This window comes from Leopardus geoffroyi, chromosome C1, assembly GCF_018350155.1.
Source record: "Leopardus geoffroyi isolate Oge1 chromosome C1, O.geoffroyi_Oge1_pat1.0, whole genome shotgun sequence".
Lineage (NCBI taxonomy): Eukaryota > Metazoa > Chordata > Mammalia > Carnivora > Felidae > Leopardus > Leopardus geoffroyi.
Window position 1 is genome coordinate 147,616,240 of NC_059328.1, and position 144,179 is coordinate 147,760,418.

At 40.1% G+C, this 144,179-nt stretch overlaps 1 protein-coding gene across 3 annotated transcripts; it reads right to left on the reverse strand.

The window, feature by feature from the left end:
- Positions 1-30,598: 30,598 nt before the first annotated feature.
- ACVR1 (activin A receptor type 1) lies at positions 30,599-118,696 on the reverse strand. 3 transcript variants are annotated; one of them, XM_045479899.1, is made up of 11 exons: positions 118,391-118,512; positions 111,398-111,559; positions 97,749-97,822; positions 80,669-80,932; positions 77,991-78,202; positions 74,459-74,558; positions 70,635-70,781; positions 63,685-63,960; positions 59,548-59,745; positions 32,532-32,662; positions 30,599-31,818 (listed from the first exon to the last, which is right to left on the reverse strand). In XM_045479899.1, exons 3-11 carry the CDS (start codon positions 97,813-97,815, stop codon positions 31,684-31,686), a joined length of 1,530 nt encoding a protein of 509 aa, XP_045335855.1. In that variant the 5' UTR covers positions 97,816-97,822; positions 111,398-111,559; positions 118,391-118,512; the 3' UTR covers positions 30,599-31,683. The 3 variants fall into 3 exon arrangements, with proteins under 3 accessions (XP_045335855.1, XP_045335854.1, XP_045335853.1); XM_045479898.1 differs by lacking the exon at positions 111,398-111,559 and having other exon boundaries at positions 118,507-118,696; XM_045479897.1 differs by lacking the exon at positions 111,398-111,559.
- Between the last annotated feature and the right edge of the window lie 25,483 nt (positions 118,697-144,179).

Consider the following 144,179-nt stretch of genomic DNA (forward strand, 5'->3'; position numbering starts at 1 on the left):
TACTTGTCTGCCATGTTGGCCCCCTGAGCCATTATTCTGTTTCATTGAATCACTTAGTTTTAAAATTCTCCCCTAGTGGACCAGAATTTTTTTTTTTATCTTGGCTTCATCCTTTTGTAATTTTATCTTCTATTTCACTTATTCTCCCCTCTGCCTCTCCAATCCTTGCTGTGAGTGCCTCTAGTCTATTTTGTACCTCATTTACAGAATTTTTTAATTCATCATGACTAGTTTTCAGTTCCTTGATCTCTGCAGCAACAGATTCTCTGCTGTCTTCTATGCTTTTCTCAAGCCCAGCGATTAATTTATGACTATCATTCTTAAGTTCTTGTTCAGTTACATTGTTTGTATCTGTTTTAATTAACTCTTTAGCTTTCATTTATTCCTGGAACTTCTTTTGAGGAGAAATCGTCCGTTTCATCATCTTGGCTAGTTTTCTGTCCCTTATGTGGTTTAAAGCTTGTTATGTGTCCTGCACCTGCAAGCACTGCTATATCAAAGAGGGGTCATACGCTGTCCAGGGCCTGGCCCTTCAGGAGGTATTTTTTGGAGTGTGTTACTTCTATCTGCTGTTGTGACTCTGGTTGCTTTATCTCCCTACTCATAGGGATGTTTTGGACCCTCCACCAGGTGTGCTTTGATTTGTTTGATGAAGTAGCCCTGGAAAGGAAAACGAACAAAAAAACAAAAACCAGCTACATCAAAATGACAGGGTGGTGGTGGTGTTGAATGAAGAAGCCTTATCCCATACAAAGAGAGACATGACAGGGGTGGGGGAAAAGAAAAAGAAAATTTACCAGGCAGAGAGGCTCTATACCTGTTCTATATATCCTTTATTTCCCCCTCCTTGGATTAAGCTGTAAAGAGAATAAATATGTCTGCTTAAACAAACCAACAATCAGAATAACCAGGCTAGAGAGGGAAGAAATGAGAAAATGAAGAGAAAATATAATACATATATATGTGTGTGTGTATAAAAGAATATAAATATACTTAAAAGAATCACCCAGGAATTAAGTCAGGAAGTGCAAAACTTCTGGGTGCCTTGGAACCGGAGGCAGCGCTGGTCTAGAGGAGGGGCTGTCTGGTTGGTCAGCATCAATCCCACTCCTGTAGATACAGTTATCAGTTATGTAGGAGGGTCCCACCTCCACTGTGGGGGCCAGCCACTGACTGTTCCCTGAAGCCCCACCTTGTAGGTGATGGGGAGAAGCAGAGCAGCACCCCAGTCTCCCCTCCATGGACAGGGTGTCCCAAACCACTTAGTTCAAGCCACCGTCATGGTGCTACAGGCACAAAACGAGGTGGTTTGTCCTGCTCTGCCGACTCCCGTGCCTCCCTGGCACTTGGCTGGGACTTAAACCCCAATGTCTTAAAGGGTCCCACTCCATGTGCCCCAGTTTTGGGGCACCGCTGATATATGGTCTCTGGCTGGTGGGCGCAGGCAGTCTTTATCCTTTGAATGGTTAGATACCTTCTTCCCACAGCACTCCAGGGAGAGGATTGCTTTCTCCCGCTGTGGACTGTGCCTCTGAACTAAGTACCAAGACCTGGGCTGGCTGGGCTGGCTCCCCTCCACCCCAGGCATGCAAACAGGGCTTCCAGCCCCAGATTGGAGAAAAGCCCCATAGTTAGAGACTGGATCTTTCTGTCTCTGTCCGTGGTTTTTCTCTTGTCCACATACAGTCAGTCCTACGTTTCTCAGCCTCTGCGCTTCTTCAGCGTCCTTCTCTTCCCTTTGTCTCTCCGCAGAAGGGGATCCCTTCCATCCATGCCTATGTGCCCCACTTCATTTCTCCTAGTTTGCAATCACACACCTATGGCCTGCCAGGTTGTCCCTGTGGGTCCCTGGAGAGGTCTTTGTCATCCTGAAGTCTGGACTCTTAGAATTCAATGTCCTTTGGTCTCAACCCTGCGGTGGTTTCTCTGGGTCCCCCTACTTCTCCATGTTGGATGTCCTCACTCTTATCCTGTTCTTAATGTAGCTGATGCAGAACTCCTACCATTAGGTAAAAGCATGATTATCAAATATTTTGGCTAACTTGATTAAGAGACTTAAATATGGATTCACACATAATTTTAATAATGAACAGTAATAAAACAATTATAAAAATTAATATAGGGGTGCCTGGGTGGTTCAATTGGTTAAGCTTCCAACTCTTGATTTCGGCTCAGGTCATGATCTTTCAGCTCATGAAATCGAGCCCTACGTCAGGCTTTGTGCTGACAGTGCAGAGCCTGCTTGGGATTCTCTCTCTCCTGCTTTCTCTGTCCCTCCCCAGGTCATTCATGCTCACTCTCTCAAACATTATGAAAAATACTAATATTGTTGAAACAATAAACTTTTAGTTGGCTTTCCAGTGTCTTACTCTTAAATATGAATAGACAACCAAGTATCTTCTGACAGTTAAGAGATTTGTCTCATGGGAAACACAAACTTGAATAAGAATCAAGAAGAAACAAATGAAGGTGTTAAAGAACACTTACCTATAACACTCTCAGAAGGGTAGAATTTTACTTAAGAGTCTTGAAAAAGGTGCTTTTGCAACTTTTGGATATTGTGAACAAATGAAATATGAAACCTACCTTATGGAATCTATAATAAAAACATTGAGAAAGGAAAAACAACAACTATTAAAAGGTAAAACTGAAGAAATATCAGTAGCTAATATTTATTGACAGTTTATTATGTACCAGGCACTGTTCTAAGTCTTTTATAGGTATTAATCCTAGCAAACCTGTGAGATGGGTACTACTAGCTCCATTTATAGAGGAAGAAATTAAATTTCCCCAAAATAAAGTGACATCACAATTACACAGCTACCAGGTGTAGGAGTTTTCATACCTTCATGCTAAGGCAAGTACAACGATCTGGATAGTAAGTTTTTTAAATGAGAAGATTAGCTAAGAAGGTCCAACATCCAAATAGGAGCTTCAGATAGAAATGTGGGGACAAAGATAAGATTCTAAAAATTCTGAGAAACAAGACTGATTATCACAAACATTGGTAATCAGAATACATGAGACTTTCAACATCAACAGAAAAAGCTAGGTCGTGTCATAATACCCTCAAAATTTTAAGAAAGATTTATAACGTTAAATTCTATACCCAGGCAAACTCTTAATTAGGGGATACAGTAGAATAAAGATGCTTTCAGACCTGAAAGCACTCAAAACATTTACTAAACACACTATCAAAAATGTATTGAAAGCAATGCACTTCAACAGAACAAAGGAGTAAGTGCTAAAGATACTAAGAATCAAGATTCCTACACACCAGTGAGCCAGAGGAAATTCATAAGATAATTGTGATGGAATATCTCAGGAGCACAGCTATAGCAGGTTTAGACAGCAACCAGCTCAGGTTGGCACAGAGGGACAGAGGACTCCAGAAGGGATATCCTTGGGGAAAAATATTGATTATCTTATATGAATGGACAGAGAGGACATTAACACACTGGCAGCATGCTTGGTCAATAATTCTAGTGAGTGGGAAACTAAGCAAATGCAAAAAGAAAATCACCTCAAAGATACCAAAACATAGGAAAGGAAATACAATCGTTGGTGAATAATATTTACTTGATGACAAAATAAACTGTGAACATTGACTCAACCCAAAATTACATGCTGTAAAAATCTGAGGAAAGGATTTTTGTCTGTTTTGTTCATCACTGCCTTTTTTCTTATCAGTCAGGGGTAGAATGGGGATGTGGGAAAATCTGGTAAGAGATAAATGGTCATCTTCCATGAAACTTGATAATCTATACAACTTAAAGCATAATTCTATTTAGAAAAACAAAGGCAAAGGGCGCCTAGGTGGCTCCGTTGGTTGAGTGTCCAACTTCGGCTCAGGTCATGATCTCCTGGTCTATGAGTCCTAGCCCCACATCGGGCTCTGCACGGTTAGTGCAGAGCCTGCTTGTGATACTCTCTCCCCCTCTCTCTCTCTCTGCCCCTCTCCCTCTCACACCTGCATTCTCATTCTCTCTCTCTCTTTCAAAAATAAACTTGGGGTGCCTGGGTGGCTCATTCGGTTAAGTGTCTGACTTTGATTCAGGTCTGATCTCATGGTTCATGGGTTTGAGCCCCACATCAGGGTCTGTACTGACAGCTCAGAGCCTGGAGCCTGCTTCAGATTCTGTGTCTCCCTTTCTCTCTGCCCCTTCCCTGCTCACAGTGTCTGTCTGTCTGTCTCTCTCTCAAAAAGTAAAATATTTTTAAAAATTAAAAAAAAAAAACAAAGGCAGAAGCCAGAATAGACAGTTTTAGAAGTAATGGTTGATTTTGTGGAATGAGGAAACGTGGAATGAGCTCACAAATGATAGCTACTATTGCAGTTGTAGTGAGACAGAAAGCATCATTGCAGAAGTTTAAGTTGTAATGCAAAGTGATTTAAATTATGTATATTGAACAATGTTTACCACATAAGTTAACCTACATCATCTCAAATTGATGCAAAAGACAGCAAAAGGGGAAAAAAGAACCTGGTGATGAGCACTCCTAGCGTTTAGTCTCTTAACCACTTTTATATATTCCATGCAGAAGTGTTATCATGATCTTTGTTATGTTCCCAGTACTTATAACTGGAAGTTTGTACCTTTTAACCACCTTCATCTACTTCTCCCTCCCCCAAAACCTAGCCTGTGGTAATCACAAATCTTAGATTTTTGAGTTCGCTTTTTACATGTGTAAGATCGCACATATATGTGATAGAATACTTTGGTTTTCTCCGTCTACATGTTTTACCAAGCATAATGCCATTAAGGTCCATCTAGGTTGTCACAAGTGGAAAAATTTCCTTTTAGTGACTTCATAATATTCCATTGTGAGTATATGTATGTATGTGGACATCTACACATATGTATGTAGAAGTATACACAGATATAAATGTACGTATAGCAACTTGATCCATTCATCTTTTAAGGGCTTCAACTATAGGTGGCTTCTATCCCTTAGCTATTTTAAATAACATTGCTATGAAAATGCCAGTGCAGCTGGCTCTTCGACACAATGTTTATATTTAGATACATTTGCAGAAGTGGAATTGATAAACTTTATGGTAGTTCTATTTTTAATTTGGGGGAAAACCTCAATATTGGTTTTAAACTAGCCGTACAACTTTACGTTTCCACCACCAGTGCAGAAAGAATCCCTTTTTTTCCACAGCCGCAGTTTATTTGTTATCTCTTCTCTCTATAATACCAGAGGTTATAACAGGTATAAGGTTATATTTCATTGTGGTTTTTATTTGCATACGCCTAGTGATTAGTAATGTTGAGCATCATTTCATGTACCTATTTGCCAGTCATATATCTCCTTTATAAGAGTATATGTTTAGGTCCTAAGCACAATTTTAAAATTGTGTAAATATATATATATACACACACACATATATATATATCATATGTAAACATACATATATATAAATACACACCTATATACTCATACGTGCTTATATGAGTATACACATACTACATATATATACCTACACTAGTATACATTATATATACTTATGTATATGTATACTAAAGTGTATACAGATAAATAGTTTTAGATATGGTGCATAGTGATTTGAAACTACAAGTTATGGTTACATAAAGTACAGCTACCATCTAGCATGACAAACACTATTTAAATATCATTGACTATATTACCTATGTTGTACTTTTGATCCCCATGACATATTCCATAAATGAAAGCCTCTATTTCTGACTCTGTCACTCGTGCCCATTCCCTAAACCCTTGATGTTGGCAAATATCAACTTGTTCTCTGTATATATGGATCTGTTCAGCTTTTTATTTCTTAGTTTATTCATTTGATGATGAAATTCTACATATAAATGAAATCCTATGATATTGGACTTTTTCCTTCTAACATTTTCACTTCACATAATATCCGTCTATTCATTTTCTTGAAAATGCCAATATTTCATTTTTTTATGGCTGAGAAATAATCCATTTGTGTATCACATATTCCGATCTTTCTATCTGTTTATGTACACTTGGTTTCCTTCCATACTTTGGCTCTTATAAGTACTGCAATAAGCATGAGATGGCATTTATATATTTTTTGGAATTAGTGTATTTGAAATTTTGGGGGGTATTACCCAGTAGTGGAATTACTGGGTCATACGGTATTACTGTTTTTAATTTTTTGAAGAACCTCCGTATTGTTTTCTGCTGTGGTTGTACCAATTTACATTCCCACCAACAGTGCAGGGCAGTTCCCTTTTCTCCACATCCTTGCCAAGACTTGCTATTTGTCTTTTTGATGCTAGCCATTCTGACAGGGGTGAGGTGACATCTCATTGTGGTTTTGATTTTCATTTCCCTGATGATTAGTGAGCATCTTTTCATGTGTCTGATAGCCATCTGTATGTCTTCTTTGGAAAAATATTCAGGTCCTCTGACCATTTTTTAATCAGATTGTTCTTTTAGCATTGAATTGTACAAGTTCTTTATGTGTTTTAGATATTAACCCTTTATCAGGTATTTCATTTTCAACTATCTTTTCCCATTCACTGGGTTGGTGTTGTGTTTTGTCGATAGCTTCCTTTATCATGCAAAAGCTCTTCGCTTTGATGTAGGCTCAAGAGTTTATTTTTGCTTCTGATTCTCTTGCCTGAGGGGGCATATCCATAAATATGCTTCTAAGGATGATGGTCCAGAGATTACTGCCTCTATTTCTTTTAGAAGTTTTTGGTTTCAGGTGTCACATTAACATCTTTGATCCACCTTGAGTTTCTTTTTGGGTACGGTATAAAAAAGGGGTTCCGTTTTGTTTCTTTTGCATGTAGCTGACCAGTTTTCTGAGCATCATTTATTGGAGGGAATAGGCTTTTTGTCATTGTATATTCTTGCCTCTTTGTCACAGATTAATTGAGCATGTAGGAGTAGGTTGATTTCTGGGCTCTTTATTCTGTTCCACTATCTAGGTCTATTTTTGTGCCAATAGCATATTGATTACTACAGCTATGTAGTATATCATGAAATTTGGGATTGTGATACCTCCAGATTTGTTCTTTTTAAGATTATTTTGGCTATTTGTGATCTTTTGTGATTCTGTACGAATTTGGGGATGATCTACCCACTTCTATGAAAAATGGTACTGGTATTTTAACAGGGATTGCATTGACTCTGTAGATTGCTTTGGGTAGTACAGACAAATATTTAATTCTTCCAATCCATGAACATGGCATACATTTCCATTTGCTTTTGGTTATCTTCTACCTCTTTCTTTTTTTAAAAAAAAAAATTTAATGTTTATTTAGTTATTGGGAGGGAGAGAGACAGAGCATGAGTTGGGGAGGGCCAGAGAGAGAGAGGGAGACACAGAATCTGAAGCAGGCTCCGGGCTCCAAGCTGTCAGCACGGAGCCTGATGCAGAGCTCGAACTCACAAATCGTGAGATCATGACCTGAGCCAAACTTGGACTCTCAACCCACTGAGCCACCCAGTTGCCCCCAACATCTTTCATCGATGTCTTATAGTTTTCAGAGCATACATCTTTCACTTCCTTGTTAAGTTCATTCTTAGATATTTTATTATTTTTGGTACTACTGTAAATAAAGTTGTTGGTTTTTTCTCTTTTTTTGAGAGAGAGAACACGCACAAGCAGTGGAAAGGCAGAGAGAGAGAGAGAATCCCAAGAAGGCTCTGTGCTGTCACATGCAAAGCCCAACACAGGACTCAAACTCACAAACTGTGAGATCATGACCTGAGCCAAAATCAAGTCAGACACTTGATGGAATGAGCCACCTAGATGCCCCAGTAAATGGAGTTGTTTTCTTAACTTCTCTTTCTGCTACTTCGTTATTCGTGTATCAAAATGCAACTGGTTTCTGCATATTAATTTTGTACCCTGTGACTTTACTGAATTCATTTGTTGGTTCTAATAATTTTTTGTAGTGTCTTTAGGATTTCCTAGATAATCATGCTATCTGCAAATAGTGACAGTGGTGACAGTTAAATCCTTGTCTTCTTCCTGATCATAGAGAAATAGTTGTTAGTTTTTCATCAGTAAATATGGTAGCTGTGGGTTTTTAATATATGGCCTTCCTTATCTTTAGGTATGTTCCCTCTAAACCCACTTTGTTGAGAATTTTTATCGTGAATGATGTACTTTGTTAAATGCTTTTTCTGCATCTATTGAAATGATCATATGTTGGTTTTTTTTCTTTCCCCTCTTTGATGTGATATATCATGTTGATATGAAAATATCAAGCCACATTTATTCCCAGCCACATGCTGGGAATAAAGCCCACTTGATTACTGTGAATGATTTTTTTTTAATGTATTGTTGAATTAGGTTTGCTAATATTTTGTTGAGAATTTTTTGCATCTATGTTCATCAGCAAATTGGCCTAGAGTTCTCTTTTTTGTGGTGTCCTTATCTGGTTTTATTATCTGGGTAATGCTATCTTCATAGAATGAATTTGGAAGTTTTTCTTTGTCTTCAGCTTTTTGGAGTAGTTTGAGAAGAATAGATATTAAGCCTTTAAATGATTGGTAGAATTCACCTGTGAGTCCATCTGGTCCTGGATTTTTTGTTGGCAGTTTTTTTTTTTATTACTGATTCAGTTTTATTGCTAATAATTGCTCTGTTCAGATTTTCTGTTTCTTCCTGATTTGGTTTTAGAAGATTGCATGTTTCCAGGAATATTGGTATTTTAATAGGGATTGTATAGATTCTGTAGATTGCTTTGGGTAGTATAGACAAATATTTAATTCTTCCAATCTGTGAGTATGGCATACCTTTATATTTGGTTTTGGTTATCTTCAACATCTCTCTCCCTCTCCCTCCCTCCCTGCCCCATTTTTACTTCCTTTTTCTTTTTTCCTTGATGAGTCTGGCTAAAGGTTTATCAATTTTGGTTATCATTTCAAAGAACCAGATCTTGGTTTCATCATTCTATTCTTTTGTATTTTTAGTCTCTATTTCATTTGTTTCTGCTCTAATCTTTATTATTTTCTTCCTTCTTCTGGCATGGGCTTTGCTTGTTCTTCTTTTTCTAGCTCCTTTAGGTATAAGGTTAGGTTGTATATTTGAGATTTTCTTATTTATTGAGGTATGCCTGTATTGCTCTAAACTTCCCTCTAATAACTGCTTTTGCTGCTCCCCAAAGATTGGGGGCCATTGTGTTTTCATTTTCATTTGTCTCCATATGTTTTTTTGTATTTCCTCTATAATTTCTTCATTGGCTCATCAGTTCTTTGGTAGCATGTTGTTCAGCCTCCATGTACTTGTGTTCTTTCCAGATAGATTCTTGCAATTGATTTCTAGTTTCATACTATTGTGCTTGAACAAGATTCTTGATACGATTTCAGTCTTCTTAACTTTAATGAGACTTATTCTATGGCCTAACATGTGACCTATCCTGGAGAATGTTCTAGGTACACTTGAAAAAGAATGTGTACTCTGTTGTTATGGGACAGAATGTTCTGCATATAGGTTAGGTTCATCTGGTCTAATGCACTATTCAAAGCCACTATTTCCATGCTGATTTCTGCCTGGATGATCCATCCATCAATGTAAGTGGGGTGTTGAAGTCCCCTGACATTATTGTGTCATGGTCAGTTTCTTCCCTTAAGTCTGTTAATATTTGTTTTATGTATTTAGATGCTACAATGTTGGGTGCATAGATATTTACAATTATTACATCCTCTTGTTGGATTGATCCCTTTCTCATTATGTTCTATAGCACCCTTCTTTATCTCCTGCCACTATCTTTGTTTTAAAGTCTCTCTTTTCTGATATAGTAAGTATTGCTACCCCAGCTCATTTTCCACTTCTATTTGCATGGGATATCTTTTTCCACCCCTTCACTTTGTCTGTATATGTCTTTAGGTTGGAAGTCAGTCTCTCGTAGGCAGCATATAGATGGGACTTGCTTTTTCATCCATTTGGTCACCCTATGCCTTTTTATTGGAGCATACACACCATTTACATTTAAAGTGATTATTGATAGGTGTGTACTCCCTTGCCATTTTTTCCTTTGCTTTGTGGTTGTTTTTGTAGTTCTTCTCTATTCCTTTCTTCTTCTCTTGGTCCCTTTCCTTATGAATGATGACATTCTTTAGTATTCTATTTGGCTTCCTTTTTATTTTGTATATGTCTATTACAGGTTTTTAGTTTGTGGTTACCATAAGGCTCATACACAACATCCTAAGTATACAGCAGTCTATATTAACTGGATGGTCACTTAAGTTCAAACACATTTTAAAGGAACTTCATTTTTACTCTCCTTCTCCACATTTTTCTGTGTATGTTGTCATATTTTACATCTTTATTTTTACATACAATTTTTTAAGTTTACATATGTCTACATATAAGTTTTCTGCCCTTTTCTCTTTCTCTTCTTTTTTTTGGGATCCCTATAATGCAAATATTGTTATGGCTGTTGATGTTGCTGAGTTCTTCTAACTTACTTTTATTTTTTAATTCTTTTTTCATTATGCTTCTCAGCTTGGTTGCTTTCCATTACCCTATAGTCTAGGTCACTGCTTCTTTTTTTCTTCCTGAATCTTCTAATATGCTGGGTTTTTTTCTATACTCTATTATTTCATTTATTACATGTATCATCTCACCACTTGCTTTCCATATTCTTTCTTTTTTTAAGTTCTTACTGAGTTATCTATTCTTTTCTAAAGTATAATATAATCTTTACGATCATTACTTTGAATTCTTTATCAATCATATTTCTTTTTCATTCAGCTCTTTTGCTCTGATTTTTTCTTGTTCTTTGGAAATATTTCCTTGTTTCTTCATATGTCTAACTCTTTGCATTTGTTTTTAAGTATTTTGAAAGTCATATAGGAGAATGTTAATTTCCGTGATTTTTTTTTTTTTTTTTTTTTTTTTTTTTTTAGTTTAACTGCTGCTGTTGATGATTTTGACCTGTTTGTATTTGACTTGTTTTTGTGGCCTAACATGTGACCTATCCTAGAATATGTTCCATATGTGCACCTAAGAAGAATGTGTATTTTGCTATTGTTGGATTGTACGGAAATGCTATTGTTGGATATTATTAGATTTGTGTTCTTTATAGGTCTGGTAAGTCTATTTGGTCTGTAGTGTTGATTAAATCTGCTATTTACTTGCTGATTCTCTGTTACATGCATTTTTTTAAATTATTATTTTGAGAGAGAGAGTGTGTGAACAGGGGTAGGGCAGAGAGAGGGAAAGAGAATCCCAAACAGGCCCCATGCTCAGTGCAGAGCCCAATGTGGGGCTCCATTCCAAGACTGTGAGATTATGACCTGAGCCAAAATCAAGGCTTGGATGCCCAACTGACTGAGCCACCCAGGTGCCTCCTCTGTTATATTCATCGTTGAGAGTAGGATTTAACATCCGCACTATTATTGTGTTGCTGTTTATTACTATTTTTATCTTTGTTAGTTTTGCTATGGGTATTTGGGTGCTCTGATGTTGGGTATATAAATATTTAAAATAGAAATATTTTTGATGGATTGTTCCCTTATTAAAGTAATGACCTATTTTGTCTCCTTACCATATTCTAATTTTATTTTGTCTGATACAAGTATAGGTACCCCTGCCTTTTTTACCTTTAGCTTGAAGTATTTTTTTCCTTCCTTTATTTTCAGTCTATTTGTGCTTTGAAAGCTAAAATAATCTCTGATAGGCAACCTCTTGTTAGATTTTTTAAAATTCATTAACTCCATGTCTTTTGCTTGGAGAAATTAATCAATATATGGTTAAAGCAATTATTGGTAGGTAAGGACTTAATACTGCCATTTTCATTATTGTTTTCTGGCTGTTTTGTACATCCATTGTTCCTTGTTTCTAATTTTGCTGTGTTTTTGTTTACGTATTTTTTCGTATCATTACAGTTGGAGTTCTTTATCCTTGTCTTTTGTATAATTTCTACAGGTTGTGTGTGTATGTGTGTGTGTGGTGGAGTTATGAGGCTTAAATAAAGTATCTTAAAATGATAACATTCTATTTTAAACTGGTAACAATTCAAATTCAATAGGATTCCAAAACTTTTCACTTTCACTTCTCCTCCTTCCTCACATTTTAGTTTATTGTTATAGTTTACATGTTTTATATTGTGCATCTAATAACAAATATTGTAATTATGGTCACCTTTACCACATTTGTTCTTTAACTTTAAAACTAAGAGTTGTACGTGAATTATATAACAAATTACCACATTATAAAATCTAACTTTGACTATATATTTACCATTACCAGTGAGTGCTATGCTATCTTATGTTTTTAATTATGTTAATTAGCATCCTTTTACCTTTATTCCCAGAATTTCCTTTAGCATTTCTTATAAGGCAAGTCTAGTGATGATTGACTTTCTCTGCTTTTGTTGATTCAGAAAACTATCCATTTCTGAAGGACAGATTTGCTGGGTATATGATTCTCAGTTGACAGGATTCTGTCCCCCTCCCCCCCACTTCAACATTACGAATATGTCCTCTTATTCTCTCATAGCCTGAAAAGTTTCCATTAAGAAATCTGAGTGTTATGAGTGGTCCCTTTTATGTAACTTATTGCCTTTCTCTTGCTGCTTTCAAAATTCTTTCTTTGACTTTTTATAATTTAATTATAAGATGTCTCTGTGTAGCCATATTCAGGTTCAACCTATTTGGTATCCTTTGTGCCTCATATATCTAGATGTTCATTTCTCTTCTCAGGTTTGTCAAGTTTTTAGCCATTATTGCATTAAATATACTTTCCAATCACCTTCTCCCTTCTCTTTCTGGAATTTCCAAAATGTAGATATTGTTTCATTTTAGTCCTTTGGACCTTCTTTACTGTTTTTTGGTTGGTTGATTTAGGGTTTTGTTTGTTTTTTCTCCTGTATACAATTTCAAATGCCTTGTATACTGGGCTACTGATTCGTTCTTCAGGTCTGCTTAGTCTGCTTTTGAAGCTCTATTAAATTCTTCACTTCTGTCATTGTACTTTTCAGCTCCAAGATTTGTTTCTTTTTATGTTTTCTAGTTCTTTATTGAACTTCTCATTTTGTTCATGCATGGTTTTCTTAAATTTGTTTAGCTGTCTGTGTGTTCTTACAGGTTACTAAATTTAAAATAATTCTGAATTCTTTACTCATATGCCTCTATTTCTTTTAGGTTCAGTTACTGGAACTTTATTAGTTTTTGTTAATGGTGTCATGTTTGCCTAATTTTTCAGGATCCTTAATTCCTTACATTTGTACCTGTGCATTTTAAAAAGTGGTCTCCTCTTCCACACCTTAGAGGTTCATTTTGGCAGAGATGGTTCCTGACCACTCAGCTCAGTTTGGGGTTTCTATATATGTCTGCTGGTAATTTCTTTGGGCAGTGGGATCTGCTATTATGTCCAATTTTTTGGATGAGGCCACTGCCCTTGCTCTAGGCTGAGGGTACAGAGTGCCACTGGCTATGAACATTTGGATGACTGCTGGCTTGGTTCAGTGCATAAGGGGGACTGTAGGATGGGCTCTGGGTTTTCCTGGGTTATCTGGTCAGGCTTACTAGGTAGGAGTATCCTCTGTAGTAAGAGGGGTATAAATAAGCTTCTCTGTCCTGGCAGGGCAGCAGGATGCACCCAAGTGTCTTCACAGCTCATTGTTTGGGGACTTAAATTAGGCAAGACTGTGAATTAAATTCCCTGGCCGGACAAGGCCACTAATTTGCTGTACATATAGGGAAAGCCACAGGCTGTGTTCTGTTGAAGTGTCACTGTAAGCAGGATTGTTGGATGGGCTATCAGCTTTCTGTGGCTTGTTTAGGTTCCCTGCTTGGGTAGGCTAAAAGCTGTATTCAGCAATGGCAGGTCTAGAAATAAGTTTGCATACTTGGGCATAGTGGGAGAACCAGCTTCAAGGCCATTAAGGCTCTTTATTTATGGTCTTGATTCAAGGCAACTCTCCCACCAAGCTCCTGGCCAAACATGCCCCCTGTCATTGCTCATTAGACTATTTCCTCTGCCTCCATTCTCTCTGCTTGATAATATGGGCTATGCAACTTCCAGATATTCTAGCCAGCCTTTCTGGTCAAGCAGGACCAAATGCTACATTCAGCAATGGACTGGAATATGACTCCACATCCCTGCCTGTCAGACTGGTCTCCAGGGCTGGCTAGCCTCTTTGTTTGAGTACCTGAATCAGGCAGACCTGTACACCACCAATTTGTCTGGTTAGTTCTCTGGTCAGCTTCATTCTACAGATGAGCAAAACCACTGGTAGGTACCATTACTTGGGTATTGCATATAGGAACTCAGTCTGCCAAGATCTAAGCGCTGATTGTTACAAGACCTTCCCCACCTCTCTATCACATTCAGATAGATCCTCCTGCAATCCCCATGGGATGAGACTAAAGTGGGGACTCCCAAAAAAGTGATCCACAATGCTGAGGGAGCTTGATGCCCATCTTGAGCCCTCTTTACTGCCCCAAAGGAACCATAGGCCCGGGGAAGACCTTTCTGTGTTGTGTTGTGTCAGCCTGGAGGTGGGGCAATGAGGTCATCATGTAGCCACTCCTCTTACCCTTCTAATGCACTCTGTCTTGGTATCTGTGGTTCAGGAAGTACTGCAGCCTCACCCTTGTGTTCTAGAACTTTGTGTGATGTCTTATCCATGAAATAGCTTTTGGTTGTTTTTATGAAGTAGAGCAACATCAGGAATATCTATGTTGCCATCATGGTGATGTGACTCCAGATTGTCACTTGCAGGATTATAAACCTTTTAGAACTATCCATCTTTTTATATAATGACATGCATAGCTTAAGAAAAAATAAAATTATAAGTTCACTAAAATAATTTTTAGTCATCAAGTTTCTCATTAACTAGAAAAACCAGATTTCTCAAACTAGTACAAAATGGCCATTCCTTCAACATTTTATAATACGTTCTCATTCTAATTTTTTTTTGAGAGAGAGAGAATGAGCAGGAGAAGGACAGAGAAAGAAGGAGACACAGAATTTGAAGCAGGCTTCAGGCTCCCCACTGTCAGCACAGAGCTTGACATGGGGCTTGAACTCACAAACTGTGACATCCTGACCTGAGCCAAAGTTGGATGCTTACCGACTAAGCCACTCAGGCACCCCCATTCTCATTCTAGAAAGATGGAAAATATAAAAATATGAAGAAACAACTTGGATTAGCACTACTAGAAGCTAATACTGTTAGTTTTGTATAATCTGAGTTTTTTCTAGGTATTTTTTCAACTGAATTCATACCTGGCATGCAAATTTGTGTCCTATATTCATTTCTAAAATCATTGGAACTAAACAAGAGGAAAAAAAATCACCTGGGGAGAAAATAAATGCCAACCTCTCACAACTCATAATCTAGAAAATTAGTATGTATGTTCAACTGAAAAGAAAGTCAGTGATTTTATTTCCAAGCAAAAAAGCAGAAAAAATGAGTACTTTCTTTTAACAAGCCGCAGTACATAGTATATGGAGAGCACAGGTGCTGGAATCAGTCGGCCTGGGTTCAAATCTTGCTTTACTGCTTTCTGGTTGTGGGATAGATACAGTCACAATTGCCCTGAGCCTCAGTTTCTCTGTCAAATAAAATTATGATCATACCTACCTGCTCCTCTTGCAATGAGTACCTATAAAACAGCACAGTACCAAGCACCCAGTAGTAAATGCTCAGTAAATATTAACCATTATTACTGAAGTTATTATGCTTAATAACCATGTAGAGGTTGAAACTCACACTGAAAAAATATACACAGGGCAGGATAAGCAAAGGACTGTCATGAAACCACACAAAAAGTGTTACCAGTGTGACAGGAAGGACAGGAAAAAAGTCTCTGCTCTCTGGAGAGGTTTAGTAGATACTCCCATGTTTATTTGTTAAATAAGTGAATCATAGACACACTTTAGTGGCAAACCTTAGCATTTCTGGAGTGACTTGGAGACTTGATAACTTTGGGATTGATTAAGAGAAGACTGTATGGGGAGGGTAATAGGTATTGAAGGTGGTTTAGCTGGAGCTGGTGGAAACTATCAAAACAGACTGCGGGAATAAACTCAGAGTGTAAGTCATGCATGGCTGGACACCTCCTGAAATATGTGAATTAACTGGGTTTTGAAAAACTGTATTGGGTGTCTGACAGAGGGAGAAGATGAGGCAGGAAGCTTTGGAAAGAAAACTTGGGAGTTAAAGAAGTGTTCAATGATAACACAGACCTCCAATAGCTGAGAGAATCCTTAAAGGCATTCCAATTTAAGTTGACATATTGTCATTTATTTAGGAATAGGGAGGGAAGGAAGCTAGACCGGCTCCTCTGTACAGAAGTGAACATTCTAGGGGAAAAGCCATTAGTTCAAGCCATGTGTCACTTGATCTTCCTGTGGAATACAAACACAGTCAGAAATAAAACCACAAACACCAGGCCAAATGGCCTTCCTTTTCTTAGTCTTTATCCTAGGGATATCTATAAACTGGGGGCAAGTGTTGGGATAGGCATGAAGGAGGCACAAGGTAAATGAGCTCTTACCTAAAAACTTAATCCAATTTTAGACCTGCCTCTAATTAGCTGAACACTCACAGTTTACTATTGCCTCAGTTTTCTGACCTATAAATTGGGGTTGGAACATCTCTGCCTCAAAAAGTGTCAGGAAAGAGGCAATGGGATATTGCCTCTATCACCAATAGTCAGGAGGCCACACCACATTTCTGTTTATTAGAATAGTTAACTAGGTGTAACAAATTATTAATAGGGTAACTAAAAAGGCCAACCAGACACATTAAAGTGAGGCAAAGAAAGCAACTACAAGAGCAGCTTACACCCCTAAGGGTAGAGCAACAAAGGGAGGAGGGTGGAATTATTGGAACTTAGAAGTTTAAGGGGGAGGGTCACAGAACTGCCATATCTCAGGGTGTGCTAATGGGCTGACACCAATGGACCTGAGTCTAGAGGTGGGCCCCCAGGCAGCTGGTACTTTGCCCTCTAAGAAGTGAATGCTTGAAAGTTGGTGCTCAATTTTGAGGCGGGGTATAACAAAGCTACTTCTGCAAATATTAGAACAAACTGGATTTGCCTGCTACTACTAGAAGGCACTGCCCCTGCTGGAATGCTGCTGACCGAACAGAAAGCTTGGTATAAGGGGCAAGTCCCCTCTTTGTCTTCTTGCCTTTCGTCTCCCTCGAATGCCTCTTGCCCTGAGGGCAGAGCCAAGCTGGTGTGCCCCTCGGCCAACCATCACAATGTGCATTATAAAAGGGTAGGTTTTCAGCTGGGAGATAACAGCTTCACATTTGGTACAGTGCCCATAAGAGAATAACAGCCTGCTTGTCTCTTCTTACAGGTCCTTTGAAACAGGACATTTCCGTTATCTTTTTTTTTTTTTTTTTTTAAATTTTTTTTTCAACGTTTATTTATTTTTGGGACAGAGAGAGACAGAGCATGAATGGGGGAGGTGCAGAGAGAGGGAGACACAGAATCGGAAACAGGCTCCAGGCTCCGAGCCATCAGCCCAGAGCCCGACGCGGGGCTCAAACTCACGGACCGCGAGATCGTGACCTGGCTGAAGTCGGACGCTTAACCGACTGCGCCACCCAGGCGCCCCAGGACATTTCCGTTATCTTAAAAGACAACTGGGGCGGGGGGCAGATATGCTTAAAAAAGTGAGCAGACCAAATAAGTCCTCACCCAGAGCTTTCAGTAGTGGCTATGCAGCTTGGATAATGTGACTCCATGCAAATGAAGGTGGAAGAGTTTACTTTTGAAAACTGCAATGTAGCCTGAGAAAGCTTGCAGTGGTCTTAGATCATAAGGTCTAGTCCCGACTCACCAGCAAAACTCTTTGGACCTCAATTTCCTTACTGGGCACCAAGATAGTATGATTCTCTGTAAACCTGGCTTTTTAGAGGGACTGGTGTGTTTTGTTGTCCCTGACCTCTTCACGTACATAAATCTTAAATTGTGGTGAGGTTTCAAGATCAGCAAACGAGGCAGAGATCGTATGTGGTCAGACTTGCTTAGAAATATGCCATTTTGAAACTTAGAGGTAACCTATGAGTCTGCACAACCAGATCGTCCTCTAGAGTTGGAACTTCTCTTTCAAAGGATGAGTTACTAGATGAAGCTGTTAGACTGTTGAAGGCTTATGTTGTGTCAATAATAACATGTATCACAAAATGCTAGACTCAGCCAGCACCTGGGAACTGAAATCTATACATACATCATAGGACTTGTTCTCACATGGGTTCTACAGTTACTGAGAATGGCAAGAGCTATGTAAACAGTATCATTTACTCCATCCCTTCTTTGTTTTGTTGAAACACGTATTCAACATCCACTAGAATAACTAAACTGAAAAAAAAAAATTAAGTACTATTGAAGTTGCAGGACAACCAGAATTCTCATGCATGGCTGTTAGGAATATAAATTGAATCCCTTTTGGAAAATGGTTTGGTGATGTTTACTAAAGCCACACCTATTCCAAACCCTATAATCCAGTGATTCTACTCTTATATGCCACCTACCAGCATTCATACTGTATAATTATTAAGAAGTTCAATAATAAGTGAGTACAATCTATGCTGTTAGGAATCAGGATAGTAGTTACTCTGGGGGTTGACAAGGGAGACAGGAGAAGGAAGGCTTCTAGGGTGCTTCGAATGTTCTGCTTTTTTAAACTGAAATATATTTGACATATACATTTCATAAACTTAATGTGTACAACATGTGATTACATTTGCACACTGTAATATTGCCACCTCGATCACATTACATAACTATCTTTTTTTAGTGGCTGGAATACTAATCTCTTAGCAAGTTTGTTGCTTATAATGCAGTATTGTTTATATTCATTATACTGTGCAATATATCTCTAGGGTTTATTTACTACTAAGTTTGTACCCTTAAACATCTGTCTTATCCCTCCACTCCCCATCCCCTGGGCCCAACTGCCATTTTACTCCCTGCTTTTACAAGTTTGGTTTTTTGACATTCCACTATAAGTGATGCCACACACTACTTGTTTTTCTCTGACGTATCTCACTTCACATATTTTGCTCAAGGATGTTTCAAGGATGTTGCGAATGGCAAAATGTCCTCCTTTCTCATGGCTGAATGATCGCCACATATGTATCCAGGAGTGAATAAAATATGCATCTTTATCTGTTCATCTATCGATGGGCACTTAGGTTGTTTCCATACCTTGGCTGTTGTGAAAAATGCGGCAATAAACATGGGAGTATCTCTTCAAAACCTTGTTCTCACTTGTTTTAAATATTACCTGGAAATGAAAAGGCTAGATCACATGGTAGACCTATCTTTAAATTTTTAAGGAAGGCCCATAGTTGTTGAATCAATTTGCATGCCCATCAACAGTGTTACAGGGTTCCCTTCGTATCCTGGCCAGCACTCATCGTTGCTTGTCTTCTTGATGCTAGCCATTCTACCAGGTATGAGATAGCTCACTGTGGTTCTGATTTGCATTTCCTGATGCTCAATATCTCTAATCATCTTTTCATGTGCCTGTCGGCCATTTGACTGTGTTCTTTGGGAAAACTGTCATTTAGTTTTGCCCATTTAAAATCGGACTTTTTGTTGATAGTGATTTGTATAATTTTTAAAATACAGTTTAGATCACTATTAATCCCTTGTCCAATATATGACTTGCAAAAGTTTTCTCCCGTTCTGTATATAGCCTTTTCATTTTGGTAACTATTCATCCTGCTGTGCAGAACCTTCTTAAACTTGATGTACTCCCACTTGTTGGTTTATGCTTTTGTTGTTTCTGCTTTTTGTGTCTTATCAAAAAAACTCATTGCCAAGACCGATGTTAAAGAATTTTTCTCCTACTTTTTCTTTAAGGAGTTGTAGAGTAGCAGGTCTTAGAATTAAGCCTTTGATCCATTTTGAGTTAATTTTTTGTGAGTATTGTAATATAGGGGTCCAATAGCATCGTTCTGCAGGTTTTCCCAACATCCTTTGTTGAAAAGACTATCCATTCCCCTTGAATACTCTTGGTTCCATTCTTCCTAATAGGAGTTGACCAGAAATGCAGGGGTTTAATTCTGAGCTCTCTACTCAGTTCCATCAATTGGTGTGTCTATTTTTGTGCCAGTATCGTATGTTTTTATTATTATAATTTTGTAGTATATTTTGAAGTGATTGTGATACTTCCACCTTCACACTTTTTCCTCAGAACTGCTTTGGCTATCAGGGTCTTTTTTGTTTCCTTACATATTTTAGGATTTTTTTTTTTTCTGTGAAGAATGCCATTGATATTCAGTGGGGATTGTGTTCAATCTATAGATGGCTTTTCGTAGTATGGACATTTTAACAATAATAATCCTCCAGTCCATACACATGGGATGGCTTTCCATTGGTGTCCCCTTTGATTCTTTTTAGCAAAGTCTTATAGCTTTTATTGTATGTACCTTTTACTTTCTTGGTTGAATCTATTCCTAAGCACTTGTTTTGGATGCTATTGTAAAAGGGATTATTTTCTTTAATGAGGAAACTATTTAATGAAAAATAGTGTATAGAAATGCAACTAATTTCTGAATGTTGATTTTGTTTCCCACAGCTTTACTGAAATTGTTAATTAGTTCCAATGGTCTTTTAGTTGAATCTTCAGATTTTCTGTAGTTAAAATTGCATCGTCTGGAAATAGCATCAGTTTTAGGTTTTTTTTTTATTTGAATACCTTTTATTTCCTGGTCTTGCCTAATTGTTTAGCAAAGATTTCCAGTGCTATATTGAATTAAAACGTGAGAGTGGGCACTCTTGTCTCCGATCGTGGAAGAAAAACTTTCAATTTTTCTCCATTGAGTATAGTGTTAGCTGTAGGTTTGTTATATGAGGACTTTATTATGGTGAGATATGTTCCATTCTTTTGAAAATTTTTATTGTGACAGTATGTTTGTATTTTGCTGTATGCTTTTTTCTGTTCCTATCAGTGATAATGTAATTTTTACCTCTCAATCAATGTGATGCATTACATTTATTGATGGCATTTGTTGAACCATCCTTGTGTCTGAGGGATAAATCCCACTTGGTCATCATGTATAATCCTTTTCATGTGTTCTTGAATTTGGTTTGCTAATATTTTGTTGAGAATTTTGCATCTATATTCATCAGGGATGTTGGTCTATAGTTTTCTTAGGGTGTTTTTATTTGCTTTGTTTTATTTTATCAGGGTAACACTGGCCTTGTAGAATGAGTTTGGAAGTATTCCCTTCTCCTCAAGTTTTTGGAGGAGTTTGAAGAGGATTGGTATTAATTATTCTAAATGTCTGGTAGAAATCACCGGCAAATCTGTCAGGTCTGAGCTTTTCTATGTTGGGAGGTTTGTTTGTTGCGTGTGTGTGTGTGTGTGTGTTTACTTATGAGAGAGAGACACAGCATGAGCAGGGCAGGGGCAGAGAGAGAGGGAAACACAGAATGCGAAGCAGGCTCCAGGCTCTGAGCACAGAGCCTGACACAGGGCTCAAACTCACCTGAGACTGTGACCTGAACCAAAGTCAGATGTGTAACAGACTGAGCCATCCAGGCACTCCTATGTTGGGAGCTTTTTTGATTATTGATTCAATCTCTTGTTAATGATCTTTTCAGATTTTCTAGTTCTTCATGGTTCAGTCTTGTTAGGTTGTGTGCTTCTAGACACTTATCCAATTCTTTTAGGTTACTTCAGATGCCCCTATGTTGGGAGCTTTTTGGATTACTGATTCAATCTCTTGTTAATGATCTTTTCAGATTTTCTAGTTCTTCATGGCTCAGTCTTGTTAAGTTGTGTGTTTCTAGACATTTATCCAATTATTTTAGGTTACTTTATTTCCTGGCATATAATTTTTCAAATGTGTCCTGTGATCCTATGTATTTCTGTGGTATCTGTTGTACTGTCTCCTCTTTTATTTATAATTTTATTTGTATTTTTTTTTCTTAGTCAATTTTATCCTTTTGAAGTACCAGCTCTTAGTTTCATTCATCTTTATTGTTTTTCTGGACTCTATTTCATTTATTGCTGCTCTGATCCTTATTGTTTCATTCCTTCTACTAACTTTGGGCTTAATTTGTTCTTTTTCTAGTTGCTTGAGGTACAAAGTTAGGTTGTTTGAGGGGTGCCTGTTTTGCTCAGTCAGTTGAGCATCTGACTTCAGCTCAGATCATGATCTCATAGTTTATGAGTTCAAGTCTGGCGTCAGACTCTGTGCTGACAGCTCAGAGCCTAGAGCCTGCTTCAGATTCTTTGTTTCCCTCTTTCTCTCATGCTCTTTCTCTCAAAAATAAACATTTACAAAAATTTAAAAAACATTAAAGTTACATTGTTTGAGATATTTCTAATTTCTTCATACATGCACTTTCTGCTTAGAACTGCTTTTGCTGCATAAATTTTGACATGTATTTCCATTTTTATTTGAATAATTTATTTTCTTTTTGATTTCATCTTTGACCCATTGGTTGTTCAGTAGAGTTTTGTTCCGTTCCAACATATTTGTACATTTTCCAGTATTCCTATTGAGGATTACTAGTTTATACCACTGAAATCATACCAACTATCTTTTCTGAGCACAGTCGTCTTAAATTTGCTAAGATTTGTTTTGTGTTTTATCAAATGATCTACCATGGAGAAGATTCTATAAATATTTAAAAGAAAGTATATATGGCTGCTGGTGGACAGAATGTTCTATAAATATCTTTTAAGTTCTAACACTACTGATGTTCTGTCTGGGTTACCTATCAATTGCTGAAAGTGGGGTATTGTACCATACTTTACAACAAATAAGACTTAAGTCCCCTACATTATTGTATTGTTTACTTCTCCGTTTAGGTCTGTATTTGCTTAATATATTTTGGACTCTGATGTTGGGTGTGTATATATTTATGATGTATATATTTATTGACACTCTTATCATTATATAACAACCTTCTTTGTCTCTTGTAACTGGTTTTTTGGGGGGTTTGAAGTCTATTTTGTCTGATAGAAGTATGGCTCTTACTGCTTTCTTTTTGGTGTTTTTCACTTGCATGGAATATTCCCTTCTGTCTCTTCACTTTGAGCCTATGTGTGTCTTTAGAGATGGAGTCTCTGTAGGCAGCATATAGTTGGGCCTTTAAAAAAAAAAATCCAGCCACTCTGTGCCTTTTGATTGGTGAATTCAACCCATTTACATTTGGAGTGATTAACAATCCCTAAGTAGTTATTACTGCCATTTTATTGTGTTCTGTTTTGTTCTGTAGTTCTATTTTCTTTCCATTTCAGCCTGCCTTTGAGCACATCATCAAGGGAAAAATCACCAATTCCTAACTTCTCCCTTAGAATTTGTGATTCTCTTTTAGATTTTTGCTTTGTGGTTACCATGAAGCTTACATAAAACATGTAATTCTCATTTTTACCTTTACCAGAACATGACGTATTTCATAGTTTTTGTATCACTAATTAGTATCTCTTCATTTTTCTTTACAAGGCAAGTCTAGTACAAGTGAATTCCCTCAGCTTTTATTTATCCAGCAAAATTACCCTTGATATGAAAGAGACTTTCCCAGAGTGTTCTTTGCTGGCAGTTTATCTTTCAAAACTGAATATTTCATCCCACTCTCTTCTGACTTGTAGAGTTTATGCTGAAAAACCTGATAACTTGCAAAAAAAACCTCATTAGTCTACTTTTTTTCTGTCCCGCTTGAAGTATTTTTGCATTGAGATAATAGGTGTTCTATTAACATTGTGAACCTGTATGTCCAATTCCTTCCCCAGGTTTAGGAAGTTTTCAGCTATTTCCTAAAATAAACTGTCGCCTTCTTCTGGTACAGCAAGCCATCGTTGTCTCCTCCTCCTCCTCCAATAGCATCTTTTTAAAATTACAACTTTATTTAGTTTAATTAAGAATCTGAACTTCTACAACAGTTTTATTTTCCTCTACTTTTTGGCTATATTCTGTGACCATCTTTTCACAGGATAACAATATTACAAGATTTTCCCTATAGAATGTAGAGAAAGATAATTCAGTTTTAACATGGTTGATTACAATAGGTTCTTTAGTATTATAATTTATTTTTTTAAATATTTTTTAAGTTTTTATTTTAATTCCAGTTAGTTAACACACAGTGTTATATTGACTTTAGGTGTACAGTACAATAATTTAACACTTTCATACATCACCCTGTGCCCATTACAAGAAGTGTACTCATTAATCACCATCACCTATTTAACCCATTCCTTCCACCAATCTCCCCTCTGATAACCATCAGTTTGTCTCCATAGCTAAGAGTCTGTTTCTTGTTTGCTGCCCCCCCCTTCCCCCTTTATTTGATTTCTTAAATTCTATATATGAGTGAACTCATATGGTATTTCTTTCCCTGACAATTTCACTTAGCATAATGCTCTTTTGCTCTATCCATGTTGTTGCAGATGGTGAGATTTCATTTTTTATGAATAATATTCCATTGTGTAGTGTGTGTATACACACACATACACACACTACATCTTCTTTATCCTTTCATCAGTTGATGAACCCTTGGGCTGTTTCCATAGTTTGGCTATTGTCAATAACATTGCTATAAACATTGGGGTGCATGTACTCCTTTCAATTAATATTTTTATATTCTTTGGGTACATACTTAGTAGTGCAGTTGCTAGATTGTAGGGTAGTTCTATTTTTAACTTTTTGAGGAAAGTCCATACTGTTTTTCAGAGTAGCTGCACCAGTTTGCATTCCCACTAACAGTGCAAGAAGGTTTCCCTTTCCCTACATCCTCATCAACACCTGTTGTTTCTTGTGTTGTTGATTTTAGCCATTCTGAAAGGTGTGAGGAGATAGCTCATTATAGTTTTGATTTGATTATGAGTGATGTTGAACATCTTTTCATGTGTCTGTTGTCCTTCTGTATGTCTTTGGAAAAGTGTTCATGTCTTCTGCCTATTTTTTAATTGGATTATTCGGTTTTGGGGTGTTGAGTTTTATAAATTCTTTATATATTTTGGATACTAACCTTTTATCAGCTATGTCATTTGCAAATATCTTCTCCCATTCCATAGGTTGCCTTTTAGTTTGTTTCCTTCACTGTGCAGAAATATTTATTTTGATGAAACCCAATAGTTTATTTTTGCTTTTGTTCCCTTGCCTCAGGAAACCTATCGAGAAAGAAGTTGCTATGGCCAATGTTAAAGAGTTTACTGTCTGTGTTCTTCTCTAGAATTTTTATGGTTTCAGGTCTCACATTTAGGTCTTTCATCCATTTTGAATTTATTTTTGTATTTGGCATAAGAAAGTGGTCCAGTTTCATTCTTTTGCCCGTTGCTCTCCAGCTTCTGCAAGACAATTTGTTGAAGAGACCGCCTTTTTCCCATTGTATATTTTTTCCCACAGAAAAATTTTTTTTTGTCACAGATTAATTGACCATATAGTTATAGATTCATTTTTGAATTTCCTATTCTGTTTGATTGATCTGTGTGTCTATTTTTGCGCCAGTACCATACCGTTTTGATCACTACAACTCTGTAATATAATTTGAAGTCTGGAATTGTGAAGTCTCCAGCTTTGCTTTTTCTTTTCAAGGTTGCTTTGGCTATTAGGGACCTTTTATGGTTCCATATAATTTTAGAATTTTTGTTCCAGCTCTGTGAAAAATGCTGTTGATATTTTGATAGGGATTGCATGAAATGTGTAGATTGCTTTGGGTAGTATAGTTTAACAATATTTGTTCTTCCATTCTATAAGCATGGAATGTTTTTCCATTTCCTTGTGTCTTCTTCAGTGTCTTTCATCAATGTTTTATAGTTTTCAGAGTTCAGGTTTTTCACCTCTTTGGTTAGGTTTATTCCTAGGTATCTTGTTTTTGGTGCAATTATAAATGTGATTGATTGCTTAATAACTCTCTGCTGCTTCATTATTGGTGTATAGAAATGTAACAGATTTCTGTATGTTGATTTTTTATCCTTTATGGAATTTGTATCAGTTCTAGTTTTTCAGTGGAATCTTTTGGGTTTTCTATATAGATATCAGGTCATCTGCAAATAGTGGAAGTTTGGCTTCTTCCTTACTGATTTGGATGCCTTTAATTTCCTTTTGTTGTCTGATTGCAATGGTTAGGACTTCTAGTGCTATGTTAAATAACCAGGATGTCCACTCTCAGCATTGTCTTATTGCTGACTTTAGGGGAAATTTCTCCATTTTTCTCCATTGAGGATGACAAAAAGCCATGGGTTTTTCATACGTGGCCTTTATTATGGCCATATACGCCTTAATCTACTTTGTTGAGGGTTTTTATCATAAGTGGATGTTATACTTTGTCAAATACTTTTTCTGCATCTATTGGAATAATCATATGGTTCTTATCCTTTCTTTTATTAATGTGATGTATCATGTTGATTGATTTATGTATTATGATTATGATTATGTATTGAACTACTCTTGCAACCCAAGAATAAATCCCACTTGATCGTGGTGAAAGATTCTTTTAATGTATTCTTGGATTCAATTTGCTAGTTATTTTACTGAGAATTTTTGCATCCATGTTCATAAGGGATATTGGCCTGTAGTTCCTTTTTAGTGGAGTCTTTATCTGGTTTTGTAATGCTGGCTTCATAGATCGAATTGGAAAACTTTCCCTTTTTATTTGTTGGAATAGTTTGAGAAGAATAGGTATTAACTCTTTAAATGTTTGGTAGAATTTGCCTAGGAAGCTATGGGGCCCAGGACTCTTGTTTGTTGGAAATTTTTTTCATTACTGATTCAATTTCTTTGCTGGTTATATAAGTCAATTAAAGTTTTCTATTTCTTCCTGTTTCATTTTTGGCAGTTTGTATGTTTCTAGGAACTTATCCATTTCTTCAAGGTTGTCCAATTTGTTAGCATATAGTTTTTCATTATATTCTAATTATTTGTATTTCTGTGATGCTGGTGGTTTCTCCTCTCTCATTTGTGATTTTATTTATCTGGGTCCTTTCTCTTTTTTTATAAATCTGGCTAGAGGTTTATGAATTTTATTATTTTTTTTCAAAGAAATAGCCCTTGTTTTCACTGATCCATTCTATTGGATTTTTAGTTTCTGTATCATTCATTTCTCCTCTCATCTATATTATTTCCTTCCCCCTGCTGGCTTTAGGCTTTGTTAATTTGAGATTTTTCTTGTCTCTTGAGGTAGGCCTGTATTGCTATATGCTTCCTTCTTAGGACCACTTTTGCTGCATCTCAAAGGTTTTCGACCATTGTATTTTCATTTTCATTGGTTTCCATGCATTTTTGTAATTACTTTGATTTCCTGGTTGACCTATTGGTTTAGTAGCATGTTGTTTAAACTCCATGTATTTGTGGTCTTTCCAATTTTTTTTTCTTGTGGTTGACTTCTAGTTTCATAGCATTGTAGTGAGAAAAGGTTCATGGTCTGATTTCAATCATTTTGTATTTGTTAAGGCCTGTTTTGTGACCTAATATGTGATCTGTTCTGGAGAATGTTCCATTTCATTTGCTTTTGCTGACTGAATCTGGTAGCTCTCATGGGATTTCTGCTTTAAAAAAAAAAAAAAAAATCTTAGTTCTCTTTCCACATCACTTGTTCTCAATTTCATCTGCTCTATCCTGTACCTGTGCTCTCTAATGCCATCTTTATCTCACTCATAGAATTCTTCAGCTCCAGAATTTGTCTGAAATTTTAAAAAAGAACAAATTTCTTTGGTAAAGAACTTTTTTCCTGAGTTCACTGAATTGCCTTTTTAGTTTTCTTGTAGCTTTTTGAATTTCCTCATAATGACTATTTTGAATTCTTTATCAGTTCACAATATTCTGTGCCTTGGGTTTCGTTCCTGAAGAATTATCATTTATTTTTGGTAATACCATATTTCCTTGTTTTTTTTGTAGTGTTTATTACTTTAAATGCAAAAGCAGAGGTGCATATCCTTTCTTTAGTGAAGAATCTGTTCACTTTTGCTGTTACAGTTCAAGTGGCTGATGATTAGAAACTTTTCATGTCCCAGAGGTGGTGCTATAGCTCAAGTTTTTAGTTTATTCTATGGGGGCTGGGGACTGCACTCAGCATACAAAACGAGCTTACAGAAGGGGTGCATGGACTTACAATGTGGGGCTTAGGGCGGGTGCACATGGCTGATAGGGGGATTCTCCAGCGTGGGACTCCAAGAGGTCCATAGGTGGACCTTCTGCAGACAGCCGGAAAGACATTCCTTTGGTTGGAATTCTTTGTCTCTTTTGGTTGGTTGGTTTTCTTTTTTGGCCTCTTCCTTTCCTTTCTTTCCTCCTGGTGATGGAGATCCCTCTCAGAAATCCAGGGTCCTACTGGAGAGAGATGGGTCACTTCAGCTTCAACCCCTGCAGGCGGGCAACCACTTTTGCTTTCCACTCCCTCTAGCAGAGAGGTAGCTACTCACTGCTGCCAAAAAAACCTAGTATATTGCTACGACACCCTTGGAGAAAGGTGTTGGTGGGCTCCAATGTAACTGTAACCCAGGACTCTAGGCCAAGGGTGGGAGGTGGTCCTGTGAGACCAAAGGAGTCTAAGGCAGACTGGACAAAGCATCCATGGCTGGAATCTGCATGAGGTAAGTTTTTATAGTGTAGCAACTAAACTATCAACTATCTGTAGCCTTTCCCTTCCTTGCATGGCCAGCGTTCTAAGGAGATCAAGGTCTGTCATCCACATATTCTTTGTTACAAAGAAGATGCTCCAGGTTGGCCATCCCCAGAGCCCCTGAACTTGAATGCTGAATGACACATTCTTCTATATCTTCTGCTTGATGAGATACAGAGGTAGGATGGGTTCTATATATTCTCAGGATAGTGATTAACAAAAGTATTCAGGATGTGCCTGTACAAATCAGCCATCTAGTGTATACCACACAGTTCCTCTCTCTCCTTTGCCTCCAAACTCCTATCCTGCTGGGATCTTCTGTCAGGTTGGCTAAACTTCTATAAATTCTCTATCTCCTTTGAGTGTTCACCCAGTTTTGTGCTCTCCAGGTTCCCCCTTTCCTGATCATAGCAAAGGGAATTGAGGCGGGTTCACTCACTCCCTTGGATCCACAGTCTCCTCCTCGAGGTCCTATCCACACACTTTCAGATGCATATGTGGGTAGAAGTTGCCCAGGTGTCATGGTGTGCTATGCAGAGGCACATTTATTTGGTTATTGATGTACAATTAGTTGTAAATCAAAGGTAAGAAGAAAAGGAATTCATGCCACCGTGATGCTGACTTCACTCTAGAGAAGTCCATATTGTGCTTCTTGATCTGGGTGCTGTTTTCATGACAGTAACCAATTTACAAAAATTTATAAACATGCATCAAGCTGTATAGCTGGACATAGGTATACTTTTATACATGCATGCAATACTACAATAAAAGTTAAATGTGATTCCATTATTTTTAAGGTATGTAGCCAAAAAAAAAAAAAAATGAAAGCAAGGATTCATAGAGATTTACATACCTATGTTCATGGCAGCATTATTCACAATAGGCAAAAGATGGAAGCAACCCAATTCTCCATCAGCAGATGAACAGATAAACAAAATGCTCTATATACGTAACACTGGAATATTATCAGCCATAAAAAGAAAAATTCTGATACATGCTATAATGAGGATGAATCTTAAGGACATTATGCTAAGTGAAATAAGCCAGTCTCACAAATACTGTATAATTCCACTTGTATGAGGCAGGTCGAGTAGTCAAATTGTAATGAAAGAAAGTAGAATGATGGTTACCAAGGACTATAAGGAGTTAGGAATGGGGAGCTATTGCTTAATAGGCAGAGAGTTTCAATTTTGCAAGATGAAAGGAGTTCTGTGGATGGATAGTGGAGACAGCAGCAAAACAATGTGAATGTACCTAACCACTTTTAAGTTTGTTTTGAGAGAGAGAGAGAGAGAGAAACACGTGTGCGAAGGGCAGAGAGAAAGAATCCTAAGTGGGCTCTGCACCACCAGTGCAAAGCCTGACACAGGGCTCAAACTCACCAACTGTGAGATCGTGACCTGCGCCAAAATCAAGAGTCAGACACTCAACCGACTGAGCTGCCCAGGTACCCCATACTTAACTACCTTTAAATGGACAGTCCAGTGGTATTAAGATGGTAAACTCTTATGTGTATTTGATCACAACTTAAGTCAATGTAATAACCCATAAATAAATGTATCTTAATGATGTTTTCAACTTACCTCTGGTAAACATTCCAAAAATTCACACCTCTTAATCGGGCTATTTTAAACCTTACCTTTTCAATCCTGGTGAACACAAGAAGTGGAAAAAGCCAACAGTGGTCCCTCCCCAAGCAGTAGGGTGAGATGTAGAAGACTGCTTTCCACTCATGTGGGACCTCATTCATTCCATTTATACTGGCAACCCCCATGACTATAAATGGACATGCTTGGACATCATTCATCCCATTTATACTCACAACCCCCATGTGAAGAAAGCAGGTTAGAAAGGTCCGTTACTCTCATTTCACAGTTAGGAACACAGACCAAGAAAAAACAATCACAAAGAAACAAGATTCAAATTTTCTGATACCAAATTCAAGCTGGAAATCATACTCCTAGGACCCTCAAAATTGTTACTAGACTTCAAAAGCAAATTCAGTTTACAAATTCATTTTTTTGCTTCTATTCCCATAATAAAATGCTTTCTAGAATGCAGATATTTTTTATATGGTAAAAAAATTCACTTTTTGACTTGAAAACCTTTTATTTAATTTATACAAATAACTACTAAATACAAAAAGTAGATTAAAACAAAATAGTTATTTTTTTCTGGCAGAGTTTAAATGCACATAATGGATAATTCCGAAGAAAATGCATTTTCCCCACAGCGTTCAGGACTAAAATTCTACTGAAATCTTTGCTTCTAAATCAGTAATATATTCGGTGGTGTCACATGGGTAATGGCTAAATACATTTCTGCATATGAACTGAAAAAAGTTACAGTCTACACACATACAAATGTGAAGCACTTAAAATGTGAATTTAACTGATAATAAAAGAAAATGTCCATTTCAGAGTATAGTGTTAAAAACATTTCAGTAATAAAATCATAAGACCACATAAAAATAAGCTTTAACATATGCACGGAGCAGTTTTGTAAAAACTGCTGAGTGCACAAGTAATAAATAATTTGCAAAGTTGTGTATAAACAATTCCTAATGTTCAGCATCATTGTAAACATCCGCACATGTGTAAAATGCAGCAAAGTCTGACATTACATTTTGTTTTGCCAAATTGAATTCCTATTATCCAAAGACAGACCAGTGGAGTACGCAGCCAACGTTTTGGCAAGTTGGGTCTTTAAAATTAAGAGTAACAGTGCAAGTAAGGAATGCAAAGAATTCCTAGTGCAATAAAGAAGAGAAGCACAGGCAATATTGCTGATAAAAATTCACCACCTCCGTGAGTTTCCCATGGGGAGAGTCTAGGAGACTTGTGAAGGATCTGCAAAGCCACTGTCTTAATGCCCAGATCTCTTTTAGGATTTCTCTGTGTTCCTCCAGTTCCCCTACCTTTGCAACAGCGTCTGTCCCACATTAGTCTCTGTAGTGTGAACAGTTTGTGAAATGCCCAGTTCACGGTCATTGAGCGAGGTTAGGGTGGTTTTGGTGTCTCCCCCGCACGCGGCTGGGTAGAATGTCTGCCTCATCAAAGCAGCCACTTGCGGAGGGAGACAGATGGATTCTGTTCTGACGGCCGGTCAGGCCAGCATTAGGTCCCAGCTGGACAATGACAACGACAAATCTTCCTTTTTGACACCGTGAAAATGTCAACAGTCCGTTTTCAATTTGTCTAGGGAATTATCAATTTTGGTCAAAGTCTTTTTGATCCGCAGAGCTGTGAGTCTCGCGGATGGGTTCTGATACCAGCATTCCTTCATCAGCTTGGCCAGAGAGGTTAATGTCTGAGAAGAAAGAAACAAACACCACAGTTAAAACAGTGGCTCTTCGGTGGCCCCAGAAACCGGGTGGATGTTAAGCGATGTTCCCGCCACCTTCTTTAAACAAATAATCAAGGCCGTGACTGCTGGATAAGGAGCCCCTCTTCAGTTTCATGAACCCTGGCCTCTGGACTCCTCCTTTCAACCAGCTGATTTTGAGGTAAATTACATGGGATGGGCTGCACCCCCTGATGTTTTATGTTTGCTAAAGGGATCATGCTACCCCTGAGTTAATAATGAAATCTGCAGATGGAGTCATCTCTCCATGTTTCAGATTTGCTGCTCCCAACGGGAAGCAATAAGAATCTTGAGCCAAACAGCTTCTGTTTGGAGTTTCAGATATGCAGTGATGGAAAAGAGGTTCATCTCTTGTTTTACTTGTGAAACTGCAGTCCTAGGGCTAGTGGCATAGTAATGAGTCTCTTAACTACTGGAGTTAGTCAATAGTTGAAATTCTTGTGAATATTATCATTTATTAGCAAGATCAATCAGAATGCTCTTTCAGCAACGAGACCGTTTTGTGAACCTACTCAGTTAGGTCTAAGGCCCTTCTACATAAAATAGAGAAAGCAATAGATAAGGCAAATCATTCAGGAGTTATGTTATTTGCTTGCTCTGGACTTTCACCTAGTAAAAAGGTGAAGACAGTTTTAGAACTAAGAAACTGACACTCTTACCGGGTCTGAGAACCATCTATTGGGTATGTTTGGCCTCTGTTGATCCACACAGACCACCTTTCTCATATCTTCAAAACTTGGGTCATTGGGAACCACATCATAAAATGGTGGCTTGTAATCCTCCACAATACCTGCACACATGAACAAGAATTGTGTTGGTTAGCAAGAGAGCAGAAGTTTCCCCTAGGATTTTACTGATTGGTGCCACAGATTATAATGTGATAGGAAAAAGTACTGAACATCTTCTCTTCATGGTGATTCTGAAAGCTACAGAATAAGTGGAGAACAAGGTAATAAGTAATTATTCTTCCTCCAAATCTGTCTAGGAATTCTGTTGGAAGAAAATGTGGCTACCACTCATGTAATTACAATGTTGATAAAATGCTCCAAGAGTGTATATAAACAACTCTAAGATACCCAAAATGTAACAGAGGACAAAATTCCTCTGGTGATCAAAAAGAGACAACATTCTGGTACAAGATGGCAATATAGGAAGACCCTGCCTCATCTCCATGGACACCCCAAATCTACACCTATTTATAAAGCAATTCCTCCTGAAGAACTGAGTGCTGAATGAAAAGCTTCTGTACAACAAAAGACCACAGAGTATGGCCAGAGAGATGGAGACAAGGCAATGAAAGGAACCCCACCTCCAACACTGTTGAACTACTGTGGGATAGAGATAGTACCGAGGGACCACGAACAGGTTGGTCTCCTCGGGGTACAGAAAAAAAATGCCAAAGTTTAAAAGATCAACTAGAATATAAAAGATCTAGCCCTACAACTCCAACAAATGCCAGGGGATCTGCTGGAACTCTCTCTCAGTCAGGGGCTGGTGTGAACACCACTCCTTAAGTGCCCCCCAACCTTGATAGTGCAGACAGGAGTGGGGTCTTGGCACCATTGCCAGGCTACGGCCTCAGTGAGACCCAGGCTCATAGCCTACACCAGTCCCAGCCATCCCAACCAAGGCAACCACACATTGAGACACCCCTGGTCAGCACTTACTATGGCTCCAGCCCTCTGGCTAAATTACCCAGGAACACTCCAGATCCACACCACTTAGGCTCCAGACAACTTACCAGTACCACCATTACACAAGACCCTGGAGCCCCAAGCCTATACCTGTTTAAGCTCAAGCTAACCTAACAGGGTGCCCTCTTCATGTAGCACAACACTTTAACTCCACTTACCTTGCCAGGATTCCCTCTGTAGGAGTACCCTGGAATAACCTGGCTTGCAGCCACTTCAGCTGTCCTGCAAGGATGCCCTCCATGCAGAGAACCCTAGGAACCCACAACTGGCATCCTCTGACAGGAGAGCCCCAAGACTTCTGACCAATTCAGCTCTGGTCATCCCATCAAGGCAGCCCCAGCACAGATCAGACACAGCTCTGGACAGCCAACCAAAGTAACTAGACAGTCTCACAGGGGAGGACCATAAAATAGACCATCCCTTCAAGTTTAGCTGTTCTCCCTAATTCATAGAAACACTGAAAGCCAAGCAAAATGAAGAGACAGAGGAAGATGCTCCAAAAGAAAGAACAAGAATATACCTCAGGGAAAGAAGTAAACGAAATGGAAATAAGCGATCTACCTCGTAACGTGTTCAAAGGGATGGCCATAAAGTTGCCACTGAACTGGAGAGAAAAATGGATAAACTCAAGAAGAATTTCAACAAAGAAACAACCAGTCAGAGTTGAAGACACAATACCTGAAATGAAATCTATACTAGAGGGAATCAACAGTAAATTGGAGGATGCAGAATGGTCAATTATCTATTGGAAAGCAGCCAAGCTGAAAAGGAAAAAGGAAAAAAAAAAATAAGGATAAGTTAAGAGATCTCTTAATATCACAAAACATCCGCATTATATGGGTCCCAGAAGAAAAACAAAAATGGGACAGAAAACTTATTTGAAGAAATAATAGCTGAACACTTTCCTAATCTGGGGAAAACAGACTTCTAGGTCCAGAAGCACCAAAAGTCCTGAACAAGATGGAAACCAAGGAATTCCATGCCATGACACATGATAAGTAAAATGTCAAAGAATAAAGATAAGGACAGAAGCAAATAGTTACATAAAAAGGGAAATGCCATAAGGCTATCAGCTGATTATTCAGAAATTTTGCAGACCAGAAAGGAGTGGCAAGATATATTCAAAGTGCTAAAAGGAAAAAACTTCTAAAGTCAAGAATGGCTCTCCTTAAATTCTAAATAACCTTGATGGGGGCGCCTGGGTGGCGCAGTCGGTTAAGCGTCCGACTTCAGCCAGGTCGCGATCTCGTGGTCCGTGAGTTCGAGCCCCGCGTCGGGCTCTGTGCTGGCAGCTCAGAGCCTGGAGCCTGCTTCCGATTCTGTGTCTCCCTCTGTCTGACCCTCCCCCGTTCATGCTCTGTCTCTCTCTGTCCCAAAAATAAAAACGTTGAAAAAAAAAAAAACTAAACTAAACTAAATAACCTTGCTGGGAAAGAGTTCCCAGACAAAAGTTAAAGCTCATCACTACTAAATAGACTTTATAAGAAATGCTAACAGGACTTCTTTAGGTAGAAAAGAAAAAGGAAAAAAAAAATAGAAGAAAATTATGAAACTAGATGATTATTATAAACATGCCATATATAAATCTCATGGTAAATACAAAACATAAACCTATAATAGTACACAAGAAATACAAAGCCAAGCATTGCTAAAGAAAGTCATCAGTCACAAGGAAAGAGATCAAGAAAAGACGAATGACAAAAACAACCAGAAAGCAATGAACAAAATGACATGGGTACACACCTATCAGCAAATACTTTTATTTTATTTTTATTTAAATTCAAGTTATTTAGCATACAGGGTAGTAAAGGTTTCAGGAGTATAACCCAGTGATTCATCATGTCCACAGAACACCCAATGCTTATCCCAACAAGTGCCCTCCTTAATGTCCACCACCCATTTAGCCCATTCTCCCACCCACCTCCTCTACAGCAACCTTCAGTTTATTCCCTGTTATTTAAGAGTCTCTTAGGGTTTGCCTCACTCTGTTTTTATCTTATTTTTCCTCCACTTCCCCTATGTTCATCTGTTATGTTTCTTAAATTCCACATGAGTGAAGTCATATATTTGTCTTTCTCTGACTTATTTTACTTAGCATAATATCCTCTCATTCCATCCACATTGTTGGTAAGGGCAAGATTTCATTTTTTTTTTTTTTATTGCTGAGTAATATTGTGTGTGTTGTGTGTACAGACGACCTCTTTATTCATCAGCTGATGGACATTTGGGCTCTTTCCATAATTTGGTTATTGTTGATAGCACTGCTATAAACATTGGGGTGCATGTGCCCCTTTGAATCAGCATTTTTGTATCCTTAGGATAAGTTCCTAATAGTACAATTGCTGGATTATACGACAGTTCTATTTTTAATTACTTTGAGGAACCTCCACACCATTCTCCAGAGTGGCTGCACCAGTTTGCATTCCCACCAACGGTGCAAAAGAGTTTCTTTTTCTCCACATCCTCGCCAGACTCTCTTGTCTCCTGAGTTGTTAATTTTAGCCATACCGACAGGTATGAGGTGGTATCTCATTGTGGTTTTGATTTGTATTTCTCTGATGATGAGTAATGCTGGGCATTTTCATTTTTGTTAGCCATCTGGATGTCTTCTTTGGAAAAATGTCCATTCATGTCTTCTGCCTATTTTGTCACTGGATTATTTGTTTATTGGGTGTTGAGTTTGTTCTTTATAGATTTTGGATACTAATGCTTTATCCAATATGTCATTTGCAATTGTCTGCTCCTATTACCTTGGTTGTCTTTTAGTTTTGTTGATTATTGCCTTTGCTGTGCAGAAGATTTTTATCTTAATGAGATCCCAATTGTTCATTTTGCTTTTGATTCCCTCGCCTCCAGAGACATGTCTAGTAAGAAGCTGCTATAGCCGAGGTCAAAGAGGTTGCTGCCTGTTTTCTCCTATGGGATTTTGATGGTTTCCTATCTCCTATTTAGGTCTTTGATCCATTTTGAATTTTTTTTATGTGTATGGTATAAGAAATTCCAGTTTCATTCTGCATGTCACTGTCCAGATTTCCCATGACCATTTGATGAAGAGACTGTCTTTTTTTTCATTGTATATTCTTTCCTGCTTTGTCAAAGATTACTTGGCCATACATTTGTGGGTCCTTTTCTGGGTTCTCCATTCTGTTCAATTGATCTATGTGTGTGTTTTTGTGCCGGTACCATACTGTCTTTACGAGTACAGCTTTGCAATACGGCTTGAAGTCTGGAATTGTGATCCCTCCAGCTTTGGTTTTCTTTTTCAAAATTACTTTGGCCTTTTTCAAAATTACATGGTCTTTTCTGGTTCCATACAAATGTTAGAATTGTTGGTTCTAGCTCTGTGAAGAAACACTATTGTTATTTAATAGGGATTGCAGTGAATGTGCAGACCGCTTTGGGCAGTATCAACATTTTTAGCAATATTTGTTCTTCCAACCCATGAGCATGGAATGTTTTTCCATTTCTTTGTGTCTTCTCCAATTTATTTCATAAGCTTTTTACAGTTTTCAGCATATAGGTCTTTTACCTCTTTGGTTAGGTTTATTCCTAGGTATCTTATGGTTCTTGGTGCATTTGTAAATGGGATTTATTCCTTGATTTCTCTTTCTGCTGCTTCATTATTGGTGTATAGAAATGCAACCAATTTCTGTATATTGATTTTATATCCTACAACTTTGGAGAATTCATATCCATTCTAGCAGTTTTTGGGTGGAGTCTTTCAGGTTTTCCATACAGAGTATTGTGTCATTTGCAAAGAGTGAAAGTTTGACTTGTTTGCCAATTTGGATGCCCTTTTGTTGTTGTTGTTGTCTGATTGCTGAGGCTAGGACTTCTAGTACTATGTTGAACAACAGTGGTGAGAGTGGATATCCTTGTCATGTTCCTGACATTAGGGGGAAAGCTCTGTTTTTCCCCATTGAGGATGATATTACCTGTGGGTCTTTAGTATATGGCCTTTATGGTGTTGATGTATGTTTCTTCTAAATCTACTTTGTTGAGGGTTTTTATCATAAATGGAAGCCATACTTTGTCAAATGCTTTTTCTGCATCTATTGAAATGATCATAAGAGTCTTATGCATTCTTTTATTAATGTGGTGTACCACGTTGATTGATTTGCGAATACTGAACCAGCCCTGCAGCCCAGGAATAAATTTCATTTGATCATAGTGAATAATTCTTTTAATGTACTGTTGAATTTGATGTGCTAGGATCCTGTTGAGAACTTTTTCATCTAGTTTCATCAGGGATATTGGCCTGTAATTCTGCATTTTAGTGAGGTCTTTGGTTTTGGAATCAAGGTAATGCTTCACAGAATGAGTTTGGAGGCTTTTCTTCCATTTCTATTTTTTTGGAACAGCTTGAGAAGAATAGGTATTAACTCTGCTTTAAATGTCTGGTAGAATTCCCCCTGGGAAGCCATCTGGCCCAAGACTCTTGTTTGTTGGGAGATTTTTGATAACTGATTGTTTCTTTGCTGCTTATGGGTCTGTTCAAATTTCTATTTCTTCCTGTTTGAATTTTGGTAGTGTGCGAATTTCTAGGAATTTGCCCATTTCTTCCAGATTGCCCAGTTTGTTGGCAAATAATTTTTCATAGTATTCTTTTATAATTGTTTGTATTTCTGTGGTGTTGGTTGTGATCTGTCCTCTTTCATTCATATCTATTTGGAACCTCTTTTGCTTTTTTGAGAAGTCTGGTGAGAGCTTTATCAATTTTGTTTATTCTTTCAAAGAACCACCATTTAGTTTCACTGATGTGCTCTACTGGGTTTTTGTTTGTTTGATTCTATATCATTTACTTCTGCTCTAATCTTTATAATTTCCCTTCTTCTTCTGGCTTTTAGCTTTATTTGCTACTCCTTTTCTAGCTCCTTTACGTGTAAGGCTAGCTTGTGTATCTGGGACCCTTTTTGCTTCTTGAGATAGGCCTGAAATTGCTTTCCTATTAGGGCTGCCTTTACTGCATCCCAACAGGTTTGGACTGTCATGTTTTCTTTTTGTTTTCCATATATTTTTATGTTTTCCATATATTTTTAATTTCTTTAATTTCCTGGTTTTTGAATTCATTCTTTAGTAGGATGTTCTTTAACTTCGATGTATTTTAGGGCTTTCCAAATTTTTTCTTGTGGCTGATTTCAAGTTTTATAGCATTGTGTTCTGAAATATGCATCATGTTCTGAAAATATGCATGTTCTGACCTCAATCATACCTCAACCCCCTGTTTAAGGCTGATTTGTGACCCCGTTTGTAATGTATTCTGAAGAATATTCTATGTGCACTTGAGAAGAATGTGTATTCTGCTTTAGGATGAAATGTTCTGAATGTATCTGTTATCTGGTTCAGTATCCTTCAAAGCCAATTGCTTCCTTGTTAATTTTCTGCTTAGATGATGTGTCCATTGTTGTAAGTGGGATATTAAAGTCTCCCACTATTGTATTAAATGAGTTTGTTATTGATTTATATATTTGAGTGCTTTCAAATTGAGGGCATATTTATAATTGTTAGATCTTCTTGATGGATATACACTTAATGATGATATAATGCCCTTCTTCATCTCTTGTTAGTCTTTGTTTTAAAGTCCAGTTTGTCTGATAAAAGTATGGCTACTCCAGCTTTCTTTTAAAATCGAGTAGCAGGACAGATGGTTCTCCATCCCCTCACTTTCGATCTGCAGGTGTCTTTAGGTGTAAAATGAGTCTCTTGTATATAGCATATAGATGAATTTTTTAAAATCCATTCTGATACCTATGTCTTTTCATTGAAGCATTTAGTCCATCTACATTCAGAGTGATTACTGAAAGATATGGATTTAGGGGCGCCTGGGTGGCGCAGTCGGTTAAGCTTCCGACTTCAGCCAGGTCACGATCTCGCGGTCCGTGAGTTCGAGCCCCGCGTCAGGCTCTGGGCTGATGGCTCAGAGCCTGGAGCCTGTTTCTGATTCTGTGTCTCCCTCTCTCTCTGCCCCTCCCCCGTTCATGCTCTGTCTCTCTCTGTCCCAAAAATAAATAAACGTTGAAAAAAAAAAAAGATATGGATTTAATGCCATTTTGTTACTTGTAGAGTTGGTGTTTCTAGTGATGTTCTCTGGTCCTTTCTAGTCTTTGTTGCTATGGTCTTTCTTTTCCCCTCCACTCCGAGTCCCTCTTAAATTTCTTGCAGTGCTGGTTTAGTGGTCACAGATTCCTTTAGTTTTTATTTGGGGAAATTCTATCTCTCCTTCTATTCTGAATAACAGCCTTGCTGGATAAAGAATTCTTGGCTGCGTATTTTTCGCATTTGGTACATTAAGTATTTCCTGCCACTCCCTTCTGGCCTGCCAAGTTTCAGTGGACTGGTCTGTTACTACCCTTATGTGTTTACCCTTGTAGGTTAAGGCCCATTTGTCCCTAGCTGCTTTCAGAATTCTCTTTGTATTTTGCAATTTTTCACTATATGTCATGGTGTTGACCTGTTTTTGTTAATCTTGAAGGGAGTACTCTATGCCTCTTGGACTTGGATACCTGTTTGCTTCCTCAGATTAGGAAAGTTCTCAGCTATCATTTGTTCAAATAACCATTTTTCCCCTTCTTCCTGCTTTTCTTCTGGGACTCCTATTATGTTGATATTGTTTCATTTTATGGAATCACTAAGTCTCTCCTTGTGATCTAATAATTTCCTTTCCCTCTTTTTTTTCAGCTTTATTATTTTCCATAATTTTTTCTTCTGTATCACCTATTTTCTCTTCTACTTCTTCAGTCTTCATTAGGACTGTATCTAGTCAGTATTGCATCTCAGTTATAGCATTTTTTAAAATCTCAACCTCACTAGATTTTAGGTCTTTGACCTGTGCAGTAAGGGTTTCTCTGGTGTCTTCTGTGCTTTTTTCAAGCTTAGCCAGTAGTCTAATGACTGTTATTCTAAACTCTTATCCAGATATATTGCTTATATCTGTTTTGAGCAAGTCCCTGGTTGCGATTGCTTCTTGACCTTTCTTTTGGGGAAACCTTCTTCATCTTGTCATTTTGGCTAAGTTTCTGTCTTTTGCATGTTTTAAAAACTTGTTATATGTTTCCTGCACCTGAGACTACTGCATTAAAAGGGATCATACACTGTCCTGGGCCTGGCACTTGAAGTGTTTCTGGTGTGTGTGGTGTATACTCTATTACTGTATTTTGGCTGCTCATTCCCACTGATCAGTCCTCTGTAGAGCTCCTCCTTGCTTGCAGTGGGGAGTGCTTGGCCTTTTAACTAGGTGTGCTTTGATTTTGTTGTTGTTGTTGTTGTTGAAATAAGCCTGGAAAAAGGCTGGGGGAAGCCTGATCCCCCCCAAAAAAGAAAAAGGGAACAAAAAAAACCAACCAGAGAATCGAAAAGTTATAGGGCTAATTCCAAAAAGAAAGGAAAAAGAAGGAAAGAAAAAGAAAGAATTAAAAAGAGAACCCAAAAGAGAGAAAAGGAAATTAAAAAAACCAAACTATGAGCCTGATTCTGAAAGAAAAAATAGGGCCAGGCTTAATTTTTCTTTTTTCTATTTCCACCAGAACTACAGGTATCGTTTTGAAGTGCTCGATTTTCAGTACACTTGGTGCATGCAGGGTGCTGGCTGTCCTGATCTTCTGGAGGAGAGGCCTTCTGTTTCGGCTCAGTCTTGGCCCAGTAAATAAGCAGTTGCCAGACTCAGGGGGTGGGGTTTGGTGTAAGCAGGTCCTGCCTCCATTAGGAGCCATACTGTGTTGCTCTCTTAAGTCCCACTGTGTTGTGGGAAAAATGGAGTCACCCCAATCTCATGTTTCCAGACTGTTCAGGCAGCCCTCACAGAATAGGTAGGCCAGTCAGCTCACCCTGTGCCATAAGTTCACTGCTAGGATCAAAACCCAAAGCCTTAAAGGACCCAGCACCTCATGGATCCAACCCTCTCCTCTGAAGTAGAGCCTCTCCACAGTGTCTGAAGGCCTGTCCCTGAAAAACCATCCCACACCAGCACAGTGCATGGAATCTGTGGTGTAGCACAACTAAACGCAGCAAAGTTTATATTCCCTCTGGGTGCACCTCTGTCTCCTGCTGATGAAAGGCTTTTGGCTGGTGCCCGCAGTGTCTTTTGTCCTTGGGAGGCAATATACCCTCTTCCAAAAGTACTCCAGGAAGGGTAATGTTTTCTCCCAATGAACCCAGGAGATCCCTACACCATGCTATGCACTGAGGGGCCAATTCCCTTATCCCCAGGAGCACGTGCCACAGCTCCATTCTGGAGAAAGTCATGCACCACCAGAACCTCAGTTTGAGCTCCAAATGCTGCTAGCAAAAAGCAAATGAAAACAAAACAAAAACAAAAAAACCTGTGTTACTCAGTACTTCTTGCTCCCCAGTCTATGATCCAGAGATGTTTTCCTCTTGTGCAAACTCAGTGCTACACTTTATCAACTCCTCTTTCTCTCCCCCTCTGCAGCACTGCTGTTTTTCTCTCAATTCACTTCCATGTACCTCACACCTGCCACGCTATCTCCCTCCCACTGTGGAGATCCTTCTGCCACTCTGCAGATCAATTTCCTGGGTGCTCCAAGGATGTGACCTCAATATAGCTGTGTTTGAGGAATGAGGAAAGCCCAGGTCCCCCTACTTTCCTGCCATCTTAACTCATCCCCTCTCAGCAATTACTTCAAATGTAAATGGTCTAACTATTCCAATCAAAAGATATGGATCAAAAAAGCAAGTCCGATCTATATGCTGCCTACAAGAGACTCACTTTTGACCTAAAGACACAGACCAAATGTGAAGGGCTGGGCTGGAAAGAGAGATTCCATGCAAATGAAAGCCAAAAAATTTTTTTAAAAAGTGCCTGGGAAGTAATACTTCTATCAGACAAAATAGATTTTAAAACAAAGACTGTAACAACAAAGAAGAGCATTGCATAATGACAGAAGGATCAGTCCAACAAGAGTTAACAATTGTTGGGGCACCTGGGTGGCCTGCTGGGGCTTGGTTGAGCATCTGACTTCAGCTTAGGTCGTGACCCCCCTGGTTTGTGAGTTTGAGCCCCCGGTCAGGCTCTGTGCTAACAGCTCAGAGCCTGGAGACTGCTCTGGATTCTGTGTCTCCCTCTCTCTCTGCCCCACTCACACTCTGTGTCTCAATCTCTCTCAACATGGAAAAAAAAAAAAAGAATGTAACAATTGTAAATGTAGATGTACCCAATACTGGAGCATCTAATGCAAATATTAACAGACATAAGGGAGAAATTGACAGTAATACCCTAATAGTACAGGATTTAATACCCCACTTACATCAATGGATGGATAGATATTCCAGGCAGAAAATCAACAAGGAAACAGTGGCTCTGAATGATGTATTAGACAAAACTTACTTAACAGGTATAGAATATTCCATCCAAACACAACAGAGTACACATTCTTTTCAAGCACACATGGGACATTCTCTAGGGAAGATCACATTTCAGCCCAAAAGTCTCAATACATTTAGGTAGATTGAAATCATACCAAGATTCTTTTCTGAATAGAAACACAAAATCACAAAAAACCAAAAACTGTGGAAAAACAAAACAGGTGGAGCCTGAACATACTACTAATGAATGAACAGACCAACAAAGAAATCAAAAGGAAATACAAAAACACGTGGAGACAAATAAAAATGAAAGCACAATGGTCCCAAATCTTTGGGACACTGCAAAAGCAGTTATAAGAAGGAAGTATATGGCAATACAGGCCTAACTCAAGAAACCAGAAAAGAATTAACCCAAAGTTAGTAAAAGGAAGGAAACAGTGACAATTAGAGAAGACCTAGAAAATAAAAGATCAATGAAACCAAGAGCTGTTTCTATGAAATATCAAGGAAATTAATAACCCTTTACCCAGACTCATCAAGCAAAAGAGAGGACCCAAATAAATAAGTGAAAGAAATAAAAACAGACCACAGAAATACAAAGGATCAAAGAGATTACTGTGAAAAATTATGTGCCAACAAACTGGACAACTTAGAAGAAATTTAAGTCCTAGAAACCTACAATCTTCCAAGACTGAAACAAATAGGAACCAAACAGACCAATTACTAGTATTGAAACTGAATCACTACAGATTCCCAAAAAACAAAAGTCCAAGACCAGACGGATTCACCAGTGAATGCTACCATTCAAAGAGTTAATATCTCTTCTCCTCAAACTATTCCCCCCAAAAATAAGAGGAGGGAAGCTTCTAAATACATTCTACGAAGCCAGCATTACCTTGATACCAAAACCAGTCAAACAAACAAAAACAAAAAAAAACTATAGGCCAACATCCCTGGTAAAAATAGATGAAAAATCCTGAAAATATTAACTGTTTTCAAAAATACATTAAAAGGATCATTCACCACAATCAAGTTGAACTTATTTCAGGGATGCAATGATGGTTAAATATTCATAACCAAAGTCATACACCACAATAGCAAAAGATGAAAATCAAATAATCATCTCAATAGATGCAGAAAAAGCACTTGACAAAATTCAACATCTGTTCATTATAAAAACTCTCAAAAAGGTTTTTTTAGGTGTTTTTTTTTTTGTTGTTTTTTAGGTTTAGAGGGATTGTACCACAACATAATATAGGCTATATATTACAAACTCAGAATTAAGGGAAAAGCCTTTTTTTAAGATCAGGAATGAGACAAAGATATTCACTCTTACCACCTTTATTCAAAATACTAGAAGTACCAAAAAAAAAAGAAAAAGGCAAACAAATTGGTAAGAAAAAAAAAATAAAACTGTCACTATTTGCTGTTGACCTACTACACACAGAAAATCCCAAGGACTCCATAGAAAACCCTAAAGACTCCTTCAAAAAAGCTATTAGAATGGACAAATGAATTCAGTAAAGTTGCAAGATACAAAACTCATTTACAGAAATCTGTTGCACTTCTATACACTAATAACAAAGAGGCAGAAAAAGAAATAAAACAATTCCATTTACAGTTCCACCAAAAAGAATAAAATACCAAGAATAAACTTAACCAAGAAGGTGAAAGACCTGTACTCTAAAAGCTACAAGATTGACGATGACATAAAGAAACCTATCATTCTCGTGGATTGTAAGAATATTATTAAAATGTCCATACTACCCAAAGCAACGTACAGATTCAATACAATCCCCATCAAAATAACAATAGCATTTATCACAGAACTGGAACAAACAGTCCTAAAATATGTATGGAACCAAAAAAGACCAGGAATAGCCACAGCAATCTTAAGAAGAACAAGGCTGGAGGTATCACAATCTTAACTTTCAAGACCTATTACAAAGTTATAGTAATCAAAATAGAATGGTACTGGCACAAAAATAAACATATAGATGGATAGAACCAGACAGCCCAGAGACAAAGCAGACAAGAATATATCATGGGAAAAAGACATTCTCCTCAGTTGTTGGGAAAACTGGACCACTTTCTTTCACTATACACAAAAGTAAAATGAAAGACCTGACTGTAAGACCTGAAACCATAAAACTCCCTAATCTCTTGGACATCAGCCTTAGCAACATTTTCCTGGATAGGTTTCCTCAGGCTATAAAAATGAAAGGAAAAATTATTGGGACTACATAAAATATTTTGCACAGAGAAGGAGACCATCAACAAAACAAAAGACAACCCAGTGAATGGGAGAAGACATTTACAAATGATATATATAGTAGGGGTTAATGTCTAAAATATATAAAGAACTTAGCCAACACCAAAACTAACAACAACCCAATTAAAAATGGGCAGAGGACTTCAACTGACATGTTTCCAAAGACATCCAGATACTTAACACACATGAAACGATGCACAACATCACTAATCATCAGTGAAATGAATATCAAAACTACAGTTAGATAGCACCCGACACGTGTCAGAAGGGCTAGGATCAATAACAAATATTGGCAAGGATGTGGAGAAAAAGGAACCTTTGTGCATTGTTGCTGGGAATTTGTTGGTGCAACCACTGTGGAAAACAGTAGGGAGGTTACCCCCAAAATGAAAAAGATGTCATATGATCCAGTAATTCCACAATTGGGTATTTACCCCAAGAAAATGAAAACACTAATTCAAAAAGATATATGCACCCCTATGTTTATTGCAACATTATTTAGAATAGTCAAGATACAGAAGCAACCTGTGCCCCTCAATAGATGAATGGATAAAGATGTATTATACACACCTCTCCCAGCCCTTCTCTCTGGAAGACTACTAAGCCATAAAAAAAGAATGAGATCTTGCCATTTGTGACAATATAGAGGATTTCATTTATGTGGAAAAAGAGAACGAACAAAAAGCAGAAACAGACCTGTAAACACAGAACTGGTGGCTGTAGCAGGAAAATAGTTGGGAAAGTCGACATAAAGGGATGAAGGCGAGTGGGAGGCACAAGCTTCTAGTTAATGGAATGAATGTCAAGGAGGATGTGTGGTGCTGTATGGTGACAGAAGGTAGCTACACTTGTGGTGAGCATGAAATAATGAAGAAAGTTGTGAAACCCACTATGGTGTAACCCTAAAACTAAAGTAACATTGTCCACTATACTTGAATTAAAAAAAAAAAGAGAGACAAGGCCTCTGAAAAAAGGTACATGAATCTAGTGGTTTCAGACCACAAATAGAAATACGTAGCTAATCCACGACCATCATCAAGATATTCCTGTTGGTTATGAGATGCTTAGGGGGGAAATCACTGCTATGAAATAATTCCCCCCATTGGAAGAATGCAAACAATATGAAATATTCATTTTCTCATTCACTCTATGGTCAATGAGCAACCTCAAACTGCCAGACAGTTGTGTGCTTGATGGCTCTATTATTTACTCTCAGACTGAAGGCACAAAAGAAAATGTAGAGAAAAGACAGTCATTTGGAAAGACAGAAGAATGACAAAAGGATGAACTCTCCCCTTCCCTAAACCAGTATGGAAGTGGTTCATTTCAGCTTACCTTCTACCCCGGCATGGCTTCCAATGCCTTAGAAGCCCTTTTTCCCAGAAAAACTACTCTTCTTTGTGAAAGAAACTGATGTAATTTTACAAATAGAGAAATTTAAAACTTCATCACTTAGAATTAGAAAATGGATTCTTCCCTTTAAAGAGAAGAAACCAAGGAAATCATTTTTCTTGCACCATCAAAGGCTTTGACAATGAGGACAGGGGACTACTTGGTCTATTGCCCTCTTCCTCTCTCCATGTCACTTTCTTCTGTTCCTAAATACCTAACATGTTGTTTGAGAAAAAGAAAAACTGAATTATAACTTTGCTCACAGTGTTCTAATTCCTACAAGCCACCTGAAAATCTTCAATCTCCTTTTCACTGCTCAGAGAAATTGAGTGCAAGAATCCATTTCATAAACCCTATAAAAATATACACTGTTGATGCACAAGGTTAGCCATGATAATAGGAATATGTTAAAGAAATCATATGGATTTTCTTAAACTTCACAGATTTGACTAAGTTAATTTATACCATATTCCATGTTTTCAGTAATGTAAAAATAAATTTCTGGGTGAGATCGCTTAAATCTAGATAAGTTATCCACATTGCACAATTGCATTTGTAAACTGTATTATTCAATGGATTAAAGCTTTTCAAGGCAAAACATAAACCACCACTTTCAGAGGATTTGTGACAGCCCATCTCAAAGGCCTTACCTCCCCCTCTTGGGAAGATCCCATGAAGCTTTCAAAGAAAACTATTTTCTTCTAGTACTAAGACATATCACACAACTGGACACGTAAGGTCATTTATACTTTTTTTAGGGGCCACATGAATTTATAGGCCATAGTAAGAGATGGGTCCTTTACTGGTCTGTCCACTTCTCTGAAGGAGAATACAGTTAGCCTACTTCATTATTTTTTTTTTTTTTTTAACATTTATTTTCAAGAGACTGAGACTGAGTGGGGGAGGGCCAGACAGAGAGGGAGACAAACAAACAATCCAAAGCAGGCTCCAGGCTCTGAGCTGTCAACATAGAGCCCGATGCAGGGCTGGAACCCACCAACTGTGAGATCATGACCTGAGCTGAAGTCGGATGTTTAACCAACTGAGCCACCCAGACGCCCCTTTAAACAAATCTTTTTTTTTAACATTTATTCTATTTTTTTTTTTTTTTTTTTTTTTATCTAGCATAGTAGTATAACTGTTTGCATTTGCTTAGCCAGCTATTTGGGATAATTTGCCTGGTTAGCTTGGGAAGGGCTAAGTGGACCTTCTCTATAAAGGCAGAAGAAAAAAGCATAGGTGAATTTTTTAAACACGGGATCTACTGATCCCAAACAACAAACTTCACTATGCAAAGCTGAAGTGTTCCCTCCTGTTTATATTCCCCATACTTTAATCTCATTAACTGTCCCATGTTTTAACAAAAAGAAACCAATTTAAAAAGATCATTTAATTGATTATGCCTGGGATTTAGTCACACCTCTCTTTCTTCAACCACTGGTCAATTGTGGATGGTTTCTCCATCTCATTGTGGAGAAGCATGACCAGTGCCAAATAAATCCGGGATTAAACTCTGGCAGTCACGTGGAACTCCTCTGGTCAAAGAAAGCAACCATTTCAATGAATAGAAAGTACATTACGTACCTACCATGTGTAGAACACCATATTAAATGTTGAGGATGATAAAAGTGGAAGACATGCTCTTGACTGTCGAGGAACTCAAAATCTAGTGTAAGATGGGGACAAGCCCTTCTTTCCTTGGATAATGGAAATCTTGTAAAAGCTCAAAGATGTTTTTCACCCACTATCTTTGCCTTTCAGAATATATTTGTACATGCTAGTTCCTAAATTGGCACGCATAGTTTAAGGGATCAAAATGGTTATTGAGTCAGAGGTTGTGCTTGGCACTGGGGATACAAAAATAAAAAAGATGCAGTGCTGGCAATGAGGCCCAGAATAAGGGGAAAGGGAAATACGAGCAATTACAAACTAGCATTAGCAGTAAGAGCATGGAGAAGATGCAGGGAAATGGTACTCAACCAGTCTTAGAGGAAAAAAACAGCTGTGTGGCTTCAGTACCAAATGTAACTGGGCGCCATCAGTAGGCCTTCCAAGAGCTAGGGCTCGGGCAGACCTAGAAATATCAGCAGTTTGCAAGGCAGGGAAGAGGATGGGGATGAGAAACATGGCCTAACAGGGGACATTCATGGCAGGGGGTGGTGGTGGCGATGAAGACAAAGGGTTACAAAGGATCCTACCGATTGCAAAGATGGAGAATTCCCTGTGGCTGAAGTCCGGTGCACATAGTGGTAGGGAGAGCAGGAGGTCAAGGGCAGATTAAAATGATGTGTTGTCAAGGTGGGAAGTTATTTACAAGTGCTCCTCATTTCTGGCAGAAATCTGGGGAGTTGGGCAAAAAAGTGAACTCGTAAGTCCCTTTATAGATAGCACTCGATGAACAAGTGCCAAATTGTGAGCCAGCAGAAGACAGCAAGAAAAGTGACTAAAAATGCAAAGTACTTTGAGTGGCACACGAGTGGTGTGCACAACAAAGGGCACAGGAATGCAGGAGAACAGGAGCATGGGAAACAGTAGTCGAGGAAGGATGAACTGAGCCAGGCCCTGCTTTCCTATGAAAGGTGGCTGGCGTGACTCAAAGGGCAAGAAAGGAATCAGAAATTATTCATAACCTACTCCCCCACAACCCTTGGCATATGTATCTGATTTATACGCTAATTTTTTTTCCCCTGGGCATATGCCTATTTGGAACTTTTCTATTCTGTGGGGCAAATATATCTTTACCAACCAATATCCCTACCATTCATTTGTTGCACGGTTCTGAGTAAACCCCTTAATTGCCATGCCTTGGTTCCAACACTTTCACACATCACAAAGCTGATACACAGACCAAGAAGAATGTCCTAGACAGTGCTCCAAAAAGCATGAAATGCCACAGTTGCATTTAAACCACCCTCTGGAAAGAAAGCCGCCTTTGTGATCCTCCCCACCAAAGCCTTAGTGTACCATTTTGTTCCCCCTTTGACAGCTGTCTCTGGGACCTACAGGTATCTGTGCTTGGAAGCCTCCCCTGCTAGCCATCCACCATATCGCATCAGCCCCTGCAAAAGCCTTGGGAGAAAAACTGTGGGAAAAGCTCATTATGTCTCCATGGGATCCTGCTCATGGGCCACCACAGTGCTCCTTCACCCATCTGGGTGTCAGCCACACCGCAGTGGCTTGCAGCTTTAGCACCAGGGCACCTTTAGGTTCCCCACGGTGCTTCCTTTTGCCCAGGATACCAATTGTTATCACCAATGAATTTTCTCATTCCCACCTACACGGCTGCCCAGACTAGTACAACTGACTAGCTCCTATTCATCTCACTTATAACTCAGTTCATGCTTTCTATTTTCCAAGAAGACCTTCCCACCTTGCTACCACAATCCCAGAACCCTGGAAAAATTCAGCGTCCTCCCTATACTCAATCACCTCCATGTACACCTCAACCATAGTGGCTTAATCTATTAAAGAAATATTAAAATCATATCTTTTTTTGCTCCACTGCTTCCCAGAGCCTAAAAAAATACCTCGTGTATTATACACACTGCATACATATTACTTGAGTGAATGTTGATTATATATCCGTGGTCCCTTATCCAAAACCTTTGAGGTTAGTTGTATTTGCAGAATTTGGAATTTTTTACATTTTAAAGATAAGAGGCACACACTATATTTATGTGACACACTAGCAGAGTCGGAGGGATACCCCACACCAAACACATTTCTGTAGTGAAATATATAAGTAGTCCCATTTAATGGGATAAATAAAGGCTATAAATAGACTCATGTCAATTAAGGTCAAGTCTGCTAAATGAATTCACCCCATAATCCCTAATGGATCTGGCTGTACTCTGAAAAATCTGAAGGTAAGGTGAAGAGACACCGTGGGATATTAGAATCATGTAGATTACGTCACAGTCCTCCTTTCCTTTAGAAGAAAACACTGAGGACCACACAGGAAAACTATTTGTCCAAGTTCATAGGTAATTAATGGCAAAACTAAACTAGCATCCAATGCCCTGTTTATAGTCTAGAATTCCTCCCCAACAAGCCAACAATGACATAATAAAATATGCTTCTCTGCATTAATCTCCTGTCACAGTATGTTCACTCTCTTCGCTGTCCTCCAACTTGTGTAGTCACAACTGAAATCCAGATAACAGGTGAAGAGAACCTAGTCCCTTGCACCTGCATCCACATGGACAGCTCCTGTTAACTCCTACAAAAATTCTGAAATCTTTCAAAGACTAGAACTTTAAAACTGAAGCCATTTTAATAAGAATTAGAATGGTTGGCCTTTGGCTTCTGAGAGAACTATAAGCTAATACAGCATTTCCTTCAAGAGTGGCACGTGAGAAAATGGGAAGTGGTTCATGGACAAAACTGATCTTCACAGCCAATACGTGCTTTCCCTCTAAGATCTGAAATAAGACAAGGATATGCACTCTTGCCTCTTTTACTCAGCATACTACTGAAAAGTGCTAACCACAACAAGAAAAAGAGAAAATAAAAGGCATCCACAATGGTGAGAAAGTAGTAACATTGTCACTAATTTTAGATGACATACCACTATATATAGAAAGCCCTAGACTCCACCAAAAAAAGCCATCAGAATAAATGAATTCAGTAAAGTTGGATACAGAATTAATACACAGAAATCTGCATTTCTATACACTAATATAAACAATCCCATCTACCATTGCATCAAAAAGAATAAAATACCTAGGAATAAACTTCCCCAAGGAGATGAAAGACTAGTACTCTGAAAACCCTGTTTTATACACTAACCAAAGGAATTGAAGATGACACAAATGGAAAGATATACCACAGACTGGAATAATTAATACCGTTAACATGTCTGTACTACCCAAAGCAATCTAGAGATTCAATACAATCCCCAGCAAAATAACGATGGCATTTTTCATAAAACTAGAATAATCCCAAATTCTGTGTGGAACCACAAAACACTCTGAAGAGCCAAAGCAATCATGAGAGTGAAAGATGAAGGTATCACATTCCCAGATTTCAAGACCCACTACAAAGCTATAATAATGAAAACGGTATGACACCAGTAAAGAACAGACACAGTGATAAATGAAAGAGAATAGACAGCCAGAAAAAACCCACATACTTATATGGTCAATTGATCAATGACAAAGCAGGCAAGAATATACCATGGGGAAAAGACATTCTCTTCAATAAATGGTGCTGGGAAAACTGGTCCACTTTGTCACACCATACATAAAAATAAACTGAAAATGGATTAAAGACCTAAAAGTGAGACCGGAAACCATAAAACTCCTAGAAGTACCATCAGCAGTAATCTCTTGGGTATCGGCCATAACAACATTTTTCTAGATATGTCTCCTCAGGCAACAAAAACAAAAGGAAAAATAAACCACTGAGATGATTCCAAAATTAAAAGCTTTGCACGGTGAAGGAAACCAACAAAATGAAAAGGGAATTCAGTGAATGGGAGAAGATATTTCACATGATACATCCAATAAAGGGTTAATATCCAAAATATAAAGAACTTAGACAATACCAAAAAAAAAAAAAATTGAATGAAAATGGGCAGAAGACCTGAACAGATCTTTTTCCAAGGACATCCAGATGGCTAACAGACACATGAAAAAATGCTCAACATCCCTCACCATCAGGGAAATACAAATCAAAACCACGATGAGGTATCTCCTGACACGTGTCAGAAAGGCTAGTGTCAGAAACACATGAAATAAACAGGTGCTGTGAAGGACGTAGAGCAAAACTCTCGTGCACAGTTGGTAGAAATCTAAATTGGTGCAACCACTGTGGAAACCAGTATGGATGTTCCTCAAAAAAATTTGAAAGAGAAATACCATCCAATTGAGTAATCCCACTACTGGGTACTTACCCCAAGAAAATGAAAATACTAATTCAAAACAATCTATACACACCTATACCTATCGCAGCCTTATTTACAATAGTCAAGATATGCAAGCAATCCACATGTCCGTTGACAGAGGGATGGGTAAAGACTCTATGTATGTGTTTGAAGTATTCCTGTTAGGAACGATAAGTGGGACAACAGACATAGTGGAAATACCTTTTTGATGCTCGGAAAACAGAGTTCACAGAAAGGCATTCTGTGCACATACATAGGTACACAAGGAAATATTACTCGGCTATAAAAAAAAGAATGAGATTTCACCATTTGCAACAAAATGGATGCCTTAGAGGGTACTACGCTATGAAGTGTCAGAGTCAGACAGAAAGAGACAAATACCAGATGAATTTATCTACTATGGAATCTAAAAAAACCCAAACGAATGAACAAACAAAAAGCAGAAACAGACCCATAAATACAGGGAACAAATTGATGGGTACTGGAGGGGAAGGGGGTGAGGCAAAATGGGTGAAAAGGAGGTAACAGTTTCTAGTTACAGAATAAGTCACAGGAATGGAAGGTACAGCATTGGGAATACAGTCAGTGGTATTGTTATAGTGCTGTATGGTGACAGTTGCTACAATTATGTGAGCACAGCATAATATACAGACTTGTTGACTCACTATGTTGTGTACCTGCACCTAATGTAACATTGTGTATCAGCTAGACCTCAAAAGACTAAGTTTGAAAAACTCCAATGAAAAGAAAAAGATTAAAATAATGGTAAAAGTACCATTTCGGTATGGAAAAAAGCATGAAGTAATACGTGTACAAATTAGTGTCACCGGAAAGAATGCCTTTCCGTGAACTCTGTTTTCCAAGATTCAAAAAGGTATTTCTAAGATGTGTGTCGTCTCACTTATTCCTAACGGGAGGACTTCAAACATTTTTTGTGCCATGGCCCCCATCAAACATTACTAGCAGATAAATGGATGGGGCTGCTGAATTAGAGATGCCGACAGTATAGGGGGTTCTGGTCCCCGTCTCCCTGCCGGAGGTTTAAGAGAATCAGTACCTCAGGCATTTCTGTAACCTAACACCGCATACTCACTGGGAAGCCCTGCCTTACCCCACAGCCAAGTACTCCTTTCTGAAACAGGAAGCGGGTTGGAAGAACAGCTCTGTTCCCTGCTAGGTAGAGTATACACGTGGCAGGTCCATGCCTCCACCTGTACTGCAGTCCACAGGCATGTGGGACCATGCACGTCACTCAAGTCAAGACTGACTCTGTTCTCAGAGATCTGTGTTAGAATTATAAAAGTAACTGCTATCTTGGGGATTCTTATCAACGTAACATAGCAAATGGTTTGTAGGTTACTGTGTAGTAAGGCCCTACTAGCAATATACATTAATGTCACAGTTAGTTGTCAGAGGAGGGGGACAAAAAGTGTAGGTGAGCTACAGAGCCCTGCTCTAAGCTAGAGCTTAGAGGGCTTAGATCTGGCACAGTGTTAAAACCTAAAGAGAGCAGGTCCACAGAAGGTCCAAATAGTTGGCACTACAGGGGTCTCCTATGAGGTGAAGAATGTATTGTTCACTGAATGCCGGGCTGTTACAAGATTTAACACACTGTTACTTGAACCAATGAAGTTCTGCCTGACTCAGGTAATTTTGTCATGAGGGCATGATTGCCATCCTCTGGTCTGGATCTCTAAACCAGGGACGTGAAATTCTAGGAATCAGTGGGAAAATACCCTTCCTTCCCACTCCACCTCCATATGCCTGTCCCCAGCCACTTATAATTAAAGGCTCAACCAAACACAACACCTGAAAGAAATTAATGAATATTCAAAAAATTTCCTAATATGATTATTCTTCCCTTTGTTCAAAACTTAATATACCCTAGTGAGATGAAATCATGAAATATAGTGGATATTAAGTTGGTAAAGAAAATAAAAGTTGTCATGGCTTTCATATATAAGCGCACTGTGCTTAGAACAGAAGCCCAAGGATTATTTAGAATAAATTCGTGTTTGACACATGTACTTTGTAAAACCCATTCTAACAAATATTTCCTAGTCTTCACCCCATTAAAAGATGCAGCCGGGCCAGCAAGGATTTTTTTTATGAGATACATTTTAACACTGGAGTCCATCACAAAATAAAGCCAGTAATGGTGAAACAAGTGTGTCCACCCAGCACTCCCATGGGAAGTGAAGAGAAAAACAAATGTAATATCTGAGTGAAGGATTAACATACGGAGAGGTGAGGGAAGGCCAACTGAGGTCCACAAGCACACCATTGTCCTCTGACACTCATTTTTTTAATTTTTTTTTAACGTTTATTTATTTTTGAGACAGAGACAGAGCATGAACGGGGGAGGGTCAGCCAGAGAGGGAGACACAGAATCTGAAACAGGCTCCAGGCTCTGAGCTGTCAGCACAGAGCCCGACATGGGGCTCGAACTCACAGACCGTGAGATCATGACCTGAGCTGAAGTCGGCCGCTTAACCGACTGAGCCACCCAGGCGCCCCCTGACACTCATTTTCAATGGAACAGTAAATACCCATGGCCCCATCACCGAACACTCACTACATGCCAGAGACACATGAGATGCTTTACATACATTGTCTCAGTTCATCATCAGAGCTTTTTAAAGTGAATATTACCACCACCAATATTTTTTGGATGATGAAACTGATGTAAGTGATCAAGTCGGAGAGTATGATTTCACAGCCTGAAATGTTAAGGATGACGTCACACCGCCTTGGGAGGGCCCAAGGGCAGTGGCACACAAAGGGCACCACTCGATAGCTTCTAGGAGCAGTGCTCTGGCCCCAAGGAAAGCCACAGCAAGGGAAGACAGAAACGTGTCACAACAAGATGTTCAGCACCCAAACACAATAAAGGAACAGTATCCTATCTTCGGAATGTGTCTGCCTCTCCAATCTGGGTATAGTGCCTTTTCAAAATTGCTAGTGTATTGACGATAGTGAAGTGTGCCTGTCACCTAAATGACAAACTTATATGACATTAAGTCTCAATGAAAACTGTTAAAATATGTAACAGTAGACTGTGAGCTGCATGGAGGTGAACAGAGGCTCATTCTGCCCAGATGACACTACAAAAATATGCTGGAGGATGGGTGATGGAGATGATCTTATTTGGTTCTGAAATCCATGAGCAGGTGATCACAGTACGAGAACAACACAACTATGGGGTTTCTGCATACAGAGATATGAACAAGGCAGAACACTGAAAGCTGATGCTCCAGGGAAAGGGCTTCTATCCTGGAGAGGTAGCACGCTACTGGGGGATGCTTGGAAGGGGCTACTAAAGGTCTTCTATCAGACCAAAGCTAAATGGCACAAGTTGACAGTGATGATGTACCCATTTACCTATGCAACCCCCCCTGTAAGGTGCTGTCCTCACACCACACTGAACTCAGGTAATCAGACACAAATGTATCCACAGAACTATCAAAAGAAGAAAAGAATACTGCCAGAATACTCTCAGAGAAGTAGCAAAAAATCTAGAAAGGCCAGGGTCTATATATAAGACTCTTAAAGAAATGAACCCCTCTTAAGCATGCAAGAGAGAGCAAGTATCTACACCTAAAGCATCAGAAACAAGTCATGGGTATCCTGCTGGGACAGACTGTCCACATTCTGGAGGCAGTCTATTTCCCGGACCGGGAAGACTGACTGATACCACGTTCACATGAGATCTCAAGACTATGGCCCCTGACCCAACAGTAATGTGGGGATCACCTGCAGCCCTGTTGGAAAGGGAAGCTCTCTGTCCAACCCTAGACCTCCTAAATCAGAAACTCTGGCGGGGCAGGGAGGCCTCAGCATTCTGTGTTTCTAGACAAATCTGACACACACTCAGTTTAAAGAACTACTGATCCAGGCCAACCCCTGCCTTACATTGAGACATAAAATTCACACAGGACAGATGAGAAAACCATTTTCCTTCCTACCAATTCCAAATTCAGTGTCAATCTAAACATAAGAAGTAAATTCCAAAAGACACTACTGAGAAGTTTTCAGATGTGCAAATGGACTTAATTCTCATTTCCTGTACAGAAACAGCATGAAGCTTATTATTAGCAGCAAATAAATGCAACATTCCAATGAAAATACAAAATGCAACATATTTTTATACTCATGGTTCACTTGAGGATCATACTGCTCCAGGAGAACTATCTGGTCATCAATTTTTATCATGGGCTCGGAAACTCAAAGGATGCATAATTATAATGACCTTCCTAAGATAAGATATTCATATATTTAAATGAGGTACGTTTTATATGCAATAATTTCAAAAATATATATTCTTTTAATGACAGCTCCTAAAGCTGGCAAGAACGTGAAATAGGTACATCACACCCTGGGGTGAGTGAGATATTGTAAATTAGTACAACTCTTATGAAAAGCAATTTGGCATATGTATCAAGCCATAAAAACCTCCATACCCTGACCTATTAGGTCTACTTGTTTTCGGATTAAGAATTAATTCCCCAAGTGAAAAAGTTGTATGAACTAGTATGCCCCAGGTGGAGGAGACGGGATGTCTAAAATATGAAAGTGGCCACTAAAATGTCACGTGACCACTTAAAACCAGACTAACGTTAAAGGCACACTCAAATGAAAAAAGATGATACAGAACTGTATATATACTATGATTACAATGGAGTCAGAAACATACACGTGGGTGCACAGAGAAGTGGAAAGGCATATAGATGTTCGAACTAAGGGCAGATTTTCTCTCATTTTTCTGTTTTGGTGTAGTAATAACTAAAATATTAATAATAAACCTGAAAGTGTTCAATCCCACATGCAAACCTACTCTGAGTTCAGATAAGGTGATTTCCATGTGTGCATGAGTGCGTGCACATGTGAACACTCATGGGAAAAGGGGGACTAAAAAGAGACGGGAAAATATCAAATTAGTCACTGCCAAGGGACACTAACTGATTTAAAATGAGACACAACATACCCTTACCTCCTCCAAAAACTCAAACCACAACACAGAAGAGAAGCTCGACTCACCGGAATTTTAGGAACTTGAGAACCACCTAAATGATGACGTAAGAGGAAATCAATCAAAAACACCCACCAAAATAGTCTTTCTCTCCTCATGATTTTTTTCCCCAAAATAATGTTAAACAGATGATGCAAACTACCATTTGTTGAGCTAAATTTTAAACTGATGATTCTAATTTCAAATGGACTCCTATTAAGCTTCTAAGAGCCACTTGGGTTTATGCCTGTGACACAGGGAACACGTTTGCAACAAGAATTCTTACAAAGCCCAATCCCCAAGTCTCTGCCAAGTTCGGCTTTCGTCATGCAGGCTTGCTTGGTGCTGCTCCAGCACACCCACTGCCGGACTGCCACCATCCTAGCCTTGGGATATTCGTTTCCGCTTAATTTGGGGCAGGTTCCCTGTTGCATGGTTCATTATGATGCCAATCCGTCTCTAAGTTGTTTGATAAAATAAACTAATTACAATTAAATTTTCAGTTCCAAGATGCTCAAAGATTATTGGTGAGGGGGTAGGCAAATGAAGCCGATGTGCAATTCCAGGCAAAGTTCAGAACTTCATAAATCAGCAAAACAATCTCCCTGTTGCAGATAATTCTCAAGGCACTTGAATGGCACAAAATGCAAGTCAGTAAGCTCCCAATGATTGAGAAACAATTACCAAGAAAATGTTCATGGCTCCATCAGAACAAAGAAAAGAAAAAGAAAACTAAAAGAACTGTCCAGTTACGATGCATGTATGTTTATGTTTAATCTGAAACATTGCTCTTAACAAATTCCCTAAGGGTATCAAAGCCAGACAGGCTTTGCTGTTAGAGAAAAAAAAGAAAAAAGGAAAAGCGGCAGCTTCAGCAGCTACCGTGAAGGCATGCCAGTTTTAATTATTGCACACGAAAGCTATGTTAAATTACCCTGATTCAACTTTCCTCAAAGAACTTCTTATTCTCTGGTTATGTTGTTCAGGAAAATTATGATTGCCCCAAGAATCTCAATCCTTGAGAGTTCGCACATTATTTAATACTTCAAATCCAGGATTCCAGCAAGTGCTAGGAGGGGACAGTATCTTTTGAAAATGAGTATTAATCTAAATATATGCCATTTTCCTGTTTTTCTGCAACAATTTCAGACATGTCCTCTGAAATAAGACTTCCAGTTCAGAAGAAGAAGTTTATTTAGGTGAGTCAAGAGAGCTCGCTATAATAACCACTTTGTGGGTAGCTGGAGAGTGTGCAATTTGGAACAGTATATTTAGTTCTTTCAGAATACAGTGTACTTCTAGTAAAGTTCAACAACGTACTTGTGGCTAATGGGGACACGCGAAAGACAAGAGTAAGTAAGACTTTATTGTATGAGTCACAGGTTAAAAATGATTGACCTATGCTTCTCTCACTGAACACCATTTCAGAAAACGTACTTCTAAGAGGCCCAGCATTAACCACCTGTTCAGGACTTCCTGAATTCAAACTTCATTAATTAAGAAGGTATAGACTGCTTCTCACAAAGAAGTGAATTCTGAGTGTGCAACCTGAGCGTTATTTTCTCAATAATCCAACTTTAGGAAGTAAAAATATCTAACATAGCAGGATTCACACTTCGATTTACTCAAGCATTCTTTCATGTTAAACCTCACTTGTGAGAAGAGAAGAGGAGGAGGGAGGGTGGGAAGAAAGGGAGAATAGGAAGATGGAGAAAGGAAAGAATGAAATATGGACCAATCAAAAGAAAAGCTGAAGAACAGTCTTTTCCAGAAATATTCTTTTTTTTTTTTTAAGAGACAGGAAGCATTTATTGGGGGCTTATACTTGAGGCACTGGGGAGGCAGCGCTAGGAGCAGATGTCCCAGCCCAAAATATTCTTCTTTTTCAACCATCATTTCCTCTTGTGTAGCTAAAATATAATGCCATTACATTCCACCTACTAGCCATAAATCAAATATAGATGCTGATAGCCTGATGTATGATTCAAGGAATAAGTATGATTCATGGTGCATTGTGGACTTAAATATTTCCTTTGCCCTTTTAAAGTTCGTAGAATCAAGACGACTTGGAAAAGGACATTACTACATGAGATCAGATACTTACCATTGCTCACCATACGTCTGGCCACCTCCCACAAGACAAGTCCAAAGGCCCAAATATCAACTCTCTTGTAAGAATCAAAACAATCCACCTGAATGGTTTCATCTAGAACTTCAGGGGCCATGTAGCGTTTGGTGCCCACACGGGGGTTGTTCCCCACATCGAGCTGATTGGTACTCTGGGAATGCATGACTGCCAGGCCTAAAGGGAAGAAGACAACAGGGCGGGTCAGTTCACTACCTTTCTCACAGAGGGTTGCTGAAGGTCTTTCAAACCAACCCCAATCAGAAGCGCCCTCTCATGGTAATCGTGGTCACTGCTGCACTACATCCAGAGCAATCTGGAATACTGTTGTGATGACACCTGTCACCAACAGAAAAAAGAACTAATGCCAGAAACATCCTGACGCTATTAAGTTAACACATGAACCCCTGAGACAAAAAGACTTGGGGGAATAATAAACTGAAGCACCGAAGCACTGTGAGGCCAGTGTTTGAAGTCCACAGGAAAACAGGCTCACATGTTAAGTGGGAATCTCCAAGGGTCTTACCAAAAGGAAATTAAGTTCTCCTGCTCCGCCACAGCTCCCGATTGTGTGCAAACACAAATTTCCAACAGTGTGAGGCAGCGAATCTGCGGTAACGTATCACTACTTAAAGGGCAGACTCCTTCCCTTAAGGAAGGGATGCTCACTTGAGACTTAGCAACGCTGACCAAGCCCACAGGCTTTTCTCTAAAGTCATGCGTACAGACAGCATTAAACTAGCCCTCAATTCAAAGCACAGCTCTCCTGTTAAATGGGTTTGAAGCCCTTTCTTAAACCATCCCTCATTTCAGAATTCCTCAATCAGAGTAACCTGGCATTCCACACAGACCAGGAGGGTTAGGCAGATACATGCATGATTCATTGTGAGGATAAAATTACTTTTTGATATCCATGCTGACCAACTGAAAATAATTCCTTTAACACACAATGAAAAGTGCCACATTGGAACAAGCAGCCTGTGTAAACCTTTGCAACCCAAGGATCCTTTGGGGATCCCTCAGGCCATCTAGGAACACTTCTGCTCCTGCTCTGTGGCTCTGAGTGTGTGCGATGATGACTCCTTATCATGCCACAGGGATGGCACCTGTTATCTCACCCTGAAAAATTACTAGAGACATCAGCGATTGCATTCACTAAATCAGACCGGTTCCTCTTTCCCTGCCTTTTATAATCAACCCCAAGATTCTGTGGCCACTGTCTCCCAAAACATATATACCTCTCTACTGTTTCCAGAACCAAGGAGTCAAAATAACAGAATATAAAAAGGAGCAGTTTAAATAGATCATGGCAGTACTAACTGTGGTGGTTTAAAAATATGTCCTCAAGTTCTTTGAGACTTCTCCTTTCAAGAGGTGAAGTTCAACTCCCTCTGCCTTGAGGGTAGGCTGTGCTATCAAACAGAACCCGGCAGAAATGAGTGTATATCTTCAAAATTAGGACATATAAGGCATCATGGCTTCCTCTCTGCTCGCTATCAGTCCTCTTGTGTTATGAGGCCACTCACACAACCCCGTGGAGAGGTCCCCGTGACAAGGAACTGAGGCCTCCCACCAATAGTCATGTGAGTGGAGCCATCCTGGAAGTTCCTCCAGCCCTCATCAAGCCTTCAGGTGCCTGGAGCTCTAATCGACAGCTTGACTGGAACCCCCACCAGATCCTGAGCCAGAACCGTAGAGCTAAGTCATTCCAAGATTGCTGACCCTCAGATGTGAGATAACAAATTTGTTATTTTATGCTGCTAAGTTTTAGAGATAGTTTGTTACCCAGTAATAGATAATTATCACACTACTTAAAGAGACAAAATATCCAAATGCAATGGGTGAACCTTGACTGAATTCTTGTTTGAAAAAAACAGAAAAATCTGAAAATGGACATTAAATGATATTATTGAATTATCAATAATTTTAGGTTTGATAAAATGATCATGCAGATATATTTTGGTATTTTTAAGAGATGCATTTTGAAATATTTAGAAGTGTTGTGATGTCTGCAACTTATTTTCAAATGTATCAGCAAAGATACACGTTCAGCTACATATAAAGCAAATATGGCAAAATTTTAACAACTGCTGAATCTAAGTGCTGTGGATATGAATGATCTTTATACTTACTATTCCCTCAGCCTTTCTGTGTGTTTGCATTTTTTATAATAAAAAGTTAGAAAAATAAATACAATACTGAAATTTTTGCAGTTTCAAATAACAGAACATGATTTCTAATGAGTGATCCTTAATTTCTGGGTATAAAGTGAAAAATTAAACAAATGATGATCTTACAGGACGAGCTGTCTTCTGTTCAAAGGATCTACTCCCTGAATAATAAACACCTTAACACAGATTTTTCTACAAATCCGTGTATCTAACTGGAAGGCTACAGGCCAAAAGAAAGACAGATGAATCGCGAATTACTTGGACTTACTGAAAAACACCTCTGACTCCCTATCAAGTCCCATAACCAAAGCCAACAGCCTCCTCAATTTTCCATCTCCCCTAGACCACTGGACTATAACAGCAACCACCCTCTGAATGCTTATCATTTGCAACGCAAGTATTGTAACTTCTGAATCTTGTAAGAATCATGTGAGGTAGGCATAAGTGATTTTTAGTAACATGAGTAATAGTTGAACGCAGCGTTATGAACATTTGAAACAGTACAGAAGTACAGTGCACAGTGTCAAACGCTAAAGTGTTCCTTGCTAAGCCCCTTACCCTAACACCGAAAATAAGTGGTCGTGTACTTCGGGCAGGTAAACAGATTAAAACACCTGCACAGATATACGGGGTGAATAACTGGGAAAATCAGGATTCCAGCCCAAATCACCCTGCTCCAAAAGCCATGGCATTGCCATGAAAGTCCAGTACACCACAACTACAACTGCCCACAAAAAGCTTTAGAGCCATGCCCTTTCAATGCTATCCTTAGTAGCTGTCTTCTCACACTTGCAAAACATTGTACAATAATTCTCAGCATGAATGCAAAGACTTTAAAGAAATAACAAAAGAAATAAATTTTCCTGACATGTCGAGTCTTTTGTGTTTAAAAACAAGAATAAATTCTATCATCTATATCATAGAGCTAATACTGTCCAAACCTTTATCAGCCTACAAGTATGGGAATACTAGGAACAATAACTACAGGTATATGGAGGAAAATAATATAAACCATTTTTTAATCAAATAGAGTGAGGACTCTCAATAGTCCACTGACATGAATAACCAATATTACAATTCAGTTCCCATTAGCGTAATTACTCAGCCAATATCCAAGGAGTCTAAGTTGAAGATGGTTTTATATACAATGTCGCTATAAATGAAAACAGTCTTATTTATAATGCAATTAAAGCTCACACTGAGCAGTATCCTAACACCACAGGAATGAGGTATCCCAGCAGGGCAAATTGCGAACTGGGTTAGGTTTTCTCTTTCTTCGTTGACAATTTTGCCATGGTTACAGAAAAAAACAACTTTAGAAACATTTTCAAGATGAACTCATTCCCTAGGTTATTTGTGTACCTACTTTGTGTAAAGGTTTGGGAAATGAGAATGCTACACACTATTGGTTGCCTCTGAGGGTGGGCTGGGGCAGCGACGCACTGCATGAGCATGAAGTGACTTTCCAAAGTAATGCGAAGGTCTAACTTTCGATAGACATTTGGATTTTACAGCACTTGTCAAAACTCTGAGAATGTATTACTTAACGTTTGTTCGTTTCACATGAAATTGAAATTTCACCTGGAAAGAAAAAAGTAAACACACAGTAGTCACTCTGGTGAATGACACAGTGGTATACATGCTCGAGTCTTTACAAGAAAGGGCTCTTTTGTGTGCAGTTTACTTAATGCATCAAAGATTAAGATGGATTGATGAGAGGGGATGGATGATGTGTGGCAAAGCTTAAGAACAGTAAAATGTTGATGGCAGAATCTAGGCGGTGGGTATACAGCTATTCACTATGAAGTTCTTTTGATTTGTCTGCATGCTTGACATGTTTCATAACGAAAGGTTGCGGGGGGCAGTGGGATGGATGCAACCTAGCTAAAGGATGGACTGCAACAGAAGTAAAAATGGTAATTAAGAAATATTTTTAAAAATTTACCCAAATCTGCTATGCAACACTGTCCATTCTTCTTAACCAGGATGTTTTTGCTCTTTAAATCTCGATGAGCTATGGCTGGTTTCCCTTGGGTCCCAAATATCTCTATGTGCAAATGTGCGAGACCACTAGCTATAGACAGCACTATTCGCAGGCAGCTAACTGTATCCAGAGTAGTAAGCTGAAGATAGTCATACAACGATCCCATTTCGTGATAATGTGTAATTAACCATAACTGGGTACTGGAGTGTCTTGATGTCATGTCTGAAGCAATAAAACCTGGAAAGAGCAAGAACAAAATTAGCAGACATGTAAGAATTTCACATTATAACTTTCGGTACACAGAAATAGAAACCTATAAGATAGATACCACCTACAACAAAAAATCATTAAACTTCCATGAAAGAAGGTTTACAGAGGCATCAACAGAAAAATGCAATACTATTTATTCCATAACAAGGTACTGCTAATGAATAGGAAATTTCCATATTCATTTCCATGACAAATAATCCTTTAAAATATTATACATTGCATTAAGATAGGAAGAATATCTTCGTGTTTACCCATAATGATAGCATCAAACTCTTTATCATGCTCATATTCCAAGCACAGATTATTCATCGACCACCCGACCTAGGGGCACCTGGGTGGCTCCATCGGTTAAGCGACAGACTCTTGATCTCGGCTCAGGTCATGCTCTCACAATTTGTGTCAGCGCTCTGTGCCGACAGTGTGGTGACTGCTTGGGACTCTCTCTCCCCTCTCTCTCTGCCCTTCCCCCATTCACACTCTTGCTTGCTCTCAAAATAAGTAACCTTAAAAAACATTTAAACGTTAAAAAAAAAAACATATAGTATCTAGACACCTATGTTCTCATATTGACTCTGCCTGTGATTTGCTGTGTAATACTGGGCCACTCGTTTAGGTTCTCTGGATTCTCTCTACTCAGATGAAAGATAAAGGGATAAATTTATATTAAATGACTGACTACTCATCAAATAAAAAAGAAACCAAATATAATAAGCACCTATGATGCTCTTTGTCAATCACACAAGAAAACTAAGATAATAGTGTCTGTTGGCTAGAGAAGAAGACAGATATAAAAAGGAAAAATTACAATATAATGTAATGAATATAATGAAAAGTACTGTTACATCTGTAAAGGGCAACATGAGTCCCAAATAGGGACTGCTAATAATTCAGACCAGATGTTACAACAGGCTTCCACCAAGAAGTGATAACTGAAGTGGTCTTTTCAAGACCACTTTTCAAGACTTCTTTTTAAGAAGTGAGATTTGACAGAGGTCGATAAAGTGGTAGGAAGAGATTTTTCTAGACATTCTGAGGGGACCCTTGAGCAAAGTGAATGACCTCTAGAACTTTCTAACCTATGGAATAAATTGTGATGTGCATGCTTGCCTTTTCTGCTAGAGGTGTTTTCCATGCACTCACTCTCACATGCTCTCTCTCTCCATATATATGTGTGTGTGTGTGTGTGTGTGTGTGTGTGTGTGTGTGTATGTGTGTGTGTGTATATATATATATATATGTGTGTGCTCTCTCTCTCCATATATGTGTGTGTGTGTGTGTGTGTGTATATATATACACACACACACACATATCTTTTTATATACACACATATACATATTTTATATATGCACATGTAAATATTTATACACACACACACACAATACCCCGCTAATGTCCACTACAGGCAGTGACATTTGGAACTTATAAATAAAAGAATATTAAAAACAAAAGAAAAGCTGTGGCTTCAGGAAGGATTAAATGACTTGTGAAAGGATGTAGAAAAACACAAATACGTGGAACATGTCTCACACTTGCATAGTGCTTGATATAAAATTCGTGTCACTTTCACATGTATTTTCTCATGGGATTTTTCTCAATACACTAGTAACACAGATATCATTACAGTCAGTTTATAAATAATGAAACTGCTGCTAGGAGATGCCAAATTACACATCCATTAAGTAGCTGCCGACCCCAAGTTTGGTGCTAGCCATCTGGGTACACCATTGCTTACACAGAAAACTCTGGGAACAAAGAAATGTCCCCTATTTGATCATCATCAGCAGCAACAGAAGCAGCTAGTAAATACTGGGACTAACAAGGTGCCAGGCACAGTTCTACATGGTCTGCACATAATCCTCCAAAAACGACAGAAAGGAGGCAGAAGACATCATTGACGTTAAGGCCAGTAATGGTCCCAGTAGCTTGGCTCTAGAACCCCTACTCTTACCCATGATGCCATACTGCCCCCAAACAAGCTCCTTTCTACTCAGAGAAAGACAATTTGACACTTGTATCCATTGGACATCTGCAAAGTAAAGGAAGTAATGTTTCCACACGTGATACCCTACCTCCTTCTCCACTTCCCTCTGAGCTGGTTCCCACAGGCAGCCTCACTCCTGCACGCCTTCCCCTCTCCAGTCTGTGTCACCATAGCCATTTCTCCTGGAGCCCTTCACAGGCCATAATATGTGTACTTACCTATTAGTCATTCTTACTAAAGAAAATGTTTCTGCTTTATCCTTTTAAACCAAATGATATTGTTAATCATGTTCAAAAATAAATATCCTAAACTATAAGCACCACTGAAAAGAAATTAAGTTACTGTTTGTGTATTTATATAGTCTCTACTGATTTCTCTGCTTAAGGGAGAAAGAAGTCTCTGACTGACTGATGAGAGAGAGAGAGAGAGAGAGAGAGAGAGAGAGAGAAAGAAAGAAAGAAAGTAAGTAAGTAAGTAAGTAAGTAAGTTAGTTTATTTATTCACTTACCTTCCCCTAAGCCCCTTAGGTTTTAGAGAAGGATTTTGTCCCATTAATTATGCTCTAGACCTTCCAGGAAAATGACTTTTAAACAGGCAGGATTTCTTTTTAACTGTTTATCTCCCAAGTGTGAATTATAGACCTACATTTGTTTGAGAGTACTAGAGCATTTTTATGGAACTTTTGCAATTTCAGTCAAAGCTCTCTACTGTTAGGGAAGATTGAACAGGTACCTGGGTGGAACGCAGGCACAGCCATTGGATGTGTTCATTAACAGGGAGAAAAAGTGATTAGAACAAAAGCCTCTTAGGGGTGCCTGGGTGGCTCAGTCAGTTAAGCGTCTGACTTCAGCTCAGGTGATGATCTTGCGGTCCGTGAGCTGGAGCCCTGCACTGGGCTCTGTGCTGAGAGCTCAGAGCCTGGAGCCTGCTTCAGATTCTTGTGTCTCCCTCTCTCTCCACCCCTCTCCTGCTCACACTTTCTGTCTCTCTCTCTCTCAAAAATAAACAAATATTTAAAAAAAAATTTTTTTTAAAGAACAAAAGCCTCTTATTTAACAGCTAAAGTCATCCTCCCAGGCTCCTCAAAAATGAAAATAAAACCCAAAATATCATGTTAGGTCACCAGTGGCCCCTGTGAGCCTCTCCTTGGTGACCCACCCAGGAACCAGGAGCTGGGTAGCTATGACAGCTGAGGAGTGAGGCCACTACACTGTGGGGCACGTGCTGCAGAGTGTTGGGCCCCAGAGCTGGATGGCTGGGTACCAACTGGCTCCACCATTCCCAAGCTGGGTGATCTCACACAAGTCATGTAAGATCTCCACCTTGGTTTCCTCATTTGTAAGATAAGGATAACGTCATCATCAATCTCAAAGGGGTACTGTGAGAATAGAAGAGTAATTATAGGTACAGTGCTTCATATGATGCTCAACACAGGAAGTATCGAGAATAGCTGGTTAGTACTACATTTTAGAATAGCTCAGTATTCAATTAAAGCCACAACAATTTTGTAATGTACTATCTTTTGCAGGTGGCTTCCTTTACTTCCACTTTGGTCTCAAGAAATTCTGATTAAGTGGTTAGGCAGTACCACTTAGGAGTATGAGGCAGTTCTAGAGATGGAGGGTGGCGATGGTTGTACACGGAGAACATACTTAATGTCACTGAACTTCCTGCTTAATAGGATTAAAAAAGTAAACTTCACATTTTACTATTTTTTTTTTTTTTAAAGAGTGTAAGATGAGACTTTGGAGTAAAATTCTCACATTGACTCAACTCCCTTGGTCTTAGTAATGAGGAAAAGAATGCTCAGCAACATATAACTTTGGCCAAAAGTCGCACAGTGGGGTTGTTAGTGGTGCTGAGAGTAGAAACCAGCTTCTCAAGTTCCTGACCACCGTTCCTGCCACCACATAGCACAGCCTCCCATTACCCACTTGTCTGTTGACTTCTACACCAGACAGAGCAGAAGGAAGAGCTGAAAGCCACACGAGTCATTTGAAAGATATTGTTGGAGGGGGATAAACAATGAGGGTGCGGAGTTTTATATGTATGCATATATGTGTAAATGTTTGTAATTTTTTTACTCTGAGGGGCTAGAGTTAGCAATACTCAAGGGTGGACGGAAATCATGATCCGATACCCAATACAACATGCTCCTTTGATAGAAAAGGAAATGATCACAGAAAACCTTAAAGTCTCTATATCCAGAAAACTGTACAGCAAGGGAACGAAGTTGAACCAAGTTTAGCCAAAAAAGAAAAAAAAGAAAAAAGAAAAAAAAAAGAAAAAGTGATGCATTTTTAAATGAGCTTTCTCAACTAAAAGAACTACACAGTAAAATCAGTTCATACAGCTGCAATTATGATGATGTTATTAGAAGGATCTCATGAACACAGAATTTCCTTGGATCATTTGGTAATAAGAAATGAACAGTGTTTTGCAACTATGTGGTCACTTCTCTCATGTGAATCATTATTGCAAAAGTGACTTTCAGGTTTCTCTTATGATTAAATCTAATTTACAACAAACATTTACTGAGCACCTACCATGTGCCGGGTACTGTCCTTGGTTCTGAGTATGAAAGTAAAAACAATGGAAATGATTCTTGTTCTCGGTATACAATGGAATGGTATCACAGTTCATTTAACTCAAAAGCACTGATAAAGTGATGATTTGCATAGCCCCGCAATATCTAGAGCGTTTTGCTCCATGAACCTGTGAGCCCATGAGAATAAGAAGGGGTGCCTAAACATGCCCTTCCGCTAATGAATCTCAGAGCCCACATACGTACTTATTAAGAGTATGTGCACCTGCCCATTAACAGAATTCCACCCTTGAAAGATGAGTACTTCTTATACATCACGGCTTCTAACATAACTGATGCTTTATCTGTTACTCAACCTGTCTGCCCCAGTGTCAGAGGAACAATTGGGACATTTAAGGATAGTTTTGACTGTGGATGAATTTTCACCTCATACTCTTCACTGTAGAATCACAGAAGCAGTTCCCTGACCTAGCTACCACATAGAGTACAGAACTGTGATTTACAGACAGACTGCCCAGCGTGACTCTCAGCTCTACTCTCTAACCTGATGGGTGCCGGGAACCTCTATACCTTGGTCAGCTCATCCGTTAAAACTAGCGAAACAAGAGTATCCACCCTCTTATGACTGTGGTGAAGATTACGCGAGAAAATGCACATTAAGCGTGTACAGCAGTGTAAGTAGTAACTAGTGTAACTGGTGTTGAGTAGTCATTGCTGTTACACACATGCGTCGAACTATGACACAAGGTAGTATGTGAGCAGGGCCACAGCGCAGTTACAAAGCGAGGGCGTGCAGAAAAGCACAAGTAAGTCCTCTGGGATAAACTGAAAGGGAATTGGGCAATTTTGATGGAAGGAGGAGTCGGCGGAGTGTGGGGTGGGCTCATGGGTGATCAAGACCACCGAACGAAGGTACGGACACTTGAATGTTCGTGGCAATCCCAAGTAATGGCAAATATCAGAAGTGGCTGCCCTCTGGGGATATTTGTAGAGGAAGGCTGAGACTCCTTGGGACCCCAACAAATAAGGAGTCTGGATTGGCAAGCCCAGAAGGCACAAATGTGGCAGACCATGCAGGAGTCATCAAAGACTCCATGAGAAGTATAGCAGGGGAGCAAGATGGACTGGAAACGGGAGACCAACAGTAATGACGCAAGTGAGCACGACTGGGTGACAGTGAGGGCCCAGCAGGTAAGGTAAGGGGAGAAGACAGCAGCAGAAACACACAATTCTAAGATGGAACACACAACCATCCTGTCAAAGCAAAACTGTAGACAACTGTCAAACCGTTATTTGCGGACAACCTGACTCGGGTTTAATACGAAATTGGCAGCGATGGAATAGAAATAAATTCTAGTAATGGCCTTCCTATAAGCCACATCTCACCCAATAGCCACGAGGTGTCCAACACTATCCTATAGAGTCCATTTCTATATAAACTTTATACCCACCAATAAAGCATCTGAGCAGCATTCCCCATACATGTATTAGTATAAACACATTTAGAGAAACTTTCCAAAGACACAGAAGTCAATGGGAACAAGGAATATTCTCACCCCTTATACTTCCAAAGCAGTATTTCAATGGGCTCCTCACATATTTCACAAATGGTTCTAAGCCTTCGTTTCCAAATTAAAATGGATGCTAAATCCCTCTGTAAATCTGGGCTTTAAAAACCATGCCTAGTTTGAGGGAACGTGCATTTAATTATGATGTCCCTGGGAGCTGTGAATCTCTAGGAAATCGTCCAAAGAGCTTTCTTAGTTTGATTCAATAAATATTCAAAAAGGGTGCGGTAAGTAGAACAACGGATGAAGCCTTGAAGTGAACAATATGGGGTAAATTTTTGTTGCTTAAATAACAACCTACAGAATAAGAATTAGCAATAATGATTTCATTTTCATCATCCAGAGAATCTTCAAACTTCGCTTCTTTGCAGATTTAAACAAGAAATTAGCATTAAAAGAAAATTAAACTTTATATAAATGCTGACGATCCCTATTATCCCTTTTTGAGGGAGACTTGCAAATTCACATCCACCAACTCTGAGAGGGCAAAGGGAGGCAACTCTTTGTTTCTGGATAAAATTAACGAGGGGATTATCTTTGTACTTACCTAAAATATTTTCATGCCTCAGCATCACAGTGTTGTACAATTCTGTTTCCCTGAACCATGACTTCTCATCCCGGGAGGAGAAGATCTTCACAGCGACGTTCTCCCCCTGCCAGCTGCCCCTCCACACCTCACCATACCGGCCCTTCCCTGGAGAAAGCAACACAGAGGTGACGTGGGACTGGAGAACAGGAGAGGTAGCCAGGACATCTCTCACCTGCAACTATTACCCCCCCTTCCACTGTTTACGTGCAAGAACTGAATCTGGGGCTATAAACACCACCACCTTTCTCCCGTGAAGACATTCAAAAGTAAGCCGGAACCTGCCCCTCCTGGCCACCCACTGTCATAACAAATTCAACACCCTCGGTGTCTGCACAGTATAACTGGCTGCTAATTACGAAGTTTACAGTTAAATTCCTCTATTAAAACCTATGAAACATATATGGTTTTTAAAAGCACCTGGAAGTTAGTGAAATTAAGAAAATGGTACAGAGTATTAGATTTCACTGTTGTGCTGAAAGCCAAAAATATAAAAAAATAAAAAACCTGCACGTGTCCAAATTGAATACCTTTCTGGACTCCTTCCCTTCAAACAAGATCAATGTAGATATTTTCTTGGGAGTCCAAATCTGTGAATTTACATATGCATTTATATTTTTCATAAGGGAGAGTCTATTAAGTTTGAGATATGCGTTCTGAAGGATCCCCCCCCCAAAAAAAATCACACGTAAACACACACAGAAAAAACAGTGCTGTGTAGGAGACCGACAAGCAGCCACTACCTTCCCTAAAGGATTTCTTGGCAGAGGATATATTTCAAAAGAGGATTTGCAGAGTCTTAAAGACATAATCCCAGAACAGTTCTGATTCCTGACATTGGTCATGGGTATTTGCTTGTTAGACAGCCCCTGCGGTGCCATAAGTGGGCCACATTGCAAAGGCCCCTTGGAGAAGGCATTTCCCAAAACGTGGTGTCTCTAGTTTGTGATCTGCTCTGTGGGGGGCACGCCCCCTCCTACAGCAGCAACACGTCCGTCAGCCTGTCCACCACTTGTTCCCTCTTCCATTCTTCTCCTTAATTATAGGTAGGGGTGATGGGGGAGGCTGGGAGGAGGAGATAATTACCACGAGACTAAGGGGATCAACACAGGGTATAATCAGGCTAAAGACACACGCGGCACCTAGATACAACAAAGGCAGGAGATACACCTTGCGGGGCAGTGGGGCTTTCCACCGGGCCAGTGGCTGCTGGGAGTCACAGCTTGTAATAAGCAGCTGCAGCACCACCTGCACGCACAGGAACATAGCTCTTTGCTAAAAAAAAACTAAGCCAAACATGGAGGAAGAAACCCAAACATGGAGGAAGCAAGCTCGCCTATCCAGGTGATTATGTCCTGACACAAAATCCAAACCACTCAATCTAGAATCCCTCATGATAAACAATGTCCCTATTAAATACCAATGACTACTTCCAAAAGGATGTTAAATGGGGCCAGGAAGTCATCGTCGTGGGCTGCTGTCAGGTCACAAAAATAGTATTTAGAGCAGGACTAATTTTAATACAGTCATAGCAATTGCCCAGCATTTGTAGTGCGAGATGAAGGCTAGTGCTAAGACAGTATAAAATAGGCTGCTACAAAATAGTATGCTGATCTTTTCTTGCCTTTGGTAAAATTCTGTATCTTTATTTGCCCTTTGTCCTCATATTCTCATTAGGAAGGAGAGAAAAAACATGCCGGAGAATTGTATACATTACTATAAAGTTGCCTTAAATCCCTTTTTTTTTTTTTTTTTTTTTTTTTTTTGTAAGAAAACAGAGATGGATGTCAGGATAAGTAGACAGATTTAAAATAGAAACGTACTTCAACTTCAATGGTTTTCAAATGCTTTTAAGTTGTCAAATGCTTTTTAGAAATGCAACCTTATGGGGAAGTCGCTAAAAACAGAAGCAGGACTGCCCAAAAGTACTGGCCATGGAGCCCCCATGGAAATCCCTAAGGTATCTGAAATTTGGGGGGTTCACTAATCACTATCTGGTAACAACTGATCTAGTCCAACTTCCCATGCTTTTGAACCCGAAATGGTAACGTGCTATCCAAGCAGTTCATCCCATACATTTTTATTCAAGACTGTACCACATGAACACTAACTATAAGCTACTGAAATGGCATTGCTTTTATGAAAGTCTTTAGCACTGAAGCAACAAAATGCTATAATTGAATTTACACTATTTCAAAGAATGCTCAAGAATATCCACACTACCCCAAACAGCATGTCTTTTTAAAGGCACAGTAATATTTTGCCCTTTGGACTCTGGGCTCAGTCTCTAAAAACTGCTATTGAGATCGGCTGCCCTGTGAATGGTCACCGGCCATGGGACAGGAGGGTAGGGGGAAGCGAGACAGGAAAACATCCCTGTCACTGCCTTCTCACTCCTACTCAAATACCTGTCCCTGTTCATAATCAAATGGGATGTCAGGTAGTACAAGAGGACAAGCCTGGTTGTATGCAATGGGCACATTTGGGGCTTTTCCATTTTTCTTTGCCCACCCCGGTCCACTGTAGAAGAGAAACAGGAAGTGTGGTTCAGAGACAGCCCCAGCGGCTGCAGACCTACAGCAGAGGCAAAGGACTCCTGCTGGCCCCTGTGTGCCTGAAGGCAGCGCCTGCTGCTCCTACCATGCAGCCTAGCCCCCTTCCCATTATCCGGCCTGAGGGGGTCCTGATTTCCATGAAAACAGAAAGAAAAGTCAGAGGGTAGCAGCCAAGTGGTGAAGGCAGCTAATGGCAGCCAGCCACCTCCCAAAAGCAAAAGATGGGATGACTGGAGCTGCAAAGAAAAGAAAGCTGGAGAAATAGAAAGAGCATGGAGGGGCGCTGCCTGCCTATCCGCCCCATGGCCATTCCTGCACACCGTCCAAAAGAGAAATTCATGACAACTACCAGGTGATCGGAAATACCCGCCAAATAAAAGGAAAACTACTAAAACTCAGGACTTCCCAGAAAAAGGGCATTTTGTACCATCTTCCCGGAGGGCCATCAGCAATTGATAAACAGCCCATAAAAATGTCACAAATTTTGACCCAGGAACCCCAATTCCTGGGAATTTATTCTGAGCACTCAAAAGAAAGACGCAAGGCATGCAAAAGCCTTTCCGAGCAGTACCATGAAAATTCAACGATCATTCAAAAGATCATGATTACATAATCTTTTAAAATACTTGTGATGTGTACAGATAGATGGAAACGTACATGAGCTTAAAACTGACAGGAGGAACACAAATCGTGTACACACTATGTTACATCTATATATAAACCTGTTCCTAGACGGGGAAAATAGAACAGGCCACAGAGAAATGGATATCACTCTTGTTTAAATACAACAATTTTAAAGGTAGCCTTAGTAAATTTATCTCATTATTTTTAAAGTCAGTGGGAGAGTGAGTGGGATTGGAGAACTGCCATAAGCAAGTGTATTGTCCAAACGCCTACTCACCTCAGATCACTCAATGCCTGTAGTCAGGAGCAGCCATACTATACAAATTCTTTCCTCATTCCTTCCCATCACCCCAAAGGGTCTACCTACAACTAAAGGCTTTTGATTAGCCATTCTGCATACTAACTAGCAACAGATTCCTTTGACAAGAACTTCAACAAGTTGAGGTGCTCTGACACAGGTCAGAGCGAACAGATACATAGCCACACCGTCTCCTGTGATTTCATGAGCAACGGGCAGCAAGGGGCAGATTTTTCAAGTCCCACCCTGCCTCTAGAGCCACAGCGAACACTGCATACAACCCACAAAGGAATAGAAAAAAGAATTACCGACACACTCCAACAGTGTGATCTGACGAGCCACCGTTCTTTGTACCAGAAAAGGGAGGCCAGAGCCGCTTCCTGATGTACATGAATGATCCAATAAATCCTGTGGTTCAAGACAAGGAGAAAAAAAGAAACTACTGAGAAACAGTTCCTGGTTCAGAGTATGAGCACGCGTATCACGGCAACACTCACGGACACAGCAATCCTGGACATGTGGCCCGTAAGCGTGCACAGAACGTCCCACTGGAGGAAGAACTGGTTTTCTTAGGAAAACCAAAAGCTAGCCCTTTCCCCGATAGAAGACAGGTTGTGCTGAGGGATAAGCAGTCTTTTTGTGCATCCAGAGTTTTAGAATAAAAATATATATATTAAAAAAAAAAAAAGGCTGAGGGCACAAAGTCAAAGATGCAAATTACAAAGTCCCGGGAGCAAGGCTGAGCGCAAAGGGAAGCAAGAGAAAGAGCAGCGAGTGGAGCAAAAAGAGGGGCCTTCAAGTCCAAGGCTGGGCATAACTAACCACGTTCTGCTCTGTTCATAACTATCTATGAAAGGATTCACTATAGTTGGCATGCCAACTAAGGAACTCTAAAAAGGAATAAACGAATTAGGAATAAGAAACAAACAATTCCAATGTTGCTTATATTGGAAAGACTCCAGTGGCCACGTGGGTCATCTCCCTGGTACACACAAGCAGAGAAGGGCCACCTGGATGGAGGTTACCCTTTAGGGAGGTGAGGAACAAAAGCATCACAAAAGTTAACCCTCGATGTCATTTCCCGGTGTGAATTAGACACAAAGCAGAGAGGAAAAATAAACTTTCATTTAAAACATAAAACCGTGCCCCAAACCTACTGGAACATACTGTGAGAAAAACTCCCAATTAGTTCATTCATAAGTTTTTCCTTCTTATTGTCAGTGCAAGTCAAAGAGTAGATGCCTTTTTGTATCAGGACTTAACAATTTGTAATACACAGTATTGTGCCCACGGTGATAGGTGTTGTGGCTGCAGTAATGTTGAGCTGACATTCCCCAAAGCTCATCCTTTCCCAGACATTTTAGCTAGCCTGTTAGAGCAATACATTGATTTGTCTGCATTTCATCTTCTTTTCCTTACTCTGAGCACCACTGGGAAGTACTGTTGATCAGCAAAATTACCAAAATCTGAACATCCAAAGGAAGATATTTAGAATCCTTAAAAACCACAAAATGGATAATCAACAAGAAATTGAATGTAGATCAAGCAGTTCCATATCTCCCTAACCATCTCTTTTGCTGTTCTGTTTTCTCATTATTCATTCAATTTTTTTGAGAGAATAACTCTGAAAATTAAACAAACGTGTTGTTTTTTCATCATGTATAATCGTGGTTTTAAATCTGGTTCATAGACTTAAGGCGGGGGAGGAGAATCAACCAGACTAACAAACATCTACTTCAACTCCTGGCTTCTTTTTCAATGTAGGAAGCTGTTCAGTAAGATAGAGTTTGTTGAACCACATATATGAGCACATCACTTAAATAAGCAAGTATATAGATGAATAATGATAACTTGTTTTAAACAGTGTTCTTTACTGTGCTATCATATCGTTATATACTGTCATCCAACATGGCTGTGTTGAGAAGACTATTTTAGCACACACTCCCATTCCTCTTCCAGACTTACAGAAGCTACTTAACAGCATTTTACACTAGATATTCCTATCATTGTCCATTGTGGTTGGCAAGCTCTGGGGAACAGAGTTCTGACTAATCTGCTTGAGAATCCTGCTTCGCTAAAGCTTTCTCAGGATTCAGCCTCATATCTTCTTGCTACTGACTCAATAAACTCGTTTAATTTTCCTTAATATTTGAAATAAACTCCAAAATACATTTCTAACAAAAAACCGTGATTCTCTTCTTTGGGAAACAGAACGCCCTCTTCTCCTGTTTTCCCAGTTCTGCTGTACTACAATCTAAATAGATAGGTGAACGGAAGAAACGAGGTTCCTTCCCCCTTTCCATACAAAAAAGTACACCTGACCGGTGGCCCAATAGCAGGGAAGGCAGAGGAGGATGGGATATTTCCTAGCCTGTATCAGCTACCACCAAATGTTTTAACAACTAGCCCAGTTGGTCCAAGAATAGCGCCAGAGCTACAAAGACAGGTGAGGGTGAGTCTTCTCCAGCAAAAAGGTAGTTTCAGGGCAGGCTTAGGTGGAGAAGGACCAGACACTATTAAGCTTGTCCCCTAGCAGCACAAGACTTAATATGAGATGATCTTAGGTGATGCATGGCCATGGCATTAAATAACATTGAATCACATTAGAAAGCTATGACCTTGACGGTCTTCCATCAAATTATGACAAGGAGAGTCTCGATTTCGTATTAGCATGTCTTTAACACCTAACACTCACTCATCTTCACCTTTTTCAAAGGATGCATCAGACTCAGCATAGCATCACTTTAGAAGGCTATTACTTCTCTCTTTTGCATTTTATGGTAACCTATTTATAGCAAGTGGTTCCCTTGTCTCGCTTGAAGTTTAAAGTTTCTGTAAAATTAACACTCCACAATTTTAAAAGTAAGAAAGGAAGACACATTTTAATGTGACTTCATTTAAAAGTATGCAAAAGAATAACTTTAAAACATATAAATACAATGGTGTCTGACACTGAGTTGTCCATAAATGCAGCTACCAGCCACATGTTGGCTTTTAGCAAGGGAAATGTGGCTAGCCTGAACTGATACACATGCTGTGACTGTAAAGTATACATCAGATTTTAAAAACTTAGTTGCAAAAAAAAAAAAAAAAAGGGAAGGAAAGAAAAGAATGTAAAATATCTCATTCATCATTCTTTATGGTTAATGATTATATGTCAAAATGATAATTCTATTCATTTGGTTAAACATATTATTAAAATTAATATCACCTATGGTGGGGCTTTTTTAAACTTTTTTTTTTGTTTTGTTTTGTTTTTTGTTAAGCAGCCACTAGAAAACAAAATTAAATATATGGCACACATATTTTATTGGATACCACTGTTTAACCAAATGGCTACACTCCACAAGGGGGCAGCACAGGAGCATGAAAAGTTTAATTGCTGCTTTTTTGGATGTCAAATTTTAAAGTCTTAAATTACAGGGTGTTAAAATAATCTAGAAAGGAAAGTGATTTTAATATTAAGCAAAGGTGCTTTTTTGAAAGTACTTTTATTGCTAAAAATAGAGTAACTGAATTACTTCAAGCCCCCCCCCCCGACCCTGAAATTATAGGCAACCATTCTCTGTACCTTTTCCCTTACTCCCAAAAGAAAAGGAACTACCAAGAATCTACTAAAATAAATCCCCCCCTTATTTAATATAAATGCCTAAAATAAATGTTCTCCTATAGGGGAGACTAAACAGGTGCCAACATATGCTTGCCTAGGACACAAGTGACCAGTGGTAAGTGTGCACGTTGTCCAGTCACCAGCTACTGGTTAGCATTTCATGGTGGGAATGGGAAAGCATCTTTAGCCATCTTTGTTATGCTTAGGATTCCCTGGGGTCACAAACTCACTGCTAAAGTGCTGTCTCCAACATTGGTGGTGATGAGCCCTTCGATGGTGCCGTACTCCACATCTCTGGGATTGAGGCGTTCTTGATTGCGCCTTTTAAATTTTCGGAGAGCGACTCCCAGTAGGCAAGCTAGAAGGCATACTGCAAACACTACAGACAGAATAATGAGGCCGACCTCCAAGTGGAAATTCTGTGTTCCAGGAAAGGATTTCCCTGGAGATGGGGGAGAAAAGGGCAATTGGCTGTAAGGATCAGTGTTTACTTACTATTCAGCATAACCAACACCTAACAAGTAGGTCCTGATGCTGACCACATAGTCTTGCAAGTCACAAACCGTGAAAACTAAAATACTTCCTAACACCTGGCCAATGGCCCAGTCATTTGAACCATTATTCATTTAGACAGAGCCAGAGATTGAAAAGATTCCACAGAGAACCAACTGTATTAATGCATGTACGTGAAAGTACTTTTCAAATATGGAGTACTACACAAATCTCTGTACAAATGCTTTATCCTCAGCCCTTACAGAAGTTATGACGTAATATTCCTATGAGAAAGCACTATCTGAGTTAAATCCAAATCACCCAATCTGTGGTTCTCCTCAATGTATCTTGGATGTTTACCGCAGAATTCTCATTGATCTTTTCATATCACGATTTCTGCCTAGGATTTCTGCCTAGGAACCTATTCATTCATCTGTTCTTTTACTCACTTATCCAATATTCATTCACTCACTCAAAACATTCATTCACTGATTCACTCACTCGCCTAATCACTCATTCACCCCCTAGCTTGGCATTATTACATTACCCATTCAAACATCCGTGCATTCACTCCAACACTCACATACCACTCAGGCAGATACACACAAAGACTTTCTACTTGCCTAGTGAGGTAAATGAAAAATTTCTTGATTGGATAGTGAAGCCCCATAATTAAGAGGTCCCCAAACAGGGGTGCCTGTGTGGCTCAGTTGATTGAGTGAACAACTCTTGGTATTGGCTCAGGTCATGATCTCGCAGTTTATGGGATCGAGCCCCACATCAGGCTCCACGCTGACAGTGCAGAGCTTGCTTGGGACCTTCTCTCTCCCTTCCTCTCTGCCTCTCTTCCTCTCTCTCTCTCTCTCTCTCTCTCTCTCTCACTCTGAATAAATGAATAAACACTAAAAAAGTCCCCAAATAATAATTATCTCTGAATGTCAGACCCCTTATGACATGGTGTCACCGAGCCCTGTTCTTCCCCACATATGCCTCTTTTCCACATCCCTGCCTCCTTCCACAATCCAAGTGCAAGCCTGATGTCCTTTATACATTTCTTTTAACTTTCCAAATCTTGGAGATCTAACTTCCAACTTGGCACATTACACTCCATGGTACACGTCACTTGTACGATCAAGTGTCAAACTAATTATATACACCATTAAATTATAAATATTGAGCCTCCCTAATTGAATTAGAGATTCCTTAAGTAAAGAAAATAAATTTTCTATTACAACTCAGAGTCTTGCAGCGTTCTGCAGATTAGGAACTTTCCATACTGTAGGTATAACTTTTGTGTGAGTGCAGATACTTGATTGTGTCCGTCCACTCTATTAATAACAATTTAATTCACAAAGGTTAAGAGTAAAGTTTATTCCATCAAGTACCCTTTTTGTTTTAACCATTTAAATACTTAATCTCTCTTTTAAAAATCTTCTTTCATTATTCAATGAATTAACAGAATTAACATTTGCTTATCAAAATTAACATTTTCTATATGTCTTAACGTCACCACCGTAACTGAAACACTGCACAACATAATCTTGCGTCAGTTTTTTTGTCTTGTTTTGTTTTGTTTTCATTTTTCGGTCTCTCCCCCTGTTAGCTGACATTTCTGACAGTGGGCATTGCTAGTAGCCTCTCCTACCCCACTTCTAGGTTTGTTTCTTCTTTTTGTGAGTGCAAAATTAAATAATTATGCCTATTAAAAATGTACTGTAGATTAAGAGAATTAACTTTGTCTTAGAGTGAGTCTACAAAGACTAAGGAACATTAGTTTTTGATAGCAATGTAGGGCTCATTTTATGGGGAAACAGTTTCAGAGAAACACTGATTTCCACTGAAAATGGAATCCATTTGAACACAACATGGAAAAAGATTCCACAGAAACTACAAGGTTCATGTGAAATCTTACCCAGCTTCAAGCTTCAGTAATGGTTCATTGGGAAATCAGATATGGGAGCAAAGGTTAGTGAGGCTTTGTCTCTTTCCTCAAAAAGAAGGAAACATATTCTACTCAGTCACTGGATTCTTATGTTCCATTTTACTTCCTACACACTCAACAAAGAGATGAATATTTACCAAGCCAAACTGTTTCATAAATTATGACACCATGGCTCCTCAACAGAAAAGGGTATCTGGAGCTCTTCACCTGCTCATGACTACCAAGAGAGATCTGGTCACCCAAGCTGTTCCCCAAGATGGACACATCTTGCTCACTTGCCCAAAGATATTTATCCCCCTTCAGACTCCAAAAGGCCATGCCTTTCCCTTCTTCATCTATAGCTACCTTCCTTGTCACCCATGACCTCTAGTTCAAGGAGTAGGAGGAAAAGCTTGTGGCTACTTCCATCTTTAACCCACACAGAACAACATTAACAGAAACCCTTGATCTAGAAATAGAAAAGTCCACGGGAACCTTTGGTGGGCAGCTGGGCCGTGATGTTCCTGTTACACCAGTCGCCTTGGCAACACTCCACAGCTTGGCCAGGTGACGGCGGGGTCTTACAGGTCATCTTCCCTTGCTCATAGACCTGGAAACAGCCTTTCTGGTAGACATGGAAGCCATCATTTATGCTCAGTGAGGAAAAGCACTGCTGGCCTTCACAGTGGTCTTCGTTCCCACAGGAGAGGCCTTCACACACACACATGTAAAGTTTGGGGTTTACCTTGGGCTTCTCATCTGCAAAGAAGCAAGAAGAAGGGAAAAAAAAATCACTACATGGGTTTTACCCCCATTAGGGCAGTAAGATGGTTTCTCCAAGACCATTACAACACATTCACCAAACAGCAAGTCAGGCCAAGTGTCATCACTGGCCATGATGTCCACATTTTGTTATCTTGTATTTCTCACTTGACCAACTACCAAATGATAATCGCCTCTCAGTCCAGGAACACATTTATACAAACTGTGTGCTCTTTTAGATCATACCAGGCCAAAGAATAGTTATCATGTACCCAGAGGCTTCTGAAAATGAACTTCCCCTCACTGTGGTTTTCACATTCTCTTCAGCCTGATGGGCTCTCACATCCCAATTCTTACATCAAAATAAAATGTTTTTCCAGGACATAATGCTCATCACCTTTATTTTATGTTTTTTTTTTTTTTAAAGGCTCCTAAATATAGGGCAATTGTTAATGCCAGTTACTGCTAACTCCATACTAATCCATCAACTAGTAATACAAGGAATGCTGGTGTTCCCGCCACTATCTGTAATAGCCCAGTATAATCGAGAGTTTACAAGGATACGGTCTATAATTACAAATGTCTATTACCAATATTTCCAGCTAGATGCCTTAGATTAAGTTTTCAATAGTGACAACAATGAAGTTTTCATGTTGATTACAATGGAAATTCATCACTGCTTACACATGTTTGCCTGGCAGGAAAAAAAAAAAAAATGGCACTGATTATTGAAGATGAGGGTACAAGGAGACAAAGGGAATAGAGCAATGTTTTAAAAGTAAGGTAAGAGGTGAGACCACAGGAGCAGTCAACACCTGCTAGGTCCAAGGTGTGATGGAAAGATGTGCCTTGTCCATCAGTGAAGCACACCTAATCAGACTTCCTAATTGTCTCCTTCTGGAAACATCTGCAATCTAATTTTTGCAACCTAATTTTTCAAATCACTCTTTCTTTTCCCCTCCCTTGTGAGAATGATTGGTTCAGACTTGCTGGTCCCAACAGTTTGCACTAGGAGGGAAGAAAAGTGAAGAAAGAATGTAAACAGCCAAGTCCTAGAGGTTCCAAAGCAGTTTTCCTATAAGGAAATTCAGTTTTCAGAGCTCCCTCCAAAGGTCTATGGCACAGAGTGACTGCCTTCTGATTCTTGAACCCTCTGTAGCAGGTCTGTGAGATAACTACTTCTTTCTTAAAATAACAGGTCGGGTAGCTGCGCTTTCAAGAGGAGACCTTAAGGTAAGGTCTTTGAAATGTCAAGTTCATTTACACAGATTTGTGTGGGTGTTTGTAGAGACGTGGGTTATCTCAAAAAGAGAAAAGTGTTCTTAATCTTTCTTCTTCCCTCTTCAAAGAAGTGAAAAATAGTTCACTACCCACTGTAATGTGGGTGCCTCATCCCACAGAGTAAGTGCATGCAGACACACAGACACAAGCCTTCTATTTATAATTGACTTGCTAGTTCTTTTGAAAACCACAAGGGGCTCATCCAAGAGCAAAGACATGCCTGAAAGCAGGAGATCCAAAATAGCCGCTGACAGTGTATGTATGTCACCAGTCTCACCCCCGAGAATCAAGAGCCTCAGACATTTTTAATGAGCAAAAATTTTAATGAGCCAAAAGATAGTCTTTATTTTCCCTGCCTAGAGAAATTCCAGCACCAATCTATTTCTATGAGGATGAGAAACATATATATCTGTTGACATAACCCAGCAAAGTTTACACTTGCCAAAAGTGAGTTGAAAGATAATATTTCCAGGGAGTCTAGACATGCTTGCCACTCTTGAATGGCACAAAGCTGGGCTGAGCATTGCCAACTATGCTGCCCAACAGGTGATGATTCTTTGGAGGGAAACGGATGGGCAGGATAAGGGGAGGGGTGGTTAACGGTATCATGTTGATTTGTTTGTGATCTACAGCAGGGAATTTAAAATACTATGTTTGAAAACTGTGCCATAACACAATGTATGAAAATCTGAACACAAACATGTATTTTAAAATCCTAAATATTTTCAAAGGTCAAAGATATCCCAGGATATACATCCTTAGAGAGGTTGTGTCTACTGACACTGGGTTGGGGCTGAAGGATTCGTGTGAGGATGAAAGGGTAAATGAAAATAACGTTAAGAGAGTAGCTGTTCAGGGACTGAAAATGGACTGAGGAGTATGCGCCCCTCAACTCACAGTGCCCATGGTGCGGTAGGAACACCCAGAAACGAGTAACCGTAGGCAACAGAGGCCTCACTCACTGATCCTATGGAAACGGACAGTCCTGGTAAGAAGAATTAACGACATCTTGTGGTTCTAATAAAAAAGGTCAAATTTAAAAAAAATAAATAAAATAACGACAACAATGATTTCTTTAATGTGCTCTCAGAGTGAGCTCTGCTCTTAAAATTAGAGCCCTGGGGTGCCTGGCTGGGTCCGTCGGTGGAGCATATGACTCTCGATCTCAGGGTCAAGAGTTCAAGCCCCAAGTTGGGTGTGGAGCCTACTTAAAAATAGATAGATAGATAGATAGATAGATAATAAAATTAGAGCTGAAGCTGAACTCTAGCTCACAGACATTAAGATGTGGACCCCCCTTCCAAGGTCTCTAGCTTTTGACAGGATGTGGGGATGGCCTGACAGATGTTTGGAATGTAACCTACAGAATTTTGCCAGAATTGAGCAGCCCTGAGTAAATACCAACTTCAGTAAAGGTCAATTCACTACACCCAACTATGAGGCATGACAGGTTATAAACTGTAATCAGACCTTATCCTGTGGGGGTCATAAACGGAGTCAAAGGGATTCATTCATTTAGTAAACACTCTCCTTGAATCTTTACATCCCTCTACTAGTTGTATATATGCAGATGGCCGAGGGCTGACTACCTTTAAACAGGTGTCAGAAACTAGAGTTTTCATATCCTCACCTCCACAGTCCAGAAAAAGAAAAAAGGGGAAGAAGGACGGTTGTCAGTGCTATGTGATAATTAATTTAATCTCTGATATGAGGAACCATGAGCTCAGTCCAGCTGTTAGCTAATGGGAAAGTACACAAGCTTTACCAGATTCACGTCCAATTTTGCTTCTCACCAACATTTAATCTTCTTAAGTTGGGTATTTCCGTATAACTACTTAGAAGAGCCCATCATGAATCTATTTTTTATATACTGCCAGATATAAACGCAGACCCTAAATTCATAAGAATATAAGAATGACCACATATACCACACACATGCCTGCATGCACACACACATTAGTTAAATGCCACTTTGCCAGTTTCATCTGACAGAGTGGATTAGTCGAAGAGATGCCAAAGAGATTTCTGAGCTAGGATTACTAATTCCACAAAGAAGGTTAAAAGCAAGACAGCAGCATTTTCATATCTCAACATCCACAATTCTAAGGAACAGAGCAGGCCCCAGAATGCCCATGTCTCACTGTTTCAGTCTTGTCCAATTTTAGGAATAACCATAACATGTGTGGGCCTGTGATTTTTTATTTGGGGTGGGTTGGGGGTAGGGGGCACGCAGGGTGACAGAACTATTACAAAATCCCTTTTAGGGCCATGGGTAAGGGTCTGTGGACCTCGGATTTCTCCAACAGTGACATACATATAGTACACATCGAGGCACACCAAGGAATGGATAATCACCTTCCGTGACTGATTTCCAACAGTACAGACAGGAAACGCCGTATCTGATATGAAGCCCTTTGCACTTGCCTCTGCAAACAACTAGGAAGTGCCCTGGCAGAAGGCAGCAAGTCTACTCCACCTAATTGACATTCATTTAAATAATTCAGTAATTTAAATGTCAAGCCAGAGGTATTCCCTCTCTGCGAAGCTCACCCACATTGTTTGTTCTAAAAGGCACCTCCCAGCATTACTCAGTGTTATGGCTGGCACTGTGCGCCCTTTGTATCACCAGGACCAGGTCTGTGCAAACACACTCACAGGTCTGGCTGGGAGGCGCAGGGAGTTCTTGACGCCACCTGGGAGGACTAGGGGCTGGCTCCACAACCAGAGGTGCAGGCTCAGAAGCCCAAACCTCTTAAAAGATCTCGTTCTGGGCTCATCCTCTGTGCACACCTACTCTCGTAGCCTCACGACAGACTGTCGTCACAGGAAGAGGCAGAACAGAGAGCATCGTGGACTTTTTACGTCTGTCCACAGTTTGGGATGCTCTTGTACCTCGGAGTAAAAATCTTCACATTTATGTTTTAAGTGGGACTTGAGAAATCTAAGCACACCACCATGGGCTTATCCCCCACATTCTCAGTCATGCACTCCATAACGCTTTAAAGCATTTAAACTGATTACCATTCTAAATGGTGCACAAAACCTCACATCTCCCACTAAAGTTTGACACAAAAGACAAAGGAGAAACTGCTACAAGTAAACCAGCCTGCAACTATCACCCCAGAGGTCAGCAAAAGGAACAGGCTGAATTTCTTAGAGGTTCACCTCCAAGTAGCACAGATGACAATATGGTTATTAGACTATTATTATAAAAGTCAGATAGCTCAGAACTATATAGGCTAAAAAAGGAACCCCAAACATATCTGGACTCCTTCCAACAGTATAAACGATTCATTCATTTGAAATGACAGCCTATATTAGGCTTATAGATATGGGAGTCCTTCCATGGCCTCCTAATCTGAAAGTGCAGCTTGGCACTTCTCCAGAATCGGAAAGCATTTGAGATCTCTGGCATTAAACAAAGGCTCAGTGATGGATTTTGCAATGCCAGGTATCACTGCCAGAAGCCTGCTCCTAAGACAGAAACACAAAGGTCAGTCTGCAATGCCTAGTGAAGGGCATTTGATGGTCTGGTGAGAAGGCAAGCTATATGCTCGGGAATACGGTACCCCAAACACCATTAAATGCTCTCATTATAAAACCCCCATCTAAGGAACCCAAATTCCATTTGTTTTTGTTTGTTTGTTTGTTTGTTTTTTACCCCTGATCAGAGAAACAGATATTTGGCAAAGTTGTAAAGCAAAGAAGAAAACATATTCCAGGAGTTAAGAAAGATTGAATAGACATTCTATGTCGTTAGAATAGCAACGACATAAAATGATTTCAGGATTCCCAAGATTTTGAACTGATGATAGCTACAAATGTACCCTGCCTCCAGCGTTCTGGAACGGAGCAAATCACATCCCCATTCAGATGTAATCCTCTCTGTCTTCTGTGACTTCTCTCCAAAGAGAGACAGGAGGGTTAATGTGGCCAGAAGTCCTTCCTGGTGGAGCTGATCCCCACGTCCTTAGGCTCCCCTCTTATCCCCTCCATTCTTGGGAGGCCTCTCCTGTTCCAAGATATCAGGTCCTTTAGGTAGGGAATTTCCTCCATGTGGTGTGCTTACCTCCCTCCCTGCCTACACTCCATTTACCTAGCTAGCATCTACCCTCTCTTTTTTTTTTTAATTTTTTTTTTCAACGTTTATTTATTTTTGGGGGGACAGAGAGAGACAGAGCATGAACGGGGGAGGGGCAGACAGAGAGGGAGACACAGAATCGGAAACAGGCTCCAGGCTCTGAGCCATCAGCCCAGAGACCAACGCGGGGCTCGAACTCACGGACCGCGAGATCGTGACCTGACTGAAGTCGGACGCTTAACCGACTGCGCCACCCAGGCGCCCCAGCATCTACCCTCTCTTAAAGAAGCCTTTGTTCACACACTCAAATTTAAAGTAAGAACCACCTGTATACACTCACATGCATGTGTCTGTCTGGCTACTGAATGTCCAAGTCTCTCCTCCGGACTAGGAGCGCCATGAGGGGAGGGACTGACCCTACTCTGCTCACTGTTACAGAGCCCCCGCCTGCCTCAGTGATTGACAGGAGTACAAGCCTGATGGATATTTGCTTCCGGATGAATTTTCTCTTCACGGAAAGGATTTAGAGGTGGGAAGAGACATGATGCTGGTTTTCAGAGCAGACTGAGCCTATAAAGTCTTTAAATGTCAGCAGAGATCTTAAGGCAAGGCTTAGTCACCGAGCCAGCATGTCTGTGCAAGCCATTTCTTCCTAGAGGAGTTCGCCATAGCGTCACATCTGTTCACCTACTCTGGCTTACAAGTGTAGAAAATTAATACTTGTGGTGTGGTACAGTAGGTGTTCTGTCTGCCTGGTTGTTAGAAGAAAGAGGTAAAATACAAGAGCCCCTAAAACAAGGACTTATTTAACACATTAATAGAACAGCAGGGCTTGTATGGATGGTCCTTCCTTGGATGGCTGACGTGAGGACGTTTGGCTACTCTGATGCTAAGGTGACCAGAATGATCAAAACATAGTAAGCGCCTGGCCTCCGGCCACATTAGGGGAGTCATGCAGGACTTGTCTGCTCAGCAGTGAAAAAGACGCCCCTGGTATTTGCTGCCATTTTTCTCCTATCAGTGAAAGTAATGGCGTTTTCAGCAGGGAGTAGGGAAAGAGTGAATTACATCATTTTCCCCTTCTTGCTTTGCTGAAGGTGATAAGGATTCCTAAGTCATCCTGCATTTGAACTGCTGAAGCTGAGAGGGGGGAAAAAAAAAAAAAGTGCCATCTGTTTATTTTGTGTCTGAGCTGACTCCTTGTCTCTGAAATAATCCCTGTAAATGAAGCCCTATTGCAGCAGCCACACCTTCTATTTCAAAGCCAAAAACTTGGTCTGTGTTTAAGTGACTAACAAGTTAAAGCACATTGTGGGGTATTGACCTAAGACAATATTGGTCTGTCTTTTCCATGCGTTTTACGATTCCCAGAATGTAGCAAAGACATCGTTTTAATACTTGTACCATGTCAATGAAGCAACTCTTTAATAGGGGGAAAATAATGACCCCTTTCTTCATCATGTCTTCACACTTCTTCAATCTTCCCTTCAGAAAAACAAATGATTACAAAACCTAACGGAAATTACCTACTAAGGAATTCTCTTGGAGACCAGAAAGTATCCCCACCCCACCCCCATATATTGACAACGCATGGCCCTGAGTGAATCTCCACTTATTGGAAGAGTAACAGAGAGTACCACAGCCTGAGGGTGGAGAGAAAAAGACCTGGTTGATTATAAACATTTCAGGGAAGCGATCCCTTTGTCATTTGGATTTGAAGAGAATCAGCGATGTGGTAACCATCTACCAAATGTTGAGGCTAGAAGCCCTGTTCACAGTGTGGGAAGAGGTGTGCTTGACTCATGTGGGTTCCACAGGCTAACTAGGGAGTACACGGCTGCTCCAGTAAGGGTTTCCTAGCCAAGCGCTGTATTGAAAATTTTGCCGTTACAGGAAACCTTAACCAAGGGCTCTGCGTGGTATAGGATGATGGGAAAGGAACTATAGTGTGGACTCAGCACAAGGCTCCCACCTCTATTTGCCCTTCTGTGCCCTACCGGTGACTTGGCCTTCAAGGTTTTACTCACAATCAACAAACCACCACCACATCCCCAACAACCTTTCTGGAAGCTTTCAAACCACAGAGATAAATCCCTCAGGAGATGGGCAGGGCTCCAATTTGTTGAACAATAGTCTTAGAATGCCAGCCCCTAGGCAATGCAGTACCTGGAGTCAAAGGTAAAAATGTCCACAATTAGTTAAATTCCTCCTCTCTAGTTCCCTACTCTACCCCACCGCCAGAAAAATGCACGGAGAGAACAGGGGATTTCTAGACTACATTCTCTACAGCCTGCATGAAGCATAAGAGATTAAGCTATCCGAGGGTAAAAAGTGGGGGCACTGCTCAAGCCTCCGATACCGCTACCACCCTACCCCCCAATTTCCCAACTCACGTCCTAAGGCCCTATCGGGTCCAGAGCGCCAAGGCAAGGTTAATTACGAGACGAATCCCATGCCTTCAATCCCATGAATACATGTCTTGTGCATCTGTACTCCAGCCTTTAGCTTCATCTTTGCTTTGCGTATCTTCTTTTCCCTATCAGTCTAACTAATATGGTCCACAAGAAGCTGCTAACTCCCAAATTCAACGCTTAAGAAGAAGATTGGCGTGGTAGTCAATAGACTAAAGGATCCTGCAGTCACCAGGCCATGGTTGAGTGGGGGTCATTTTGAGCTTATTCTTTTTTCGGCCCTGAGCCCGCAGAAAGGCTCCAGGTGCCTACGCTCAAGGTAGACACCGAAAGCATTTTTTGAGAGTGCTGTGGACCATAATCGGCTTTTCAAACCCTCTCTTCCCCCTCCGACCCCAATCTCTGTGGCACTGCATACCATTCCCAGCTTCCACAATCATCTTGAACCTTGGCAGAAGAAAGGCAGCTAAATCTGAGATGTGTCATGAGGCCACTGGCTAGGGAGCAAGAATATCTAAACACAAACTAAGTCGAAAGCAGCAGGCCAGACTTTCCACAGATTCCCATCGGCTCCTGTAGCTGCAGGGCACTGACAGCCTGAAGGTAACCCAAGTATCTCCGAAGGGTCACTTTTAAATAGTAGCTTTAATACCCCCAGTCATTTCAGAAGTATTTCCTTCCAGAGCCCGCTTCCATCCACACTGACATGCCAACTGTGCCCAACAATGGCAAGCCCGCTGAAGACATGAAAGCCCAGAAGGAAAGGGAAGGATTCCCAAAGGGGCACAGGCAGCCCCATAACATGCTGTGATTCTATTCTATGGCCGCACTTGGACTGCTGAGAAAGAATAATCTAGCAAAGAGACACCATGCAGAAGTGGTCTACTGACAAGCACTGGGGATTAAAGAACAGGTAGAAAATCAAACAAAATAGTTTAACGCCATGCCTCCCCGTTCTAAGACTGAAAGAGTATAAACCCTGGATGGATACCTTCCAGGAGTTTTTCAGGAAAGCTATTATCTCCAAGAGAAAACATATACCTCTCTCTCAGTCTACTGGACCACACTGTGGCTGAGCAAAGAGAACTGTATGGTGTCTTCAGCACATACTGTATATCATGCAGCCACCGTGACCACCCACTAACCCCAGACGTGCCAAAGAGTACCGCTCAGAAGAGGCTGCTGCTTTTTTTTTTTTTTTTTCTTCTTCTTCCTTTTCAACCAGGGCCAAAGTTTCTAAGATCTTCCTAAGAACCATTAAAATCCATGCAGCCCCTCACCTATCCACCAAGTTGAGTCCCCACTGTCCTAAATGGCAGTCGGCCAGGGGCTGGTGTACAAGGGACAGGTGCTCAGTGGGCTATTTTCAGTTGCTATCAGTTCAATCGGGAGCCGCACATGCTCAGTAGGCAGGCAAGCCTGGGTTGCATTTCAAACTCCGGGCAGCCAAGAGACGTACACCTTTCACAGCTGCCAGGGCAACCAGCTGCCCAGTGCTCCTCCCAAGACGGGAGTGATGAAAACAGTATAACCTGGCCAGCCAACATGCCAGCGAGCAAGCTGTACCTCGCATTTCACCGCCTGGGTTATTCTGAGCTGGGCTTATTGACACTCCATGGCAACACAGGAACAAAGGGCCAGCTAGAGGGATTTAAATGTCCTGCAAAAGTTGCTAGAAAAGTCAGCAGCTCAGGCTTCTGTTTGCATAATAAAAGTAGCAGTGGAATTATTATTAGGTTATTCTCAGTTGCCACTGCAGTTGTTATTCGTGAATAATAACAAAGGTCTGTAACGGAGGTCTACTCTTTGAACTCAGGTTTTGTTTTTGTTGTTTGCCACCATTAAGTTGCCACAGTTGGGAAGCCTCCCAAACTACGGCATGTGGGCCTGTCCACCACCATGGGAGAACCAGTTTTCCTCACCCGTGTACCTCTTGCCTTGCCGTACCCCGTGATCCACTTCCGCTGCACAAATCTTTGTGAATGCAAACCACCCCTACTTAATCTTTCAGTGGCTCTCGCTCCCCTCAGGATAGGAAGCAACCACCTCAGTACCCCAGACCCTGCCAGGCCAGTGGGACCTGAACTCTCAACCCGGCTCCCTTCTCAAGACTGTGCTGGCCATGCTGGACCGTGCAGGTGGTGTCCTCACATTTCCCCCACCTCCACGACTTCTCTGGGTGGGGCCCGTCTCTACATCAGAAGTCCTTCTCGGCCCTTCCTTTGCTAGTCTAATGCCCGTTCATCCTGCCAAACTCCTGCTCCCTGGACTGCTGTCCCCAGTCCCAGCCCAGTGTGATATAAAGGTCCTTCCTGTTGATATCCCCAGTGCTGTGCTTTAACCTTTGCCTTATCCAACCAGATTGTGACTCCTTGACAGAAGGAACCACTTCTAGTTATGCTGACATCACCAGCGCCTACCAGCATACTCGTGCTAATTAATCAGTCGGAGACTGTAAGACTGCTACAACTGATTCTTTTTTCCCAAACTCAGAATAAATTCTTCGAAAGATGTGCTCTTCTCATCTCCTCAGCCCAGACCAGTCCCTGTCTCCTCTTTTTTTTTTCTTATATTATAATAATTAGAATTGTAGCCAACATTATTTATTCATTCATTTGTCAAATATTCACTGAGCACCAGTTATATGCCAGGCGCTGTCTTAGACACTGGGGATAAGATGATGAACACCACGAAGTCTTGGCTTCCTATGCTCCAGGGCTCACTTTGCTTGTACTCCCCATAAACTCCTCACAACCACCCTGTCACTGTTTCCATCGCGCCGCTGCAGGAATAGACCCTGAGAAGTGCGCGCACACACGCGCGCGCACACACACACACACACACACACACACACACAGACGCAGTGAAGACGAAGAACATGGCTCATGACACAGTCTCACTCTGTCTCACTCTGTCTCTCTCCTGAGAAAGGCCTGCTCTCTGCATGGCCAAAAGCCTTCCCTTCAGAAGACTCTCTGACTAACCACATCATTTTTACCTACCAAAAATTACCCTAACACTTTGCAAAACTGACATTGTGAAGCAGATGAATTAGGACACGATGTTGAAGATAAAGAGAAGCCATGACAATGTAATTCACCATGGCAGTGTGTAGTATTATAAACACACAGATGAGTCCAATTCTAAACTGAACTATGGGTTTTTGTTTTTGTTTTTGTTTTCCTATCTATTATTTACAACCTTTCTGAATGGATCCGATTCTTTTTTTCATACCAACTAGCTTGGTGTAGGTACCAGAATGTAGAAGGGGAAATAAATACAACTAACTAACTAAATAAGTAAGGCCACTCCCACTCCAAATCACCATTCGATTACAGGCAGAGGTGGTTGTTTTTGTTTCCTTAAGGTGATTTTCACCACCTCCTGCCCAAAAGAAATTTCATTCTTCCTCTTATTTCTTCCCTCCTGGCCACATCCCCCAAATTTCATATCCTCGGAAGGTCGGTGCTCCGCTCTAACCCATAACAAAGAATTAGATGGAGCATTACCGTGGATCTAGGGAAACACCCTGCTCTGCAGAGCTCAGATTCAGCTGATTAGAATCAGGCAGCAGCTGTTCCAGTGTTAACGACCAAGGCTGAGGAGGCACAAATGTAAACTTCCCTCTTCCTGTCAAACTACTGGCTCGGACGGACAGAGAGGATGGTCGGGGCTTCATGAACTCGTGAAAAAATAAAAGGTCCCTGGCCAGCTCTGCTGGAGAACGCACAGGTCGGTGGTCAGAGCTTTCACCTGAGGGCAGTAGGCACTTCTGGGCAGGGAGCTCCTAGGAGCAGACTGGAGTCACCTTTTTAAACCATGGGGCATGAACCATTCGTGGGTAGGGAAATCGATTTTGTGGTTGAAAACAAGGCCTCTTTTTTTTTTCTTTTTAAATTAAAATAAAGCCGAATGGAATAAAAAAGAGAAGAAATGGGAGTACGTTAAACATAGTAAGAGTAGCTGCTGTTTTTGCACGAATTTTGTGTTTCAGATGTGTGTGGGTCCTACTCTAAAACGTTTCTAAATGTAGATGCGCTGGGTCCAACGCTAAAATGTTTCTTACTGTGAGTCACAGTGAAAAGTTTGAAAGTCACTCCGCCCTGTGTCTTACATGATCTTGGACTTGACATGAGTTCTGAGTAATTATGACTATTCCATATAATCATTATCTGTGGAAGCTTGCCTGAGGTCATGCTGGGCTGCAGAAGGAACTTCCTGAGGATGGGCTAATAGAGTTTTGGGAGTTACAAAGCAATTTTTTATTATGTCTTATTTTCCTTGGTGTTTGCTTCTTTCCAAGAGCGAAAGTTGCATATATGACACATCTACAAATTTCCAGCTTCGCAAGTTTTTCCATAAAGAGGAGATGGCAACCATCTTCTCATTCTTGAGACCTATCTTCATAAAAAGAGAAGCCGAGAAGCTATTGCGCTGCCCTCTCACTGCTGACCACAAGGAAATCGTTTCATGAGCGTGGGTCTTCGATTTGTTTTCACATCTGTTCAGTATTTGACTTAGATCGAATTTTTAGAGTCTTCTCCACCTCCTACTGCTACTACCCTCCTCTCATATAAATGCACTAAATATGAACATTTTATAATGTCCACGGGGAAAAAAAAATGGATGTGGCTTCAGTTTACCCACAGCCAAAACAAACATCTCCTAAGAAGAAAAAACTAAAAGGAAACTTTGTCGTAGTTCACCTGACATCAACTAACACACCACCAGTCTGTTAGAGAAGAAAATCTGACAATAAAGAAACAGTATCTTAAAAGTGTGCACTTCGATCAGATATTTACACTTTAGGTCCTAGTAATGAGTGGCAAACAATAGCTCAATATTTCTCATCTCTCTCCCCAAAAAGTCTCTCATTTGATGATGTGTCAGTGAAAAAGATTTTATTCTGAAAAGGGATAAATTATAGTAATGAGAAATGAGAGCAACAAATTTAATAAAGACATTTCTCTTACATTCACTCGCCCCTTCAAGAACTTCCTGAATCTTCAATAATGAGAAATTCAAAGAAAGGTTTATTCTATTCTTCTTCTACAGTCGCAAAGAGGGGCACCTTTGTGGACCCTAACAAAAAGTCCATTGAAGTTATCCTTTTCCTTCCCTCATTGGGTAATTGGGCTGGAAAGTCTTGAGTGGTGATGGCTTTGGAAATAATAAAATCAAGTCAGCCCACAAACTAATTTAGAACTTAGCAATCTTCTCTAGAACAGGCCAAAATCTCTTGCAACAAACCTCTGCAAAAGTCCAGTGCTCCCTGCTATAATAAAATCTAACTATGGCTTGCAAATTTGATAAAATGTGGGTCATCTTAGCTTAGATATATTTCTGAAGCAATATTCCATTTTAAGTATTTGTGTCATGGACGTCACCTGCAAATGATTTCAGGGACAAAGGGAAAGCCAAACATGGAGGTTCTGGAACAAAAATGGACTTCTCCCCAGTGGCATAATAGCAGTATTAGAGCATGATTAGTCTTATTAATGGGAAGGGATAGGAAGGATATACGGATAATTAGGACTCAAGTGCTCTTCTCGGTGAGAGCAAATAAAACTCTTCCTGCAGCTAGAGTTGTGAATATAATGAACATGAAAAATGAATATTGGTATGAGAGATGAGAAATAAAAAAACATAAACCCAGGTAAAGGAGACTGATCATTTGCTCTCATCTCAGCTCTCAAACAGACTGGACTGAGGGGGAGTCTAGCATGCATCAGATATAATGTCAGTGTGGACGTAGCTAATTTAAGGTACAGAAAAAAAAAAGCAATATTCTGAAGAAGCTTGATAATGATTGAAGCTCTTGAATACCATTCCTTAAAGTATATTATACCTTTTTGTTGGCTGTGTAATCCTGAGCGAGAGTTTTAACCAATTCAAAGGCACATCCCCAAAAACCTACCTCATCAGGGTAATCATGAGAATTACGGGAAATAACTCATATAAAACATTTGGCATATATTAGCCACCACTCAATAAGTATTGCCTATGATCATCAAGGAGATAGTTATAGTAAGCAGTATTTTCCAGACCTATTTAGTCTTTTTTGACATGGAGTATTTAGGATTCCATACAACTTGAGAAATATTCTAAAGTACACTCATACTAACCAAACTCTACCAAAATCACTATTGGGGACCTATTATTTGAAGTGCACACTATTTCCAATCAATATTTAAGAAATATGTGGGAGTAATTTGGGAGACAAAGGGGAAGTTGTTGTTTTTTTTTCAATGAACTAAAAAGAGTACACTACCCAACAAAATATATTGGAATAAAATCCCTATGACTTTCTTATTTATGCCCCAGTAATGCCATCTAGCTCCACTGAAGCACAATCAATCAGGTGCCATAGCTACTTTGCAAACATCAAACATGGTTCTATTTCCCTTTGAACTTGGTAGTCTAAAGGTCTGCACTCAACAATCTTTGGAGCTAGTATAAAGATTTTAGTTATCTGCCCTATTATTTACCTCTTTTGGTGAAATATTTTGTACTTAACATTTGCTTTATGACTAATGTTGAATATATTAGAGTACATTACAATCAAGGGTTCTCAGTGTGGGGTTTTTTTTTTAATTCCTAGTAAATATACAAAAACAAAGAGTCTTTTCACAGAATATGCTATTGACAGTTAACAAGGAGTTGAGTCATGAAGGGAAGACAGGACTAAGGCAACTGTTATTAGGATTAGAGCACTCTAGGCTGTAGCACGCACTGGATATTCTGGTTTAAAAAAAAAAAAAAGCTATTGCAACTAAAGAATAAAGAGTCCTTTTCCTTCCTTGTAAACATCCTAGTGGTGGTGATATGTTAAAGAGCAGGACTTCAGGGGCAATCCGTTTCCATTTCAGCCAGACTGACTTGTTTCATGACATATCTGCACTGGGGCTTTAGGGGGTCATCTGCCGGATTCTTTGGGCAGTTCAAGAGCTAAAAGCAGGAAAAAACAACCCATGACATGGTTGTTAATATTGACTCATAAACACCCTTTTCTCCTTCTTTCTTCTCCATTCTTTCTCCACTTCTTCTCTCTTCATACTACATACCCACAACCACAGGCCCACCCATGATATCAAATGAAACCAGTAAGAACTGCTTAATACCATACAAAACTGATACTATATCTAGGGAAGAGAATGGAATTTGGAGGGACTTTGTGCCACTATATTCTGTAGATTTTTTTTTCCTAGTTGCCATAGTTTAGCAATTACACAGAGGAGGAAAATTCCTGTTTTCCTGTTGGGTCTCCAGATATTGTCAAATGTTCCTTGGAGAGTAAAATAACTCCCAGGTGAGAACGACTGGTAAAATTTGACTGTTAAAAATTTGAACTACCATCAAATTTTTCCAACCCAATTCTTACTAATTCTTACAACTTAGGACCCAACCTTTCCTCTGATTTAAACACCTCCAATTCTTTTCAACTTACCACAGGGGATCCTTAATTTATATCTTATCTTATATATTTATATCTTAATTTATAATTTCTCGGTACTGTAGCATTATTGAAATGTTTCTAACACTGCTTAGAACAGAATCTAGACTATAGATACCTAAATTGGTTACAACGGCACTGTCCAACAGAAACTTAATGTAAAGCCCATTACGTAGTATTACATAATATAATATTATTGGATAAACATAGGAGAAAATCCAGATAACCTTGGGTACGGCAATAATTTTTTAGAGGCACAATCTATGAAAGAAATAATAAACTGGACTTCATTAAAATTTAAAACTTCTGCTCTGTGAAAGACAACATCAAGAGAATGAAAAAGCAACTGACAGAATGGGAGAAAATATGCGCAAAAGACATACGTGATAAAAGACTGTTATTCAAAATGTGCAAAGAACTCTTACAACTCAAAAATAAGCAAACGAACAACGTGATTAAAAATTGGGCCAAAGATCTTAACCGCTACCTCACCAAAGAAGATAGAAAGATGGCAAATAAACATATAAAAGCATATGCTCCACGTCAGATGTCATCAGGAAAATGCAAATTAAAACAACAATGAGATACCACTACACGCCTATTAGAGTGGCCAAAATCTAGAATCAATGACAACACCAAATGCTGCTGAGGAATTGGAGCAACAGGAACTCTCTCTCATTCATTGTTAGTGGGAATGCAAATGGTAGAGTCACTTTGAAAGACAATTTAGAGGTTTCTTATAAAACTGAACATACTCTACATAAAATCCAGTAATCACAAACCTTGGTATTTACCCAAAGGAGCTGGAAACTTTTGTCCACACACAACCCGCACACGGATGTTTAGAGCAACTTTATTCCTAACTGCCAAAACCCAGAAGCATCCGATGTGTCCCTTCAGTAGGTCAATGGATAAATAAAACTGTGGTACATCCAGACAATGGGATATTATTCACTGCTAAAAGAAATGAGCCATGAAAAGACACAGAGGAACCTTAAATGCCTACTCACAAGTGAAAGAAGCCAATCCGAAAAAGACTACATATTGTACGATTCCAACTATATGACATTCTGGAAAAGATAAAACTATGAAGGCAGTAAAAAGATCAGTGGTTGCTAGTGGTAAGGAGGGTGGGGGGAAGGAATGAACAGGTGGAGCACAGGGGGTTTTTAGGACAATGAAATACTCTGTATGGTACTATAATGGTGGATACATGTCATTATACATCTGTCCAAACCCACAGAATGCACAACACCAAGAGTGAACCCTAACGTAAACTACGGACTTGAATAAATATGATGTGTCAGTGTAGGTCCGTCAGTTATAACAAGTGTACCACTTTGGTGAGGGGATGCTGGTGATGGGGAAGGGTCTGAATGTGTGGGGGCAAAGGGTATATGAGCACTCTCTGTACCTTCCTCTCAATTTTGCTGTGAACCAAAAACATGACTTTAAAAAAATAAAGTCTTAACAAAGGGGGAGAATGGAGGAGTGTGAAGTGTGACAGGATTAAGAACAACCTAGTTCACAGAGAGCCAAACACTACACAGAAACTTACCCTACTCCAAAGAGCTGTGAGACACTTACCTTCCATACTAGGGGAAGGGAAAGCAATCATCATTAGCACAGGAAGAATCATCACTCCATCTACCATTGTACAACTGTGGAGGAAAAATAAGACATATAAGTAAAACAAAAAATTTAACCGTAGGATGACAAATTAAATTAAGCATACTATCTTCAAACTGCCATTCAAGGCCTTTCTTACAAATCCCCCTCACATATGTCGCCTCATTTCTTGGTAAATTTAAACATATACCCTTTACGTATTTCTAAACAAATCATCTTAAGGAGTTAATCAGATTTACCTCCCACTGGTGGCCACTCTAAGGCAGCTGCGACTTTCTCTGAGTCCAGAGGGCCTACCCTCTTAAAGGCAACTCAATAAGGACATAAAAAATTCCCAGCTAGAAGGCTAAGCATTCTCAAAGAATTTTAAGCTAGAATTTTATCTTATCCTATGAAATGCAAAATTGGCACTAAATTTAAAACCTCTGAGAAATATGAATAGACTGTTGTAACGTGATGTTAAAGATTAAGTGGCTGAATAATTCAAGCATAATTTTTGAACCTTACTTCTACTTTAAAAGAATTAGAGGTAGAGCATCATCACACAGCCCAAAAGGGGAACAACAACAACAACAAAAACAACACAAAAAAACCTACAACTTATCCCTCATCTATGACAAAGCAATGCAGGATAGACACAACCAGGATAGGAAGAAATCATGTAAATGTGAAATACATCAAACTATATAATCAAGAGAAAGTAAGATACCAGATATGAGTTTCAAGTTGATATTGCCCTAAATTGGCAAAAGCTCAATTTTCTAAGTCAAAGGACTACAACAAAGAACTTTTTAATAATAACTTAAATAATTCCTGCAAAATTTTGGGAATATGATGAAGAGTCTGGTTATACTAATTCTTTAGTACAAGAAATAATTTTTAAAAATTAAACCTTTGACTAGTTGTGATTTTCTGGATGGTAAATAAACAAGAAAACTGGTCAAGTTCTTTAATGCACACGTTAGTGTGCTATCTTACACTTAGAGCTCAAAGCAAAGAGCAAAAGCCTATTGCTATCTAAGCTGTCTGGAGTGGACACCTTCTGGTTCATATTAAAATCAAAAATTTTGGTTGGTGGTCAGACTGTTCATTCTCCACGTCCCCATCTTATCTTACCACCCTCATCTCAATTGGTCCATAATTATATTTCAGTCTACCCCTTCTCTAATAGCAATGTAAGGAATAGCAACGTAAGGAAGAAGCAATGTACCTTCTTTTTACACTTTTTAAAGCACATGAAACTTTAGTGTCCTCTTTTACTGTTATTATTATGTCCATGTTCACAAAGATCTTTTCTATGACAAGTCCCTGATTTGTGGCATGTAAGTGCCTCATGTGGCTGCCAGTGTCGTCACAACCAGATACAGACTCCTCCATCACCAGCTTGTCTCCATGCCTTTGAACGGGGAGCGCACTGCTGGTTCCCTCTGCCTCAATGGCCCTAAGCGTCCTCTTCTACCCTTCTTCTACTTACTCCCCTCCTCCTGTCATTCATGACCTAGCTCAAAAGGCAAACATGTGGTGAAACACCTCTCCATCAGCAGTCACTTCTAGCACCCAGCACTGGGCTAACACCACTTGAAATCAATTACTTGTCTAAGTCAGTCTCCAACGCTAACCTTCCTGTCCCTAAAAGAGGTACATGGATCCTAGGGTCATGCAAGAACATTTACTGAATTACAGGATGAAAATACAGATCTTACTCTTATTACAATGGGGTTACATCCTGATAAACGCATCCTAAGTTGAAAATATCAGAAGTGGAAAATGCATTTAATACACTTAGTCTACCAAACATCAGAGTTCAACCTAGTCCACCTTAAATGTGTTTAGAACACTTAACATTAGCCTACTGTTGGGCAAAATTATCTAATGCAAAGCCTATCAAAGCCTGTTTTACAATAAGGTATTGAAAACCTCATGTAATGTATTGAATACAGTACTGAAAGTGAAACACAGAATGGTTCTCGGGGAACAGAATGGTGGTAGGTGTGTCAGTTGTTCACCCTTGTGACAGCGTGGCTGGGAGCTGCAGCTCACTGCTGCTGCCCAGTGTCGCGAGAGAGGGTCATACCACATATTGGTAGCCCAGGAAAAGACCCAAGGATCCAAAGATCAAAATTCGAAGTACAGTTTCTATTGAATGTTTATCACTTTCACATCATGGCAAAGTCAAAAAAATCTCTAAGTCAAACCCGAAGATCAAAATTCGAAGTACAGTTTCTACTGAATGTTTATCACTTTCACATCATGGTAAAGTCAAAAAAATCTTTTAGTCAAACCATGAGAAGTCAGGGACTGTATATACTAGAATTTGTATCCTATGCAAAATCTAATAGAGCGATAAATAACTTGAGGCTTTATTTGGTGTCTCTCTCAGTTCCTTTGACAGTCTAGTTCAAAAGATGTCTTCCAGAAAGAAATGTGGACATGATTTGCTTAGAGTATAGCCATGTACTATACTTCTGAGGGTCAATTTAAGTATGTTATGAAACAAGCCCTCCCCAGATTACAAGTGTTCTAAAACTACAGATTGAATATATTATTAATGAAAGCACCAGAAAGAATAAGAAAATGGTGGAGTTCATATCTCTATTCCTAGTGGTTGTTTGTTAATCACTTTACTAGAAAAAAAGCAGTTAATATTCAGTTCAATCTGACAAGAAGCAGGCTCCCCAAATTCAAAATTAAAAACTACTTGAAAATAGATTTGCTTCCAGTATCATAAACAGTAAACATTATCCTGAATAATACAATGTTATCACCATTAACAATACCTTAAATATTTCACTGTCAATCTTTTTAAAATTTCTATTTTATGTATATTATATCATACATAGTTTTTATTTTATATGAAACTTACAAGCAACACACACAGTGAGGGTACATGCTTAAAAATATTTTTAATGGATGGGATATGTCCTCAAAAGCCTTTGAAAACCACTGGACTATCTTGTTCTTATCTGTGAATTCCCAATTCTCCTTTCCTTCCTTCCTTCCTTTTTTTTTTTTTTTTTCAACGTTTATTTATTTCTGGGACAGAGAGAGACAGAGCATGAACGGGGGAAGGGCAGAGAGAGAGGGAGACACAGAATCAGAAACAGGCTCCAGGCTCTGAGCCATCAGCCCACAGCCTGACGCGGGGCTCGAACTCACGGACCGCGAGATCGTGACCTGGCTGAAGTCGGACGCTTAACCGACTGCGCCACCCAGGCGCCCCCTTCCTTCCTTCTTTCAATACCTATTAAGGGTCTACTCATGTATTAGACATTAGAAACTTAAAATGATAAAGATATATAAACATAGCCCTTACTATCATGGAGCTTTCATCTATGGTGATAATCAAATAGTCATCCAAATGATTTTATAATTAAAAACTAAATGAAGTGCCAGTTATAAAAAAAAACAAATGGGTTAAATAGGACTGCTAACAAAATAACTTGAGATTTTCTGGGTAGAAGAGCTTCCCCAGGAAGGTTATATCTAAATAGGAATCAGAAAGATGAGTAGAAGATACCAGAACAAGGATGAGTGTGTAAGCATGCGTGTGTGTGTGTGTGTGTGTGTGTGTGTGTGTGTGTGTGTGCATGTGTTGGGGTGGGTAGCACCTTGAGGTGGAGGGTTGCATTTAAGGAGAAAGGTGCAGCTTCTCAGCTTACGCAGAGGCCCTACAGCCAGGACAAGCATGAAGTCCTACAAATTTACGCATATTTCAGAAGTGAAGAAAAAAGCCAGGCTGGGTCACAGCCAGCCTAGAAAGAAGAGTTAAAGAGGGTGGAGAAACCCAAGAAGGCTGAAGGTAGGCAGAGGAGGAACTTCGATAAGGCACAAAAAGCCCAGGGAAGCCCTCCACTCACTCACCTCTGGACATTCTTGCCAACCATGCTCCTCTCCCTTCTCACATCTGGTCCCTAACTAACGATCCATTTTCCCAGGCACTCTGACCAGCCGGCTTCCTAGCTTTGTATACATGATGCTCTTCAAGAGTAGGCCCTTTTTTTTAGAGTCCAACCTGGCTAATTCCTATTCAGCCTTCAAGTCTCAACTATCACCTCCTTCTAGACTGTCCTTGCCTCAACCCTCACAGCCCTCATTACACTTTCATATACCACTTTGTTAATTTTCATTCACAGCACTTATCATAATTAATAATTATGTGTTCATACCCGTGTGTGCTTTTGAACATCTGTCTCCTCACTAGACTGTAGATTCTGTGGTAGCAAATTCTACAGTCAATTTTATTAACCACTACCAAGTAGATGCACATTAAATATCACTAAATTCAAAATTTCCCTGAAATAATCAGCTCAATTTAAGTTTAAATTCTAAAGAGTTAGCTATCACTCCCAAGTCCCAACACACAAGCACATACACACTGCAAAGAAATGGCAGGATTAAGATATTTATCATCTCTGTGACTTTAATCTCTACCATTTAGTTTGGGTACTAATAGAAGTCAGCAGTTAATAAACTGCAAAATCAAGAATCTTTCTACTATTAAAAAAAAAAACCCTAAAAGACTAAAATTAAAAGACTATCACCATTGGCAATTTTTCCTGTCACAAAGCCAACAAAAGCCCATGCCTCAAAATACATTTTAACATATTACGATCATGCAAGCAAAATTAATACATTGATATTAGGCTCATAAATGGAAAACAGGAAAAAAAAAAGAATTATAAAGTTAATCTCCCAATCTAGTCTGTTTATAGGATAGATAGCTCAAACCTGCCACAAAAAAAAAAAAAAAATCTTTGGAAAAAAATATGAGCAGCGCTACTGGTTGCCATTTTGTTCAGTGTCTGGAGTGTCTCTGCTAACCAGTTAATTCAGCTATTAAAAACAGTACATCTAAAAGGAAAGGGGAAAAGAATGTAGAAAGGAGAATGTTCTGGAATAAATTCCCTGGTCATATTTTAATTATAAAAAAAAAATCAGTATCCCAAAGTCCCAACTTGAGGCCTCAAGGATCTATTCCCAACTTTAAAATACACTGAAAAGAAAATATTGTTTTTAAAGGTAAATTTTCAATTATCCTGCTCTCAAGTATTTCGGCGTATGAAGTTTCAGATGTAGGTTGGCAAAAAAGAGGGACTGGTAGTGGAAAAAGAGAGGAACAATAATTCAATAGTTTGGGGATGCCTTACTCCACTGGCTTTCACACTTTTTGGTCTCAAAATAACTTTACAGTCTTGAAAAGTATTGAGCCCCTTAAGGAGCCTGTCAATGTGAGCTTTATCTATCAATATTTACTCTATTAGAAATTTAAACTGAAGAATTTTTTAATACTGTATTTGTTTTAAAATAACATTAAACATGCTGGAGTGCAAAGGTGATTCAGTCAGTTAAGGGTCCAACTCTTGATTTCGGTTCAGGTCATGATCTCACAGTTTGTGAGACTGAGCCCTGTGTTGGTCTCTAGGCTGACCATGCACAGCCCAGGTGAGATCCTCTCTCTTTCTCTCTCTATGCCCCTCCCCCATTCATGTGCACACCTTCTCTCTCTGTCTCTCTCTCTCAAAATAAATAATCAAATAATTGTTTAAAAAATATAAAATAACAATAAACATACTACCCTGTGTTTTATAAATTTATATATAAATAATATATACATACACACACACACACACATATATATATATATATATATATATATATATATTATTTTCCCCAAAAAAAGGTAGTAAGAAAAGTGGCATTATTTTCCATTTTTGCAAATCTCTATGTTTGGCTTAGTAGAAAACAACTGAATTCTCTTATATAATTCTGCATTTAATCTGCTATGCCATGTTGTACTTGTTGAAGTACATATAGAAAATACAACCTTACACATATGTATCAGAGGAATCAGAGAGATGACTGATATATAAACACTCTTGGAAGGACCTCTTGGAACCACTGAGAACATCACAGAGACTCCACGAGATTCTGGACACTGAGAATCATTGCCCTACTCTTTTAAATGTTCATTCTTTCTACCATACCAGACAACCAGATGGTACCTAATATTTTAGGATAAGCATTTACCCAATACATGACAAAAATGTTACTGTTCTATAGCTTTATAAATCTCATTAACTTCTCTATCATCAAAGAAGTCAACAAGTCTAATGGTCAAGGAAGAAGGCATTAGACTTTTGTTTGGAATGTAGGAAGAATACTTTATGTACACAACTAAATATTTTTTACATGTGACATAAAACCTGTGATAAGAAGGTACTCAACTGTTCATCTACTTTGGTTGAACCAAAATCCATATGCAATGTTCTACGGTTAGCTAACTGAAAAATCATAGACTACTGGGGATTCCAGTTTATCATCTGAAGGGTACAGAGTATAAATTTTTGCCTCCAGTATATGTCATCTCCTTTCTTTTCTTGGATAAGGTCTTCTATCCCTAGTAATTGATCTGTCTTTCCTTTAGACACAAGGGAAAGAGCTATTCAGAAAAAGTTTAAGGACCCACCCATGTTAACTAAGGTACCCTCTTTAAATCAGCACCATCTCTTACAATGTCTCAGGACTACTCTCTTAGTTAGGAGAAGGAACAGCCCCATGATTTTTCTGCTACAAACAGGTATATCACCAGGGCAGAACAGATCTGCTTTCAAAATCCCCTGGTACTTTTTAAACTCCATTTATAGATCAGACATATCCAGTCAAAGAGCTCAATTTTGAACACGTGTGGGCTTGAGACCAAGTGTGGCACTTGTTTTACGCATCACAATTTTACAGCTGGACAGGAGCCAGAGACACATTGTAATACATTAACTCCTCTCCCCCAAAATCACAAAACGTTTTGGTATTGATCACAGAATAAACAAGAGTATAACACACTTCTATATTCAATTTTTGGAACTCATATTAAGCAATCTAGTTGCTAATCCACTATTAGAACGAAGGATATTCCTAAAACCTAGACTTAAGGACAGCAAAAGCTTGTTGTCTGCGATGTTGGAGATGAAGGAAAAGTTGTAAGACAAATTAAGATACTTTCCCATCAGAAAGGTCTACAAAATGTTCATTGTCTGGACCAGTCTAAACTCATTTGGTCTGTCCATTTGTTCAACACATAATTTACTGAGTACTTACTTAATAGGGACTTTCTTGATACTCTCCTCAATTCATCTTCTAACAATCTCCAAGTTAGAAAGAATCTTAAAAGCCGAGATTGTACACCCACCTCTCCCAATTTTGAATAACTTTTACACCATCTACATGCGGTTGTTCTCTCATCACTGGTGAGAATTGTCACTACTTTTCCAGTTTTTTTCTTTGTCTTTCTTTATTGGTCTCTGCCATGCCTTCCATTAGGAAAACAAATTCATTCTCTTTAATATAAAAGGTAGAGGCAGAGCAGGAAAAGGAGCAAGAGTAATTCTGTTTTCTCTTGTTATCTGTTAACATTACATAGTTTTCACCCTAACAGTAGTGGCACATACTAACTAGTCAGACACTGTGCTTAGAGATCATATGCACTGTCTCATTCAATCTCTCCCCCAAACACTCTAAAATAATACTCATATTAATCCCATTTTACAGATAAGAACATGAGTGGGTAGAAGTAACTTGCTAAAGGACACAACATTAAACCTAAGACCACCTGACCAGAGTTCAGGTGTTATTAAACCATGACTTACAACCTTCATTAAACCAGCCAGCCACAGTTTAGCAATGTGTGTTTGTCATCCTTAACATTTTATCCAAGTTTCAACACATTCTGTGCTTTAACCATCTTGATTTTCCTCTTAGAAAATAATCTTTACTCATGGCTATTTGGACCATCTTTCAATCATGCCCTCTTTCCGTCGCTCTAACCTCAAAATTAATTTCATAGACTCTGCAAACTCAGATTATCTCTGCACTCCTGAAAACAAGATCTAAACGTGAAAGGAAAACCAAGCCACTCTGATACTGTTCATCAAGTGGTTTCCATCTCCCACCTCTCAACCCACTCTCCGGTTCTCCTGTAGCTCACATCTCAATATGAAAGCAGAAATTAGGGTAAGCCAGGCACATTTGGGACAGAGTTAGTAGTAAGACAAATTCTGGACATAAAACTTTGCAGGAGGGTATACTTAAAACAACCACCCCCAAGTAGGACAAAAATCATCCGTTATGTACCAACAATTCTGTCTCTTCTATGCTCAACAGGCAGAGAGACAACCCAAGGACAGCTTGCTCGCAACTACCTGGACCTGTGGAAGGGGTGAAAAGAGGGCTGTCAGTTACGCTGGGAAGGAAAAAAAAAAAAGCTAACCCAAAGCCATCATACCATATAAGTCAGGGACTTTTCTCCAGTTCACAAATGACCTGTGAAATATATTTAACACCACACTGTGTCTGAACTGGCAATGTGTAAGTTGCCAGGGCTTGGTTTTATATAGACTTCACTGCTGCTGGAGGGTTTCTGGTGGGATGTTACTTTCAGAATATTAGCATGTAATTTGATCTTCCGCGATAGATGAATACAAATAGCTTCTTGGACAAGTCCTATAGAACTGAAACCCAGCCCCTGGATCAGTCCATCCTGTAGTTAGAGGAAATAATTACAGATTATTTCAGGAAAGAAAGGGTTTTGACTGAAAGAGTTACACTACAAACATTCCAGCTGTGACAGATGGACCCAAGATAAGGCTTGGAAAGGAGGGGAAAAGAACAATATAATCTGAACGGGCTTTGGGGGGTGGGGAAGATGAGCCTTCATTGAATGAAAAGTGAAAGGTTGAAGTTAGGCTAGCATGTAAGAACCAAAGAGTCCCCAGTAAATTTATTTTAAATGTATACAGGACGAAACTGACTTTGCTGCACCCCTACCCAATTTACAGATAATACTAAGTAAAGCTCCTCAGATGTTGATGTTGTGATCACCCACTGCACGCCTTACTGGTATCCAAAGACTAGGTTTTATTTCAACACGCTTGACTGCATGGAAACTGTCCCTCATTTTCCACTTTGTTCCCTGTGTATCAAATAGCCATGGCTCTCCTGCTTTGTTTCAACTTACAGGACCCCATCAACTCCCAGCTGTTTTGTTATATTCTCCTAGGTAGCTCAGGGCTCATGCCTCTCCCTCTAGTTCACATACTATGACTGGAACGATTTTTCCTTTTTTTACCCAGTGGTAGGAAGGACCCTGTTATCCCTAGTCCCTCCCCCCACCACTGGCCCGAGACAAAACTTGTGGATGCCCAACTGTGGAGTCCATCTAAAATCCCACTTCCTCCCTAATTCCTCAGTCAGATGCTGCCTCGACCCTCTGTCTTCTCATTTCTAACTATGCCTGAAGTTTCCCCTTTCACCTAATAGTGCAGACTTTTGTACCCATTACTGGACAAATGGTGTTTCAGGCAACTACTGTCTGATAAAACTGTCCCAATTCTAAGGCTAATATGATTAATCTATAATAATTTGAAGGCTGGAGGGAAGGCTAGGATGAAATAAAAGAGACACCAGTACCAAGGAGGTATCTCTCTCTCATTTTTTTTTTTTTTTTTTTTTTTTTACATTGGAGACACTAGAGCATATTTCTGTGGAGGTAAAAAAACAAAAACAAAAAAGAAACAATAAAACCTCAAATAAACCCACCCTTTATACGCCAGCCTGACCAGAACCTTCCTTCCCATCCGTACTACCTACACACTCAAGCCTATTCCCACCTCAGACCTTCCCGCCCTCGCCCCTACATTATATTACCCTGCCAAATTTTCTCCTAGCACTTAGCACTGTGAAATCTGTTTTGCTGATTTATTAGTTCACGTTATGTTCCCCTCTCTCCCATCCCTCCTTCCCCCACTTATCAAAATATAAGTAGTGGGGCACCCGGGTAGCTCAGTAGGTTGAGCGTCCGACTTTGGCTCAGGTCATAATCTCATGGCTCATGAGTTCGAGACCCACATTGGGCTCTGTGCTGACAGCTCAGAGCCTGAAGCCTGCTTCAGATTTTGTCTCCCTCTCTCTCTACCCCTCCCCTCCCTGGTTGTGCTCTGTCTGTCAAAAATAAATAAACATTACATATATGTATATATTATATATTACACATATATATATGTATTTAACACAAGAGTAAAAAATAAACATTACATATATATATATATATATATATATATATATATATATATATATATATATATTTAACACGAGAGTAAAAATTCTACCTAACTCATGGCTACATTGCCATGCCTGGCACATACTGGGCACTCAATATCAATTAAGACACGGTAACTTTAACTTCTTAGTCTATGCTATGCTTTGGTTCAGGTGGGGAGAGGGAGGGGAGGTTTAAGGAATTGTATACAGCCTGGCAAGGAAATGACTGGGGGAGGGTAATACTCCTCATTCTCAATTTAATATAGTAGCAACCAGGTATTTGAGATAAATGAAAAGATCTCCTTTGTAACTTGGATTTCAGTTTTCCAAGGTGTCATCCAAGAGAAGCAGCCAAACAAAAAGTCGGCTGGCAGACTCCGGGTATACCAGACAACTCCCTGGTGGACAATATCCCATTTGGAAAGGACCGCATGGAGCTCTAGTTGCAGATACCAGCCGATCTGCCCAGAGCCATCCCCAGTGACCTCTGAGACAGCTTCTGTAGCTTGAAAATACATCTTCTACAAGTCAGAAATTGACATATTATCTCCTCCTCCCACCCCCAGTCTTCTAACAGTTATTGATGCTATTTGGAAAGCCATGCTTCCATGCCTATTAATAACCTCCAGAAAGAACCCCAAGGAAGTGTCAAGAGAAAAACAGATCTGGCTGGTGGAAGCCAAAGACTCAATCAGAGTTACAATTAGCAATTAATATATTTGAACAAAAAGAAAAGTTGTAACATCTTCGGTATCATAGGTTATCTGTCCAGGAGGCTTACAACAAAATACTCTGCCAATGAATTCATGAAATGTTCAGTCAAAAATACTGGTCTTTACAGAAAGGAGCACTTTTAAAGGACCCCTTATCTGTTTAAACAGACCAGCACCAGCTACTATCCTTATCTACACAGCAATGATTCCGCAGAATTTTGCTTACAAGACTGATATCATTAAGCCTTTATAGTTATTTACATCTTTGTCAAGTTTCTTCAGGTGACCCCTCAAAGAGCAACTAAATCAACCTACTCTAAAATAATGGAGTAACTAATTAACAATCTCTACAAAGACTTCTCTTAGTGGTCTTCTTCCTCTCCCCTCCCCGGACTAGAATGTGATTAATGGAATTCTCTCACAACTTAGCTTGAAATATGCTTTTGCCAGTTGAGCAGCTAAAGCAGAATCAGATAATTGTGGTATGACTCAACAAATGCACAGCTGTTCATTTAAATATATCCATCAAAAGTATAAATACGATCATGAGAAAGAAAATGGAACTGTGTACACAGGGACAGTGGACAAGTCGAACGGGTTAGCACTGAAGTAACCACAACAGACAACAAGGAGGAGAAGGGGAGTCACGGCTGGGAGAGGTTCTGCATCCCGGGCAGAGAGAGACCAGAAAACTGAAGGAACTGAAAAACCACCTGCCCAACCCCAAACACTCCGTGACCTAAAAAAGAAATTAATGGCAAGTTAAACGTAAAAATAAATGAGTTCTACTAGTGGGGAGAAAGAAATGAAATCTAGGAAATAGCTGATGCTCCCAAGTACTGTGAGGTAGAAAGCCTACAGGGTAGAAATGAGGAATCCAATCTGTTATTCAAAACAAAACAAAGACCCAAAGGCCGGCCGAGGAAAACGGGAGGAACGGGATTGTCAGTCCTCTCCCCACAACCTTCTAAGACTGTGATTATGAAATCGTGAAATGTGGGAATCCCTCCAATAGTCCCAAAGAAAATAACTGAAAACTATCACCCCACACCAGGCAACACTTTTTAGAGGTTCCACGCACATGACAGTGCCCACCTGAGCACAAAGGAAAGGAAACCAAGAAAAAGAAATCAGAGACTGTGAAGAGGAGTGAAGAGAGCCCTGAATGACAAAAACAAGTGCCTGGTCAGTCCTGCAGACCCCATTCCTTCCTTCTTCCTCAGGGATGGGCCCTAAGGCCTGATGGAACTTGAGAAGCAAAGGCACTGAAGACCTGGGCGCCTCTCCTCTTTTAATACGTAATTCAAAATAATAACAAATAAAAGGAACATCTATTCCATGATGATGATTTCCAAGCTTTCCCTGAACCATCAAAAATCAAGTTCTTGCCAAAAAATAATCTCTCTGGTCGAGGGGTGGCAGATGCCCATGTTGAGCCTGACCATTCGGCCAACTTGCCTGGGGAACCATTCACGTTCTCCATTTTAACAGACAAACCTCTTCTATTATTGTAAGTGACAGCTATTTGGACAACCACCTCCTACCTCAGGCCCTAGTCCTCCCACATTGACCCTCTTCATCCTTCATAGAAAACTTTCTAGCAAGAGAAATCTGCTCCTTCCATGTGCTCCCACTCCTCTATCCAATCCATCACTGAAGTGCCTCTTGTTAAGGGTCTCTTTGTAGACCTTACCTTATCCTTCGTATCTGTAAGGGATCTGAGATTTTGATTCGATTGACCAGACATGAGGCCCAGGAACCCCCCAAGCCCTCAGCAATTCAGGTGGTGCTGAGAATAGAGGGGGGGCTCACTTGCCCATTCTGCAACATGGTGGTGCTGATGACCCCCTTCTGTCCCTGGGTTCCTCCCTGGCTGGGATTCAGAGGCTCCACTCTCCCTAGATCTTTACTTTTATGGTTTGGACCTTCTCAGTTTCCTTGGATGGGGTTTTCCTCTTCTGCCACTCATCCCTGAAATCTTAGTTTCCCACAGGGCCTCACATCTCTGCTCCCTCTTCTCACTCAAGATGGTACTCAATTCCATAGCATCAAGGCCACTGAGCTGAGACTGAACCACCAGGTGGAGAACGGGATCGCCCATTCGTTACTCATATACTCCTATCCTTATCACCTTCTTCTCCCACCATATGTCCTTGTCTTTCCATTGTTTATAAAATTAATTTAAAAAATTGTATTAGAGGGGCGCCTGGGTGGCTCAGTCGGTTAAGCGTCCGACTTCAGCTCAGGTCACAATCTCGCGGTCCGTGAGTTCGAGCCCCGCATCGGGCTCTGGGCTGATGGCTCAGAGCCTGGAGCTTGCTTCCGGTTCTGTGTCTCCCTCTCTCTCTGTCCCTCCCCCGTTCATGTTCTGTCTCTCTCTGTCTCAAAAATAAATAAACGTTAAAAAAAAAACTGTATTAGATATTTCAAATTACATAAAAACTGAAAAGTATTTAAAAAACCCGATTTTTGACCCCCCAGTTTTAATCATAAGCACCATCCTACCATCTAGTTTCAAAAATAAGTGATCTTATTTCCTCTGTTCTGCCCATTTTCTTCCTGTGGTATTTTAATGAGCATCCCAGATGTCACATCATTTCACCCGCAAATTCTCTCACGAATAAGGACTTCTTCTAAATACAACTATAAAATCAACATCTCACCTAACAAAATTAAAAGTATCCCTCTTCCAAATATCATCTAAAAGCTAATCAGTGTTTCAATTTGCCTGATTTTCAACTATAAACATCCCCTGTATTCCCCCCCCCCACAAAAAAAATTACAGGGAAAATGGGGATAGCATACCAATAAGTTGTTTTCACTGCTTTCCGTTATTATAACGAGAGGTTCAGTGTTAGGATTGTGGCAGTACTGAGAATACTCTGTGTATAATGTGGCAGAAAGCAAATGAGTTACTATGGTATATTCGAATTCTAGCATCTCCCGCTGTTTCAGAGAACCAGAAATCTGTGTGTGAAATAAAGGAAATATACATGTAATAGAGAAAAGGTTAAGTAAGAACCATATACACTCAATTTGAATTGGAAGCACCAGTATGAACTTACGAAGTATTCTATATATAGTTATCCTTTGTCTACTAAAAGGCCTAGAAACAATGACCTAGGCAGTATGTATTCCTAGTGCCCAGACAGTGGAGTTAAAACACCACTTCTCACTAAAAGAAAAAGAACAAGTTGAATTGAACCATGGTTACCATCACCAAATCCAGCCAGTAGGAAATTAGAGATCAAATGGATGAGTTCTTCAACAGATAACCTATAAGGAAAGAAGGAAAGGAAAGGGTTGCTGGGGGAACCTGAGGTTTGAGAGACTTAAAAGACATAAAAGGATGCTCAAGACTAGAGTACAGGGGCTAGGTATGCACACATGGGTGATAAAACCATAAAGAAAGGCAACAGAGCAATTATTACAGAAGTGAAGAAAGCAGTGACTTCTGGAGGGAGAGAGGGGCTATGTCTGGCCTGGGACACACCAGAGGCTCAAGGGAAACTGCTAATACTCTCTCTCTTGATCTGTGTGGTGGTCACAAAAAATATTCCCTTTATAATAATTACCTAAACCATGTATGGTTTATGTGGAAAGCTGTGTTTGATCTTATAATAAAAAGATAAAAAGAAGACCAAAGCAGAATGTGTGCTGTTAAAAAACAAAAACAAAAAAAAGGGCACATTCATGATAAAACACACACACAGACACACACGCATGCTCGCTCTCACCCTCTCTCTCTCTCTCTCTCTCTCTCTCTCTCTCTCTCTCTCAGGAAGTAACAGCACTGTGTATTGTATATATACACAAAAATCTCCCCAGTTCTGTGACATAAATAAGGTTTTGTAAATAAACTTTTGAAATATCAACTATTTTTTATCTTCAACATGAAAACTGTTTTTGCAAGTTCCAAGTTTATTAACTGTTAATAGAGAAATGGGCATGAGTTAGCTAGTCATAATCAGAAATAAAATATTAAATAAAATTAATACATCGTATGATAGGTTGGTCCTTCCTCTCTCCTCCTTCAATTATATAAGTTTCATGGGCCAAGGATATAGGAAGATTGTAGAGTCCAGATCAATGTTTCCCAAGCACAGTGTAAAGCTATCATCAAGCAACAAAAATTAAAATCATAAAGATGTGAGCCCTCGTATATATACATATAATAATCCCGATAATGATATCAGCAGGTGTTCTGTTTAAAATATGAGTATTTTAAAGTTCATGTATTTTTTATTTATTTATTTATTTATTTTAATTTTGAGAGAGAGAAAGAGTAAGCAGAACAGGGGCAGAGAGAGAGGGAGAGAGAGAATCGCAAGCAGGCTCCACACTCAGCACGGAGCCAGATGTGGGGCTTGATCTCACAACAGTGAGATCATGACCTGAGCCACAATTAAGAGTCAGACGCTTAACCAACTGAGCCACCCAGGCATCCCAAGTGCCCATATACTTTTTAAAACCTCACACATGAAAATAGACATGAATGAATATTCTGTGAAATGGCACTTTAAAATTCCACCAAATGGAACTTAAAGAAAATATGAAAATTCTGCAAAATGGAACTGCCCCCATCACAAGGAGTAACACCCATAAGCTCTGAGAGTTAAAAAGCTGTGATCCTGGTACACGCATGGGCAGATAGATCAGTGAAACTAAATGGATACCCCAAAAATGGACCAAGATGTACAGGAGAATATAGAATACAAAAGAAATCAAAGAAGAAAAGTTGGGACTTTCAGTAAAACTGGAACAACTAGCCAGTGTGACACAGACCACTAATTTCTCACTAAAATTCCTTCTTGGCTGCTTCTTGGGCACATGCTGACCCACAGAGACTGCATTCCCCACTCTCCCTTGCAGCTTGATGCACCCCAAGACCACGTTCTCACCAGTGGAAGTATAAGTGGTGTATGTGCAACTTCTGATCACTTGCCCTGGACTTTCTCCATTGTCCTTTGCATGGAGGGAGCCCAGATACAGGAGCAACCCATCTATGACCATGCAGATAAATACTGGACAGAAGGAACATAAGTCTCAATGACCAGTGGATAGGGGCTGGTCTGCTGACCTGGTTTGCTCACACCGGTACCTTTAGGTGAGGACAAAAATCAACTTCCATGTTTTTTGAACCATAGCATATCCCCTGGTTACAGCAACTTAGCCTTATCCTAATTAATAGAGAAAAATTAAGTTGGATTCATACCTAACATTCCAGATGGATCAAAGATTTAAACCTAAAAAACACCGAGCCACATGACATACAAGGGACCATGAGATAGATTTTTAGTTTAGAAATGGAAAAGGTCTTTTTCCTGTGATACGAATTCCTGAAGTCACAGAAAGTTTGATTATCTATGTAGTGCTACAAATGTTTTTGAACATCTTTTATTGACTGCCTCTTCCACTACAATGTAAGCTCCATGTAGCAAGAATTGGGATCTGTTTTCTTCACTATTATATATACACAGCTGCCCAGAACAAGTGCCTAATACATAAGAGGCATTCGATAAGTATTTGCTGAGTGAATAAATTGGTATATTTAAGTATACATGATTTTAAATAATAGGCACAGCACAATTATTTCTGTGCAAATGACAAAACATAAATATCACTTGTCACACTTAATTTTGTTAATGCATAGGAACACCTATGAACTGATAATAAAAAAAATCAATAACCCAATAGGAAAATAGACAAAGGACACCAACATACAAGGAACACAATTGGAAAGTGTTTAAAATTATGAAAAGATGCTCGATGTCAACGGAAATAAAAATGCAAACTAAAGCTACATTAAACTGTCATTTCTCACCTATCTATTTGGCAAAGAAAAACACCTTTGACAATCATACTGTGATCAGCAAGGGTATGAGGAAGCAGTGTTCTCATCCACTGCTGTTGAAATCAAAAACTCCACAAGCTCAATGAGCAGAGCAACTTGGCAATAAATTTATACAAAATTTAAAAAGTGTGTACCCTTTTACATAGCAGTTCTACTGCAAGAAATGGATCCTACAGATATGTTCGTGACCCTGTTTGAAATATTATATGTACAAGGTTATTCCCTACAGCCGTGTTCACAATAAAAAATAAACTAGAAGGGATCTAGATGGCCATCAACATAACACGGGTTAAATAAATTACAGCACTGGTCCATAGTGGAATACTAGGCATCCATTAAAAAAGAATGCAGTATTGGGGTGCCTGGGTGGCTCAGTCGGTTGGGCGTCTGACTTCTGCTCAGGTCATGATCTCGCACTTTGAGTTTGAGCCCCGTGTCGGGCTCTGTGCTGTCAGTGGGGAGCCCACCTCGGATCCTCTGTCCCCCTCTCTTCCTGCCTCTCCCCCACTCACTCATGCTCGCTCTCGCTCAAAAATGAACATTTAAAAAATTAAAAAGAAAAGAATGCAGTATTAATATGGAAGATCTTCCAAGAAATTTTATCTCAGTGAAATAAGGTACAAAATAGTATATATTGTTACCATCTGGGTTAAAAACACACACACACACACACACAAAAGAAATTGCAATAATCTGTAGGTTATGTGTTGTATATTATATATGCCCTGAAATCTCTGAAAGAAAACACAAAAAATTGGTAGGAATTTTTGGTAGGAATTGCCTCTAGGAAGAATAATTGGGCACTTGGGAGATGGGGAGGAGTGAGGCTTATTTTTTCTCACTTTTGTACCTTTTTAATCTTATAAACATTGATTGTATCACCTCCTGAATATAAATATTTTACCAAGTAAAAACATTACAAATATTTATCTCTAACCCCTAGAAATCTGAACACTTCTCTGGCGATTCTTACTGTCAAACACACTTGGAAAACCAGTGAGCTGAACAATCTTAACCCTGTTTCATAATTAAGAATCACAGGGTTAGCAATTAACAAACACCATCATCTCCTACTCGTTCAAACAAATACATATGCAAAATAAAGTCAGTCTCTTAGTTCCGTCCCTGTTATTCATTACTTCCTCTTAAAACTAATTCAACCTCATGCCCACCTTAAATGGGCATGAAAATATTTCAAAATGCTCCAAGGATGGTAGCCAGAACCAACAATTCCACTAATATATTAACACAGCCTGGTGCCTAAGAAGTTCCTTGCAGTCACACAGAAGGTGAAAAATTGCCATAACTGTCACCTGGGCAACAATCCAAAGCTGTGCATCATCTGCCTTGGAAAATAAAAACTCCCATCGTTAAGACTAAAAGTCCAATGTCAACAGCCGTGGCTTTTGTTTTCTGCCTAATGCGAAAGGTCTCCCCCCGCATCCCCCTTTAAATTATAGGCTAACCCCTCACTTGAGGACCGGTTATTACGTTACAGCCTTATAAGGAACACTAAGCAGTCATTATTTAGACTGACATTCTGCTTAAAAGGAAAAATTCTTCTTGAAAGGGAAAATGCCCACAACTTATCAAGTGGAAGGAAAAAGCAACTTGTAAAACAAAATGTATAGTCATGTTCATCAAGCTTTCAACATAATGAATATGCATACTGTTTGTAATACGATAAGATCTGTGTATGAGTAAGTATGTGTTTCAAATTATCAGCTATGGGCAAAAGAGCAAAGACAGAGAGGAAATTTTACCTGTACCTATGTCTGTATTTTATACTGTTTTGTAATACTTGCAATTAAATAATCAAAAATAAACTATTTATATAAAGAATAAAGTTTTTAAAAATAGTAAATTAGACTTTCCTTTAAAAAAAAAACAAAAACAAAAACAAAACAAAACAAAAAAAACGTCGGACAGGTACTGGAGACTTTCCAAAAGTGTTGAACCAAGGAGGCTGCATAGACCGACCCCTACAAGCCTTAATCCTGAGTTACGTGTTTCTTTGTCTATGTGCAAGTTTCCAACCATATCTGAGCAACCTGAACATTCAGCTCAAGAGACACACCCACCAGTATTTAGCACTTCAGGCCTCCCCTCACAGAAACATCTTATAGACTCTATTCTAAAGTAGGTATTTGTGGGGTGCACAGCTGGCTTTGTCAGTAGAGCATGCAAATCTTACTTTTTTTTTAACGTTTATTCATTTTTGAGAGACAGAGAAAGACAGAGTATGAGCGGGGAAGGGGCAGAGAGAGAGGGAGACCCAGAATCTGAAGCAGGGTCCAGGCTCTGAGCTGTCAGCACAGAGCCTGATGCGGGTCTCGAACTCAAGAACTGCGAGATCATGACCTGAGCCGAAGTCAGACGCTCAACCAACCGAGCCACCCAGGTACCCAGGCACCCCTCTTTCTCCTTTTTTTAATGTTTATTTATTTATTTTGAGAGACAGAGAGAGAGAGAGAGAGAGAACAAGCATGAGCAGGGGAGGGGGGCAGAGAGAGAGGAAGAGAGAGAATCCCAAGCAGGGCTCAACCTCACAAACTGTGACATCACGAACTAAACTGAAATCAAGAATCAGGTGCTTAACAAACTGAGCCACTGAGGCACCCCAAGCATGCGACTCTGGATCACAGGGTTGTGAGTTCAAGTTCCACACTGGATGTAGAGGTTACTCAAAATAAAATCTTTAAAATAAAATAAAATAAAAATATTTGTATTCCCCTATAGCTTAACACAATGATAGCAAGACTGCTTTATATAGATTTCAAAATACTCCATAGGAAGCATATTATGAAAATGTAGTTCTGGAAAAGGTAAAAGTAAAGAGACAATAAAAAGATCAGTAGTTTCCAGGGAGTGACTGGGGGAGAGAAGAATTATTAATAGATGGAGCACAGAGGATTTTCAGGGCAGTGAAATTTTTCTGTTTGATACTGGAAATGGTGGATAGGGTCATTATACATTTGTCCCCAACCTATAGAACAAACAACACCAAGAGTGAACCCTAATGTAAAACCATGGGCATTGGGTGGTAATGATGGGTCAACACAGGCTCAACAACTGTAATTAATGTACCACTACACTGATACAGTAGTCCCTCCTTATCCATGAGGGATACGTTCCAAGACCTCCAATGGATGCCTGAAACCACGGATAGTACCGAAACCTATATATGCCACGTTTTTTTCTTACACATACATACCTAAGATAACGTTTAATGTGTAAGTTAGGCACAGGAGGAGATCAACAACAACTAATAGTGAAATAAAACAATGACAACACACAGGACTATAATAAAAGTTATGTAAACGTTTTCTCTCTCTCTCTCTCTCTCAAAATATTTTCTATGCACTATACCTCACCCTTCGTGTGGTGATGTGAGATAATAAAATGCCTACATGATAGGATGAAGTGAGGCAAATGACGTAGGCGTTGTGACCTAGCATTAGGCTACTATTGACCTGCTGACCACGTATCAGAAAGAGGATCATCTGCTTCATCTGCTGACCACGGCTGACTGTGGGCAACAAACCATGGAAAGCAAAGGGGCGAAAAAAGGGGGTCCTGCTGCAGTGGGAGAGGTTGTGTATGGGGCCAGGGGGTACAGGAGAACTCTCTGTACTCTCTGCTCAATCTTGCTGTCATTCTAAAACTGCCATGAAACATAGTCCATCTGAAAGAGAAAAAAAGAAAAGTGGCCCCGAAAGGGGGAAAGAACGGGAGAAGTATTTCGTATGTAGGGAAATATTGATAATATTGGAATAAACTGGCCAAAGTTAAAGAATAACCGAGCAGCTCCGCCACAGAGACAGAGAGAGAGAAGCCCACCTTCAAGGCAACGCAAGAATTAAGCGCTATGAGGCTAGAGTCCTAACCTTTTTATACTGGATTCATACAAACCAACGAAATAATCACTGTGGCTAAGAATTTACCGTGTAGATTTGATCTCTGCCAAAGAGCATTAAACGAGGTGATCTGTTGAAATGGCTCTAGAGCTGGCTCTGGCAACGCTGCTCCGGAGAGCTCCTGGGTAAGCTGACTCAGCTACCTTAGGGCTGGTGCCCCATCATGTTGCGCCACGGTCCCTCGGGCAGGGCACTCTGGTTCAGAGCTCCGCTCTCTCGTCCCCCATTCACCGGAGACCAGCGGAGTGGGAGAGGTGCTCCTGGAGTCTCCTGGAGGAAAAAGCTTCCCAGTAGTTCTGCTCCAGCAATGTGACACTCACAAGCGGCTCCGGGCTGCAGCTGGGGAAAAAGAAAGAACACCAGCTAAGAGAAGAAAATTCCACAGTTGTGAGTGTGCTGGCTCAAAGTGCACACCTGACAAGCCTTTCAGTTGGGACCCCAAAACTAAGGCCAATTTACAACTGAGGCAAATATGGAAGGAGCTGAAAAACAATGACACGCAGGATGTTGGTAAACTTCAAAATCAAGTTCTTTCAAAGCCCATATACCATGGACTCCAGCCCATTACAAAAACAGCAAAAAAAAAAAAAAAAAAAAAAAAAAAAGGCTTTGTACATATTAATTATTATATGTACTTGGTTAAAAACAAAACCACTCAAACGGTACACAGGTATAGAATGAAAGTCTCCCTCCAGACCCCCAGCTGCTCCTAGATAGCCCATTGCACCAGAGTAACCAGTTTCTTGTGTATCCCACCCAGAAGCAATCTGGTTTAGGTCCACTTCCAACCCATTCTCAGTCATAGACAGAACTAGTTCAAAGGCTCATAAAACAATAGTGGGGAAAGAACAACAAGCGGAAGGGAAGGGGTCTAGATAACTAACAAAAAAACACAAAGCCACCCAAGTTCCCCTTTCCTTTGGGAAGACTTTAAAAACATCAACATTTGCCAAAGGAAGAGGAAATTTTTATTAGAACCAAATTTTTCCATCCAAATAAGTCACACAAAACACTGAAGAACTTACTCCTTTCAAAAAAACAGCACCTTTTTTTGTTTTTAACCTCAGGGAACATTTTGCCAAGAAAACGTTCATGTAAATAAATCTAAGCAGAAAACAAACCCAAAATACAGCATTCCTAAATAATTATTGGGAAGGAAAACCACATGAACCTTGAAATTCAAGGGGAATGCTTTACAACCAATACCAACTCTTTCCTTGCTTCAGTTTAAATGAAGGCTCACAACCAATCTGAAAAGACAGCCTAGCTATGTAAAAGGCACACAAAAAATGAGACAACAATATCTCCCCCATAGGAAAGTCAACCAGAAATTTTGCATTTTCAGCAATCATTTAGTGAAGTCAGAGGGTAAAGACCCATTTCTAGAGTGGACATCTGTAAAAACAGACTCATTCGTGAAGCAGCATCCACAACCTTGAGTTTCAGAACCAATTGCTAAAATCCCGGTGTTTTCCAAGCCCGCTGGAGCCAGGGAAATTTGGTGGTCAGGGTCTCACATTGACGTTGCCTTCCCCTTGGGCAAAAAACTGTGTTTTAGAAGGGGTCTGCTGTTAAGCTACCCCGCCTGGCACTAACCATGTCTTTAAGTCATAGGTACTGTTTGGGAAGGGGCTTTAGACGATAGGAAAATAAGGAAACACGGGTGCATATTTTCCTGATTCTTTCAAAACAAGAATCATCCGAAGAACAGTCAGAGATTGGCTGTTTAATTACAAAGGTGCTTCTATTTCCCTTCCAACTCCCCAGTCTTACCTATTACCTTCACCGCAAGGAATTCCTTCAAGAGCAGGCTCAGCTTCCCCTGTCTCTGTTCAGCCTTCTCTAAGGATTCTTCTTTTGTCCAGATCTTTCCATTCCGATTCCTCCAGTATTTTTACTCTATATGACTCAACCTGGCACTTGATCCCCTGCCTTGAACAAGGTTTGTCTCACAGCCAATTTAAAACTAGAAGAGATTCACATATTATCCTTCTGCTATATCATTCCTTCCCAATACCTAACACATAGTTGGTGCTCAGGAGTTATCGGATAAAACTCTTCAAATTAAACGTAATTTAAGATTTGCTTTAGAATTCATCAGGCTCTCAACCATGGATTCAAGTCAAAACGGTGGTGTACCACAAGGAAGAACAGGTTGGCAAAAAGGGAGCTAAGTGGAGAGCAAATGCCAGAAACTTAGGTCTTCAAACGTTCTACTCAGGACCCATCTCCCCACAAATATACTTCATGCCAATAAGCAAGCTTGGCAGAGCCTGAAAGGTAGTGGAAAGCAGTTATGCACAAAACCCCAAGAGTGATTAAAAAAATAAAAACAAACCAAAAGAAAGAGAGAGAAGAGAGGGGGAGAGGGGGAAGTGCTATAAAAATATCTATGTAGCAAACTTCATCTTGTCCCAAAACTTCCATTGAGCTGAGTTTTTTTCCTAAAATCTTAGCCAACTCATTTGTTTGGCTATTGAGGTTTAATTATTGGTGGCTAATCGTGCCATATGAAAATCTGACCCTTTATAGAAGCTAGAGGCACATTCCTGTGAAGTGGTGAAGGGTGAGAGTGAGGAAAGGGGAGAAAGAGAAATTAAAAAAAAAAAAAAAAAAAAGCTCTTACTCCAAATGCGGGTTTAACATAGCAGTATATTTTTCTTTAATCCAATTTAAGAGAACATGCATAGTTTCTTAAAAGTTATTGTAATATGATGGGACCCGAGTAACAGGCAAGCATAAAAGATACTTAAAATCAAACAAGTTCTTGGCAGTCAACATAGCAGCTAAGCAACAGGAAGAAAAAAAAATTCAGGACAAGTTTCCTCAACTATTTAATTATAACTGTATCCTTGGCCTTCAGAAATTGCAGCTTCCAAATACTGAAAAGTCTTGCCCTTTCAAGACATCATCCCTTGTACGGTGATGGATGTTAAGGAAACTCACTGTAGTGATCACTTTGCAATATACATAAATTTCGAATCATTGTGTTATCTACCTGAAACTAAGATACTGTTTTATGCCAATTATACTTCAATTAAAAAAGGGGCGCCTGGGTGGCTCAGTCGGTTAAGCGTCCGACTTCGGCTCAGGTCATGATCTCGCGGTCCATGAGTTCGAGCCCCGCGTCGGGCTCTGTGCTGACAGCTCAGAGCCTGGAGCCTGTTTCAGATTCTGTGTCTCCCTCTCTCTCTGACCCTCCCCCATTCATGCTCTGTCTCTCCCTGTCTCAAAAATAAATAAACATTAAAAAAAAAATTAAAAAAAAAAAAGACATCAACCCATACCTTCCCTGTTTATCTACCCAGCCCCATAACCCAAATAAACCATGGTAGATCTTGCTGTAAAATTACCGTTAACTGAAATTACTTTAAGAAGCACCATATGGTTGTAAGAACATGGACTTAGGGAAGAGCCAAACCCAGTTTTCCAACCTATTTAATGTGATCTTACCCAAATCATTTAGCTTCTATGGGTTTCAGGTTCCTTTCCCATGACACAGGGTAAATACCTTCCACCTTTGAAAGTTACTAATATACACCAGCTATCGTTTAGTGTGCCCTTAGTTCTAGAACCGTGCTAACCGCACACTTGCATTATCTGATTTAATCCTAACAGCACAAAAACTGAGGAAGGTGTTATTATTCCCCCTTGAAAGATAAGAAAACAATGTTAGAGAGGTTAAGTAAAACTGCCCAAGATCATAATTTTTAATAAGTGGCAAAACCAAGAATCAATTCAAGTTTTTCAGACTCCAAAATCTATGTTAATTGCCATTAAGTAAAATTGCACCGTGACTGTTTATAAGAACTGAGCTTAATGCTCATAGTAAATATTCTTAGTTCCCTTTCCTGTTTTCTACTCCTTAGAATAATAGAAAGTGCTAAAGCACTGTGGTAGGAACAGCAGAAAGCACACCAATCCCAAACAATAACACAAGTCATCTACAGAATCACACTACAAATGTCCTCTTGTCTCACTACAACCAATGTCGAGTATCCTTGAAGAATAATCTATTCCAGACACTTCAATACATGAGAAAGACAGGTATGATTGCTTAGTAACGCTGGAGAAAGGCAATGGAGATATCGGCCGGTTCCCAAGATTACCACTTTCCCAGTGGAACAAATCTAGGTCACATGCCCTAGACAACTGATAAACTCAGGGGACACCATGGAGCAGGGGGAAAAAAAAAAAAAAGAAACAAGGAAAGCCATACAAAGCTGAGAAAAGATAAAAGCTGACTGAACCAGGAAGCAGAGAGGAGCATGGAGATATAGCAGATCCCCTTCTCCAGGCGTATCCAAATTCTCAACAGATACTAATCTTTGGGATTTAGGGATGAGAAATGGGAATTTCCAGGAATTTCTCCAGAATTCCCCAAATTATAGCTTTTCTTAAATACTTCCAAATACTCTTTACTCATTATTATGGGTATATATATTTTTGTTTTTTAAATGTTACATATGTAAGAAATAGTGTTATTTACAAAGGATTGTAGCCTATAACAAATATTCAAATGCTAGGAAATGCCAGTGAACATTATTGGGTAGTATTCCAATAGCTGGCCAAATCCAGCCTGCAGTCTGTTTTGGTAAATAAACGTTTCATTGGAACACAGCCCCACTTGTTCATTTTACGTATAGTCTACGGCTGCTTTCACACTAAAACAGCAGAGCTGATAGTTCTGACAGAGTCCATATGCCTTGCAGGGCCTAAAATATTTACTATCTGGCCCTTTGGAGAAAAAGTTTGTTGACCTCTGAAATAACCTGCATTTGCATCTATGAGGAAGGTTAACCGCACTACACCGAATCCCATGTTGCAGTTGCCATTTCCAAGACTTATTCTGCTTCAGAAACATATTTCTTGGAATACCGCTCACAGGATTTGTATACAATATGCTATGTATATAAACTTATTTTATTTGCAACGATGACTCACTGGTAGCAGCAGACAGGGCCACAAACACATATTTATAACATAGCAACAGCTACAAGCAATCACGACCAGTTCTTTCCTCTGTGCTCCTACCCTGTCCTGGCTCTGGGCAATGTCAGTCTTATCCTTCGCTCCACAGGTTCACGTTCAACTCAACATCAGTGGGTTCCTTCAGTCTACCACGGTCTCTATTGCTAATTGTTTAATTCTCACAGGAGAATTGCAACACGCTTTTTCCCGTTCACCTGATTGCTCCGGGGATCTGAAAAGACATAAATTTCCCAAGAAATCCCTGGAAGGAATTCTGCCATGGAAATAAACTATTCTCTTCAGGTGTAGCGAGACTGAGTCTAGATCACACTCACTGGACTTTTAAGGGATAGAAGAAAAAGCGTTGAGGAGAGGAGGGAGGATGAGGAAAAACAAAGTCTCCGGGATGTTTTAAGGAAAAGATTAAGGTCTGTCTCAAAGCCTAGAGAGAAGGGACACCTAAGTGGAGGTTCAGATGAAGACGACATTTCCTAAGGCGATGGCCCCAGTGACAGATTTAAGGCCCAAATATCCGAACTTAAGTTCTAATTTGGCTGCCATGACAGGCATTCGCTGTGAGTTATGACAGGAGTTAAGTGTAATTAAACACCACACTATTTCTGAAAATAACCTGCTCATAGTTTATAATCTCAAACACCCTCTTCTGAAGTGCCTGGGTGATCCACCAAAATCCCCTTTATCCATCAGTCCGGCCGAAGATTCATTTATTTATGCCAGAAATACAAAGCATGAGGACCAAGGATAAAACTCAAGGGAACAAATGCAGTGGGATACAGCAGCACCAAAAGGGTTCTAGGCTTGAACCAAAGAGTCCTGGGTTGAGTCCCAGCCCTGCCAGTCACTAGACAGGTGATCTTGGGCCAAATGGCCAACCGTCTGAGCCTCAGTCTCTCGCAGGCAAAATGGACATCATGACTTCCTTGCGAAGCCCACTGCACGTGGTGGGTGTTAATAAATGGCAGCTATTATTATAAACAAAGTATTTAAGGAGCAGGAATAAGAGGAGGAGACTGTGATAAAGACTGAGAATCAAAAGGGTTGACTTATTACACTGAATCATTTGAAAATGCTGACATTTGACCATTTTGACTCACAAAAATAGCAGTTTTTAAATAAATACTATAAAGGGCTCTGCGGGGAAGCCTGAAAGGAGACAGCATGAAAGACTAATACCCCATCCTCATTCCCCCACTGGGGGAAGCTTAGAAGGAATCCAGACACCAGATGGGAAGGCTGCAGACTAAAATAGAATACCCCTTAGTCAACTCCTCACTAGAGAGGAGGTGTGACTTTAGGGAGGAGAAGATTCAACAAAGGACAGACAAACACATACACCTCACTCCTAGGTACCCCACGTACCTCACTCCTTCTCTCCTTCCTTCTCCACTGCTGCCCTGTCCTTTCCCTTCATTATTTCTTTCCCTAGGCAAAGCCCAATGGTGTCCTGTTAACCAGCTGGGGAAGGACAGAGCACTTCTGCTCAGCTGACGTTACTGAATGCACAGCAAGCTTTTCGGTAGGCTTCGTAGTGCAGTTGGCAGCTCGATAAAGATATCCAATGGATCCGCTGCATTTTCCCTGTTATTTTTCTGTCTTCCATTCATACCGTAGGTGTTAATTTTTTCAAGTCCTCCTAGACCTCACCCAGCTGATGGGTCTGTGGTTGATCCATGGGCGTCATGACAGTTCCTGGATGAGATCTGAATTTCAAGCCCCCTCACCAGCCCAAACCCAAGTAGCTCTATTCCAGCTATCTCTAAATCTCAAAAAAGGTGCTAAGTGAGGACTCAAAATACCTTGTGTACAGAGGGATGAATAAAAGGTTAGAGGTAAAAAAGGAGGAACATGTCATTTCTTCCATCCTCCCAACCCGTACACTTAAAAAACAGAATTAGACTTCCCTGGTAATTAGCTTGCCTTTCTCAGTCTGTTGGGTCAGCTTTAACAAATGTAAATCCAATTCCCGCAGCATTTCAGCAATCCCCATTGCTGTGTTTTATCTGCTGTCTGGAAGTAATGTGGCAATCCTTGATGATCACCCTCACACATTAAACTATGGAGGCTTTCATCAGATGATGATCTCAAAGCACTTTTACAAGAGTTCGCAGGGATGCCTCCCACGTGGGCCAGAACCAGATTTTCTGGTTTTCTAATGGGGCGCCTGGCATTTTGTTTCTCCTAAGCTGTACTCTGGTGTAAACACTCCAGAGTATATATGCCCTCACTAGATAGACATTAGCAAAGCTTCAACAGGGAAGCTTCTTGGAAGTGAGGACTCTGTGTATACAATATCCTGCTGTATCTCCAAAACCTGGTCTATGATCACCAGACATTTAAGTATTTGTGGAATAAATGGAGCTTAAAATTACAGAAAAATCCAAAGTATTATCAACTGCAAGCTCTTAAACTTGTTAAAAGAAGCTTTTCTATCACTAAGTGGCTAAGTTTCTACCCTACATTTAAACTCAGAACAGTGCAAAACATACTAAATACTCTTATTTGAGGGGAACAGGTTAACACAAAAAGCACAAAGAAACATATAAAAAATTGTGGGAAAAACTATTTCATAAAAGCAGGCTTCACTTTAGAATAGCAGTAAGTTTTCTTAGTACACTCATTAACTAAACAACTCCAAATTAAGGTGAAGTTTTTCAAAATTGTTATCTACAGAAATGTCCAGAAACACTGAAGGGCCACTGCAAAACAGGAATACCAAAACAAATGAAGAGAGAACTAAAGCTTTTAAAAACCATTCTTCCAATGCCCTCTTGAAAATATTTACGTCAATTACCAACCTAAATAAAATTTTTACCAGATCGTTCTCCCTAATTGAGACTCACTGAGAATAAATTGGAAAAAAAAAAAAAAAGGGCAATCGACATTCTTTTTCTAATTGTTTGGCTTAATGTATTTCCTCACAGGCATATAAGCATTTCCAAGGGGATGCAAGAAAACTACCTGCCCCCCTGTGCAGAGAGAACAAGGTAACAAAAAACAAAAACAAACAAGCAAAAATAAAAAACAAAAACAAAAAACAGTAAGGTTAAAAGAATTAAAAGTGAACAGTATTCTATATGGCTTTGTCTTCTTGTACTGTTTCTGTGCATGTGTGTATACTACATGCCCATAATTATGTCAGACAAGCTATGCATTTTATAAGTAGTTGCCATCCCCATAATGAGTTATCTGAAAAACTAACCTGCAACTTCTTAAAGAGAAAAATAGCCTCTTATTTATCTTTAAGCTTTATAATAATTGGGGCAGCATCCCTTCCATACGACTCAGCAAATATTTGCTGACTGATGAACAGGGAGATTAATTAAAGTAAGATTCAAGTCAAGAATCCAGGTGACTCTGGGTCTACCAGAGATTACATAGCCTTCCGCTCTGCTCCATCATCTTGATGGGATTATTGTAGGTTGTCTTCAAGGTATGGAGGAAAAAACACTGAGCCAAGGAGCTTGACAGGTCCCTGCACCACACATGTGTGACAATGGGAAATCACTTATCGTCTCTGACATCCATTTTCCCTGATTATAAATGGAGAATGGGGGTCCAAGCTGCTGAGTTTCCCTCCAGCTCCAAATTTTCTGTTTAGATAGTTCTTTTACAATCACTAGCAGGATTCCTCAAGAGTTATGCTAACAAGAAAGGCTACGTCTTTTCATTAAAGATGGTTTTCCAATCTACTCCTGTACTGAGATGGTACACAACCCACGCATTAGAAAAAAAAAAAAAAAAAAAGGAAAAATAACATTTTTCATTTAATTTAGCAGTTTCGTTCTTAACTCATACAGGTTTGCTTTTAATTTGCTTACCAATAACTTGTTTGCCAACTGAAGGATAATTAAGAAAATACACAAAAAGAAGTGGCACAGTGTGGTGTCTATCAAGAACAGTAGGGGCATGAGAATATGCCCAGTTCCCAAGACAAGGAATCTAGATGAATAAAACTAAAGTCAGCACATCCACATTACCCACCACCCCAAATGTGCCAGTTTTCCTTTGTTTTATCTCACACAGTGGAATCACACCAATAAACCTCGACAGCAAGGTTGGAAACTAGGGGTTCATCTTACAAACCCCACCAGCTTTGTCCCAGCTCTTGTTGTCTCCCACCAGCAAGACTTCCAACTGCCTCCTCGGTGATCTCCTCTGGGGACCTGCCAAAAGTGCAGTCACTAACCATTGAGCAGCCTCTCCTCTGCTTAACCATCAGCGGCTCTCCTCATCATGAACAGAGTCCCGATTTCCACGACCTGGCCCGAGACCTCTCCACCCTCATCAGTCACCACCCTTCAGGTACTCTGACGCTGACTGCACCATACAGCACTATGAAGATGCCATACTTCTGTTTTCCTTCATGCCTTTACCCTTGCCCCCACCCCCAAATGTCTTTTTCCACCTGTCAAATCCCTATGCTTCAGGATCAGCTCAAGAATCACTTCCGGATGGAAGCCTTCCCTGAAGCCCCCATGCCTACACCCTGTCTGAGGTACATGCACCCTCCTCTGTTGTTCCCAAACGTAATTATCATGGCACCTAAAAAGTACATTTCACTTTCACTTTTCTTTTCTTTTTTTTTTTTTTTAATTTCACTGCTTAGTGAGTCTGTGACTCCTCAAAAATAAGTAGTATTTTTTCATCTCTGGAACACCAGGGGCAGTCTTACAAATAACAGGTCCTTAATAAACACTGATGGATGAATGAATGGGTGAACCCTGATAATGGACTCAAAGCATAAGAGGAATGCTCCAAAAGAAATATGAACGATAAACACTGAGAACTGTGCTAATGGAAAAAAAGAGGTAGGCCTACCAGAATCCACTTTTAGTGCTGTCATGGCTTTTAATTCAAGGCAAAAAAGAAAAAAAAAAAATCCCCAAATCCTCAATTATAGAGACTGAGAACTAAAGTGTTTATTTCATACAAAAAAGACAACGTGTAAACTAAATGTATACACTAAACCATAGTCGCTGACTGACTTACATATGAAAACAGGGAAGTATTTCCTAGTCCAACACTTTAGAACATAATCTTCTTCTAAATTATATATACAGAAAAGTAACCTGAGAACAACACTTAAATACCATGCTAACACTGTAATATTACTGGAAACGAAGATGTTGTCAGTAAAATGTAAGAAGGAAGATGCTTCGTCTTATAAGAAAAACATTAATTTTTTCCCACAAAATTATTCCCAAGATGGTCACTTGGAGCCAGGCCCCCATGCGGTTCTCAAGGCTAGGCTCTGACTCCCTGGCCTCCTTCCAGAAGTCTTCAGTAAAGGTGCTGAGGGCCAGGGTGGGCAAAAGGGGGGGGGGCTCTTGCTCTTACCATGACAAGGCTATCTTCTTAATGTTCTTCCCCATCCCACTACCCATTTCCCCAGCCCCAACCTTTCTATACCACATAGCAGGAAAAAAAAGAACAAATGCATAAATTGCTATGTAATGTAACTGAGCTTAATTCAAGAAGCATAAAGTAGGTAACAGAAAGGAGGCAATGGCCAACGCTGAATATTAAGGAAAAGAGAAGGAAGATCCAAGGAAAACACTTGGCTGTTGGTAGTGCTCACTGGCTAGGATCACTTTAAGTTTACACATGAAATTGCTTAATGCATGAGTCACTTCAGATCATGACTGTATGGATTCATTTAATATGTTCAAGCAAACCTGCAATGAAGATGACCTAGAAGTCTGGAGATGCACATGATTCTCCAATCAAAAGAATGGGGGTGGCAGACATATTGTAGAAAAATCAAAAACATAAATGTGTTTGGAAAAAATTTAAATCCTGTCGTTTTCTTATTACAATGGGCAGAAGAATGTCAGACAGTTTATCAAAATTGGATGAGTTAAAAAAAAAAAAAAAACCCACCAGGTTCAGAAATGACTGTTCTGAAGGTTTCTGGGACACAGTCAAGAACTCTGGTGCTCACTAGGGGACTGGTCCAGGAGCTCGGCTTCTCCCTTGACCCAGTGTACAGGATGATTGGGAGCCTGACTTTGGCTTCTACTGCAACAATCTTAGCTTTAAAATCAGTCTTAAACGCTGATGATTTCTCTCTGGGGTGATGAAAATGGCCTAACATTGGACTGGTGACAGACGCACAATCTGTGGATTTACTCAAAGACACTGAATTACACACCACGAAAGGGTGGATGTCATAGTATATGAACTAACTCAATAAAACTGTTTTGAAAACAAAATCAGTCTGGAAGCTCTTAGGCCTGTTTCCGTACAGCTTAAGACCTTAAGCGTTTGCTGTGCTGTGCTTGTTAACTACATAGAGACATTCCGTGTGTCTCCCAATTCATTTCTATGGAAAGAGCTGAGGCTTTGAAAATCACAGTTCAGTTTGGGAACTGCACCTAGGTCTGTCATTTCCTAGGCCCTGGGGTCTTGAGCATGTTACTGTCTGAGCCTCAGTCTCCGCCCCCCCCCCCCCCATCAGATGAGCAGAATGAGTCTGCAGATCACCAGCGCACTCAGACTGATGGTAAATGGCAGAAAATTAAAATGGAAGGGGCTGTAAAAAAGGACATGCCAGCTGGAGGGTGAAAACTAAAGAGAAGACACAAAAGCAGAAAAGATGTGGTAAGTGAAGAGTAGGGATCGAGGCCAGCCTACCTAGAATCAGGGCAAACCCCTCTGGAATCCTCTTTTGAGTTCCAATGATGCTTTGGGGTCAGAGTGATGTACGGTAGGGAGATGGGATAGGCCTGCTCCTAGAAGCATATGTGATTATCAGCCTACATTATCTATGACACCTAAATGTCTGGATTCCTTACCCAAGTAATTCTATTTTGTTTATTTTGAGAGTGAGAGAGTGTGCATGAACGTGACTGACAGTAAGGGAGGGGTAGAGAGAGGGAGAGAGAGAATCCCAAGCAGGCTCCACGCTTAGCATGGAACGCGCAGGGCTCGATCTCATAACCGTGATATCATGACCTGACCAGAAATCAAGAGTCGGACGTTTAACTGAGCCACCCAGGTGCCACTTTACCCAAGTAATTTTATATGAGTAACCACAAAGCAGACACATTTTCCATACTTTTAAATCACCTCAAGAGTCATTAAGCATTCAGTCCACTAATGGACTATAGGTTCTTAATTGGGACTATTAATTAGAACACATAGTTTTGCACCAGGATTCATTTTTTACAGATTAATTCTATAAAATAAAACATGCCTGAAGTTGACTGTGTTAGCAGATTTTCATCGCAAGCCCCAAGATTCCACACCTGTGATTTAATTTACATCAGCACAAGTCGAAACACCAGGTTTTCGATCATTTGTGATATTCCAACTCTTAAGAAACAACTTACCTGACAATGAATACGAACAATCTATATTTACCATCAAGAAGTCAAATTCCCGGGGGCGCCTGGGTGGCGCAGTCGGTTAAGCGTCCGACTTCAGCCAGGTCACGATCTCGCGGTCCGTGAGTTCGAGCCCCGCGTCGGGCTCTGGGCTGATGGCTCAGAGCCTGGAGCCTGTTTCCGATTCTGTGTCTCCCTCTCTCTCTGCCCCTCCCCCGTTCATGCTCTGTCTCTCTCTGTCCCAAAAATAAATAAACGTTAAAAAAAAAAAAAAAAAAAGTCAAATTCCCAACTGGGCCAGAATTTCTAATGTGAAGTTAATTCTTCATGGTCGTTTTAACACCACCATTGTCACCTAAAATGTGCTCTATTTGATCAAATAACTAACTACACACACACACAGGGTGTATATATATGTGTATATATGTACACACACACACATTTAAAAAGTATCAACTTTATTCCACACAAGTTTCTACTCTTGAAAACAACTTGAGAGGAACTAAAGAGACTAGCAAGTTATCAGCCCTGCCCTCCCCCAGGTAGAAGCTACACTATAGCCAACTAAATGCTCACACTCAAAGATCCTCAAGAGACCAATCGGTAACAAACTAGTCTTCCTCAGCTGCGCACTAAAGCGCCTGGAGATTGCTCTCTGGTAGAAATGGAGAGTGAGCTGCATATCACTGAGCTGGGATTCTTTCAATAAGATGACAAGGCCATGAAAGCACCACACAGAGTATTAAAAGGAAATAAAACATTAGCAACTGCCTCTGTTTACCATTCATACTGTCAACAACTCTGAGAAAAATTCTGTTGAGTTTCACATCACTAAACCCTCGTCCATTTTATAAATATTTGTCTCCCTGATTTTGTTTTTGTTTTTTTTTTTACTTTTTTAAATCCCAGAGGGAAATGATAATGTTCTGTAAGTTTTAGAATAGCTTATTTTCCAAAGTTGGCAGGAGAGGAAAGGCTAGCTTCTGCTAGCTCTAATTCTGAAAGCGTGAAGCAGTGAGGGAGGGGTCTCTTAAATAATAACTTTTTAGGGGCGCCTGGGTGGCGCAGTCGGTTAAACGTCCGACTTCAGCCAGGTCACGATCTCGCGGTCCGTGAGTTCGAGCCCCGCGTCAGGCTCTGGGCTGATGGCTCAGAGCCTGGAGCCTGTTTCCGATTCTGTGTCTCCCTCTCTCTCTGCCCCTCCCCCGTTCATGCTCTGTCTCTCTCTGTCCCAAAAATAAATAAACGTTGAAAAATAATAACTTTTTAATAAAATTTTAGTTGTTTCCTGAGCAGCACTTTTGTTGGTTCTACCAGCAATGCTGTGCAGCTGGGTTTTAAAATAAACACACTCTAGCATAAACTCAATGGAGTCTCCCAGAACTTACAACCAAATTTAGACTGGTTTAACCACAACCGTGAGGAGTCCTTCCATCATTTCTCACTTTGGACATACAACGAGTAGGTCAGATATATGTTTAGAAGGTATTTTACTTTACATTTAATTTTGCATGAACTTTCTTAGCATGTGCACGCATGCACATGTGCACATACACACAGGCATGCACGCGCGCACACACACACACACACACACACACACAAAATGCTTTCTCTTCTACTTCAGAATTATACTCAACTCCTAATGCCTTTGGCAAAGACAAGATCCAATATGTAAGGTACTTACGGGGGAAAAAAAGGCAAATAAATATGAATATTCCATGGAAGTAGTATGCCAGGTTTGGGAAAAGCTTCCAAAACTTCTGTATATGAATATGCTCTTTCTCTAGAGGGAGATAAGCAGTTCCCTACTATAGGGGTTTTTGTACATCCAACATCAAGAATGGTAAGGAAACTAAGTATCTCACACCCACATCTGTTATTTCTCAAATACAGTGTGATCTATGGATGCGAATTATATGAATGTATATTTAATCCATACATATTTAAAATGCAACTAAAACCTTTAGTGAAGGGCCTAGTTATTTTTCCTAGGAAACTACCAGCACTCCGTACCCTACCCCAATCATATCTTCTTCCTCCCCTACACTGAGCTAAAACCCAGAACTGAGTCCAGACGGCCTGAATCAGAATCTAGACCCTGCATTTTGCTATCTTGGGCACATAACTTAGTGTGCCTCATTTCCTTCAACTGCAGAATTAAGATTAAAACAAAAACAAAAACAAGAAACTGTACCTACCTCACAGTTATTACAAGGGTTAAACGAGTGAATATATGTAAAACACTCAGAACAGAACCTGAAATATATGTACTATTAAAGGGTAAGTCATTACTGCTGATGCTGTTGTTACTATTAGAACCATAATCTTAACTTTTATGATACTCCTTTCCTTCTTTTTCTTAATAGTTCTTACCTTTTTTTTTTTAATTTTTTTTTAACCTTTATTTATTTTTGAGACAGAGAGAGACAGAGCATGAATGGGGGAGGGGCAGAGAGAGAGGGAGACACAGAATCGGAAGCAGGCTCCAGGCTCCGAGCCATCAGCCCAGAGCCCGACGCGGGGCTCGAACCCACGGACCGCGAGATCATGACCTGAGCTGAAGTCAGACACTTAACTGACTGAGCCACCCAGGCACCCCAATAGTTCTTACCTTTTAACAACTAAAAACTATAGTTACTTTGGCTTATCTTGGAATTTCCCTCTTTTCTCACTCTGGAAGACATAATAGAAGGCACTGGGGAGTGAGGTGCTGAATCAGTTCTAAAATATGTCAAAACTTCTTTACCTCAATAATAAATAATAAAGTACTTGTGACACTCACACTGGACTGCCATCTAGCTCTGCCCCATTGCAGAACTGCAGACCAATGACAAAAGCAAGGATCCTTCAACCAGTAGAGTTTCTGGACAGACTAAAGAGGAACCTTCACATTGATACCAACTTCGCAGGTTCTATCCCTCGGAGGTTATCCACGGAGGAGAAAACTGAATTCAAGTCACCACCAACCAACCAGCCAATGACACTTTAATTAACGATACTTTATTTTTTTTTAATTTTTTTAATGTTTATTTATTTTTGACAGAGAGAGAGACACACACACACACAGTGTGAGTAGGGGAGGGGCCAAGAGAGAGGGAGACCCAGAATCCGAAGCAGGCTCCAGGCTCGGAACTGTCAGCACAGGGCCAGACACGGGGCTCGAACTCACGAATGGTGAGATCATGACCTGAGCCGAAGTCAGAAGCTTAACCGACTGAGCCACCCAGGCGCCCCTACTTAACGATACCTTAATTCGGTACACAGTGCCTCTCTCTGTCAATATGCATGCATATATGAACATCTATCAAAATCACTATGGAGCCATATATACGATAAAATCTAAAAATGAAAACCAAAGACTCACATCTGGAACTCTCCCAAGTCCTTTAAATAACGTAAAATTAATACAGTGATGGTCTGACATTTCACAAAAGACAAGGTGGCACAATGTTGTAAACATGACATGTTAAAGGCCATTTAATACCTAATATTAACCACTGAGGAATCCCTGTTTCCTCAGAACAGTCTCTCGAGTTTGCCATCTAAATAAAAACTATACTAGGAAAGGCCACACACGTTAAAAATTTTTTCATCTAGGGGTGCCTGGGTGGCTCATTCACTTAAGTGTCTGACTTCAGCTCAGGTCACAATTTTACAGTTTATGGGTTTGAGCCCTGTGTCACGCTCTGTCTCTCTCTCTCAAAAATCATAAGCATGAAAACAAATTTTTTAACTTCTTTTCATCTAAAGAAGATAGTTTGCCCATGAACCTTACTTTGCTATCTTTATTGATAAGAGGGAAGAGACCATGCTTCAGACATCATGGCCACATCGGCCCTGTGGCGTGGCAGGGAAGTGGCCTGGGAGGGACAGGTCTCCAGCTAGGATCCTTGAGAATGCTAACAATCCAAACATGGAGTTTCTGAAAGGGAAACACAGGTCACACCTAAAATCAGATTTGCGTCTCCTGGCCGTGGCATAATGTCTGACATAAGGCATGCACTCAAAGGAGTGTGCTGAAAAATACAGGACTGTCTGTCCTCACCACAGTCTTCCAGCTGCTCCTACCCACCCCCCCCCCCCCCCACCACACCAGCATCCAGCATTCTGGAAGGTCTTGATAGAGCACTGCCACACTCAAGTATCTGTTCCCTCCAGGGGCGCCTGGGTGGCGCAGTCAGTTAAGCGTCCGACTTCAGCCAGGTCACGATCTCGCGGTCCGTGAGTTCGAGCCCCGCGTCGGGCTCTGGGCGATGGCTCAGAGCCTGGAGCCTGTTTCCGATTCTGTGTCTCCCTCTCTCTCTGCCCCTCCCCCGTTCATGCTCTGTCTCTCTCTGTCCCAAAAATAAAAAATAAACGTTGAAAAAAAAAATTAAAAAAAAAAATACTGTTAAGTATCTGTTCCCTCCACCTCATATAACATAAATCAAGAAGTCCAAGTAACTTAGATTATAAACTCCCAGGAAACAGAGACGGCACTAGGTCACTGCATCACCTCTCTTTTGAATTTCCAAAACTGCTTTCCTACACCACTCAAATAGCATTTATTTCCTGCCCTTCTCTGGAGGCGGCCAGCACTTACCCATCCTCAAGACAGTAAGTTTCTCAAGGGAGGTCCCTCCATGCAGCCTTGCCTGGCCCAGGGTCCAAGGAGAGGCTTTACTCAGAGAATGGGCTCAGAAAGCACACACAGAATGAATGTGATTAAACCAACCCTTTGCCACTCTCCAAAATGAGATACATTGGGTGAAAAATTATTACTATTATTATTATTATTGCTACTAATTTTGAACGGAAATCCAAAGATGTCTGCAGAGAAACTACAGAGTTACATCAATGACAAGTGACTATTCTCCCGGTTCTTAAGCAGAACCATCAAACTTTAAGGCTCGTAACCCTTGGATACACTTTATATAAGTTAACAATTTCTATTGTCAAAAACTCAAACTAACCCAGACAAATAGGCTTGGAAACTACCAGCCAACTTCATTCTGTGAGTAACCATTAAGTTTTAATCACATGTGGTTCAATTTCTGGAACAGCGAGCATTAAGAAGGGCTCATCGAGGAAAATGGGCAGAAGTGGGGGCAGGAAGAGGGGGAGGAGGAGGAAGGGGAAGAGGATGGGGAAGAAGAGGAAGAGGAAGAGGGGGAGCAGGAGGAAGGGGAAGAGGTTGGGGAAGAAGTGGAGGAGGGGGGCAAGGGAGGGGGAAGAGAACAAAAGAACCGCCCCCAAGCCGGTCGTGGAACACAGACTCTTGACTGAATGCTTCTGCCCTTCTTTGCAGCTGTTGTCTCCTGCAGTTGGCACGAAGCACTACCAGTCTGGGACCGGCTTCCAGTGAGGACAGCATTGTTTTATTGGCTACTTAGGCAGTGCACACACCATTAATGGAGTTTTTATCTCTCCATTTTCCTGTCAGTACAGAACCAGCCAGTCTGACTCTGTTATTATCATTAAGAAAGCTTCCCCCCCCCCCCCCCTCCGCACACACATCTTTAATCCAAACAACATCTGGGAACTTCAGCCTCTATCGTATAAAAGGGAAACAGATTTAGAGGGAGGGGGGAGACCGTTCCATCCACACTGAACAACAACCAAATTCCAACAGCCAAACTTATCTGGAGCCATTCAAGATCTCCGAAATGTTGTTCACTTCAAGAAGGCAAGGTAATTCCCACCGCGTTGCTTTAAACCTCCTCCTCTAAGACCTTTGCTATATGAAAATAATCCCATTGTGACATGTCACTTAAAAAAAAAAAAAAAGAAGAAAAAAATTTATTACTGATTTCTTGGGTGGCAAGTTCAGTTGTGAAAGAAGTCAAGAATAATATTCGAAAGATGATTTTTTAGGAGAATGCATTTTTTTTTCAAAAAGGGAAAAAAAAATAAAGACCCTTTATGACACATAACAAATGAGTACATCTCTAGTGTACAAATTAACAGGAAAAAAACTGGCGCCATTAAACCCAGAAAATATGTCCTCCTGTAACAGACAGCTGTCTCCTCTGCAGTTTAAATGCACTTTTTGCTTAGATCACTCCGTGAGTCATGGAATCAATACAGGAAAATGCACAGAGCCAGCCACACTGCAGATGCACACGGAGGAGCAGGTTCAAGCCACTCAGCAACTGTCCCTTTACCGTCTCCAGCACATGCACTGGGGGGGGGGGGGGGGGGGGGAGGGACACCCGCTTTCTACCCCAGGCTTGCACACGCCTCAGGCGGTCCTCGGTGCTGGTCTTCTCAGCATTCCTTCTACAGAAGCAGAAACTAAAGTTACAGACCTCAGCCGCCCAGTTGTCAAGCAATCCCTCCTGCTCTGCGCCCTTGTCCTTTCTGAGTTTTCTAGAACGCACCGACAACAACCATACTTAGGTTAGAAGGGACTGACTTCCCCAGAAGCACTCACTCATCATCCCGTAGAAGACACAATCCGAACTGAACATTTAGGAAAAGCCCAAATTTGAGAGTCAGCAAAGGTTAATAGTTTATTTTCAATTTATCTTTTTGTTCCATTCAGCGAAACGGGGGAGAAATCACTCACTGTCTGAGCCCCAGGCTCCTGCTCACTGGAAGCTTTGCCTTAGAGCCCCTTGCAGTCTGTGGTTAATGACAGTCTCAGTAACCTGATCTTCTCACAGTGGGAGACTTGAGTAAGCACTGGCCTCTCTCCGGTCTCGCCTTTCCATTGTCCCACCCTGCAGGGCCAGCTGTTTCTGACAGCCAAATTGCGGCGTGCTAAGTAAGCAATGAATGCTGTCAGAGAAGGAATTTTCATTTCTATAATGCATAGGCCTCCGTGGACAAATTATACAGCTTATGGTGCTGGCTGCAGGACGCTGCTCCGGGCTTGAAGTGTTGCCAAAATGCAGCCTTTCCTCCCTTCTCCCCAGCCCCGGGCTGACAGTCACTCAAAATGAACCTGAATGGCCAGGGAGAAACGGAACACGTGCTCTCAGGGACAAACAAAACATATGTCAAGAATAGCTGTCCGGCTACAATCTTCGATGTCACAGCATACAGTGAGAGCTAATTGAGCTAATGTCACACCAAAGAGCTACCCAGCGCGGCATCCATTAAGACCTACTGGAATTTGATACCCTGCAGTGAGCATCCCTGGGGCATCAGCAAAATCACTGGCCCTCTGCTTCCCACAGACGCCAAACTTACCTAGGAAACACATCAAGAGCTTACCACTTCCTGAAAACCAAGGTGGTAACCACCAAGCAACAATCCAGGAGGTCCCAAAACAATACTCTTAAATGGTAACAAAGGCTCCTGATACGAATCGTAGAATCATTTTTAGGAACTGCATGCCTCTCCAACACCACCCCCACTTCCAGCAGCAACCCCTGACTTGGGTTGGAGCTATGATCCCTCCATTCTTGAGTGAATGTTAGGGTAGAGGGACTGGCCCAATCGACACACCGCATGCGATTGTGGGGTGGGACGTGACCTAGGCTGGTCCAATCAGAGTGACTCCTGGGATCTTACCAGAACTGCTCGAAAAGAAAGTTTGATTTTCTCATTATACTGGGATCTGGGAGAATATGCCACAGCCATTTTACTACCATGACGGGAGAACCTGACTGAGAAGGGAGCCGGCAAAGAAAGAAGAATTAGGGAGAAAATAGGGCCCCAGGGACACCTGCGTCAGTCCTAGGTCAACCCCAATCGCAAACCTGCCCTACTCTGGACTCCCCAGTACAGCAACAGTTGAATTCTCATCTTACTAAGGCCAGTCTGAGTTTTCTGTCACTTGCAAATGCAAACTCACAGATGAACCAACATTCCATCCTAAGAACACCCACCGGTTAACACAAACACACATGTTGTACCTTACCATGTAAGAAAGAAAAAGGTTTTGTATTTTTGGTTGTTTTCCTGGAGAACTTACTCTTTCACTTTTCCCTTCTAGTTCTTGTACCCTAATGGCCACCCATTTGTGCATATTTGCTAAAATATGCAAAGCATCGTCTGACTTGGGCCCCTTCTGCAAGGGCAGTCTAAACCTCTGACCTGAATTCAAAGAGAAACGAGAAACCTAAATTCGTGATCTGCATTTTCTTTTGGCGTCGCAGACCTTAACATGGCCTGGCCCATGTGGCACAGAAAACGCGGACTCTGGTCAGCAAGTGGTCCATCAGCACTGTATCAATGAAGCCGACTCAGAGAAAGGCCAGGAAAGCGTCGCCGCCCTGACTAGAGGAGGGAGGGGGACATCTGCTCCTCTGCTAGGGCTTCAGGTCAGCCAAAGCACAAGCACCTGCAGGCTGCAAGCCGCCAAGGCCATCACGCGCGCCACATCCTGCAGCCGTCCGCTTTATCATTAACTACTGTCTGGCCAACGAGGGCAGGGTTCGGTTCAAGAACACCGGGAACTTTAAGGCAGGAGGCATATCCAGAACCACGGTGGGCTCACAGCCACTCACTACAACTATAAATATCCTCCTGGCTGCCGGCCCGACAGCAACCACAATTCCTGCTCCCTTGTTGGTAATAGAACTAACTGCAGGCCTTTTTCCCCCCAAGAAATTCAGCACAACCGGGGATGGCCAAAATGATGACATATGCATGCGAGCGAGCTCAGTGCCCTGGCAAGCCTTGCTTCCCACCCTCATCTCATCCATACCTGGCGTCTGATCCCCAAGATCAAAATGAGGAGACTTTAAAGTTGAAAATCCTATGGCTTAAATCTCAGTTTGGGGCTTACAAGACACTGTACAACACAGGATCAGAACTGCGAGAGAGAGGAAGAGAATAAGATCAACCCACTTTCAACCCCCCTTTGCATCATGATGGTCATGAGGTTTGGATCCCAGATCCCGAGAGTCATTCTTTATTGGAGGATATGAGGGAGCAGGGTGTCCTGACCCCTCACTCGTGGGGAACAGAAAGCAGCACAGGAAGCCCACTAAAACCACTTAGGGCAATCCTGTAAACAGATGACGCATTTGTCTAGCTGCTTCTCAAAGGCAATAAAATGGACCAAAATTCTCAAGACTGGCTTAGCCGAAGATCCACCCGATCCCCTGAATCAGAGTTCATGCCAGTACTTCAGGAGGAGTCATTTTGGGGAAATACCTTTTGTTACAGTCACTGTGGAAACAGAAACCACAATGATCCAAATAGTGAGGAAGAACCTAGATAAGATCTTTTGCACCATTTCATCTCTAGCACCTGGCACAGCGCATACAGTTGGCATCTCAACATGCCATGCCCCCAGCATGGATGGATCTCTCTTCCAAACAACTTCTTGACCCTTAGGGAAGGCCCCTCCAAAAATAAATGGCATAGAGGGCAGAGGGTGTTCTGAACCCTACCAAGTTCACTGCCTTTCCTCCCCATGGTCATTCATGCACTTGACCAATATGTTCTGAGCACCTACAAGGAGCCAGGCACTGTTTTAAGCAAATGTGACCAAGTTCCTACTCTTACGCAGTTTACACTCAGGCAGAAAACTCTACATGGAAGTTCTTTCATGCATCTAACCACATGTCTTCTGCTATAAGGACGTAAATCTGAGAGAAAATTCCCTCCATTATAAGAACCAATACCCCTACATAAAAGGAATTCTTCAAGTCATGAACCAATTAACTCTGGAAAAAGTCTTCAACACCCAGTCACAAAAATAAAGTTCAGTATCAGACGATGGCCCAATGTACTCAATTTCTACCACTTTGTGCTGCCTCCTCTTTTTTTCCCCTGAAATGATCTGATACACAGAGGGGCTTTAAGGAAAGTCATTTTAATCCACAATGATGCTTCTGGGCAAGGGACTGTTTCAATGCTCATCTACTATGGTTTCTTTTTTCAACCTGAAAATCAGTGAGGTAGTATATGAATTGAAGCTTTCCTAGTACAAAGAACAATGTGTTTCATCACATCTCTAGTATACAAGCCAGGTGATACAGAATTACTCTCAGACTTTAAAGCTCTCGGACTGTAACCATCACAAAATTATTACTAAATACATGAATTCAACACTCATCGAGCCATACTGTACATTCAATCCTCCCATTGACTTTGGAGACAGAAGCCTCGAATGAATGAGAAGTGTAGCTCTATAAAACTAGCACAATACATGCCTCCAACCATGTGTTTTTATTCCTGCCATTTTTCTGTTTCTACAAACAAATCAAATAAATAATCACACAGCCAGATCATAACGACTGACATATTCAACACTGCATCACCCAACACAACACTGGTCTGTTTCCTAAATCCCACAAGTTAGGATCTTACTGTGGGTAACTTGGAAACATTCCTTAGTATTACTAGTATCCCAGTTTTCCCTGCAAAGTGAATAATAATAACACCCACAAGTTTTGAAACTTTTCTCAGGTACCAGAGAGTGCCGTTAGAGATCAGCATCTCCACTATCACAATGGGTCCTCCAACATGGATAACGATGCAACAGGAATTATGATCTCCATTTTACAGACAGCAAAACTGAAGCTCAGAGAGGCTAAGTAAGTTCTCTAAGGTCACAAAGCTGGACCCCACAGAAAGAAATTCACACCCACAGTTTCATGACACCATCAGCCATTCTGACCCATTCCGTTAAAGTCTCTGCATCATGGGGAAGGATTAACAGGGACCTTATGAAGCAATCTTGCCACAGAATGATGTCACTGTAAACAAGTTACATTTCACAGACTCGACCAGTTATATTAGGATTCATGGATATAGTAAAATTCCAAATGAAGATATCACCAGCTCGAAAATACCAAAAAGGCTGAAAATCAGTCACCTTCAAATGCTTGGTACAAAAAAGCATCAGAGTCCCACTTAAACTTTAATAGGGTTAGACTGCCAGCATCCATTCAAAATAAGACTGAGACTAAAGAAAAAAAAAGGTATTATCAGATAACCTTGAAACTAAGCCAGATGAAGAGAAGAAAACAGTTAGGAACGCAGCTGTGCCCACAGGGCAGGCCAAGGAGAGGACCTTGTGAAGCTGGCTGGCTCTTCAGGGAAAGCAAGGTTGGGTGCTGCCCTTAGCAGGGTGCTCCATCGTGCTGAGGGAGATCAAGTTTTGGTGCCTATGAGAACCGTCCTCTAACGTTCCAGAAATCCACTGGAAAGAGTTCCAGTGAAGCCAACAACTTCCATGAGAGCAGGTAAGACAAAGTCCCAACAGTGACTGTCTGCCAACCAGCCCCAGAGCTTTACCTGCGGCAGGGCTCCAAACTCCACCGGCCCCCCAGGTCCGCCCCACCCTGCAAAGGCTTCTCGGTTCTGTTTCAGTGCCAGCCTCTCCCAGCTCCTCACTTAAGGTTTCTGAGAAATAAGAAGCTCCCCCCAAAAGAATACCAGAAATGAATAAACAAAAAACGTGTGCTGAGAAAGATCATTTGCTATATGTCAAAATGGCACCCTGATGATCGCCATGCCAGGATTTTTACATGCCACTTTGTTTATTTAAAAACAAAAACAAAAAAAAAAAAAAAAAACTTTATCATTTCTTAAGCTCCCTGCCAGGAGCTAAGGGTTGCATAGCCAAAGAAGCCTTTTTGCCTTCAAGGGCAAGAATTATGCATTAAAACACAAAATAATAGGACAGAGATGAGGGGTTCCAAGTCTAGAGTTATGCCACTAATGCCAAGAGGTGGAAGAAATAAACCATGACTGCTGGCTGAGACATGTAGTGGGATGACTGGTGTGCCCCCCCCCCGCCCCCCCGCAGAGAAGTTCTAGCCACATCCTAATTCCTAGAACTTGTGGATGTGACTTTATTTGGAAAAAGCGTCTTTGCAGATATAACTAAATTAAGCATGTACAGATGAGATCGTCCTGGACTACCCAGGTGGGCACTAACTCCAAAGACAAGTGTCCTCATAAGAGAGACAGAGAGAGTCATGGAGAGAAGAGAAGGCCATGTGCAGACAGAGCAGTGGCTGGAGTCATGTTGCCACAAACCAAGAAATGCTTGGAGCACCAGAAACCAGAAGTGGGGAAGGATTTCTCCCCCGCCCCCACGAACCCCGCCAGGGCTATCAGAGAAGCACAGCCAGGTCCAACATCCTGATTTCAGACTCCTGATCTCCACCACTGTGTAGGAATAAAATCCTGGTGTTTTAAAGCCACAAAGTCTGTGGTGATTTGTTATGGAAGCCCTGGGAAACAAACACAGATGGTGAGGAAAATGCTGCTCGAGGAAAGGCCTTGCAGGATGGCCAAGGGCAGCACAGGCAGGAGAGCCAGCGGTGGAGGAACAACAATGAGGAAACGCACGCTGTGGTCCCAGAGACCAGAGAAAGAAGCCTGGACGTAACACAGTGGAGACAGCGACTGGAACGTCTATCTAGGTCATGTTAATTTTATTAGCTAATACGGGAGTCACCAAAGACGTCTGAGCGAGGCAATCAAATGTGCCATGTAGTGTTCAAGGAAAATTAATCTAACATGAAAAGGGAGAATGAACTAGAAGCAAATATCTAACAAACCTTCCTTTTGTGAAGAAAGATTCTTTGAAGAACAGAAACCAAGTATCCAAGTCCTAATCCCCAGAACCTGTGAACGTTACCTTCTATGACAAAGGAACTCTGCAGATGTGATTAAACTAAAGATCTTGAGATGGGGAGATTATCCTGGATTATCCGGGCTGGCCTTAAATGTAATCACAAGTGTCCTTTTAGGAATAAGGCAGGGGGAGGTTGAACTGCAGAGAGAAAGCAAAGGGACAATGGAAACAGACCCAAGGGACAAAGGGATGTGCGCTTAAAACAGAAAAAAGGAGGCACCGACCAAAGGAAATACGCTCCCCTTTCAGAGCCTCCAGAACTGTAAGAGAATAAATAGGTTTCTGTTGTTTCAAATTACTGACTTTGTCACGATTTGTTACAGTGGCAATAGCAAACTAAGTTTTATGTTTTCTTCTCTGAAATTTGGATAAACCTTTCTTACCCTGAATTCCTCCCAAAATGATTCTTTCTCGCCAATCCCCTTGGTTCACCTAGGCCAGTCCTGTTTTAGTCTTCCCAAGTTCACGTTCAACATGTTTTATTTTAACACTTCCTAACTCAGTTGTTTTAGACCCTCATGAACTTCAAAACTCAACATTATTACCTACATATGCCAGGGAGGGAGTTGGAGAGAATCTACTAATTTACTCACCCACCCACCTTGTTCCAGAAAGGATTTAAGAACAAGCTCTTTCCTTCTGGGATGAAAATGTGTTATATCTTCATCTGTGTGAGTTTACATGGATGAAATAAAATGTCGAAATTCATTCAGCTACAGGCTCAGGATGTGTATATTTTACCGTAGGTATGCTGTACCTCAGTAAAAATATAAGAGAAAAAATATAAAATATAAAAGAAAATATATCTGATTCCACCTCTTCTCTTGAGGACAGAAGAGGAGGCTTAAAGTCTTCAAAAGAGAAGAGAGAAAGCAACATGTCACACTGGGCCACTGGGCTGGATGGGGAAGAAAAGCTTGAGCATAAAGGATCATATATAGGGGTGCCTGGGTGGCTCAGTCGGTTGGGC

Coding starts and splice junctions, on each gene's coding strand:
- ACVR1 (XM_045479898.1), bottom strand. CDS start 97,815: ATGGTAGATGGAGTGATGATTCTTCCTGTGCTAATGATGATTGCTTTC. Junction 59,746..63,684: donor GTGTTGCATAGCAGATTTGG/GTAAATTTTTAA, acceptor TCTTCCCTTTAG/GCCTGGCAGTCATGCATTCC. Junction 31,819..32,531: donor ATAGATGGTTCTCAGACCCG/GTAAGAGTGTCA, acceptor CTTTCTTCTCAG/ACATTAACCTCTCTGGCCAA.